At 48.0% G+C, this 143231-nt stretch overlaps 2 protein-coding genes and 1 long non-coding RNA gene across 4 annotated transcripts in view; 2 read left to right on the top strand and 1 right to left on the bottom strand.

The window, feature by feature from the left end:
* Window positions 1-20712, bottom strand: part of GNA13 (G protein subunit alpha 13) — a 42128-nt gene extending 21416 nt beyond the window's left edge. Inside the window, exons 1-2 of the mRNA XM_032429408.1 lie at window positions 20430-20712; window positions 17321-17547 (exon numbers count right to left, since the gene is read on the bottom strand). Of these exons, the coding sequence (XP_032285299.1) occupies window positions 17321-17547; window positions 20430-20712 (510 nt within the window). The remainder of the gene's footprint in view (window positions 1-17320; window positions 17548-20429) is intronic.
* A 26406-nt stretch (window positions 20713-47118) lies between these two features.
* LOC116647814 lies at window positions 47119-47762 on the top strand. The gene is made up of 3 exons (XR_004302398.1): window positions 47119-47294; window positions 47462-47520; window positions 47614-47762. It is a non-coding gene; the product is annotated as an uncharacterized LOC116647814 (long non-coding RNA).
* Window positions 47763-73194: 25432 nt separating this feature from the next.
* On the top strand, window positions 73195-138387 carry RGS9 (regulator of G protein signaling 9). Of its 2 annotated transcripts, none has more exons than XM_032429709.1 (19): window positions 73195-73398; window positions 83572-83668; window positions 85949-85999; window positions 87658-87764; window positions 87967-88018; window positions 88282-88340; window positions 89773-89849; window positions 95730-95811; window positions 102124-102186; window positions 110141-110170; window positions 110896-110957; window positions 112866-112979; window positions 116049-116164; window positions 119861-119948; window positions 121803-121941; window positions 124302-124387; window positions 126607-126724; window positions 135648-136126; window positions 137632-138387. In XM_032429709.1, the coding sequence occupies exons 1-19, from the start codon at window positions 73342-73344 to the stop codon at window positions 137780-137782; spliced, it is 2028 nt and encodes a 675-aa protein (XP_032285600.1). In that variant the 5' UTR covers window positions 73195-73341; the 3' UTR covers window positions 137783-138387. The 2 variants fall into 2 exon arrangements, with proteins under 2 accessions (XP_032285600.1, XP_032285599.1); XM_032429708.1 differs by having other exon boundaries at window positions 102124-102195.
* The last annotated feature ends 4844 nt before the right edge of the window (window positions 138388-143231 follow it).

The raw sequence follows: 143231 nt of genomic DNA, 5'->3' as shown, positions 1-143231 counted from the left end.
ATTCAGCTGATCTGGCCGGCTAGGCAGGGGTCCCCTTCCTCCCTCACCACTCCATGTGTGTCCCTCCTGAAGCTGCAAGCTCCAGGAGGACGACCTTCCCCAATAGAGGAGGACTATTCTTTGTGTACGAGTAGCTGCACTCCCCTGCTAGAACCTCCAAAAACAGGCTCTCAAGAAACTAGATTAGAAACTTACTTTGCTTTATCTTATTGTAAAAGTAGGTTTCAAGTATCACTTTTGTTCAACTATGTCTTACAAGTAGAACATTAGACCTTCCTTTGACAGATCTAAATTGTGACATAAACAGTGGACTTAAGCGTACAAGTAGAGCTTTCCCTTTCTCTTTTTACATCTGATTTGGCACTCAGATGTACCTTACTACCATTCTAGCTGCCTTCCTTCCCACATCCCTAGAGCCTATTTTCATAGGTCCGCCAGAGTCTGCTGCAGCCTTCGAAGCTAACTCCCTGAGATTTTTATGGTCAAAAATTGATGAACCTGGTAATCCAAGTTTTACACTGTTAAATGCTATAAAAGCACAAATGAGAAAAATGAGTAGAACCACTACTTATATTTTAGTATAGGATCCTAAAGAACTTGGAACCTCAATTAAACCTACAAAACTAATTTGCTCCTACAACAGACATTTAAACTTTGCATGATAAGATAAAGCAAATCAAGGTGCTTAATAAGGAAGAAGCACTCTCTTATCTTTTTACCTGTTAAACAGGTACATTGTGGGATGAAAAGGTCAAATAAAATTCAATCATACGGCGCGCCTCGGTGGCTCAGACGGTTAAGTGTCTGCCTTCGGCTCCGGTCATGTTCCCAGGGTCCTAGGATCGAGCCCCACATCGGGCTCCTGGCTCAGCAGGGAGCGTGCTTCTCCCTCTCCCTTTGCCTCTCCCCCTGCTCATGCTCTCTCTCTCTCTGTATCTCTGTATCTCAAATGAATAACTAAAATCTTTAGAAAAAATAAAACAAAATTCAATCACATGCAAAAAAAATTTAATCACATGTGAAGTATAAGTAATGTATCAGATTTTAGTTTACTACTAAATAAACGGCCATTGTTTAATCCTGTAAAATGTCTAGAATTTAACTACAGGCTAATTAAGTGTGCCTATAAGTGGCAGAAAACACCCTGAAAAAAGAAGTCAATTAGAAAAAAATAAGTGAATTAAGAAGTATCCCATTTTTACGTGTGGAGGCCCTTTTAGTTAGTTATGAGACCAGCATTACCTAAAACAGTTTTATTTTTTTAAAAGATTTATTTATCTGAGAGAGAGAGACAGTGCGAGAGAGGGGGAACGCAGAGGAGAGGGACAAGCAAGACTGAGCGGGGAGCCCGACACAGGGTCGATCTCAGGACCCCAAAGATCATGACCTGAGCCAAAATCAACAGAGGCTCAACCGACTAAGCCACCCCTAGTTTTCTGTTTAAAAATAAACATGATAGCACAAGAAACAGTAGAGAAAATCTATACTACCAAGGTAATTAAGCAGTGAGAAATTTTCTTCTGAAATCTAAGTATACATGTGATTCTGAAAATGAGAACTCAAAGTTAATATCCAGTTTCTCTTTATACAGAGAACCAACCACTACTCAAATGCTATAAACAGCAAAACATTTCCTGAAGAAGTACTAGTAAACTACAAAATAGATGTCTGTGTTCTAAAATGGCTAAGTCCAATGGTTTAAAGCTTTTTACACACTTTCCATGCATGTTAAGTCTTTCATTTGCAAGTTTGGAATACTTCAAAGAGGAAAAAGGATCAAGAGAGAAGAGAAAAAACTAGAAATCTGTTTACTCCTCAAACTGATTACACCTGTGAGTTGTCCTGCCTCGATTGCCACAGTAAAGTTTTGGTGTGCCTGTAATGTGCAATTAATTTTCATCAGTCTTATAATCCCCCAAACTAAGCCAGATCAAAGTTTCCTGAATATTCATTAGGTAGGCTTCTTTAAGCATATGTTTGGAAAAGTCTATTCGAAAGGAAACATCCCCTTGCCTTTAAAAGTGACCTTTATGTTTTTTTATTTTATTTTAAATTTTTTTTAAAAGATTTTATTTATTTGACAGAGAGACACAGCGAGAGAGGGAACACAAGCAGGGGGAGTGGGAGAGGGAGAAGCAGGCTTTCCATGGAGCAGGGAGCCCAATGTGGGGCTCGATCCCAGGACCCTGGGACCATGACCTGAGCCGAAGGCAGACACTTAACAACTGAGCCACCCAGGTGCCCCTATTTTTTAATTTTTTAAAAAAGATTTTATTTGAGAGAGAGTACATGTGCATGTGCATGGGGTGGGGTAGGGGGGGCTTCATCCCAGAACCCTGACATCAAGACCTGAACCAAAGGCAGACACTTAACCAACTGAGCCACCCAGGCAACCCGACATATATGTGTTTTTTAAATCAATAATTTATATTTGTATATACTAGTAATTTAAACCCTGCAAATATCATGGTGAAGCCATATCTAAATAAGGAGACTTTAGGGCAATATTCTATGAATAGACTTTGAGCAATATAAGCCTTTCCACCTAGCATTTACTTATGTAAGTTTACAGTAAGAATCAAATGCCAAATATAAATAAGGTACAAAACGGAAAAATTTGGGGTTAAAGCTCGTTAATGAATCAAGACTCTTCATTTCAGTCTAAGGATGTGGCTAATAACAAAGGCAGAAGATAATATTTTTTTTATTATTTAAAGACTCAATTTCCCATCCTATTTGTCCTTTCTCTATTCTCTTCACATATTCACATGAAAATATGAAAGTTACCATGATACTACTCTGCTCATGCTATTTATCTGAAATCTAAGATTCTAACATTATACTTAATTTCTTAAAGGCAGTAAACATAAAACCTGGCCTAATTATATTTTAAGAGTTTGTTCATAGCTTTGAAGATGACAATAAAGTAAGAAGAGCTTAAAACCATCGTATTTCAAATATCTGAAATATACTATCTCTCTAAAGGGTTCCATGTCTTTCCCTCCATTAATTTTTTTCTTCAAACTAAAATATGATAAAGAGGCTAGCTAGCTTTACACGCAGTGTAGGCACACGCACAAAACCCTTCCCCTGGTTCTCAGAGTTGGCCATGGGCGGGCTCACCTCTTCTCTCCCTTAGTGTCCTTCCAACATTCTCCTTTCGCCTGTTCTTCACAAAGGAACTATTATTCCTGTCTTTGAAATGACCTACTCTTTTTTAAAAAAAATGGCTTTCCCTATTCATTTTTCTCTGGAAAAAAGCATTATAAAGTATTGATGTGATACACAGCACGTTTGGAATGAGGGTCATAATGACATCTTTATTATGAAAGCATACCTAAAGCACTATCACTCGTGCATGTTTGGTTCATGAGGAACAAGACAGTATTTACTTACATTAGAAATATATAAGCTATTGTTCTTTGTCAAAGGAAAACAGGTCAATATTCAGTGGACTCCAACTGAATGCATTTTCAAATTCTGGCTAGCGTTTTCCATGTATACCACTTAAAACTTCCAAATGAGCCAAAAATTAGTCAGTTACATTAAAAACCACCCCAGTACTCGAAAACATTTTTTCAAAGTAAATACTTTTCCAGACTAATCTAAGATAGTTTATAATAGCCTTAATAGAATTTCTCCAAAAAAGTTTTGTCTAATTTAGGCAATTAATTTCCATGTTGCCTGCATATAAGCTGTAAAAACAAACTAGTACACAAGATTAAAAATAAATTTTTGGACCAAACTAAGCTATCACTTTATTTTGTAAACTGCCCCTTCCTTGCCATTGCTCACAAATTAGAAAGTTCCTTTTTACAACCAGTTTTTCAATGAGACTTATCACCAAAATAAATTTAAGGCTAATGATCATAGTTTTCTAAGAGTATTCCTGTAGTCTAACCAAATTCCAATTCACACGTAACACATGTATAATGCAGTTTAGTAATTCTCCTACTACAGAAATCACAAAAAAGAACCTTACTTTTATTAGAACATTTCATCCTGAAGAAAGACAAAACTTTAGCCTTACATTTACTAAGTATTTATAGATACGTATGTATCTTCTACTTATGTGCACGTACCTAACACATACAAGCTGTTCAATTTTGTTATCTTAAGGATCAATTATTCTCTAAACCCTACATAAGAACTACAGCCCCTTCTTTAAAATAATACAGGTTTCAGAGTGGAGGTGAGCATTCCTTTTTAAAATCATCCCCCAAAAATTAAACACAGATTTTATTTTATTTTTATTTTTTTAAAGATTTTATTTATGTATTTGAGAGAGAGAGAGCACGAGCACAAGCAGGGGGAGGGGCAGAAGGAGAGGGAGAAGCAGGCTCCCTGCTGAGCAGGGAGCTGGACCAGGGGCTTGATCCCAGGAAGCTGGGATCAGGACCTGAGCCGAAGGCAGACGCTTAACCGACTGAGCCACCCAGGCGCCCCTAAATACAGATTTTAAATGTGAAGAAGCAGTTTAATATGGCAGAGATGGAGGGCTAGATCCGACATTGTATATAATGCTGTTCAACTGGGTAGCAACATGGTAAAATTTAGCCCATATTCCATGTTACCATTTAGCACCACCACCTTCTGTTCATAAAGAAATATATACAGGAATAAATTTTACATTTAAGTTAAAAATTCACATCCATTTCTAGAAGAATGCCTTACCAGTTCTCTGAGAAAATCACCTCCTCCAGGAAATGTTAACATTGCAACATTAAATGAACAGGATATAAAACTGTACAGAAAGTACAGAAAAGTTCATCTCCACCTCCAATACTATATTCAAATTCTGCATGGAGCACTGGGTGTTATGCACAAACAATGAATCATAGAACACTACATCAAAAACTAATGATGTAATGTATGGTGATTAACATAACAATAAAAATTAAAAAAAAAAACAAAAAAAAATATCAGAAGGAAATATACCAAAATGTCAACAAAGATGTCTTGAAATAGTGGTTAGGGCTAGCTGGATGATTTTCTACAATGGACATATATGTTTTAAAATTTAAACTTTAAAAAAAGCTAGTCTGGATTCTGGAGCCTGTAAATAATTTCCTCAAAAAACAAAAACAAAATGACTTTCCTATTTTTTAGTTTCCACCTAATGATTATACTAAAGAGCTTAGAGTTTTGAGCTCTGAAAACATTCTTCGAAGTTAAAATACTTTTTTGAAAAGGATCAATCATATACAATCCCGATAACATATAAAGAAACATCAAGTTTTGCCAGAACTAGAATCTTCAGAACTTTTTTTTTTTATCAAAAAGAGATGACCTCAATTGTTAAAAAAAAAAAAAAAAAAGGAAAAAAGAATAGTCTTCCAACACAGGACATACTTCCCAAATACAGTTTCAATTCCCCTGCTATCTAAATAGAGGGGCCTGTAAGAGTCCTTGTGAATGCACACCAGATGGAAAGTTCTGTTCTATGATGATGTGCTACAATGCATCTTGAAATCCCCACAACTCAAAAATTATGCAATAATTGCAACATTAATTAACAATCAACATTAATAAAGAAATTCTATGCCTAAAATCACACAGCTGATGAGAGGAAAATCCCGATCACTTTATTCCATTTTAGTGTTCAATCCATCATCCCAAATTCTCTTGTCAACAGAGAAGCTCCACACAGCCTACAAGAGCATTAACTACCTTTCCTTTCCCCAGATCCAATCAGTCATGTCAGACAGCAAAGCAATGCAACCTGTGAATGTTTCTAAATACTGATGAATGTGAGAAATAGTTCAAAATTTATACTGGCATATCAGTTCCTGTTTCCAAATCACTGTTCAGTTAATTATATCATTAAGGGATGCAGGAAAGCATGGTAGTGAGTATCAGACATGGGCAATGGAGTCATACAGCCCTGACTTTGAATAGTGGCTCTAATCAAAACTAGCTGTGACCTTAACCTCTATGGACCTATGTTTTATGTACAAAATAAAGTGGACTGGACCCACTAAGGTCTTTTCTAGGTTAGTAAACACTTAGTGATTCTGCCTATGCTTGGCAAGAAAGCAGCAAATGCAGTACCCTACAGCATTTCCCATCTCACTGACAACCACCGTGGGCTGACTCTGGCTCCCACCAGCTTGAGAGCCCCCATTAAGGCAGGCAGACATGCAGTTCCTGAGTCCCCAGGGCCTACTCAGTCCAGAACACAGGTGTGGGCAGGTATTCAACACATGTCTGCTGAAGGAACAAAGGAATGGACGTGTTTAACTGATCAAGTTATTGCCCTCAATAAACAGAAAATGGTCATAAGTAAAACAATCAAGTACAAAATGAAAAACTCTTCCGTGTTTGCCTGGCCTAACGTTAACAGCATCACTACCTGGTATGAACTCTGCTTCTGAGACAGTGAGATTCAAAGAAATTGGTTAATATAAACACAATGTCCTCTTGAACTCTGAAAAGGCTTGAGAAAAACCCAACCTACCAAGCCAGGTGGTTGAAAGTACTGCAAAAGGGAAATGAGAACAGTCAGATTAATCTCAACTGAATCTTCTCTACTTCCTCACCTCTCTTCCCTCTTCGAGCCCTGCCAGCCAGGCTTCTCCCTTATCAGATCACCTGCCGCAGTCAGCAACAACCTTCCTGTTGCCAAAATCAAGGAACACGTCAGTCTTCGCCTTACTACACCTCAGTGGTGTGCGGCACCACTGTCCACTTGTTTCTTCTCCAAAACGCTTCTCTGGCCCCCATGGTACTACACGTTCCTGAAATTCTCTTACCCTTTGGCCATGTCTGCCAGCATCCCCTTCTCTGAATGTTCTCAAGCACTCTGAAGGTCCCTAAAGACTCCATCCTGAGCCCTATTCGGTCTGAAGGTTCCTAAAGACTCCACCCTGAGTCCTATTCTCTTTTACACCCTCCCCCTGAGTAAATGTACACATTCTATAGACTTTAAATATCACCTGAATACAAGTTACTCCTGAATTTCTACCTACAGCCCAAAGCTCCATTCTGGATTCCAGACTCATGTATCAAACCGTCTACTTGATTCCATCTATATGTCTCACAGAGATCTCTACCTAGTATGTCCAAACTAAAGTCTTCATCTTCCCCCTCAAATCTCTCTCACACAATCTTTTCATTTCAGCAAAAAGCACCACCATCCACCTAGTCATTAAAATCAGAAGCCGAGTCTCTCTTAACGTCTGCTTCCCCCTCACTCCTCTTATCTCCAATCTGTCAGATCCCCATGATTCTCCCTACAAAGTGCATCCTGAAGCCACCAGTCTCGTCTCCATCTTCACAGCGACCACCTGACAAGCTATTCCTTCTGCAAGAGTCTCATCACCCTGGAACCGCTTAGCATCCAGGGGTTCTCGACAACTATTTGCTGACTGACCACCGCTCTTCTCATTTGCCCCAATTTCCACACTCCAGCAAGCTTTTCCCCACCTACATCCTGCACACATGGTGCTCCTTCTGCTGAACCTTACTTCTCTTCACCTGGCGGACCCTTTCTCACCCACAGGGTCGTAACTTACAGGTCACCTCCTCAGACCATCCTCTTGTTCCCTCACGGCTTCCTTTTCTTGTCCTTCAGAACATTTACCACGTGTAATTAGTTATCTGTTCGCCCATTAATGTACGTTCCTCCAACTAGCAAGATCAATGAGAACAGAGATTGTTCTCATTTGATTCACTAGCAAATATCCAGCCTGCTCATGAGTAGGTGTTCAATAACATGTTACTGAATGGCTGCTGAGAGCTGCCAGTTAACTGTTATCAGACTTGTTAAAGAACATATCTCCTGAAATCTGCTACTCAAGGCCTTCTTGCCCACATTGTCTTTTATGTTTGCTCTTTACTTTTCCTATTTGAGAAAAGAATTCAGATTATCATAATGAAAATGGATACTCAGAGTAATGCTCTAAACCTTAATACTTGCATTTAGTACAAAACATAATTACATATAAAAATATAAGATGAAGGGCGCCTGGCTGGCTCATCAGAAGAGCACATGACTCTTGACCTTGGGGACGTGAGTTCGAGCCCCACACTGGCTGTAGAGATCACTTAAAAAAAAAAAAAGAACACATATATTCCCTTCAAAAGAATGCATTTCTGTAGAATGAAAGTTTAAAACAAAACAAAACAAAGAGCCTTCTTTTTCAAAACAAAGGTATCTTACATTATGGCCCAATGTGCAAAATGCTATTTAAGAGGTAAAAATCTTGGTTTCTTACTAAGTTGTAACACCAACCTTAAAACTGGTTGCAACATTTGATCATAAGATAATTTTAAAAAGTCAAGGAAAAAACTAAGCAAGTACGTATAATTCTCCTTGCCCAATTAAAGAACTGAAATGTGTGACATCTATATGGTATAAAGTCCCTACAATTTTTGAAGCTGTAGTTAACAAACAAGAATACTTTTACTGCAAACGTAGCAGGTAACAGTTAAAAAGAGCAAATCATTAGTATGGCAATATTTTAACTCAATAGGCTAAATCACGTTACTCTCTTTTAAGTATTTAAACTAGGATGAATAGTATTTGCAGCTTTGTGAATATACAGCATTCACTTATTTAGGCTTTTAAAAATCAATAAATAGGAATTTAGGGACCATCTTACATGGGAACAGCAATTTATCTAAAGCATGATCTTCTCATTTGTGAGGCCTCCTGTAACTCAAAGTGGGCCTGGCAATAACTTGTGACTCTCTAGCAACTAGGAAAACCTAGCAGCTTACATTTTTCTTTTACTTAGTATCAATAAGCGGATATAACCGCACTGCACATCATGAGGCCTAAATGAAAATCACACAATGACGTACGATGACAAACCCTCCTATTAGGCAGTTCGTCTTGTTTAACGGAAAATAATTCTTAAAAAGATTATCCAGGGAGTAAGAGTAATCAGGATACTGAAAAGGAAAGTGAAAGTCTCTCACACCAATAATTCATTAGTCCAGCTCTTTTAACCTTTCTAGAAGGGTGAGAAGAGAAAATGTCCTACTAACGGGCTAAATGCGGCTGCTCCAGCTCAAGAAACCCAAAGACACAATTATATTTTAGCCATAGAAGAGTTTTGTTTGTTGGCTAACATGGTTTTTAAATGCCAAAATCAGTAAAATGTTTTTTTTCTTTAGGGGAGCAAATTTGAAATGTGTTTATTTTGCTCCATGAGAAAACGGAGGCATTTCTCTGTTAGACTAGTGCTTTTACTTGGTTTTTATGCAAAATGATCAGAAGTTATAAAATCTCACAAAAAGTAACATGAAATCTTAAAAAAAAAATCATTCTGCATTTTGTAAGGAATTTTTTTTACCTTGGAAAAGCAGCCCCAATACCCTCTTCGACCTGCGTACCTGCAAAGCCTCGAGAGGGAGCGAGCGTGCGTGTGGGGGTGGAGGGTCACCACAGAGGTGGAGCAGGAGGCACGTGCCGTGGGGGGGGGCAGAGCACCTGCACCTCTGCCAGAGGCTATCCTACCATACAGCCCGCAGGAAGACAAGGATTTGGTTAATTCAGCCTACACATCAGCTTAAAGACCAAGCGAAGCGGTATGAGAAGGCAACAAGAACCGATACCGCAACGCAGAGGAGCTCAATTCTCTCCTGGACGTTCTACCTTCAGTAGAGACAACATATGGTGTAATGAGAATATGAGTCATATTCTGCATTTTTTAGAATTCAGGATTTTTATATCGGTAATCACGTTCAGAGAGTGAATCAAATCAATGCTTACAGGGCTTTATTCTGTTAAAAAGTTACTTACGGTTGATGCGCATATGGCTTATTAGGGATATTAACGGCTAATGTTAATAATACGGTTAATATGGGTCAGGCACTGTGCCACAGGCTTATTTTATATGGATCACCTCATGCAATTTCTACAACAACTAATAATAATAGATCTTCAGATAGTTCCCCTTTTACAATTTCAGAACAGAAAGGCTGAGGGACTGGCTCAAGCTCACACAGTGAAGGGCAGAGCAAGGACAAGTTCTGGCTAGTTATCTAGTCCCACGTTATCCCACGGCACAGCAGATAACCACATCGAAGCTGAACGTCATCACATTAAAACCATTTGTAAAAATGTTTTACAACATGTAAAATAAATCAATGACTTTGAATATGGTTATTTTCTAGTTTGCTTGGAAGATACAACATTTCATGTAGCAAAACCAAGTCTTATGACTTAGACCTAAAGCCAAAATAAATCAATGAAGAGTGATTCTACTACTAGTTTTCTGCATCTCTTGTATAATAGTTGGGGGTGAAACAGTTCACCCACTGCACTGATCTAAAAATCTTTTTTATTCATTTTGCCAAGAGAAGAGAGAGATTAAATTGGAAAGATTAAGACAAACAACTACTATCACTGCAACAGATTGGTAACTTTAGCCAAGGCCACTAAAGTCCTTGATCCCTATCAGTCCATTCTAATAATGCTCTGCTAATGTGGATGTAACAAATTCTCTTGAAAAAAAGCAACTTGTAAAAAAAATATGTTCACAATAATGACAAAAGTGAACTCTATCATACAGCTGGAAAATAACAAAGTACTTTCAAACAAGGAAATAAAAATAATTGTCATCTTCCAGAAATATGCACTTTAAAAAAAATAGGCACTTTCTAACTGGAACAAAAACTTACGACAAACTGCAATCTGGAATGCTCACAAGCAATATAAAAACTGTGACAGCTACATGAGAAACATTGCAAAGAGCTCATAAAATAACAGAATACAAAGGTTCTGATAGCCGGTTCTTCACACCAAGTGCAAAGCTGGGCAACTATATGCCAGACGGGCCAATTTCCAAATGACACATGCCTAGAAAAATATATAGCTGCCTGTCAGATAATAGGCAGCTGTCATTAAACTTTTATTTTTCAGGGCACACATTACAAACCATGTTCACTGATGGGACATCAGGTGAGGATCACTAGTATAGTTTTCAAGGAGGTGAAGATTCAAACCACCTTTATCATGATGAATGGTGGTTAGGATGAACTGTGCCACTAAGTAAGTAAATCTACCATCAAATGTCATTTAAGATTTATATCATAACTATAATCTAAATTAATAAAGAAGGAACGGCACAAGGACATTATGAAAGTTCAGAACAGAAGAACTGTGTAACCACCAGAACAATGCCATGTATTCTTAATAAAACCTTACACATATTTAAAATAATGTGCTAGAACTTTCCAGGGGAGTGTTAATTATTTGTGTGCATGGGTGTTGGCCAGAAGAGGCTGGGCATGAAAGGAAAAGAACACTCCACGGCTGTAATGCTCGAGTGCTCCACAATGGTTCACTGACCAGCGCTGTGGACCAGGAGTCAGCAGACCAGGGTTCCAGCGTCTAGTCTATCCTTCGCTAGCTGTGATCTGAAGCATCAAGACACCTCTCTGCCTCTGAATTTTTTCATCTGTGAAATGGAGACAATAGCATGTATTTCATTCCTCTCACAGTGTTTTTAAAGAATCATATGGTAATATATGTGGATAGGGCTCTGAAAAGTACAAAGTGATTTTTATAAAACATAAGGTATTTAAAAGTGATGTAATTATGAGCCCCTGAATCAGTTTTCTGGAGAAAGAAACAGGCACCTGTTCTGGGCTAATATGACTCGGTGTCCCAGTTTGGTGGGGCTGCTGCCATCTGTGAACGATGAACAGGGAACATTCAATCCAGGGAGGCCTTCGGCAATTACGGTTTTCTTAAACTAGAGGCCACAAGCATTTCTCCCGGGCTAGGTCCACTCTAGTAAGGAATTCTGAAACTAAAAATCTAGTTTTCATAACAAAACCATTTCCTTGCTTCATCCCTTAGTTGTTTAATGAACATTTTCAGAGCAGCATAAATTACTGTACCACTAGCTTTATTTAGCAGTAAAAATAAAGCAGCACAGTAGTTTACAACACCCCTGCAGCACCTAGAGCCCAGACATCCCATAGCTAGTTAAGCTTTCACCAAAAAAATAAAATAAAAAAGATATAAACACAAACACACAGACATAATACATCAAGAAATACATACCCATGTAAATGCACACACACACACAATCTCACAAAGTTGTATTAAAACCATAAGCACATGCCAAAGCATCCTCTCTGTTTTTAATGTACAGTGCTATAGCTCTGGGTTTCTAAGATTTGGATAAAACGGAACCACTTTCATCTGATCAAATTCACCAAAAGGCAATTCTATCTGTAGAGACCTAAATTTTAAAATCTCTGCAGTTATATATAATCTTTTTGTTATATATGCTCAAATGTTTTACCATAACCCTAGAATCAAGAGACAATAGGTTTTTTGCAACTTGAAGTCAAAGTCCTATTCTGATTTTATTCAAAGAGAAAACAGACCAATTCCTTCTCCAACAGAAACATCATATTTTGCCACTGAAAGTAGTAACTGATTCACTTTTTAAAGCCAATCCAAATTAGAATTAAAGAATAAACCAATGTCTCTAATTCTATAGCATTTCAAATCTATTTTTTTTTTTTAAGATTTTATTTATTTATTTGGCAGAGAGAGACACAGCGAGAGAGGGAACACAAGCAGGGGGAGTGGGAGAGGGAGAAGCAGGCTTCCCGCGGAGCAGGGAGCCTGACGCGGGGCTCGATCCCAGGACCCTGGGATCATGACCTGAGCCGAAGGCAGACGCTTAACGCCTGAGCCACCCAGGCGCCCCATTTCAAATCTATTTTGCAGGACAAATAAAGAAATAAATATTTCAGTCCACACTGAAGTTCCTATTTTACTTAGTGCTCAGCTCTTTATAGGTCAATGAATGAGGCTAAATAGCTACTCTGTTGCCCAGACTGAGAGCAGCTCTGTCTTAATGGATAAACTACCTCATCAGCTCTGAGAAGTGTAGCGATCATCCAGCACAAACTGTACTACTTGAATAAGAAAAATTAAATCTAACTGAAGGTACCACGATAACAATGAAAATAACTTTGGTTTCAGGCATTGCAAAGAAAGACTGGTCATTACAGGAAGTTGTATTAACGCTGACAAGTTAAAGTGTTTATAGAAACTAGGAAGCTCTGGAGTGTCCCTCCCAGTCACAAACTTTCCTATCCTATTTAACCAGTCCTGTTAACGTTGCTTCTATTTCTGAAAAAGTAACTGTATATTAAACATCCCAAAAAATTAACTGACAGTGATTCCTGGCCATTTTGTTAGTTCTGCTCTGTATCTGCAGTTGTATCACTTTCCAGCCAAGCCCTGACTCCCATCTCTAGTCATCGAAGTCACCAAATTCCCCAACCACAGTCACACAAGGTTTTCCAGAGCGGGTGTCTCCTTTGTGGAGTGGCAGGCCACAGTGAACGTACACACAGCTAAAGCTCAGCATCACAAATATTTAATCCAGTACTAAAAGAGACCGCTTCTGAGTATGTATTATCCTGTGAGCTCGTTTACAAGAATTAGGAAGGTACCTTAAAAGCTAGAAGAGCAGTGTAAATCTTAGATTTTTCTTTTTCCACAGTAAACTATTTAGCTTACCCATAATGAAACTAACCAGAAAAGGAAATGTTTGCCTTTGGGAACTTGGAAAAGAAAACATTCATGTTTGTACGCGAAGTTATTACTAACAAATGAATGGCTGACTAAAAACCTACACTGTGATACCACCACCCTATCCCTTTTGCCCCGAGGACTGATTATAAGGCAGTTGTTCATCTTAAGCAAAAAAAGCCATAAAAAGGCTTAAAAACTGTTCCCACTTGTTGTTTTTTGCATTTCAATCTGCATTAATAAAGTTAATAATCAATCATTAGTTGAAACAAAAAACGACGAACTTTATTTATCTGCTAACTCTTCCCTTTTCCCCGATGGTTTTACTTTTTCTATCCAAGATTCAAGAATGTACACTGTTAAACATAAAAAGAATTATGACTGTAATACAAGGACTTCCCATCTCCTAGAAAATTAACAAACTAGCATACAGAAATGATTCCTATTTCCCAGAAGACACTTAATGTGGAATGTTTCTTTTTTTCTAGAAGAACCTTATAATTCAGAGTGTCTAAAAAATGAGGAAATAAAATAAGTGTCAGGCTTATGCTAGTGAGCGAGAAAAAGACAAGGCATACCAACGGAGCTTCTACTTTAGTGGGAGAACCAAACACAAGTGCAAACAAGTGGAGTACAGGTGACCAAAGGAGGGCTAGAAGCAAGCCCAGCAAGGAGCACAGGCAGGGAGCCACATTCCAGCCGGGAGAGCTGGAGAAAGCTCCGACCCTAAGGCACTGTCCCTCAGGGAAGCTGAGGAGCAAATTCATCCAAATCATCGATGACTATCTGTTACAAATACACAGCACTGGGTCCCATCCCAGATTCCTGAATCAGATCCTCTTGTGATGAGAGTCTGGAACTCCGCTTGTTTTGTATTAAACAAGCATTCCAGCGAATCTGATGCAAGGGATCCATGGACCACATTTAGTCACATTGAAATGTGATTACCATTCTTCTAAGGTAAGGATAGGACCTACTGAATAGAGTAATGAAAAACCCTGACAGAAAGACCCTCTAAAGACAGCCACAGAAGCAGAGAATCAGGGTATGTGGAAACTGAGAGGCTATCGGGTGTGTGAAGTAGTCTAATGAATACATTATTGGAATTGTAGGTAAGTGAGATAGTCTTGACTCAAATAAAGAGGTTGAACTCTGTTCTGGAAGTAATGGAGAATAAGCATAGCTTTTTGAACAAACCCATGTGGTGTTTGAACAAGATTACCTGGGAGTCCAAGCAAGAGCTACTAAGACATTAATGGAAAGGGGGGAAGGAGGCAGTGGATGCGAGAGATTTGTCAAGGGTGGGAAAGACAGGATTTGGGAATTTGCTGTGTGTAGAGAAGAAAAGGAATTGAAGAGGACCATGAGGAAAATTTTAAATGAGCCAGGTGCCTTCTCAGTGTCTAACACTGGCCAAGCCCACACAGCATCCAAAAGCACAGAGTCATTAATTCATTGTAACACCTGAACTCCTTCTGTATGTGACAGGCACTATTAACAATGCCAAGGATACACACAGGAAAAAAATTCCTGTCCTCCAGGAGTTTAAAATTACATCTCTCCCTGTTCCTCTTTTCTTCTGCCCCTACTTTTTATGAGGAAAAGTATTTCTGGAACTTGTCTCTCCTTGCGCTCAAAACCTTCTTTGCTCCTAAAGCATCAGCTGGGTCAAGTCAAGAACATGCCGGTCCTCACTCTGGTTTTGGCTATTTGTTCTTAATGGCAAATACTCAGGAATGCTTTCTTCACTACGATGACATGACAGTCTTTTTTTTTTTTTTTTTTTTTTAAAGATTTTATTTATTTATTCATGAGAGACAGAGAGAGAGAAATACAGAGGCAGAGGGAGAAGCAGGCTCCCCATGGAGCAGGGAGCCTGATGCGGGACTCGATCCCAGGACCCTGGGATCATGACCTGAGCCGAAGGCAGACGCTTAACCGACTGAGCCACCCAGGCGTCCCTACATGACAGTCTTGATACAAAACTGTTAGGATGTAAATGTCCAAATTCAAGTGTCAGTGAGGCCCAACTTCAATTAAATGGACTTACAGGACTTTCCTACAGAAACCTTTAGAGTACAGCTGTTTATTTATTCATCCAATCAATACGAACCGTATGCTTTTGCAGATGGATGTTTCTCCCCTGACCTGGAAGGATGAATAACGTCCTGAGAAACCTTAGAGTGGAAAGTGTGGTTTGTCAAGAAAATGAATTAAGAAGAAAGGAGAGGGCGCCTGGGTGGCTCAGTCGTTAAGCGTCTGCCTTCGGCTCAGGTCATGATCCCAGGGTCCTGGGATCGAGTCCCACATCAGGCTCCCTGCTCAGCGGGAAGCCTGCTTCTCCCTCTCCCACTCCCCCTGCTTGTGTTCCCTCTCTCGCTGTCTCTCTCTCTCTGTTGAAAAATAAATAAAATCTTTAAAAAAAAAAAAAAAAGAAGAAGAAAGGAGAATAAGCAGCACTTAAAAACAAGAGGGAGGGTGACGAGAGACAAGAAGCGGTGTGTGGAGGAACTATCAGCTGTAAAATAAGAAATACTGACCAAAGGACAAAAATCAACCAGAAGTCTGAGAATTGGACAGAGGTCACTTGTCAAGTTAAATTCCTAATTATCAATATATAATGCTGCCAGCAACTCAATTTTAATAACATGAGATAGTCTTTGCCTTTCATTAATGGACAAATTACTTGACAAGATACACCAAAGAGAACTATACAAGACAGTAAGCAATCAAGTGCTACATTTGTATGGTGCCCGTCAGAGCCATAACTCAAAGTAAAGATTCAAAATCGGTTTTATAAAAAGCTGTCATGAACACGTTTCTAGAACTTTTAATAGCCAAGACTGTTTCTGAGTACAAACTGTAACAGCAAAGACTGCTGGCTGTGTACCATTTTGTAGCCACACCCATAAATGTGGATCACTTTAATGCCAGTGACATCATCAAACAACTTTCTAAGCAGTTTTACTTTCAACTGTCACTTTTTTTGGGATCATATTACAGTAAAACACTTCAAAACTGAACTACCTCCAAATTGCATACAGTGTAGATTGTTATCATTCCTGGGATCTTTCCGGTCTTCAGCAAAAAGAAACCCAAAATACAATCAAAGCATTCATGCAAAACACTTGATTTAAAAAAACCGATTTCAATCATTATTTGTGTATCTTTAACCTAGATCAGATCCTTTTTTCCCCACCTTCTCTACAGTGCTGTGTAATGGCTACAAATTATGGTAGTCTAAGATTACTTTGTTTTTAAAGAAGAAACGTTTTATAAAATGTGCTTAGAAACCTTAGAAAAACACACACACAGAATGCAAGAATGACTTAAATGTTATCAAGGACTTTAATCTCTTTATAAATTAATCTGTATCATAAAATGAGTACCTCAAAAGACTATATAAATGACACATCTGAACAACTAGGTCCAGTTACTGAGCTCTCAGCCTGAGAGTAAAGGATCAATTTTTTAGAAGGATGAATATCGTTGCTGCAACTGAGGGGAAATTATTTTCAAAAGTAGAATAAAATTAGGAGAAAGTACCTAAGAAAATCACTATCATCTTACTTACAAAAAGGAAAAATGACCAATTAAACCTAACTGTTTCACCAAATCTAAGGGGTTTACCTTATTTTTATCTTGCTTCAGTAAGAAGCTCATCTATATAGCAATCCAAATTTCTGAGGCTAAAATTCTGGATAGATACATTTTAATGTGGAAGTCAGTGAAAAAAGGCATGTTAGAATCAGCTACTGGAAAATGTCCTTAAAATAAAATGACAACAATGTAAAAGAACAAATCTCTTACCAGTTGAAATTCTCGACGCCGGTCATAGGCATTCTGTACACCACTGTCTGCCCATAATGCTCTTATAACAGGGAGATATTGCAAAAAAACTCGAGTTTCCACCATTCCTTGGGACGCCATGGGGGACCGGGTGTCAAACGCCATCATCTTGTCTCCGTTGACTTGGTTTGAGTTATCTCCCCACGGAATATGAAGCTTCTCTCGAGCATCTACCAGCACCCTCATACCTTTGTTTAAAAAGAAAGAGAAAGGTGTGCTAGGAGTCATTAGATATTCTCATTGATTCTATTCCCGAATTATTTTCTGAAGCTTCTGAACTACCCCAGGCCCACCTCCTCCAAAACTGGAGACCAACATAGAAACAAACACCCATAACTTCTCAGAGCTTAAAAAAACTGACACTTGTTCACAGTCATAAAATTAGAGCCTTGAAAAGCAAATATTATTAACACAATTGCTCTTTCTGAGGGATTTTAATGTGTTCTAATTTACAAAATAACTTTCTATAAACTTTTAATAGAAGGTAGTCACAAGAGAACCAAAACCAGTGAAGGAAAAAAAAATCACGCTGCACAGGCCAATGTCCAGGCTCTGGACAAACAGCTATAGCTAAGATTTTCTGAGCCCCTCAAAAAGACATTTATGAAATGCCAAGAGTCAAACATTATCACTCTGAGTTCGTTTGTTCCCTGAGCACCCAGCTTTACCCCAACACCGAGTGGTCTTTTTTTTTTTTAAGATTTTATTTATGGGGTGCCTGGGTGGCTCAGTCGTTGAGCGTCTGCCTTCGGCTCAGGTCATGATCCCAGGATCCTGGGATTGAGCCCCGCGTCGGGCTCCCTGCTCAGTGGGGAGCCTGCTTCTCCCTCTCCCACTGCCCCTGCTTGTGTTCCCTCTCTCAGTGTCTCTCTCTGTCAAATAAATAAAATCTTTAAAAAAATAAATAAAGATTTTATTTATTTGAGAGAGATCGCACAAGGGAGTAGAGGGGCAAGGGCGGGGGGAGAATCCCAAGCAGACTCCAAGCTGAATGTGGAGCTTGACTCAGGGCTGGATCTCACAACCCTGAGATCATGACCTGAGCCGAGAAAATCACGAGTCAGAGACTTAACCAACTAAACCACCCAGGCGCCCCAACACCAAGTCTTCTAAGAACACATTCAAAACTCAAAAACTCCCAAACCAAGCTTCAAATCAGTGTAAGTCACAGGAAAGCCTTCGATTTCCCTAACAGGGAGGAAGAGCAACTGCAAAAAGTGTACAGAAACAGAGAATTCAACTCACAGAGATTAATTCAAACCCAGGATCTCTAATCACTAAACTGTTACCTTTGGTCCATCTTAATTAACAGTCACATGACTATTCAGGCAATCGTCTGGATGTTTTGCTGTCAATCTTCTGATCATGCCAACTCAAAAAGACAGATGTCTAGTGACTTATTTCATCTCATAACCAGTGTTCAAATAAGTCTCACTTTGGACACAGTGCACAATAAGGACCAGGTGTTTACCTGGCTCACAATCAGTTAACATGCTGACTCTATTCATTGACATAATTCCTTAAGTTCAGCCGCATCACGATACAAAGGTACCTTCAATTAAGGACTGGCGAGGCGGAGCCCTAAGCCTTGAAAGAGACCTTAATTAGTTTTGTGCTAAACGGTAAGATGGGATAAATACACTGTTTTATACAGCTTAACTGTAGCAGTGCCAGGGCTCAGAGCTGGCTGGCTGTGATCTGTGAGCTCCTGGCCTAATGCTCTTCTCCCCTCATTACCCCAGGAGCCCCACCCCTGGTGGGGGGGGGGGGTACTTTTCCTCAACTCAATCCTGGGAGCAAAAAAAAGTGATGAGAAGGAGTTGCTTAAGAACTTCCTGAACAAAAAATCCCCGTTAAAGAAACCCTGCTTGCAAATCTGCTGAAATCTGTAGCAAACCCCTGGACAACTGCTACCCAGATGGTGGTTTCCTGATGCACCTGAAGTACCAGGCACTGTATCTCAAATTTGCCAAAATGCCTTTTATAAATTAGAAAATGTCTGATACTAAGAAAAATGAACGTAACTGTCACTGAAATAAGACCCATCTTCTCCAATTCTCTGAAAGCCCAGAAATAAAACTTTTTTTGTATTTTTTACTTACAAACAGTTTAATTTTTAAAAAACACCGTGAAGTAGAAGCAGAGCCTACGATCCAAGCCAACAGTGATTCACTCACTCAACCTGTACAGGTTCCGCATCACTTTTTAGGCCAAAGATCCTTCATACCAACACACGATTTCATTTAAATAGTAGAGCAAGTGGTGGTACCCCCCCCCACCCCAGTTATTAAGCCAAACGGAGAGAGGAACGTGTTGCATAGTGATTATAGGCAAAACATCCTGCCCAACCGTGACAATGGGGCGAAAAACCACTGATGCTAATTTTTTCAGACCAACTGTATGGGTCTACTCTTTCCTGATGCCAGCACAGAACACAGGACTCCCTGAAGTTGCATATCCTTGCCCAAAAGGGCCCAGGAACTGTCACCCTTCGCCCTTGACAAGTCTCAGGCAAAAATTTCCTTACTGAGACGGTTCCATAACTCCCTTGCTTAGGAGGCGGCCAAAGAAGCAAGGAGTTGGGAGCAGCCCCGACCCCATGTGACTCGGGTCACCCACCCGGGGCGGCGAGGTTGGGCAGGCAGCGCCGGGGCGGCGGATGGGGGTGTGGGTGCGGGATTAGCTCTCGGGTCTTCTGGCCTCGTCTGGAGGAAGGCAGGCGCGGTCACCTAGCACCCCGAGAAGCCCGGCTCGCCTCACTTCCCTCTCGGAGGGGACGAGGCCAGTGGCGACGGGGGGTATGAGGGGCCAGCCCTGACCCCCACTCAAACGGCAAGGGGGAAAGTGGGGCGCCCCCGGGCATCCTTTCCCCTACGGGGAGAGGGCACCCCGCGCAAGCAGGACCGCCGCCCGGGGCGCGCCCCCTTCCCGCCCTCCCGCCCGCCGGGCCGGGTCCTCTTGCCAGGGACAGGAGCGAACGAGGGCGGTGCCCGGCCCCGCGCCGGCCGCCTCCGCCCCCCCCCCGCCCCGGCTCGGGCCCGCGGTCTCCGCTGCGACCCCCGCCCGGCACCTTTAATCACGTTGCTGTAGATGGTGGGGCGGAACTCCTCGCGCGCGCGCTGGTCGAAGTCCTGCCCGTGGATGATCCGCATCTGCTTCAGGAAGGTGGACTTGCCGCTCTCGCCCGCGCCCAGCAGCAGGATCTTCACGAGCCGCTTCACGTAGGTCTTCTCCCGGGACAGGCATTTGTCGATCTCCTTGGACTTGCGCTGCTGCTCGGCCTCGCCGCTCGTCAGCACGCAGCCGGGGAAACACACGGACAGCACGGACCGCGACGGCAGGAAGTCCGCCATCTTGCCGCCGCCGCCGCCGCCTCGGCGGGCCCCTCCGGCTCCCTCCACCTCCTCCTCGGGCGGCGGGCGGCTCCTGCAACGAGGCTCGAGGGCGGGGAGCGCTGCGGCGGCCCGAGCGCGCCCGCGGAGGGAGGGAACCAGAGAGGTGACTCGCAGGGCGGGCCGGGCAGGGCGGGCCGGGCGAGCCAGGGAGGGAGGGAAGGAGGGCGGGCCCAGGAGGGGCGGTGGCCCCCGGGCGTGCGCGCGCCCGCCGCCTCCCGGGAACGCGCACGCACGCCGGGGCCTCTTTCCAGCCTCCCGGGTTTCCACGAGTCACGCTCTAGTCCGGGCACCGGCGGCCGCCGCCCGGCGCGCGCGCGCGGGGCTTAGGGGGGGCGCCCCAGCTGGGAATGGTCACGTGGTCTCCGGGCGGTCCGGGCGCGCGCCGGCGGAGCCCGACTTTCTGTTTCCCTTTAATTAGCTGCTCCCACTGACGGGCGGAAGACTACTTCCCGGAACCCTGGAGGCCCGAGACCAGGTCCAAGGCACTGCCCTTTGGGCTTTCCTACCGCTCTCAACGCTCTTACTCCTGGGTGACGTGCCCGCCGCCTGCTGTCACCGTTCGCGCGCCTAATTTCGAGGCCCTTGGCCCAAGCGTTATTCAGACCGCGGGCGCGAGTCTGGAAGGTTTTAGTGCATTTTCTTAGGTGGTTTCTTTGACATCCTGCTCTCCCAAGCCCGGAGTGATACCCAGACATCATCAGTCCTCCGCCCCCAACTCTTTTTGGCATTCCCAGACCCTGCAAAAGACTCTCCTTTCAGGGGAGGAAACTGGAGTTGATGTTAATCTGAGACGTGCGAGGAGGGGTTGTTAATGTCTCATTAATGTGGATTCCCACCCGAGTTGTCGCATTGAAGTCAGTGGATGGATGGTGGCTGTGGAGGGTGAGGTCATGGTGAAAATCCCCCTAAACCGGACACTGTGAAGCTGACTCTTCCCTACAAGGAAGCAGATAAGCAAACAGACCGAGGACCGGAGCAGGCAAATTTTCGGTTTCCTGCCAGATTACAGAGGATATGAACAGCCAAGGGACTTTTTTCTGTCCTAAGAGCAGATTCAGGCTGGGATACCTGAAAGGGCTGGTAGGGGACAAGCGACAAGTGACAGCTGCGTTGGTAACCTACGTAGCAAGGACCCCAGAAGCCAACTTCTTTATTCTCAGTCTTTAGTTGTAAGTGGAAACAGCCGGTTTGGTTTGTCTCTCTTCTGGGCAGTGCAACGGTAGTGCTGCTTGATTTGGGGCTCTGTGGCTCGAAGCTACCTATGTGTTGGGGAGTTGAGGTAAGAGGTCAGCACTCTGAGTTGGCCCATGACAGGTTTAAATTAAAAAAATCAGTGCCAGTCTACTGTCAGGTTGGCTTAATGGCTGAGAAGCCTCATTAGGCTGCAATAAACAATGGCTATGGTAGGATTATCTCCTGTTGTCCTGGCCAAACCCAGAGGGTGGACAATCTACAATACACAAAGTAGGGTAGGTAAAACTCTAGTATCTATGGATTGATAGGGTCAGAATCACGGGGTGGTGCCTTCACACAAAATGGATGGTAGAAGCCTGACCCTGGATGGAAAATCTCTCTAGAGTCTCAGCTGTGTTCAGGAGGCCCTGTTCTCCAACCTGTGCTCTCAACAGGGGAGTGGGTTTGGCCCCCACCCATGCGCCATTTCTACATGGACTCCAGATGCTGATCTGAACTCTTCTGCACAATCAGGAGGGAAGCCTTTAAGTTAGGTAGTGAACTTTTTTTTTTTTTCTTTTTCCAAAAGTGCAGCATAATGGAGAACCAAGGGTGCCTAGGAGGCAGGAAGGTATTCCTGCCCAGCCGGTTCATGTTGTGACACGCAGAGCAGCAGAGAAAGCTCTTTAGAGCCCTGCCTGTAACCCTGTGTTGGAACAAGGTTGGCTCAGATCAAGCCTAGCTGCTCTAGTCGGTGTTTCTGAAAAATAGACACCTTTGGGCCCAGCCTGAGGTTTGGCTAGAGCAGTCCAGCTGCTTCTGTTAATCAAGCCACCTTGAAGTTATAAGCATCAAAGTGAGTTAGAGGTTTGGGGGTTCCTCAGAAAGTTAAACATAGAACTGCCGTATGAGCCAGCAATTCTACTCCTAGGTATATATCAAAAATAATTGAAAACAGGTATTCAGACCAAAAATTGTATACCCCATGTTCATGGCAGCACCATTCAGAGTAGCGAAAAGATGAAAACACCCCATATATCCATCAATGGATGAATGGATAAACAAAATGTAGTATATCCACACAATGGAATTATTCATCCATAAAAAGAAATGAAATACTGATGGACAGATGCTATAATATGGACGAACCCTGAAGACATTATGCTAAGTGGAAGAAGCCAGTCACAAAAGGCCACATATTGTAAGATTCCATTTATAGGAAATGTCCAGAACAGACAAACCCATAGTAACAGCTCCTGTGCTTATGGGCACAGGGTTTCCTTGTGGGGTGATGAAAATGTTTAGGAACTAGACATTGTGATGGTTGCAGAACATTGTGAATGTACTAAATGCCCTGAATTGTACACTTTAACGTGGTCAAATGATGAATTTGATGTTATGTGAATTTTACCACAATAAAAAAAAAATGAGGTGGGGAAAATAGTATTTTCTATAAAAGAAAAGACATCATTTAACAGTGAAGCACCCACAGTGTCCAATAACCAATGAATGAACATGTGATTATGTTTATTTTATTTTATTTTTTAGATTTTATTTATTTATTTGACAGAGAGACAGAGAGCACAAATAGGCAGAGAGGCAGGCAGAGGGAGAGGGAGAAGCAGGCTTCCTGCTGAGCAGGAAGCCCAATGCGGGACTCGATCCCAGGACCCTGGGATCATGACCTGAGCCGAAGGCAGCCGCTTAGACTGAGCCACCCAGGCACCCCGATTGTGTTTATTTTAAAATGACAACATAAGTTATCTGCACCAAAAGCAAATCTACTCTAGCAGCTGCTTCAGATTATAGTGTAATGAAATTAATGATATTTTAATTTCCAGGTAGATTGTTTCATAAGTGAAAAAGAAAATCCAAACTTTTTAAGGGAGTACAGAGTCTACTGGTTAGAACTGAATCTGCTGGAGGCTCTATTTCCAGTAGAGCCAGATGTTAATTTTTTGGAAACATCTGTCTTGTTGCTCGCCAGTTGATCCATATGCAAATGAGGGATTCAAATGCCCTGAGGAGCTGTGATAAAATGATCGAATGGTTGATTAGGTGCTATGCTCTATTCTTTCTGGAAACCCAACGTCTGGTGGCAACAGTCTTGCAAGATAAATAGTGAAGGTGTAACTAAAAATGTACAACACATTTCCCAGTGGCTTTTCTTCTCTGACGTGGTCACTTTGGGAAGGATACAAGCCCTTTCCAGCAATACTGGCAATTCTTGAAACTAACCACTTGCCACTCTTCTGTTGAAACTGAAAGATAGGCTTCCTATCTTATAGTCACAGCTTTTTTACAATAAAAAAAAAAAAGGTATTATTTAGCTCATTTACCAAACTTCATGCCAAATAACTTTAGGCTATTTACAAAATGCTATTATCCAAAAAGGACAAGAATTTGTCACCCTCAGACATATTCAAAAGAATACGCCAGAGGCTCTAGAACAATTCCAAAAGAGGAGTTAAAAAAAATTTTTTTTTGAATGATGGAAAATACAATTTAAGTAAGTGATTCCCCTGTCCAGGTGACTATTCACCACTCAGGATAGGACACCACCCATTTAAGTATGTTTATTTAAAAAGCAGTCACATTACCCGATGGTTAAACCTTGTGCTAATTTTCTAAGGATGACAGCACATCCAACATTCTTGCCATAAGACTCCATTTTGCCTCCTCAGTAATATAAAATAGGTGGATTCTAATCCTTTCTTACACATAAAACAGGCATGGATTTTCCATATCTTCCCTTCCCATCCTAGAAAAGGAAGGGGATTCCCTAGCCCTCCCATGACACAAATCCCTTACATGTGCAATGTTTTAAACGCCCCAAAGCACTTTGACCCACTTTATCTCATTCTCTGCTCACAATAGCCTGACTAAGAACACCCAGTATCACCCTCACTCCCCTTCTGTCTCACACTGGGAGGCTGACGGGAAGAAAAGTTAAGTGACACACTCTAAGCCTCATTCAGCCTGGCCGGTTGCAGAGCCAGAACCAGGAGCCCCCCTCTTTTGACTCTGAATCCAGTGCTCCTTCTGATGGGCCACAATTGCCCTAGTACCCCGAATGTCCAGCTGGATAAAGTTCAGACTTAAGAAACAAGTAGCTAACTAACTGCTTAACCGTGAGGCACCACAGAGTCCAATATTCTGGTTGGTTGGTTGTTCGGTCGGTCGGTCGGTCGATTTCTCCAGCCCCTTCGCAGCTGATTGTCATCTTGAAGTTCACCAGCTCTTAGGCTGATTTTGCTAAGATGTTCCATACTTTGAGCTCAGCCTCTGGTTTGTCAAATGTTCCAGGTGGCCTATGTAGAAATTCGAAAAGAGGAGCCAAGCTTATGGCAATATTTACATGATCCGTAAACCCCAGACGTTCCCTTAGCGTGAGTTAGATATGTAGAGGCATCTTTTTTGTGTGATGAAATTTGCCTCTCATGTGGAAAGTTTTGTATGAAACGAGGCATGTGGAATTGCATTGTTGGTGGGGTTTTTTTGTTGTTGTTGTTATTAATGGAAAATGATGACTTTAATTACTGGTTGTATTTTTCTCAGCCTCCGAGAAAGATCCATGAGCTGCTGTTAGCCAGCTTTGACCTCACTGGGCTTATCTGAAGTCAGAAGTCTGTGCTGTCTTCAAGACACATGCCAGCACCCATATCAACCCTTACACCTTGCTGACTGCCTCGGACTCATTTATGGGCAGTCTATTTATATGACACTAACAGAAAGCTTTGCCTGTAAATCTGAGATTCTTTCTGAGAAACTCAAAACATCCTGCTCAGTCCCTCTCCTTTAGTTCCCCGTAGAGCTTTTAAAGATGAGCAATACTTTTTAGTTTTATTGCCTATAAATGGACTGCCCCTTGCCAGAAACAGGTATCTTGAATGCTAATTCTGTTTCTCCAGAGAGACTGAAGGCTGCGAAGCCTTTTAATTTCTTCCTGCATCTTAACATCCTCTGCTCCCAACCGGGTGGAAGCAGTTTTCTTTCACTCAGGACACTGGAGTGCAGGGAGCCTGGCTCCTGAAGCAAATAATGTCACCTGGCACCTCTGTCTCCAAACTCCTGTGTCAGCTGCTAAGGAAAAGCAGGGCTAGCTCATGGCAGGATTCAGGGAAAGGCAGCTGCTGAGTCAGAATCACAGAATCGAAGGTCTAGAAGCTGAAGCACTGTCACCGAGGTCCCTGTCTCTTGCTTTCATAATTAGCTTTCTCCTGGCTGTGGGAGGGTGATGCCAGGCCTGCCCTGCCTGAGGGGGAGGTGGAGAAATAAAAGCAAGCAGAAGCTGCTCCCCTTGCCAAGCAATTTTGTGTCAAGCAATTTTGCACTTAGAGCAAGCATATCAGACTGTTTGCTGGTCATTTTGCTAGTTTCCCAGAGAGGGAATGTAGTGTGGGTGCAGGAACTTGGTGAGAACTCAACATAGTTGAGCCTTGCCCTTCATGTCTGTAAAATGGCGGCATTTATACATAAAGATCTGTCCCGAGGATTTAAATTATAGAACAAATGCCCTCAGTCTCGGTCCATACATGAGAGTTTCAGTTTTAGACTGTTGGAGGAAGGAGCATCGAAACTTCTTTAAGAATGCTTTGAAGGGGGGCGCCTGGGTGGCTCAGTTGGTTAAGCGGCTGCCTTCGGCTCAGGTCATGATCCTGGAGTCCCTGGATCAAGTCCCACATCGGGCTCCCTGCTCGGCAGGGAGTCTGCTTCTCCCTCTGACCCTCCCCCCTCTCATGTGCTCTCTCTCATTCTCTCTCTCTCAAATAAATAAATAAAATCTTTAAAAAAAAAAAAGAATGCTTTGAAGGTTTAGGAATATTTTCCTGGTCAGAAGGGTCTCCTGATCTTTCCTGAGCTCTTCCTTCTGAGTTTAAAGGTATCTCTTCTACTCAGGTTCATCCGTAGCATCTGATGTGTCCCCCCAGCAGGATCTCTTTCTGGTCAAAAGAATCCAATACAACAATGAGAAAATACGTATATGAGGGGTTGTTCCCCACATTTGGTCCCTGAAGAGGGGCAGGATTTATTAGTTCTCATCAGTACTGGGAGTGTAAGGAATCAGGTCAGAGAGCAGAGGTTCAAGTGGAAATGTTGACATAGTGCATTAAGAACATGGGCTTTTTTTCCCAATCTGTAAAATGGATATAATCATCTTAGAGGTTTTGGGAGGAGTTATATAAAATGAGAGAGCAGGCTTTTGGTCAATGTCACCATATTTCCTTCTGCCAAAGTGTTTAGATGTCCAATTGATGAACTGCTGTCTATGTCATGAAAGTTATGGATAATGAGGGATGCCTCGTGGACATGCATGTGCGTACCTCTGCCCACAAGCCCATGCACTGATCACACCTCCACCAACAGACACCCCTGGACAGCCCGTGGGCCTAAGGATGGGCACACCCGTGGTGCCGTCGCCCCTTAGGACAGACCCACATTCAGGGAAACAGACTTGGCCTGCTAGGATAAGGTAGTTTGGGATCCTGGGTACCTAGCTTTTGTTCTTGGAGAAGCACAGTCTCTGGGCAGGTCCCTTGGTCTTACCCTACACGTAGGGACAGCACCAGGACAGAGCCAGAACAGGACCCTCTAAAGCACAGGCAGAGGGGGGACATATAATGAGATCTGGGGGGATATAATGAGATCATATCTAAATTGCCCCCATCTTACAGCGACGGGACCTAAATTAAACCTCAGAAATGGTCAATTTCATGGGCTCTTGAAGTGGATCCCAGTGGGGATAACGGCTGAAACACTGCATTTAAGTCATTCCTGAGCCAGTCCTTGGCTGGGGACTTTTATGTCCCTCTGGTAGAAGCCTGCTAAATTTCAGGGTCATTACTGCCCTTCCCAAGGCCACTCTGGGCAAGAAATCAACGAGTGCTTTACAGACTAGGAGATACATAATGAATGTGTTTGGGACCATTCCTCAGTTGTTCCTTCACCCTGGATTTCTGCTAAGGTCCTCAGGGAAAGCAAAGGAAGTTACCGCCTAGAAGTTAAACCCAGCTCCAAGAGGAGAGGGAGCTGTGCAGGACTGCCCCAGGCGGAGGGCAGAGGGTGATGCCCTTAAGGCAAAGCTCATCCTCTGTAATTTAGGAACTCTATATTTTGGAGGGCAGAAAGGGCTAGGTGCTCAGATTTAGAAAGATTAACACCTATTGCCTTGGGCAGTTTTCTCTCTAAGAATCACACAGAGTCTCTGCTAATTTGTTACAACAATTAAGGAATTGGGATTGGGGGCTATTTAACTTCTCCTGGAACAAACATATTTGACCCAACGGACTCACAGGGGGAAGGCGCAATGAGTTCTGATGGAAAATCTGAAGGAACTATAGACCTCCATTTCTGTCTTGGGTCTCCAAAAGATTTGCTCCTCCATGTCCCTATTCTTAGTTATTTAACCTTCTCCATAAATTAGGGAGCAAATAGTAATAGTGGGCACTTTATTGACAGCCAGCTAGGAAATGTTTCTGAAAAGCCTTCTGTCCAACCCCCCGTATAACCCTGTCATGGAATAATAGCATTTTCTTAGGGAGATGTGTTTTTTTTGACAAATTACTCTCTTGGTAAATTTCATGCCCTTCCTAACAGTACCAGCCATGTTTCTAGTTTGGCCAGCAGTGGTGAAAAACACCGGAAGTTCTCCCCATTTGGGTTTCCAGACTGACTATCTTCCCCTATCTCCCATCCTTCTTTCCCCAGCTCCTTTTCTTCGGGCTTCCCCTCCTTTTGTGCCCTCCCTCCATCTGCCCTATCCTTTCTTCCTTACTCCTCCCACCCCTTCCTTCCCCTCTTTCCCTCCCCAGTTTTGTTCAAAGGAAGTATCTGGCCCCTTTGGTCCTACAGCATCTTTGCTTCATCCCATCACAGCACAGGTGACACTAAGCTGTAATTGTCCCTCCCTCACCTACTGCTCAAGAATGCGAGCCCTTTGAGGCAAGGGACACAGCTAACTTATTTTGTATCTTCAACATCTAGTGTGTCATATCCTAATGGCTTGCTAAATGTATGTAATTTAAATGAGTATGCAACCATCTGCCTACTTCCAGGTTGCTTTCCTGCATTTCCGAGGGTGGCCCGCTGGATTTGCAGCCCTGTAGGACTGGAGGGATCTATACAGGGAATAGGGAGGATATCTTCTGGCTCAGACCGACTTGTCAGAACCAAGGACCTGGACCTTGCTACCCACTGCGCTAACTTGGAATGGCTAGATAATATCACAATATGGGTGACTGAGTGACTTGAGCTAGCTGGAGGGCGTGTGTGGGGTGGGATGATTGGGACACGTCATCACATGTTGGATGTCAGTCAAGTAGCCTGCTCATAGTGGGGGCAAGCAGGACAGTGGAGTTTGTCTGTGTGTCATGAGAAACTTGAACTTGAACAACAGCATATACTTAGTGGGTGCCCATTCTCACCAGGCATGAGCTGGGGTCACCAAGAACATCAGTGAGAATTGGGCAGGGGTGGGTCCAAATCCCAGCTCTGCTAGCTCTTGTATCTATCATCAGGATCCTGGCATGAACCACCTAAACTCTCTGAGCTTCATTTTCCTTATCTGAAAAATGGAGCCAATTATGCCCACACCTCCCTGGGTTGCTGGGAGGATTAAGTGTCATAACATATGTAAAGCACGTAGCTAAGTACCTGGCCCCAAAGTGCTGTCAGATAATAGTAGCATTTGCTGTGAGGCATTGGGGGTTAAAAGCTGTTAAAAGGATTTTTTTATATAAAGATTTTTTTTTAAAATGCAAAGTTGCATAGGCTAAGTTTTTTTTAACACTTTTTAAAAAGATCTTTTTCTTTCTTTCTTTCTTTCTTTCTTTCTTTCTTTCTTTCTTTCTTTCTTTCTTTCTTTCTTTCTTTCTTTCTTTCTTTCCAGCAACCAGGGGGAGGGGCAGAGGGAGAGAGAGAATCTCAAGCAGACTCCCTGCTGAGCACAGAGCCCAAAGTCCTGGGGTGGGGGTGGGGGGTGGGGGCAGGGAGGTGGGGTGGGGCTCAATCTCATGACCCTGACTGAGATCATGACCTGAGCCAAAATCAAGAGTTAAACACTTAACCAACTGAGCCACCCAGGCGGCCCACATATGCTAAGTTTTAAATGAACTATACTGATCATTGCTTCAGGGATCTAGAGTCTAGAGCATGGCTGCCTAAGAGAAATAAAATGCAATCCACACATGTAATTTTAAATTTTCTAGTAGCCACTTTAGAAAAGTAAAAAAAAAAAAAAAATGTAATTGATTTTAACAATCTAGTTTATTAAGCCCAATATACCCCAAATATTTCAACATATAATTGATACGATTATTAAAGAGATATCTTATATTCTTCTTTTTTGGTACAAAGTCTTAAAAACCCAGTGTGCACTTTACATTCGTGGCAATTTCAATTCAGAGGCTGAACTGTCATCAGAGAGACCTGGTCTGTGTTTAGATGTCATAAAATTTAGAGTTGAAAAAGTAGGTTCACAAAAGCAGATTCCAAACACACTTAAATATTTTCCACCAACTGAGTCGAGTATCAGTCTTTAAATTAATTAAAATTAAATAAAATTAAAAAATGAAGTTCCTTAGTGTCACTCGCCACATTTCAAGTGCTCAATAGCTACACAGAGCTAGTGGCTATTTCCTGGGGAGTAGACAGAAGCCTTGAATGGCTGGTTACAAGGAAAGGAGGAAGGAATAGCATTCCAGGCAGGTGGAACAGCCTCAAGGTGGGCATGCACCTGGTGTGTGCCCCGGACAACAGGGGAGCCCGTTTGATCAGAACCAACCAGTTGAGGTTGAAGAGGCATGGTGGAATCAGGTTGGGAAGGGTTTGGATCCTGAGTTATGATGTTATGATTTTATTCTGCTGCTAAACGGGAACCACTGGAGTATTTAAGATTTTATTTATTTATTTGTTTGTTTATTTATTTATTTAGCAAACACACGAGGGGCAGGAGGGGTGGAGGGAGAGAGAGAATCTCAAGCAGACTCCCCACTGAGCGTGGAGCCCAAAGTGGGGCTCGATCTCACGACCCTGAGATCATGACCTAAGCTGAAATCAAAACTCAGATGCTCAGCCTACTGAGCCACCCAGGCACCCGGTACTGGAGTATTTTTAAGCAGGGGGTGGGTGACCTGTGTACTGTTTTAGGAAGATCCATCTGGTGCCCATGAGGGGATGGAGAAGAGAGAGACAGCAACCCGGGAAAGCAGCTTGGAGGTGGCTGTGGTAATTCAGGTGCACAGAGACAGCAGCTGGCTAGTGTGAAAGTGAAGAGAACCATCCAGAGACATTTCAAAGCCTGGCTTGTGGACTTAGAGAGCGATGAGGCTCTTCAGGGCAAGGGTGAGGAAAGGGGCAAGATGGCGGGAGGCTTGGGGGCTACACGCTTGGGGGACCGGGTTAACATGGAAAGGCTTAAGGGACCAGGGTGCTGGTGCCGCTTATCAGAAAGCAGTGTCCCTAAGACAAATAAATGGCTGAATCCAGGCCCAGGAGACTGTGTTTTTTATGGATTTTTTTTTTTTTTTTTTAAAGCAAATGTATAATTTATACCACCACCTCCACCCTCTGAATCACACGGTGACCCTGGACTTTGCCCAGAGTTTCTGAGATTGTGGAAGACACTCCTTAGTTCTCGGGAACTCCTTGGGGTGCGGGGTCTAGGCCAGAGCAGAGTTTAGGACTTCTCAGAAGTCAGAGGAAAGGTCTGACTTCCACTCCCTGGCTCGTTTTTCGTACCCCTGACGCCCTCTCTGGGAAAAAAAGCATTACTTCTGCCATGAATTCGGGTTTTGTTAGATGCAAGGGGGAAGGCTCCGCTGGAAAGGAAGCTGCTCCCGGGGACCCCCTAATCCTCCGAGTGGCCTGTTACTGTCATCTCCTATCTCCGCGCGGGCCAATGGTCCAGATCAAAAGCAAGCCTGCTGGGCCTGCTGGCACGGAGTCGGATCTGGCGGCTCTAGGAAACACACACAACGCTGCATGGTCTGGACATGTGGGGAGTGCCCGCTTGGACCAGGCTCCGCGCTGCATGTAGGGGAACACAAAGACAATGAGTTTATGATGAGCTCACAGTGGGCACAGACAACTGGTCAACCAGCCATTACTGTGCTAAGGGATGAGCCCGGGGACAACTGCCTAAGGCCGTGAGAGTTAGAGCATCTCCACCAGTCAGGGAGCTCCATGTGGGGCCTCTCTGGAAGAACAGTTTTGTTTTTAAGATTATTTATTTATTTATTTGAGAGAGGCAGTGAGAGTGCATGGACGGGGGGAGGGGCAGAGGGAGAGGGAGAAGCAGACTCCCCACTGAGCGTGGAGCCCAATGCGGCGCTCGATCCCAGGACCCTGATATTATGACCTGAGCTGAAATCAGACACTTGACAGACTAAGCCTTCCTGGCATCCAGGAAGCACAGTTTTGAAAGACAAAGAGGGGATTGGGAAGGGGGGCCCTATAACATCCAGATGAAGCCCAGGAGGCGTGGAAGAATAATGGACTAATAATGAGATCATGGTGGTGGTCATTGTCTACCAGCTCTTGCTAGAGGCTAGGCACTGTCCAAGAGCACCTTATCTATTAGCCTGCTCCCCATTTCTCAGATGGGGAAACTGAAGTTTGCCAAGGTCAGGCTCAAGGGCTGGTGCTGATTCGAATCCAGAAATGCCCAGCTCGTGCCTCGCCTCTCAGCCCACAGTACACTCCAGGCCCGGCAAATCCCTCAGCCTCGCCCTGGGAGCCCTTGGGGTCCCCACACTGATCTAGGAACATTAGGTTTTATTCTTGTCTTGATAAGTGGACCAAAGTCGTGTCTTAGGACGATCATGAAGGCCTCCCTATTGCTGACGGGAATAACTGGAAGGGTTGAACAGGTGGTTCCATTTAGGACATGCAGGGGATACTTAAGTGACGGTCGGGGCCCTGCCCAGCACTGCAGTGACCAGTGTGGAGGCAAGAGTGTGGAAGGTAGCTCCAGCCCCCAACGTGTCCAGCAGCTCCGAGCCTCCTGGCAGGGTGGGTCCCTGCAGGAACTTCCTCGAGGTGCTGGCGGGGCAGCAGATGCGGGTTTTTCTAGGTCAGGCGGGTCTATCTTCTGAAGGCCCGAGGATGCAGTTTGTATAAACTGCAGACATCGCGGGCGTGCTGTGTAAACACTGACTATCTCCCCCTCCAGCGCTTCCTTTGGGGAGACTCCTCCTCCAAGTGGAATACTCGATTCCGACTTTCTTATCAACTTGAAGCTTCCTACCCTGATAGAAGGAAGCTATTAAAGTCCGTTTCCTGGTATTGCCTTGACCTCGCCAGGGTACGCTTGCATTGAGATGAACGTCCCTTAGAGGAGAGTATTTTTCACCTTCAAAAACCCGTCACCCAGCCTCAACTCCCCCACATCAAACAAGCCTGCAGGCATTTTGAAAATATGTTTAGCCAAAGCCTTATGCCCTTAACGTTGACTTCCTACCGCAGCTAGTTTCAGCCTATTTGCTTGGCTTGGGGGTCCAGCTGCCTCTTTGTTTCACGCCCAATGTCAGTCTCTCCCTTACTGTCCCTCCAACGGGTCCTGCTCACCCCTTTTAAACTGTTCTCCATACTTCCTGCCTCCCTCTCTCCCTTCTGGTTATAAGAGTCCTACGGTCCTCTCTTCCCAAGTGCTAACAGAAGTAAGGAATATGAGAAAAAAGAAATGGTCAAGATCTAGCTAAAAAAAATCCAAACATTCCCGAGCACTCCATTTTTCTCCCTCTCATCTGAACTCCTATGGAAATCATGTCTCTGCCACACGATTGGGGACTTGTGTCGCCAGCCGCCTCCAGGATGGCCCTCAGTGAGTCTCTACGGATATTCACACCCTTGGGTAACCCCTCCTCACCCAAATGAACAGGGCAGGCCTGTGTAACCAATGGGTTATGGTGGCACGGAGTTTCACAATACAGCGACCATGTCTCTGCCTCGCTCCCTTGGAGCACTCACCGGAGGGGAAGCCAGCCACCATATCGTGAGGACACTCAGGCAGCGCCCTGCAGGGGTCCATGTAACTGAAGCCTCCTGTCAAGAGCCGGCGCCAACCTGCCGGGATGGGAGCGAGCCACCTTGGTAGCAGACCCAGGCAACAGCTCGTCTGCCAATTCTTGACAGGCTCCGAGCTAGAACCATGCAGCGATACACTGCTGCCCAGTTCCCGGCGCCTGCAAACTCTGAGAGATCCGTGTGTATTGTTGCACGAGGCTGTGAAATCTGGGGGTGATTTTTCATGCAGCAATAGATAACTAACCCAGAACTTCGAAATGAAAATTGTACTAATAATGGCAGTTAGCATTACTGAGTGCTTGAGAAGTACCAGGCGCTGCTTAGCCCTTTATATACGATATCTCATTTAACAGGAGAGCCAATAGTAATAATCACATCAATTAACACTGATCAAGTACCAGAAACCGCACTCAGGGCTTCACACAAATTCCGTTCAGTGCTCAGCAGTGGCCCTGTGAAGTAGGTAGGACGATGAGTATCATTCCCATTTTCCACTTCAAGAGAGTGAGACAGGACAAAGTTGAGTAACGGGTCCAGGGCACACAGAGCTGAGCCTGGAAGCCAGCCTGGCTCTAAAGCCCGTGCCTCCCATCGTTCTCTCCGATGCTGTTTACGCTCTTCTCTGTGGCTCTCGGCTCCCCCATACGAGCAGAATCTTTCCCTGGTGACTGTGTCTTTTGCCTTTGATTCTCCACCACAATGTGCACATAATAAGTGCCCGACAAATGCTTGCTCATGTACCGCATCCCTTAGCTCAGCACTCATCCCTTCAGCCGGGTTGATTGTGGCACTTATCACACGTAAATACGGTCACGCTTTTCCAGAGCAAAGTTACCACTGCACGAGACAACGTCGCGGCAGGAAGAAATGCGTTTTTGTAGGCAGACTCCTGCAGGAGTTGGACCTGTGGTCATCCACGTTCCTTGTTCCTCCCAGGCTTCTCTCCTGCCCATTCCAGGGTACTTACCTCCCACCAGGGGCCTGGGGGACGTTAAAAGTACTTTCATCAGCGAGACGAAGCTTTGCCATCGATTTCATTTGAAAGCACAATCACTCAGGTTCCACGTAAACATCAGCCCACGTCAGCTTCTGACTTTTGGTCTGGGGGTCCAGGCTGGGAGAACCTGGGAGAAAAGAGGGTGTGACATCTGTCCAACTGAGTCCTTGTTCAAGACCCTCACCATGAGGAGTGCAAGAAGGAGCCTGATCAAATGGGTGTCCCACAAACCCCCTCTGAGTGGTTCCTTTGTGTTACTTTGCTCCAACATTGACCTGCCGACTCAATGATTGCTTTAAAAATTCAATTTACGGGGGGCACCCAAGGGGCTAAGTCAGTTAAGTGTCCGACTCTTGATTTCGGCTCAGGTCTTGATCTCAGGGTTGTGAGATCGAGGCCTGCCTCGGGCTCCGCGCTCAGTGGGGGGAGTCTGCTTGGGATTCTCTCCCTCTCCCTCTGCCTCTCCTCCCCCCCCCCAGAAAATAAATAAATCTCTAAAAAATGCGTTTACCACACATTTGTTGAGGTCCTGCTAGGAGCAGAACCCCAACCCATAAAGATTAATATGACAGGTTCCCTGCTTTTGAGGTGCTAACATCCAGCGAGGAAGACTAATAAAAAGCGGAATGTATCATCAGACCACTTTAAAGGCCTGGACACGGGAGGAGGAGGACAGTGGCTGGGCTCCTGTTTTCAAATAGGAACATCGTGGTCATGGTCACTCAAATGTCATCCCTGTGGCCTGCTCGGCCTCTTGCCTCTGGAAGCAGGATGCCCGGCTCGATGAGAAGAATTGCTTTTACATCCTGTTCCAAGGGCTTCCTGTCTTTGCTGAAAAGACAGAAGAAGGGAAAGAAAGCCCAGGCTCTTGTCCCGGACTGCTACTCTCCACGGAGCTGTGAGTCACCCTTGGGAAACAGTCTGCCGAACGGAACGCCCCAGCGCATCACTCCATTTTGCATGGTTATCTTGACTGCGGCAGGAGGCTGAATGTGTCCCACGGGCTGCCCCGTGTGGATGTGTGTAAAAGCTGCGCCAGGCTTATGGACGCCCCTCGCAACCCTGAACTCTCCACATACTCCTGCTCCCTGCTCCCTCGGCTGGCCAGAATTTACTGACTCTATGCATAGCCTTGGAAGCCTGTGTGTGTTAGGTCTGGGCTAGGAGCTGGCGATTTGAATGTACTTAGGCTATGTCCTGGGGGGACCTCAGGTTTATAAATCACCCCATGGTGCAGAGCTCTGGGGTCACTAGAGCCAGCTGAGAGCACAATTTTAACTCCATAGGGAGGCACTCAGCATTCTAGCAGGCTCTCAGGGAGCCTCCACGTTCAGCTGTATGTCCATCCCCGGCTTCACAGCAAGGAGATGCTGAAGCCCTTCTTAGGGTCAGCACCCCCACCTGCAAGGGTTTCCCAGGGGCAGCCCTAACAAAGTACCCAAATTAGGTGACTTGAAGCAACGGAAACGCATTGTCTCAGATGAGGAGGCTGCAAGTTCTAAATCAAGGTGTGGGCAGGGCTACACCCTCTCCCATGGCTCTAGGGGAGAATCCCCCGCTGCTGCTTCTGCCTCTGGTGTTTGCCCACACTTCTTGGCACCCATTGGCTTGTGGATGCATCACTCCACCTCCATGACTCTCTTCTCCCTGTGCGTCTTCCCATTGCCTTCCCTCTGTCCAAATTTCCCCCTTGGATAAGGACGCCAATCACAGTGGATTAACCTGACCTCATTTTAACTGGATTTCCCCTGTAGAGACCCTATTTCCAAATAAGGTCACATTCTAAAGTACCAGGTGTCAGGACTTAGATATATCTTTTTGGGGGGGACACAATTCAATCCATACCAGACCAGACCACTCTTGGCAAGGCCCTTAGCCCTTGGCCCTTAGCCAAGACAGAGAGTACTAGAATGGAGCAAGGTCACGGAGGAGATAGTAAGAAAAAGACTCAAGAGCACACATGGCTGGGCAAGGTGGCCTTGAACAGGAGAAATGACACCCTCTTGAAGATGCGTTTGTGGTGGTGGGAGGGGGTGGGGAGGGCTCAAGGCTGCCAGGTGGTGGGGGAGGGGAGGGGTCAGGGCTGCCAGGTGGTGGGGGAGGGAAGGGGTCAGGGCTGCAAGCTGCGTAGCCAAACTCATGCCCTGTGGCCTGTGGAGAATGAGAGGGATGGGGGTTTGGTCAGGCCTGAGAAGAGGGCTGGTGTGTGGGAGACCTGCAGAAGAAGTGCCAAGTTCAAGGAGGGGCTGACCCAAATCTGATGGTAGCCTGGGATTGTACACACCAGGTTTCGCAGCTGGGGTTTTCCTCAGTTTCTCTTCATCAGCGGCAGGTGGAATTGCCCCGCCTGGGTGCTATGTGGGTGCACCTGCTGGGCGGGAGGGCTCAAAGAGGCTGTGGAGAAGTTGGTTCATTCCACCGAGCTGGAGTCCAGGCCCGGTAGGGTGGGACGTGTGGCCCGGGAGGGCCTGGAGTGAGGTGTGCTTGAGAGAGCATGAGGGAAAGAGCGGGAAGGTCTGGAAGCAGCTCGCACGGCCAGGAGCTGAAACCCATGTTTCAAAGGAGGCGTATTTCTGGGTGACGACAAGGTCCAGGGTGTGGCTTTGAGCGTGGGTGGCTGAAGTGAAGGGGCAGCCGAGGTCCTTGGGAATTTATGAGACTGGGACATCGGATGGGTCACCTGGGGAGGGGGGGAGGACTCTGAAGTCACACAACATGAAGACAGAGGCTGAATACAGGGGAGAAACCTGGAGGCTGGTATCCGGTGGAATGAGCCCCAGAGGAGGAGGGCTTTTAGCATTGCGGGGGGGGGGGGGGGGGGGGGGGGGGGGGGGCAGGAAGCCGGTGGTGGGGGGGGAGGGGGGGGGTAGGGGAGAAGCTAGGGAGGTGGTGCTCTCGGGGCTGCGGAGTTCCCCAGGCAGGCAGAGTTCTGCAGGGAGAGGCACTGAGGCGGGACGGAGGGGAGTTTGTTTAGGAAGGGGGCTTCTGGAGCGTGGCAGAGATGGGGAGGGAGGTGGGTCGTGGACAATGCGCAATGCAGGGGCAGGGTGAGGGCTGTGAGGAAGTTGTTGGAGGCCCTGGCTATGCCCCTGGGGATGCTTGCCGTCCAGAGGGGATGTGGCGCTCCCGCTCCCTCCGGCACCGGGGGCCAAAGAAGAGGAAGGAAATGCGACTCTGATGGGGGTGCAGGGAGACGTTCCCAAAGGGGGGCTTTGGGGCTGCAGCGACTGCAAAGGATGTGGAGGAGGAGATTCAGGCAGAGGGAGAGACCAGAGCCCAAAGCAGGTTCAACACGTGCCCAGGAAAAAAAGCAAGTCACCTGAACTGACTATAGAACAGGGTCTTAGGGAGTGTTGATGTGGGTCAGCCTTGGCATGCCAGGAGGACGGCTGTGGTCCTTCTGTGGGAGGCAACTGGGAGTGACAGAAGAGTCTGGAAGAAGGGATGCTAACGTGCTAACAATCCTTGAGGAAGATAAATTCTCAGGGTTTGAATCAAAACAAGCCCTTGGAAGGGAGACAGAGGAGGCAAAAGGACAGCTTCTGTTTCCAAGGCAGAAGTGCTGGCTAGTGTTACTGGGGCAAGAGAAAGTGAGCAGGGAGGGCGGGGAAGGGAGGCAGAGAAGCTGAGTTTCCACCCACGTGGGAGCAGAGACAAATAAGAGGGGAATGGGATTGGGAACGAGCCTACAGAAAGGGAAACCTGTGGATGTCAAAATCCTCACAGGTGCTCCCGCTTTCATTTCCTTTGCTTATCCAAGATCAGTCATCTTCCTGCGCCCTTCCAGAAGGAGGCTTCCCTGGGAAAGCCAGAGGCAGAAAGCAGCTGGTCGGAACTCTGGAAAGCCCCTCGCTTTGGAACGTCACAGTAGGACAGACACCCTGGCTCGAGCTCCCCCGTCGGTTCCTCAGGAAAGAGGCTGTCTTCTTCTAGAAGCAGAAGGAAGGGCTGAAGATGCGGAAGACTGAGTCTGTGCCTGTCACAGGAACACTGGGGACACCGAAACCCGGGAGGCAGGGAGACGTCGGTAGCCAGTGTCCCCTGGGGTCATCAGGCTGGTGTCCATCTGGGCTGAAGCAGCTGGGTGCAGAGTGTGGAGTGTTCACTCTGGAACCAGCCTGCTTGGGGGTGGGGGTGGGGGGGAATCTCAGCTCTGCTACTCACTGTTCAAGGCTTCCTGACCTGAGCTAGTTATTCAAAGCCTTTTTGACTCAGTTTCCTCATCTGTAAAATGGGGATCATACTCGTAGCTTTCTCATAGGGCCACAATGGAGGAAGAAAACTTCGGGCAGGGAGAACAAATTTTCCCCACCATTGGGCTACTCCACATCTCTCGTGTCTTCACTCCACAGACGGTGATACCAAGCTTACAGGGGGGATTTGCAATGCAGTATAAGAGTTATGTATTGGGGCGCCTGGGTGGCTCAGTCGGTGAAGCATCTGCCTTGGGCTCAGGTCATGATCCCAGGGTCCTGGGATCGAGTCCCACATCGGGCTCCCTGTTCGGCGGGGAGTCTGCTTCTCCCTCTCCCTCCGCCCCTCCCCCGCTCTCTCTCTTTCTCTCTCTCTCTCTCAAATAAATAAAAATCTTAAAAAAAAAAAAGAATTATGTATTAACTTCGGGACTTTGGGGCTGGACTCTCAGGTTCGAATCCCACCTCTGCTACTTCCTAGTTCTGTGCCTGTCCCACCAGCTCTGGATGTTCACCCGAGCAATGGAGACTGGGTCACAGGACCTCACTCTGGAGGTTGTCAGGAAGATGAAGTGAGGGGTCTTGAAAACACTGATGATAGTGCCTGACTCATAACAGGTTGATGTTATGGGCATCTGTTCTTGCGGTCACTAGTATTCAAAAGGCCTTGAGCGGGTTTTGAAGGAGAAGCTGTAGTTTCAGCACTCCAGGGACAGAAAGACCCTCTTGTCGCCTTAGGTAAAGTGATTGCAATGACATTTCTGTGCATCCAAGGACGGGCGACAAAGTCAAGGGACAGCAGGGCCTCTCCAGGGCTGGAGCTGAACAGACAGAAATTGAGGTTCCTTGGGCCACTTGGTCCCTCATTTCTGTTCTCTGCATGTCTTTCTGAATCTCCTTCTTCTCTCATGGGTTGATTGAAAGCCTGCTCTAGGCCAGGCGTGGTGCCAAGTGTTGGCTCTAGCTTGTGAATAGAAGAAGCAAGCTCTTGCCCTCAGGGGGCTGACAGTCCTGTTAGGAAGACAGACAGCATGGAGAGAAGCACATAATTATCAACCATGCTGTAGTGTGTGTCAGAATTTTCTTCCCTCTAAAGGCTGAATAATATGCTGCTGTATGCGTAGACCCCATTTTATTTACCTGTTCATCCATCGATGGACACGTGGGTTGCTTCCACCTTTGGACTATTGTGACCGAAGCTGCTATGAATGTGGGTGTACAAATCCAACCTTTTCCTTTAACAAGTTTAAAAAAAAAATTATATTTAAGGAAAGTCGACCAAGAGGAGACATAATGGAAGGACCTAAACCAGTCTTGGGGGGAGGAGTCAGGGAAGATTTTCACTGGAGGAAGTCACATATTGGCTGGAACCCAAAGGATGAGAAGCTAACCAGGTAAAAGGTAAGTGAGGAAGAATTTTGGCCACACATGACAGTCCTGTGGCAGAAAGAGGCTTGGGTTTTCCAGAAGTGGAAAAGGGGCCAGTGTGGCAGGGGCATAAAGATGAGGAGCGGGACATGGGATGGGTCTCGGGGTCATGTAGCACTCATGACAAATAGGCTTCTTCCTAAGAGCTACAGTGAACAATAATTGATGCCCTCAGAGCAGAAGGGTGAAATGTCTAACATTAAAAATAATCACTCTGGTCACCACGAGTGGAAAAAATTGGAAGCTAGAAGTAGGTGTGGGAGCAGGAATGAATGTGACCCAATTAGGCACCATGGTAGTTGCCCAAGCAAGAGAAGCTGGTAGCTTGGATTTAGCTGGTGGCAGGGGAGATGATAGAAGTAGGTTTTGAAAGGAACACTAAGGAGACAGTCAACATAACTTGATTGATCAGATCTCAGGAGTAAGGGACAAAGAGGTATCTGTTCGACTCCCAGGCTTAGGGGATGAGCAAGTGGGTGGGTGTTGGTCTTATTTGCTGAGATAGGGAGCAGTCAAGGAGGCACAGGTTTAAGATGCATGGGGATTATTCACTTACTTTTGGACATCACAAAGTTGAGACTCCCAAATGACATGTGGGGTCAAGGTGAAGCTGTGTGGACACCATAGGGCCTGGGGTTCTCAGAAGAGAGGTCTTGTGTGATGTTAGATATGTCTGGACGGGCAGACTGGACCATGTTGAAGATAACAATAGTAGCCATCGATACGTAATAGCTATTACTGTGATCTTCATTTATAGCTGGTGACAATGAAACACGGAGAGGCTATGAAATCTACCTCGGCTCAAACAACTCATATATGATGATGCCGGGAGTGTAAGCCCAGGCACTCAGGCATTAGCATCTGCCTGTTTGTTCTGTGATCCCGGCTGCTAGAAGAGTGGCTGTGCCTGGCCCAAACTTTTCCTTTTATAGATGAAAAAAATCAAGAATAAGTCACTTGCCCCGGGCCACTCCAGCTAGCTATAACAGCCTTGGGACCAGAATCCACGTCTCCTGCCTCCCAGTTATGTCCCTTTTCATTTCAAGACATTCAAACCCCTTTTCCCAGATTAGGTATTATTAAATTGTTAAAAAATTGCTTTTCTCTCTTTCTAAACTTTTGGTAGTGAGCATGTCTATTGACAGTGGAAAAAAAGAAACTTGTTAAAGCAAGGATGTCAATATTGTTTAGCAGAACCCTGCTAAACCTGGCTCTGGTTTAAGGGAGGCACATTTGTGGTGTTTTATGGGGAAGAGGTTCAGAAGACGGCACAGTATTGTCGTATTTGCCTTTGACGATTTCGAGCAAGTGTTTACGGGAAATTTTCTCCCTGGACCCATTGTGGGAACTCCACTCCTTAAGATGGAAAGAATGGAAGGGAGACTTTCCTAATTATAGGATGGCATACTGGGGATGATCAGGAGGTCTTATTTAGGTCAGGTTATTCTGAAATCCCTGAAGTCCTAGCACCCATCCCCATCCCTCCTTCTCTCCCTCCCTCCCCCTCCCTCCTTGCCTCCTTTCCTCACCCACCTCATCCAGAGATGATGGAAGTGCAGGGAGGAGAGAGGAGATCCAGGCTTGCAGAATGAGACATCCTTCTACTTTCAAGCTAAGCCGATCGATTCAGATGGACAGAAGTACTCTGATCAATTGTCTTGTAAGGAGAGCAAGATGTTTATCAAAGTCAAATACATTTCCCCGCACTGTTCTCCCTTTAGCAGGTATCATGGACTAAAATAAAACAATGTGGGTTTGATTTCGATAGACTTACTTATCTTGAAGAGTGTTCAGATTGCTCATTTTTTCCTTTCTCCCCCCCTTGTGCTGTTCATCAAGCCACCTCCCACTCATCATTTCATAGATTATTTATTTATATCTCAAGTCACTTCAAAAAAGTTGTGGCTTACCAAAAGAAAAAAGTCCAGACAATAAAACCAATAGTATATGAACTCAAATAGGAAAACAGAGTGGAGAAAAATTTAAATGTTAATTCCTGTTGCTCCAAGGGAGGGTAATGCCAGATTGGGAGTGTTCTGCTGGTCAGGATGTGAAAGGAAACATGATACACATCCCTCTCTTGATCAGGGAAAAGGAAACACTGTGGGATTTTTTTGTTTTTTGTTTTTTTGTTTTTTAGAGAAGACTAAACTTTTGTTGGTACTACACTTTGAAATTTCTCCTAGGATACATAGTAGGGGAACAGGATGGACAATATCTGGACAACAGTTTTTGGATCAAATCATAATTTTTTCAAAAAGAAATTCACGTGGCTAGTTCTTATGATGACTTTTGATAGGAGTTAGAAATCCTGATAGTGGAGTTTAGCCCAGAGATGCTGATTCAGCGTGGGCATTTGATCAACTCTTGAAAGCGCCCGGGGTTAAGCTCAGGCTGGTAAGAACTTTTGGATGCAAATTGATTTTCTAATGTAGTAGCCATTCTTTTGCATCTTTGTTTGAAAACGTAAACACTATGTCATCAATGTTGTCATCCAATCATTCTGATTTTTAATAGGATGTATTTTGGGTGAATCCTATGACATGCAACTAGACATTTAACTTCTATGCCTACACTGATAATTAAGGGTGACACAATCATTCAGACATGAATCCACTTAAGTTAGCTCTCATTTGATTGATTGCTTGATTGATTTATACCCCATCTCTTTTCACAATTAAGTCAATGCAGCATACAGAAGATGCATAATATACAATGCTGAATTATAAATTAAAAATTGGGACAAGGAAAACAAATTAAATATGGAGTCAAGACCAGGGTGGGTATAGGGTGATATGATGGCAGAAGGAAGATATGATGGCAATAAAGTCCTTCTATTGTTACAACTTGGCTGCTATTTGCTTAGAGCTACCCGGAAGAGAGGAAGCAAAGTTCACTTTTTTCCCCTCTGGTCCACAAATGTCTGGCTGAAACACAACTATACCGTGTTTCCATCACTCTCCTAATCTGTAGCCATCACCTCCACCAAAAACTAAGGATGATATCATTTGCTCTTTGTGACCCAACGATAGCCACCCAAGGCTTCAACTTCTAAGCTCTTTTTTTTTTTTTTTAAGATTTTATTTATTTATTTGAGAGAGAGAGAGTGAGAGAGAGCATGAGAAGGGAAAGGGTCAGAGGGAGAAGCAGACTCCCCACTGAGCGGGTAGCCCGATGTGGGACTCGATCCCGGGACTCCAGAATCATGACCTGAGCTGAAGGCAGTCGCTTGACCAACTGAGCCACCCAGGTGCCCTCAACTTCTAAGTTCTAAGAGCTCTGGGGGTTTCTCTGCATTGCTCTGTGCTGTTTCTGTTCTCAGATCTACCCCAGGCTCCCATTGCCTGCTTCAAGCTTGTCTCCTTCATAACTTCAGCTCCCCTATAGCTTTACCTCTTCATGGGCCTGATTCCTCCTGGGGGCTTCTCTTCAGATCTGACCATGTCTACTCGTCTACTAGCTGGCTCAAGTGGCCATTTCCAAGAGTGTTAATCTTGTTCCCCAGGTCATCATTTTATATGTGGCCATGTTACAGTTTGCTGGCCAGCCTATGGACTGGTGGTCTGGATCAGGTACTGTCTCTGATCAGTTAACCATGGGTCAAGTAACACGGTCCAGCCAGGGTGGGGGTGGGGGTGGGGATGTGGAGGGAGCCGGGGGGGAAACAGTTTTCCCTGCAATGAGGTGCAAGTATGGCAAGCGATCAAAGACTTCATCTATTCATCTGGGAGAGGGATTGAGCATAAGGCTGGGAACACTGGTTGCCCTCCTGGCTCTGTTACATCAGTTTACAAAATAGACACTTTTGTCTTTATGAAAAATCTTTTCGGCTGAGTGGCTCAATCATTCTCTTTGGAAGTATGTTAAAGGCCCTGCAGTGAACATTCTTTTTATTTATTTATTTTTAAAGATCTATTTATTTATTTTTTTGGGGGGGGTGAGCATGAAGCCTGACACAGGGCTTGATCTCAAGACCCTGAGATCATGACCCTGAGATCACGACCTGAGCTGAAACCAAGAGTCTGAGGCCTAACCGGGGCATCTCCCACCCAGGCGCCCCAACAATCCTTTAAAAATATCCTAGGCAGATGGATTTCTGAGTGTGTTTCACTATAATCCCTTCCTTGCTTTTTCAAAAAATGTCATATTGATTTATAGTCTGTGGAACAAGTCTCTCTAGACCCTTGCCACTCAGATGGAGGGCATCAACTGGCAGCCCATTGGAAATGCAGAATCTCAACCTCACACCTAAATAAGAATCTGCATTTAAATAAGATCCTCAGGGGACTAGTGTGGGCATTAACGCCTGAGAAGCACCTTGTAGAGCAAACTTTGGGAAGCACTGAAGACTCTGACCAGGAATTGAGGCTTCAAGAGGTGATGTGTCTTGCCTGAAATCCCCCCATGGGTCAGGAATAGATCTGTGATCAGAATCCAGGTCCTGAGCCTTGGTCATATTCTCTCTCTGATGCCCCATGACATCTCCCACAGCTAGGAAATGAGGTGGCTTGATTAGATTATTGTTAGAAGAGTAAATCAACATGCGATTAGGGTGATCATGTAATTTATCATCCAAACCTGGTCACTTTGAGACCACAGGAGGAACTATTTCAGGAGAAGAGATGCCAAGTGACATAGGTGGTCATTCTACAGACCTAAAGGTTTTTCTAGTTTACAGTTCATATCTGCTAACTAACCTAAACAACATAAATATCCATAAACTAGATGATCTTAAAGTTCTAACTTTTAAATAAAACCCAGTTCTCAAGTAAACACACACACACACACACACACACACACACACACACACAATCTCACTATAATGGATAAATCATGACCTAACATAATCAAGAAAAAAGGGAGCCCAAATCAACAAAATAGAGTGGAGAAACATTTAAAAGGATTCTGTAATTATTTCACTAAAACCCATTCCAATAAAGTTGAAAACCTGGGTGATATGAGTGCTTTCCCTGCTGTCTGTCATACACCAATGCAGTGGCCTCGCTGGGGCTGGGAGCTATAGACCTCATGGCTTTTTGTCAAGTCATTTCCCTGTGAGTCAACCAGACTTCAGAATTTGGTTTCTGAAACCGTTTTCCAGCACTTTAAGTCAGAGCTAAGATATCTGGGTAGCTTGGGAGGAACTTGGTTCTCCCACCAGGATGGGAACCAGATTATCTGCAGAGTTGGTCTCTGAGCACACCTTTTCTGGCAAATGCCCACCTGTCGTCTTGTGACAGCAGCTTCATGGGCCACGCCCCAGCTGGCCGGCTCTAAAAATGAAACACAGGCTTGTGTTTGACCTTGAGAATCCCGAGTCTCAGATCTTGGAGGTCTCATTCTGTCAGAGATTGGTTAGTTCTAGCCCCTCCCTTTACAGATGAAGAAATTGAGAACAGGGGAAGGAAGTAACTGCCAAGTTGAGCCTAATTTCATTTCAAGTTTTGTGTTTACTACTACATTCTCTTTAATGATATTAATATTAATAATAGTAACAAGTGATAGCTATTCATTTGTTTACTCCTTCATCTCCCCTTAATACCCGTATGAGGCAGACAGTCATTACATCATCCCCATTTTACAGAAACTGAAGCACAGAGGGGTTAAATACCTTGCCCAAAGACACACAGCTAGTTAGTAAATACCAGAGTTGAGACTTGACCCCAAGTAATCTGATTCCAGGGTCTACATACACCCTTACCTCCATTTTCTACTACAAGAGTTCTCATATTATTCTGAGAATACATCTATCTCTGATTATGTATATAAGGGAGCCACCAGGCATGGTAATTTTAAAGAAAGTGTCCCAAGAGATGAGAGAAACTATGGTTTACCTGATATTCTCCACGTGTCAGTCACTATTCTAAGTGCTTTTACATGCATTAGCTCAGTAATCTTAAAACCAAATCGTCCCCCCCCCAAAAAAACACAAAGAGGAGGATGCTCTAACCTCACTGATCAGATGGAGAAAATGAAGTCCAGAAAGTTTCCATAACTTGCTTGAGATGCTAAACCTAGGGGAAATCCAGGCTTCACAGCCAGCCCACCTGGCAGGTGAGCATCACACTTCACTGCCAGTTAACTGGGCTCTTCATTCTGACCTCAAAGCTCTTGACAGACAGGTGTCATTTCTCACTACTCAGTCGCTTTTCTCCAATTAGATAAGGAACTGACGCTCAGAAAGTTGAAGCAACTTGCTGAGGGCCACACAGTGACTCGGTGGCAGCCTAGCCAGGGATCCAAACCCCACGGTATGCTGTCTTCACTTCCCCAGGTTTTAGGGATGCGGTCCAAGGCTCGCTCTCTGCGACAGATGCTCCCACTCGCAGGGCGCCAGGCACAAGCCGGTCTCACCTGAGGCTCCGCGGCGTCCCACCGGGACCAGACACCGCCTCCTGGCGGCAGATGGGCGCAAGCGCAGCTCATGCTAATGAGCCCGCGGCGCGGCGCGCTGATTGGCTGGCGCGGATTCCAGCGGCTTTCCCGGGGCGGGGGCCGAGGCCGAGGGAAGGGGCGCCGCCGGCAGCAGCCGCCCCCGCCCCGCGCTCCGGGCCGCCCTCCTCCTGCCGGGACGCCGAGGAGTGTGCGGGGCGCGCGGGTGCCTTCGCCGGGGGTTCCCCTCCTGCGGTTCGCTCGGGTTCTGGTTCGGCGTTCATCGCGGGTCCAGGATGACGATCCGACACCAAGGCCAACAGTACAGGCCGAGGATGGCATTTCTGCAGAAGGTGAGCGCGGTCCGGTGCCCTGGGCCCTGGGAGGTGCGCGGGGTCCCAACTCTGGGAAGTGTCCGCGGAGATGCTGGGGAGGCGCGGGGCGCGTGGCTGGGAGGGGAGGGCATCCCTGTGGTCTTCAGTGACTGATGTGTATTGTAATAACAACATTATCTGTTCAGGTTTCCAAGCTGCCCGGGGGTCCTGAACAATCAGCAGTGCTTGGGCGGAATGTTGGAAGGTGAAGAGCTTCCTATGCGCTCAGGTGGGGCTGTTCTGAGGGTGTTCTGCACCCTTTCTCCCAGCGGTTCCCACTAACTCCCGTGATCCACAGGGTAACCTGCACGTGAATGCCCCCTGTGTGGCCCTCCTGCCTTCCCCGGGCTCACTTCCCCAGCTACCTACTGCTGCTTCCCAGGATCAGTCCTCTCACCAACACTCAGAGGTCCCATAATTATCCCCATTTGACAGGTAAGGAAACAGGTTGTTAAGGACCAAGACTGGAAGAACTGGTGTGGTACAGTGAAGCTGGTCTCATTACAACAGTAAAAACATAAAGCGTGCAGCCTGCAGTGGGTCGGAGTATCTAATTCTGTGTGAGGAGTAGGGGAGGGCACCCCCAGTCCAGAGAGCCTTGCGGCTGAGACTGAAGGGACTTCTGCCGGAGAAGAGCAGAAAGAAGACCCAGGTGGTGGGGGTGGCGTGTGCCAGAGCAGAGGGGTGTGCATGTCTGGTGTTGGAGGCAGGTTGTTGCTATTGCTGAGCTTATTATACCGGGGGAGTGTGAGGCTGGACAGGCAACAAGGACGGATCATACAGATCTATGCCTTTCGGAGGTGGCCTGATTTCCCCCAGAGGAAGCCACAGAGGAATTTGGAGCAGGTGAGTGATGTGGTCAGATTCAAGTTCAAAATCAAGGTCGAAAGGCCAGTCTGATATGAGCCAGAGGAAAGATGGGATGTCTTCTTTTCCCTGAGCTAAGAGAATTCACCCAAGTCCTTCTGTGCTCACTACAACTCTAGCTGCCTAGGAAGTGACATGCTTATCAAGGATTGGGAGAAAGGTTACTGGTCAGAAGGTCGCTTCTTTCTCCTCCAGCTGCCATACCTCCATCTTAGGCTCCATCTTACTCTTGGGTAGCCAGGCCCACCAGCCCCGCCGCTGCCGCCGCCTCTGATTTCTGTTGCAGGGCCTGATGACTGGCACCCCCCCAGGGAGGGCTCCTGGGCTTGCTTAAGATGTGGCAGAAAGAGGGGCACCTGGGTGGCTCAGTTGGTTAAGCTACTGACTCTTGATTTCGGCTCAGGTCATGATCTCAGGGTCATGAGATTGAGCCCCACATCAGGCTCTGTGCTGTCCACACAGTGGACAGAAGAGCATGGCTAGGCAGCCCGGTATGGCCCCCAGCACCCACAGGGCTCTGTTCTGATTCCAGCCTATCTCCTGTGTCCCGGCAGCTCTGGCCAGCTAGGGGTGAGGGGGACAAAACGTTCCTCCAGGCCTCTAAAATGTTTTTCTCTTCAACTTAGGGAGACAGCTGGGCCTGGGCAAGGACTACAAGGAGTAGGGATCTTAAGGAAGCTTGGATGGATTTAGAATTGCTCGTGTCATCTATATATCCCTCCATGTAGCACACATGGAGCATCTGCTGTGTTTCAGACATCGTTAGATGCTGGGATAGCAACGACATTCGAGACATGGTCCCTGCTGCAAGCGGCTTCTAGTCTAGTAGGGGGAGACAGCCTCACACACCAATCCAGTGGCTCATCACAGGTGCCACGAGACACCTGGAGGGTAGAGGAAGTGCCAACGTGTGCACATTCACTGTATCCTGGGTGCAGTATCATGAAAGGATTCTGGAAGATTCTGTGGCGGTTTAGCTGGCTCTTGAAGGGCGCGAGGGTGTTCTTGAGGCAGATGGGGTGTCGGAAGAGGGCGAGACACGAGAGCGGGAGGACGTGCATTTAGTTGTGGATTTACTGCGTGTCAGTCATTGACCAGAGTCGGATGGTGATGGCCAACAGGCAGTTCTATTTCCAGAAGGAGGTTCTGGAATACTTGAGAAAGGTTCTCGGTGGTTGTTGAGAATGAAACAGAAATGAGGACTTTTTGAGGCTGGACACAAGCTAGCGCGGCGTGTGGGACTTGGGCATATAGACTGTGATTCACAGCAGTGGAGTTGGGGCATGAGTCCCTACTGGTGAAGAGGGTGCTGTGGTTTGGGATCCTATTACATCTTTGCACAGCAAAGGATATGATTGGTATGGTCCCCAGGAATCCCTCTCTGGTTTATGGGAACACTCTGCTCCCTGACATCTTATGGAGAGTGACAGCCACTTAATGGGAGGAGAAACCGAGAGCGTGGGTGGACGGGCTATGAACGCTATTGCTTTTGAAATGCTTGTAGTGACCGTCTGGATTCTCTGAAGTGCTCGATGTCATACCTCGGTCAGCGGGACTCTGAGAAGGGAAACGCTAGGCTCGTTGTGGGGTCAGAGAGGCCAAGAATGACCTCTTTCTTGCAGCATTTGTTTGTGGCCTCAGGAATTAGTCGTGGAGAAGTCAGGATTCTAGAGAGCCAGGAGGCTGTGGTCTGGACAACACTGTGTGTGTGTGTGTGTGTGTGTGTCTAATGAAAGAAGGTACCTCAGGAGGGATGCACACAGAACACAAAGATGAGCAGGGGCCCAGAGAAATGCCCCAGCAACACCCTTTCTGGAGAGCTTTAAAATCAAGGTGTGCTTTCTCTTGTTGGTGGGCAGTGTTCACTGAAGACGAGGAGATGGCCAAGATCACCTCTCTGAGACTTTAGGAGTCAGTCCTATGTTTTGTGCGTTAGATTTATTATGACTCTTTTTTTAGGGAACCACTTAAATGAATTTACATTGGAAAAGGTCAGAGGAAAATGATTCTGGACCCTAATGGAAAGACTCTTGTCTTAGTCTGTTCAGGCTGCTGTAACAAAATGCCACAGCCTGGGTAGCTTATAAACAACAGAAATTTATTTCTCCCAGTTCTGGAGGCTGGAAGTCTGAGATGCCAGTGTGGTCGGGTCTGGCGAGAGCCCCCTTCCCACTCCCGTACTTTGTGTGGCGTCCTTACATGGTGGATGGGGCAAGGGAGCTTTCTGGGGTCTCTTTTATAATCTGGGCACTAATCTCATTGACAAAGACTTTATGGAAGTAAAACTAGTGAATCACCAAAGTGGTAATTAGTAAAAGTTGATTGTGCCTACGCCAAAGAGATAGTTTGCACACCGGGAGCTCTCAGACCAAAGCATGGAATGAGGCTCAGGGACATATTGTTCTAAAACAGCTTAGAACGCGTGAAGGCAGTGATTTTTTCTTTACAGTGATTGGTTATAATATTAGAATTTTCTTAAATGATAAGGAAGTCGACAGTGCTTACCTCACATCAACCTGGGGAAACAGTTCACATGTTGCTTGTAATTTCCAGAGGCACAAGCAAGAAATGACCCAGGTCAAGTTAGCCTTGCAAAATAAGCTAAATCAACCTTTGTTTGTATGACTAAACTGTTGTTGGTTTTTTTTTTTTCCTGCTTTAGGAATTTTCAAGGCTGGTCTTCATTTGTTTTGGATTTTGACGGTTGGGGGGACACAAATATTCTGAGCATAGCAACTCCTGAAAGATATACATGGCGTGCACACACACACACACACACACACACACACACACACACACACGCTCCGCTCCCCAGCAAGACCTCCCTTTGTACAAAGTGTGACCTTCCTGCTGGCAAGAAATCGGCCTCTTTTTTCCCTGGGGTGTTTAAAAATAGTTCTTATTGATCCGCTTTGAAGGTTAGTTTCAAATTCTTCATAGGCTGGTTATTTTTTTTTTTTTAAACTCAAAGGGAAAGAAAGGAACCTGCTGATATTTTTATCAGAGAAGTTTAAATTTCTAATTGACCCAGTGGGTAAAACCCCTCCATCTGCTGCTTAGGAACCTACCCCCCCCCCCCCCCCCCCCGCCCTCCCTCTTCCCGGACTCTCTACCAAGAAGATGGCCGTTTCATCCAGGGAAATACAGTATTTTCGGGAAAAGTTATTTATAACCTGAGAAGTTATGAGTGAAAGGAGGAAGTATTCAGCCGTGTCATTAGAAACCAACTCTAGCTTGACGGTGTGTGTGTGTGTGTGTTGGGGAAGAATGCACCTCTGGCTGCCCCCACGAGGAGGGACCCCCACAACCTGTGGCTCCCCAGCCCCCCATGTCCAGGACAAGCGGCCTCCTTCCAGCCCCTCCCACTCCCTTGTTCTGTGGGCGCCTGGTGGACCCAGCGGCCAAGATGCTGCCACCGTCCCTGCAGATGAAGTGTGCAGTGAGTTTTGCACAAGGAGCCGGGGGTGTCCCCTGGGCCCCCAACCCTTCCCACAGGCTGGCTGTGTGCCTGGCACTGCGTCTGGAACGGTTTCAACTGACAGGGCACCTGAGTCCGGCCCGTTTGTCAGGATGGTGGTTCAGCTGCAAATACTGGTTTAGCAACAGAAGGAAATAGGCATCCCCCCACCTCCCCACCCCCACCGCCCCTCGCATTGATTTAGGACATTGTTCCACACTCCTTCCATCTTTGGGAAGGTAGGGCCTTCCAGCCTCAGGAGCAGGCTGGCTGAGTAGGGGGTGGCAGGTAGAATTTCTCCAATTCAGGGCTCCCCTGCCCGATTCTTCTCCAACACAGCCAGGTCGGGGTACCTGCCTTTCTCTCTCCCCAGCCGCATCACGGGCTCCCTTCAAAGTCCACTTCCTCCGGGAAGCATTCCCTGAACATCCTGATCGTCCCTGCTCCCGCTGAGGTCCTGCGCAGTTTGGATCTGTGCGGCCCACGTGGGGCACACTTTATCCTGTGCTTGGCCTTGATCTCTGGCTGCATCCTGCTACCCCAGCTCCTGGAAGACAAAGATTATGTTGTTTCTTTTTAGCAATCATAGAAGTGGATCCATAAGAAGGATTCAGTTACATTTCTCTCTCTGGATTAGGTTGTCTAGCTACGTTTTTCTTACGTAGCTTTACTGGCTGGTCCCTGAAGGGCAGATTGTGACGATGATTCTATCGCCCGCACCCCCACCCCAGCTGTCGCCGCTCCTCTGTTGCCTCTGAGAGGATCTGTTTCATAGTCAATGTTTTCATTTGCTATTCACAACTATTCTTTTAAATAGATGGGACGGGAATTATATTTTTTTCCATCAGTGGATAAAAATACCGAGATTCAGAGCTGTTAAATGGCGGTCCCAGGGTCACAGAGCTGACCCTGAACGCTTCTCTGTTGCAGGGAAGACCCGTGGTCCCGTTGGGACCGCAGGTACATTCACGCACGATAGGGCCTTGTGAGCTCAGGGCTCGTACAATGTTGCGTAGAGTTAGGATGAATTGCAGGAAAATAGCTGCTGCGGGGGTGCCTGGATGGCTCAGTCGTTAAGCATCTGCCTTCGGCTCAGGTCATGATCCCGGGGTCCTGGGGTCGAGCCCCGCATTGGGCTCCCTGCTCCGTGGGGAGTCTGCTCCTCCCTCTGCCTGTCGCTTCCCCCTGCTTGTGCTTGCCCTCTCTCAAATAAATAAATAAAAATCTTTTTTAAAAAAATAGCTACTGCAGGATTGAAACAGTTAAATCAATAGGGAGCCCTGGCTGACAGGGGTCCTCCAGGTGGAGATGTGGCAGGCCCGACCCAGCGGCTATGGGGAGGGTGAGGAGGACTGCTTTCAGGGGCGAGGCAAGCCCTTGGTCTTATTGTAGTTATCTGCACCAACCCTGATACTTCCCGCCTCCCTCCCTCCCTCCCTCTGCTTTGGCTGCGTGCCTCCTGGGATGCCCCCTCCCCCCTCCCTCACTGGAGCTCCAGGCTGAGGCTGGATGACCAGGCATCTTGTGGATGCTTCTGGGTGTCTGTTCCAGCAGCGCAGCACACACCGAAGTCTTGCTCTTCCCAAACAGGCGTTTGGGTTTCCTATTTTGGACCCTGATGCCTCCATCTGCTTGGCAGGGAGGCTGGAAACCCTGGAATCCTGTTCTCTTTCCCTCACCAAGTTGTCCCTGGCGTCTGAGGACAAGGGTCCACACCTGCAAGTGCTTCCAGCCTCCACTCCATCTTGTCCTCACTGCTCCTGCCAGGACGGCCACTGGGACCAGCTCACTGGGCCCCCACCTTGACACGCCCCCGTTCTCGTTACCGTCTATAAAACAAGGCAAACCATGATGCTCCTTCCTGAGAGCTCCCAGGGGCCTGGTGCTGCGGGCTGCATCAAGTCCCCCCCAGGGTCCCATGTTCAAGTCCTCACCACCAGGACCTCGGAATGGGACTGTATTCAGACGTTATCTTAGTCTGCTCGGGCTGCCAAAATAAAATCCCACAGACTGGGGGAGTTTCAACAGCAGAAATGTCCTGTCTCCCCGTTCTAGAGGCTGGAGATCAAGGTGCTGGCAAGGTGGGTTTCATCCTGACAGCCATCTCCTTAGCTTGTAGGCAGAGGCCACCTGGCTGGGTCCGCACGACCCCTCTGTGCATGCCCCGGGGGGTGGGGGTGGGGGCTCTCGGGTCTCTTCTTGTAACTAATCCGATCTGAGCAAGGCCCCATCCTTCTGATCTCATTTAACCTTAATTACTTCCTTCAGGAAAGGCCCCATCTCTAAATACAGTCATACTGGGGATTAGAGCTTCAACATCTGAGTGGGGAGCGGGGAGGTCACAAACATTGAGTTCCTAACAGAGACAGAACCTTCAAAGAGGTGATTAAGTTAAAATGAGGCCATTAGGGTGGGGCCTCATCCAATGTGACTGGTGTCCCTGTAAGAAGAGGAGATTAAGACAGAACCAGGGACACTAGGCAGAGGGATGGCCACCTGCCAGCCAAGGAGAGAGGCCTGGAAGAAACCCACTCTGTGGGCACCCTGATCTCAGACTTCCCAGCCTCCAGAACCCGGACAAAATGAATTTCTGTTAAGTCACCCTGTCGATGGTATTTTGCTCCAGCAGCCAGAGCAGACCGATAACGTATGAAATGACATTTGCGGTCTTCTGGGTCCTGGATCCCTCTGCTTCTTCCCCACGCACACCATGCCCTTGTATGCTCTCAGGCCTTTGCACACGTTTGCTCCCTGGTCTGGAACGCCCCTTTTCTCGGTGGCGAGGCAATACATTCTCACTGAGTCGCCCCCGTGCTCTCCTATTAGAACCAGGGGCCGAAAGCAGACACGATGTGTGTGGCTCCCAGGCTGAAAGCAGTGAAAGATACATGTGTACACCCCACATTGTTGTGTCTTCCCCTGCATCGAGGTCAGGAAAGCAGGTGCTAGAAGGCAGGACCAGGGATGGTAGCAGCCTGGATCTCGGAGTCAGGACACTGAGGGAATGCCCTGGACATGGGCCCCCTGGAATTCACATTTTGCATAAGAGAAATCGATCTTTGTTGTGTTAAACTTTCAATCCCACAGCGCAGTCTTGACTAATACAGCCTCATTTTCTGCCCAAATCTTCATCTCCTAAGTCCCCGTTTAAATACTACCTTTTTTTTTTTTTTTAGATTTTATTTATTTGAGAGAGAGAGCAAGCACGAGTGGGGGAGAGGTGGGAGGAGGGGCAGAGGGAGATGCAGACTCCCTGCTGAGCTAAGCAGGGAGCCCGACGGGGTGATTAGATCCCAGGACCCCCGGATCATGACCTGAGCGGAAGGCGGACGCTTGACCCGCTGAGCCACCCAGGTACCCTGCTACCTCTTTCTTTAAAAGCTTTCCAGAATCAACCCACGCCCAGTCAGAACTAATCACTTTCCTTTGTACTTTGACATCACGTGTACCTTATGTCTATCTGACAGTGCTTAGTATCCTGGCTGGTTTATGTACCTGTAGGGTTAGGGACACGGAATGATTAAGAAGATGAATTCTGGAACTGGACTGACTGGGTTCACATCTCACATCTCAGCCCTGCCATTTATCAGCAGTGCGACCTTTGGTGAGGACCTCTGTTCCTATCTGTCCGTCTGGTACCTACCAGAGTACCTTCTACAATGATTAATCATTCAGTAGTACCTGCTTGTCAGCCTCCTTCTGTTTTGTCTTGCAGATTGAAGAATTAGTAAAAGACACACAGAGCTAGAGATGGGGACCAAAGTGTAAAGCCAGAGGGTCCCGTGATTATAGAATCAAGGGCCCTTGTAACATAACAGGTGGTATAATCTATGGTGCAGGCCAGGGCCAGCATAGACTACAGTTCCCTACAAATTAATTCAAACTGGAGGGGCAGAACTCAGGGAGAGGGAGGAAGGAAAGATGAATTCAGTGTCACTTTTGAAATCACTTTCCCTGAAGTCATCATTTTATGTGTCCATCAACAGACAGGCATACCTTGGAGATATTGTGGGGTTGATTCCTGACCACTGTAATAAAGCAAACATTGCAATAAAGTGAATCAAATGAATTTTTTGGTTTCCCAGTGTATGTAAAAGTTATGTTTACACTATACTGTGGTCTGGTGAATGTGCAAGAGCATTATGTCTGAATACACAATGTACGTATCTTTTTTTTTTTTTTTTTTAAAGATTTTATTTATTTATTTATTTGACAGAGAGAGACACAGCGAGAGAGGGAACACAAGCAGGGGGAGTGGGAGAGGGAGAAGCAGGCTTCCCGCGGAGCAGGGAGCCCGATGCGGGGCTCGATCCCAGGACCCTGGGACCATGACCTGAGCCGAAGGCAGACGCTTAACGACTGAGCCACCCAGGCGCCCCCACAATGTACGTATCTTAATTAAAAATACTTTATTTAAAAAGACTTTATTGCTAAAACATGCTAACTCTCATCTGAGTTTTCAGTGAGTGGTAATCACTGATCACAGATCACTGTAACAAATATAATAATAATGCAAAAGTTTGAGGGGCGCCTGGGTGGCTCAGTCGGTTAAGCGTCTGCCTGTGGCTCGGGTCATGATCTCAGGGTCCTGGCATCCAGCCCCTCATCAGGCTCCCTGTTCAGCGGGCTCCCTGCTCAGCGGGCTCTCTCCTCAGCGGGGAGTCTGCTTCTCCCTCTCCCGCTCCTTCTGTGCACTCTCTCTCTCAAATAAATAAATAAATAAAATCTTAAAAAAAAGAAAAAGTTTGAAACATTGCGAGAATTACGGAATGTGAGCCAGAGACATGAAGTGAGCAGGGATGCCACCAACCTTCAATTTGTGAAAAACACAGTATCTGTGAAGTGGATAAAGTGCAGCACAACAAAACAAGGTATGTTGGAAGTTTTATGAATTTTTTTTCTACTGTGATGAATTACCTTGATTGATTTTTAGAATACTGAATCATCCTTGCATTCCTGGAATAAACCCTAGTTGGATGCTTGATTTTTTAAAAGATCTTATTTATTTACTTTTAAAGATTTAATTTATTGATTTGAGAGAGAGAGCGTGCACGCACGGTGGGGGGGCAGGGGAAGGGGCAGAGGGAGAAGCAGGCTCCCCACTGAGCAGGAAACCTGACATGGGGCTCTATCCCAGGACCCTGAGATCATGACCTGAGTTGAAGTCAGACGCTCAACCAACGGAGCCACCCAGGTGCCCCTGGATGCTTGGTTTTATTTGCTAATATTTCATTAAAGATTTTGCATCTAATTCATGAATGGGGGCTTTTTGTTTTTTGTTTTCTTTCCTGACACCGATCAGTTTCCAGTTTTCTGACACCAGCTGGGTGTCTAACAGTTCAATTCAGTTCTGAAACTACCTGCAGTTAGTGTCAGACTCCCCAGGTTTCCGATCTCAGCCCTACAAGACTGTCCCCGCTTTAGATGCCAGTCCAAGTCCCAGGTCACCAGTACTTCCGATGACTGGCTATCAATCCACAGCACCCCCGAGCACATGGTTGGATAACTCACTAGACCAACTCACAGAACTCACAGATCATTTTACTTACTATTACCGGTTGATTATAATGGATACAGTTTAGGAACAACCAAATGTCAAAGATGCACGGGGCAAAGTACAGGAGGGTGGGTGGGGTGTTTGGAACTTCCAAGCTCTCTCAGGGTGAGCCACCTTCCCAGAACCTAGATGTGTTCACCAACCCTGACGCTTTCTGAGCCCATCACTTAGAGGTTTTTATGGAAGTTTCATTATGTAGGCATGATTGATTAAATCACTGGACATTAGTGATCGACTCTAGCCCCTCTCCCCACCGTAGAAGTCAGGGGATGGGGCTGAAACTTCAACCTTCTGGTCAAGACTTGGTCTTTCTGGGGACCAGCCCTAAGGGCCTCCAGCCACCAGCCATCTCTTTAGCATCCAAAAGACACTCTTAACACTGCTGAGACTCCAAGGGGTTAGGAGCTGTGTGCCAGATTTGGGACAAAGCCAAATCTTCACTCATTTCCAAGGACAGTAAGCCGTAGGGCAAGCTCTGAGGGAGTCAGATGGGAGAGACCAATATTTTCAGTCCAGGCTGGCAGAGACCCTCTTAGCATCTCTTCTCCCACTGTTGGGACTATGCACCTTGCCCTAGCTTGGTGGTCCCAGTCCTCTGCGTCCCCCTTCCCCGACTCTCCACATGCTCAAACCTCCTGCATCTTACCCACTAACCTGAATCTCCCCAAGAGCTTCTAAAACAATCACAGCTCCCTCTGCACTTGGTGGGTGCTGTTCCCACAGGAGTCTGGCATTCCTCTTGCAGAATAATCAGGAACTACTGTGGTGTGAGCAGCTCTGGTACCTGCTTTTCCATGTGAATGTCTGGACTCAGCCTTTCACGACACAGCTCTTGGAGCTGCTCAAAATATCCTGGGTTGTTGGCATCACCTGGTATGAGAATTTTCTAAAGCACTGACATAAGATCTCTTGCCTGGTGTTATTTTCCTGGCTGCATTTCTGCCCCCAATAGTCTTCTCTTTCCACCCTCCTCTTGCTCAGGTGGAGCATGGGGACCCTAGGTTCTTCGGTCCTTTAATTATTCATTTATCACAGATGGGTGCTGTTGAGCTCAAACCCCAAGAGCTAGCTCTTCAAATTCCTGGAAATTCCTCTTTTGGGCCACTCTTCAAGTATACTAAATTATGACCAATGTAGATAAATAACAGCTGTTGTTGGGAGCATATATAAAATACACACAAAGCCAGTCACTACTCGAATTTATAATTAGAAATGGAGAAAATACCTAACAGCTATCTAGATAATTATAGCTATAATCTCTCAACAAGGGACAAATTTTGACTATGTAGCCAATGGAATTGAAGGGTCCTATTTGATTAGAAAATTGTGTGCAGTTAGTCTTAACATCAAGTACAGTGTCATAGAGGAAAGATTATCAAATACATGAATACAGATTTTGGTTCTTGGATGGGTTAAATGGGTGTTGGAGGAAGTCATCAAGAGGACATTGATCACCAGTTGACCCTCAGACTGGACCTGGGCAATCGGAGGTTCCTCACCCCCTCCCATCCCTGGAGTGCACATTCGGCCTGCTGTTCCCATGGTGAGAGCCATTTTCAAGGACGTAGGCTTGAGAGAGCAATGTGTGTTGAGATCATCTGGACAGTACACATGACTGATCCCCATTAAGACTTCTATATAAACTTTTAAGATTCTGGTGGGTGAAGGTTCTAGAGGGGAGAGGGTGGGAGGATGGGTTAACCTGGTGATGGGTATTAAAGAGGGCACATTCTGCATGGAGCACTGGGTGTTATACACAAACAATTAATCATGGAACACTACATCAAAAACTAATGATGTAATGTATGGTGATTAACATAACAATAAAAAATTTAAAAAAAGATTCTGGTGGGTGGATGAGATTTACTCGTCTTACGGCCACCCATGGCAAGCCTTGCTTATTAGACCTACTACCTACTAATCTGGGGTTTGCCTTTTCCTTTGGTCTCTCCTTGCCTTCTGTGTACAGGGAACAGTTTCAGATTTCACCCAGGAAGCTCCCAAGGTTTTGAACCAACAACAGGGCCAATAGGAACTTAAATTTCAGAAAGAGATCAAATATATAGAATGAAATCAATCATCAATAGAAAGGACAAAGAGACTATAAAGATCCCACATCCAAACTTGGTGACCTGGGTGCAACTTCAGGGAGGCACAGCTGGACAGAGGCTGTAAACAGAAAAGCTTAAACCAAGTTAATTGCATTAAACTCTAGCTTGAGAAAGAATACGGGGAGAGCATTTCTGAAAGGGATATTAAACCGGGAATTTTTATCTTGTCTCTAGCACCACAGGAGAGAGTGCCTTTTACTCATGAAAATAAATACCTAGCCAATCTGACAGGTGTATCTGTAGAATGAAGATACCAGACGCCATTAACCTTGGGTATCGTTCTCCTTGTTGATTTCATGCTATTTGTCTTCAATACAATACACCATAGTAAAACAATCTGGTCTCCCATGTAGATCTTCCTTCAAGAAGGAACACACTGTTGGCAAATAAAATTATCCAGATGACTGAAAATTATATTTTTCACTAGAAAGGAATTAACTCACACTCTAGGTCTATACATCAGTCCCTTTTGAGTTTGGTTAGCATTAGTGTGTCTTCTGGAGCCTTCTGCTTACCTCTGTGCAAAGTAATGAAACTAGGTTTCTGGCCCTACACAATGGAACAAGGGCACTCTAACCTATTCTCACCCTCATCTTTAGGCAGGTTTTGCTAGAAACCGCAAATTCAGTAACATACTAGGAAGTTACTTCAAAGCTCTCCCTGACAGAGGTTTGTGCCAAACATGTGAAACTACCTCATTAAGAGCTTCTGTTGTTACTTTAGTAACTAAGCAATCCTGAGCAAAGTTCAAGACAATCCTTGTATTACATTTTATTCTGTTAGGGCAAGTTTCCAGTGAATGTCACTTAATGTCATACGTACAAACTCACATGGTTTTTAGCTACATTCTATTTAAAGTAGGTCCTTTTTTTAAAAAAAAAAATTATTTTATTTATTTATTTGACAGAGAGAGACACAGCGAGAGAGGGAACACAAGCAGGGGGAGTGGGAGAGGGAGAAGCAGGCTTCCCGCTGAGCAGGGAGCCCGATGCGGGGCTCGATCCCAGGACCCTGGGATCATGACCTGAGCCGAAGGCAGACGCCTAACGACTGAGCCACGAAAAAAATAAATAAATAAAATAAAGTAGGTCCTTCTAGGAGTCCATGAACAGATTTCCTCCGTTTGTCATTAAGAAGTCTTAACTGTAGAATTTCTGCTGGGAACAATTCATGTTTCCTCCCCCCACCCCCAAATAATTTTTCCATTGGTTTATAATTATATATTGATAGTATATGCTCAATAATATTGAGATATTATCTACTGTAAGAGAAAGGCAAGGAGAGTTTACTTCCTATTCCAAATGTTACATGGTCTGTAGTACTTTGTAATTATGGACCATTTTCTCAAACGCAACTATCCTTACTGAAATCCAGTCAGATGATTTTCAAAAAAGTACTTTCTGAAATGTCTTTTGAGAAGTGAGAGTGCCTTCTGAGTAGGTCTGCGCCCAGGTGAATGATTTCTTTGTATTTCCCAAAATTTGTTCTGGGAAAAACCGCAGTGGAGAGATATTAATAGGGTGTTACTCAAAAGTTTCTGTGGTCAAAATGCTTGAGAAACACCAGGCTAAACAAAGTTAGACAAGTTCCATTACTGCAGGGCTTCTCAGAACAATTTAGTGTTCGGGATGCCTGGGTGGCTCAGTGGGTTAAGCCTCTGCCTTAGCTCAGATCATGATCCCAGGGTCCTGGGATCAAGTCCCGCATCGGGCTCTTGCTCGGTGGGGAGCCTGCTTCTCCCCTGCCTGCCACTCCTCGCTTGTTCTCTCTGACAAATAAAATAAAATAAAATAAAAGAACAATTTAGTGTTCTACTATTAACTGTGCTAAGAGACCATAGTTCAAATCCAAAACTTATTTGTCCATTGTGCTTAACACATTATGTGAAGTATTCCACAATCTAGTAAAACAGTTTCACCAAAGAACCCATACCACTAATCACACACAGGAGATGGCAGACATCATCCTCACTTTATTTTTTAGAATTATTACTTTTTATCCTCACTTAAAATCGAGTTCAAATGTTTAGGCAGTCGGCCTGTTCCAAGAAGAGAAAGAACCAGGCATGTATCCCGCAAGTAATCTGCAATGGCGAGCGTCCCATTTCCCCTTGGCAAGGGGCAGTAACACGTGGTAAGAGGTCTTTCTTTATTCCAAGCCTTCACCCTCCTCTCCCATAGGGAGGGTATTCCGACCTCCTTCCAAATTGCCCTCTGCCTACTCCCCCTTCACCCCGTTCTTCCTGGGCCACGGTTCCTCATGGTTCGACCCGAACCACGATCCTGTCTCCCGTATCTGGCCACAATGAAATACTAAGGCACTTACTTTTGTTTTAGTTACTCAACCGTTTTAAATGCACAAGGAGGTCGTTCTCTCTGGTACATGGGAACGAACCCTAAACTATGTATTTTTCAATTAGGGTGTCGCCATTCTTTTCTACAAGCCAGACGGCCTCGAGAAGTCATCAAAAGGAAACAAGCCCACAGCTCTGGGTATTCGCGGGGCCGATCCCGAGGCATCACTTCGGGGAGAGAGGCCCCGACGCCACGGCTTCAGGGTGGCCCCTCCGGGAAGCCTTCCTCCCCGCCCTCCAGCCCCGCAGCGCCCCGCGGCGCCCCGCAGCCCCGGGCCTGCCTTCCGGGGCCTGCGCCCACCTCGCTGGCGACCCAGCGCCCGGAGCACAAGACACAACGCCCAGCCCACGCCCTCCCACCCGTCCCACCGCGGCCGGTGGGGCAGAGCCGGAAGTGGCCGTCAGCGGAAGTCCGTCTTCCGAGAGTCGCGTTTCCTCTCTAGGAGCTTGGAGGTATCCTCACCTCTATGATCTGGCCCCCGGCGGCGGTACGGCGGGAAGGAAACGGGGGCGCCGGGCCCGCGGGGTAGAGCACCCGTCTGTGTCTTTGGCACACCCTACTGCCCTTTTTTACGTGTGCATCTGGCAGCACTAGTGGCAGAGTGTTGGGAATTGCCATAAATGGAGATACGGACTCACAGTGGGGCACCCCGGAGGTCTCAACAGTTTTCTAGCTGTTTTTTTTTTTTTTTTTAAGACTGCACTTAATTAATTAATTAATTTACAACCCAGAGATCAAGAGTGGCATGTTTTTATTAGCGGATGCGCACATCCCTTTTTTATTGGCATGAAGTCTAACTTTAAAACAGTAACACAGGTGAAGGGACCCTAAATAATTTTTTTAAAAAGGTTTTACATAGGAAGTACCTTTTGGACTTGAACCCCAGGGAGGGGCTGGACCTGCTGCTCCTCTCTTCTCGGAGACCCAGCCCTTTTGTCCCCTAACACTGCAGGGATGACTGGGCACACCTGTCCTTCCCCTCACCCCTAGGGCCCCACCGGCTCGTCTGTTGATTCAGAGGTTCGTGTTAACCCTCTTATTTGGATTTTCTGCTCTAAAAGGAGAAAGGGAAGACTATGCAAATATAAATGCAGAATCTAGTAAAATTAGAATTGTCTGGGGCGCCTGGGTGGCTCAGTTGGTTAAGCGACTGCCTTTGGCTCAGGTCATGATCCTGGAGTCCCTGGATCGAGTCCCGCATCGCTTCTCCCTCTGACCCTCCCCCCCTCTCATGTGCTCTCTCTCTCATTCTGTCTCAAATAAATAAATAAAATCTAAAAAAAAAAAAAAAGAATTGTCTGGGTTTATTTTTTAAAAAGATTTTATTTATTTATTTGAGAGAGAGAGAGTGCCGGGTCAGGGGGAGAGAAAGAAGCAGGGAGCCCAAGGCGGGGCTTGATCCCAGGACCCCAGATCAGGACTCCAGGGGAAGGCAGACGCCTGACTGAGTCACCCAGGTGCCCCAGAATTGTCTAGGTTTAAATCTAATAGCATCTAACACAACTAAGGGCATGGTGAAATAAATTCATTCTGGGCAAACAGGATGTAAAGAGGCAATCCTGTTGAAAAACTACTTGGCATTCTATATCAAGGGGGTTGGGGGGATGGGTTAGCCTGGTGATGGGTATTAAAGAGGGCACGTTCTGCATGGAGCACTGGGTGTTACACGCAAACAATGAATCATGGAACACTACATCAAAAACTAATGATGTAGTGTATGGTGATTAACATAACATAATGAAAGAAAAAAAGCTATAATAAAATAAAATTAAATTTAAAAAATTTAAAAAAAGAGAGAAAACCAGTGAGTTATATATATTTAAAAAAAAGAGCCATTTAATGTGTTTTAGGTTCTGATCAGTGCGATACCATCTGCGGAAAATTCATCCCAAGCCGATAATCCAAGAGAAAGGAAGAGCTGCACTCCTGAAGTCATTCTGCAGTGGACAACTGCTGATGTTGCTTGCCCAACAACCAGTCTTCTTTTTTTTCTGATTTTGACACTATGATTTTTCTGTGGGAAAACACCTAAGCCTCAGTCTACTTCTGGGGTGGGCTCATGACCCAGGTCTGGCCAATCAGGATATCCCAGCATGGCCCCAGGTAAGGCTCGAAGTCAGAACCGGGCTGCCAGGTTCCCAGTTCTGGTTCTGTGGCTTAGTAGGTTCATGGACTTCAGCTTGTTATTTATCTTCTCTGAGTCTCATTTTATCATTTGTTGAATGGGAATATTGATGATAGACGTCCGCTTCATAGGGTTGTGGTGGGGACTAATGAGTGAAGCAGGTGTACTAATGACTGTTATCATTGTTTGCTTCCAAGCAAGCTCTTACCACCCTTCCTTTTTTAGTTTTCCTTTGCCTTCCGCATACAGCAATATCATCTACTGCATGATCCCAGAATTATATTTTATATCTTTCTTTCCCACTGGAAATACCCTGAAGGCAGGACTGTATCTTATTCAGCTTTATACCATAGGTACTTAACCGGTAGCCACCCCAGAAATGGTGCTCAATAAAGGCTTAGTTGGACAAAACTGAATACTCTCCAACACAGAGCGGAGAAATCAGGAACAGTTAATGAAAATGTAATAAATGCTAGATGATGAAAGGGAAGTAGAGAAAACCACATGAAGTCAGAAAAATTTCCTTACAAAAAACGGTCTGATTCCTGGGGATTACAGATTCCATTTTTTCTTGGTCAGGGACTTGTTCTCATATAATGGGCAGATGAGTTCCAGCAATAATAGACTGCTACCTAAGGCGGACTTTGTGAATTATTGTTTCCTTTTCCTGATTTAGAACGCATCTCTTCCCTTGCAGATTGTCAGGAGAAATGACCATTGCCTTTGGAGAGATCAGATCCATCCTCAGGATATAAGATACCACCCTGTAAACCCTATACTCATATGCAAAATTCACACAGATAATGCAAAGTGTACAGGGAGCTTAAGGGGGGAAGGCTGCATTAGGGGCACGGAGGGGGTAGATCAGGCCAGCCAGGAAACCTTTCTCATGGGTGAATGCCTAATCTCTGACGGTGATACTGGGTGAGTAATAGCAGCATCCATTTCTCTGCCATATGGCCTTGGAGTCATACCCATCCGAGACTCAAAAATTCTTAGAGTTGGAAGAGATGGACAGGTTTATATAGTTTACCACTAAATGTACTGTAGATCTCATCTTCAACATCTTAGACCATGAACACTCCAACGGCACCCAGTTTCCTGGCCCAAGAGATAACCTAGTTAGTTTATGGGACAGTTCTGGTTGCTAGAAAGTTTTCCCACTGAGTCCTAATGTCGAAAACTGACCTCTGTGCTCTGGAGCTGAAATGTAATAGGAAGACAGAGTTTGGGGATAAAGAGGAACGATGGTTTTATGACTTTGCCAGGCAAAGGAGAATGCAGCAGGCTAATGCCTTCAAAACTGTAGACCCACCCAGGTTAAAAGATTGAGGGGTTTTATGGGAAAATACAGGATCTGGGTGGTTTCGATAAGAATCTGGTCCATGGTACTAGCTGGGTTGGTCACATCTCCAGGGGGTCTCATCACTAGCTGGGGCACCAGCCATTGGAGTCTCGTTACTAAGTATACATTGAGGTCAGCAGGATGTCAATATCGACACCGAGTTCCTGGAATAAAGGATTCCACAGAAAAACAAGTGAACGGAGGAGGCTTTGAGAATGAGGAAGAGAAAAAATTGTTCAGTGTAAAGTCAAGCCTGGCTGAAGCATTAGTGTGCCCATCTTAATTTCCATCCATTTTTATGTTTCTATCATTGTTTCCCTAATTGCTCTTTATGTAACTATGCCCCAATTCAGGTTTTGCTAATCCTTAGCAGTCTTTGGTGCTACACCATGAATCTAACAGAGAAGGACTTCCAACTCCCATCCAGTATCTCTGTGGTCACCGATGTCACATTAGTAGGGAGTATTTACACCACAGCAATGGGCAATGCCACAAATCAGATCGACCTCCTGCCAAAACCCAAACCAAAACCCAAATCCAGAAACCATGACTTACAAGCCACCGGCGGCCCTTATCCCTGGTGAAACTCATTGATTAGGAGGGGATATAGGCTATGCATTAAGTATCTGTAACCCAAAGTTGTGAGTGGAAAATGCGAGGCACAGACTCCACGCCGAAGGAGTGGGGAGGAGGAAAGCATCCCCTCAGAGAGTGCAACTTGATCTAGGTTCTGATGGAGGCCAGCAGAGAGCATCTCATTTGTCAAATACAGGCACGAGGGGATTATCCAAAGAACCACTGGCAAGAGAAAAGACATATGGTGAAACAGATCCACCACGTGCTAGAGAAAAAGCACATTTCAGGACTGGCTAGGAAAGGACCCTCGTGTTGATGAGCAGGGAAACCGTGGCTGAAAAATCACATTGGGCCTGACCCTGAAAGAATGAACTTTGCTAGGGAGGTGAATGGGAGCCGCTACAACTTTTTGAGAAAGGGGACATCCTAACAATAGCAATCGCTTGGGAAATTAAATCTCTGGGTTTGCACTTTTAAAAATTGAGGTGTAATTCACAGACCATAAACGTCCCCCTTCTAGAGTGTATAGCTCAGTGGGTTTAGTATATTCACGAGGTCGTTCAACCATCACCCATTGTCTAATTTCAGAATATTTTCATCACCCAAGAAGAAACCCCATACTCACTAGCAGCCACGCCCTGGGATTCCTTCCTGTCCTAAAGGTTTGTACTTTTTTTTTTTAAATGAAGATTTTATTTATTCATTTGACACAGAGAGAGAGCATGAACAGAGGGAGAGGTAGAGGGAGAGGGAGAAGCAGACTCTCCACTGAGTCAGGAGCCCAATGAGGGACTCGATCCCAGGACCCTGGGATCATGACCTGAGCCGAAGGCAGATGCTTAACCATCTGAGCCACCCAGGTGCCCCAGGAGGGTTCGTACTTTTTACAAAATACCGAATCTAGTGTCTGTAACGTGGCCTGAGGTTTGGACCCAGAAGGACTGGCTACCAAAGATAAACAGAGAACGGGAAAGCAGAATTGGCTTTTCTAAGGTTCAGGTGATGTATCCAGACATCTCTCTTTCTCTAACTAGAGAAAAGGAGAAGAAAGAAAGAAGAGAGAGAAAGCATTATTAGATCCACACATGGGAGCAAAGAGAAATGAGCAGGGGTGAAGTAGGTCTTCAAATGCAACATCTGAAAAAAGTGAGTTACAGATGTTAAAAGATATTCTTGCAGGGGCTAATGTTTTTATTTTCTTTGATTTTCCTTTATGGGTCATCTTCCTATACCCTTTCAGACGTTGCCTTTCCTAGGGAAACCAAGGGAAAAGCAGAAGGGGCAGGGACTTTGAAAAATCCCTTGTTTTGGAAAGCCTTAAGCAAGACATTTGCTCTCTGCTGCTCTCTGGTCTCTTCACGAAAGGCAGTGATGTGGCTGGCAGCAGGAGGAGGGGCTGGGGACCTGGGCTGTGGTGCCTGAGCCACCCACACAGGCAGGGGGAGAGTCTGGGTGTCAGTAGAGGACCCCAGGCTGTGTGCATTTGGTTTCAGAATCCTCGAAGGACGGGCACAGCGTGTCTCACAATAGAAGGGGACTTCAGTGAGACTAAGACTACTGGGGTGCACCAAGTGATACATTTTCCTGGGGTCTCTTCTCCTAAAGTGGGTCTTTCTTGCCTCTCACCCCCACCCCTCTTGATCACTTGCAGGAATGGTTGGGGTATGTAGATGGTAGCACTCAGCACTTTTTTAAATGTACTTTTTTAAAAATTTAAGTTCAATTTAGTGCATATATAGTGTATTATTCATTTCAGGGGTAGAATTTAGTGATTCATCAGTTGCATAGAACACCCAGTACCAGTGCTCATTCCATCATGTGCCCTCCTTAATGCTCACGACCCAGTTACCCCATCCTCCCACCCGCTTCCCCTCCGGCAACCCTCAGCTTGTTTCCTAGAGTTAAGAGTCTCTTATGGTTGGCCTCCCTCTCTGTTTTTATCTTATTTTATTTTTCTTTTCCTTCCCCTATGTTCATCTATTTTGTTTCTTAAATTCCACATATGAGTGAAATCATACGGGCACTCAGCACCTTTGAATGTCTGTTACATGGAATCCCATTTTTGGGGTGGCTGGTTCAAGTTCAGAGGGGCGTTGCTTTGCAGGGAGCACTAAATCCCACTCCGTCTACCTTGGGGCTGATGGAGATTTATTCTACCTAGAATACTAAAATCATATGATTTTAAAATAGGAGAGGACTTCTGAATTCATCAAATTTGATACTTTCTTATTACTAATAAGAAACTAATGACTCGGAGAGATTAGGTGACTTGGTTAGAGATTAGGTGACTTGATCCAACTAATTCATAGTGACAGAAAAGGGACAGGTGGTTGCCTAGGGACAGTAGGGGGAGGGATCACAAAGGACACTTCTGGGGGTTATGGATATGTTCCCTATCTTGATCATGGGTGTGTTTGCATGGATGTATACATATATTAAAACTTATAAAATTGTATACTTTAAATATAGTGCTTTTTGGTGTATGTCAATTACACCTCAATAAAGCTGTCTCAAAAAATCACACATCCTGTGAGAACTAGAGCAGGGCCCAGAACACACATCTTGTGCCTTGAGACCTTCACACCTCCCCTTAGCCCCAACACTGTCTTAAAACCAAAGCCTACTTCAAGTTGTGAAAAATGCCTTTTCTCTTAATGTCATTTTTAAAAACTCCACAGTTCCAAATTTTCTATAATGTAAAATAATAACACCCTTCACCAGAAAGTAGCAGACGTCATTTGAGAAAGTTCCAGTGTGACCTGGTCCGTAGATAGACAGCAGGGTACCCCACAGAGTTGGGGGGGGGACAGAGCAATGTGTGGTTCTGTTCTGTTTACCTGTTTATCTCTGGTGATCCTCGTGAAAAGTATGATCTCTGGATGCATCCAGACAATGTAATTTAGGATAAAAAAGGATAAAGGATGGGGCTTTTATAGGACTGTACTTTGTGATGTACTGTACTTTTGATGGCCCCTAGTGGGCCAAGATAATTTCTGAGAAATCCCTGGATGAGGAAGAGGAATGGAATCTCCTAGAAAGGTTCCAAGTCCTCTTTTTCTTCCACTCTCCCAGATTGAACAGCCAGGATCACCAGGTGTGGCCAGCTTGCTGAGGTCTAACATAGCTTCTTTGTGGAGAAGGTGAAAGTACGGTGAGAAGGGGGTGTGTGCTTCACCTGCACTTCACTTTATTACTGAACCAGAGCTGACCAGTGGGTGCACCAAGAGATTCTGTCCCTCTGGCCTGGTATGCTCACTGTGGGAAAATAAGGCCCTCTAGTTTTCCTACAGAATACATTTTCATGAGTGATTGCCTCTCTAGCAGGTGCTAGGAAGAAACATTCATGCATGGAAGGGTTTTTTTTCTCTAAATGAGAATAGGATTGCACATGTAATACACACTCGTAACAAATTCAAACAAGACAAAATTATATGAAATGCAAACAAGGGGTAGAAAAGGGCAGTGGCCCTGGAAGTCAGATGAGTTCGACGTGATTTCTGAGTCAGGGAGACATCTGTGTAGGTAGGGAGGTGCTGTTAATGAGTTGTTCAAAGTGCTTGGGGACACAGGATCAACTCTGAGAACGCTCCTCTGGGCTTCTGCATTATCAAAGACACTTAACACATCATGCTGCTTCTTTATGGTTTACCTACCCTGTGTCCCTCCCACCTCTTGAATCCTTTGCCTTCGTCTGCATGGCTCTGTGCTCCAGGGACTGACCCTAACAGGTGCATTCCCCAGGCTCCACTACCCCCTGGCTTCTGGTCAGAACTGAGCAATGGGAGGCACCAGGAGGAGAGCAGGTCAGAGTATTTATTCCCCTGGCATCCTATCTAGCCATGGCTGTGTCCCTCCAAGATGACAGCCCTGCAAGGCAGCCCCCTCCACCAATGCTCTAGCCCCCCAGCCCTTTGTTTCTGGATAACAGCAGTGGTTTCCATGGTTGTCGATCCCTGGGTGCCTAGACCTCTTTTAGGGGTTCCCTTAACCCTGCCCCACCTCTAAGAAGACCCTTTGTGAAGTCTCTGCCTGGAAGTGGTCTGATACATCCATCATGTGGGAATGAACTGTTGAAGATTCTGTCTCCCCTCCCAGTCTGGGAGCTGGGAGCCTGGCTTTCTAAAGTCTTATCTCCTCAGCACTGAGCGCAGTGCACTGAACTAAACTGTTGAGCTGGCCAGGGACATTTTACTGGGAGATGACCTTAGACCTCGGTTTTAAAGGACCCTGCGGTATGGAGGACCACGTCATTGTGCCTGGACAAGGCTTATCCTACAGGGGACAAGGTTCAGGCCCATGTCGATTACACTGAATAGTATCCAGGGCAACAAGACCTGTCTAGGGTCTGAATGACACCCTCTTGTTAATGAGGAGGAGGTCACAATAGTGACGATGATGATGGAATGCTCACTTACCTGAGTCCTGGGAGGATTTCAGTTTTGTATCACGTCCCTCTACCATGCTGCAAGATAATATTTGCTTTTGGGAGTCAATCCTTTTGTTGAGGTATGGTTTACAGACTGGGTCATGCTCCAATTTTAAGAGTACAGTTGGATGAGTTTTGACAAACTTATTTACTTGTGTTACCACCATTCCCATTGAGATATAGAACATTTCTATCACTTCAGAAAGTTCCTTTACACCTCTTTCCATTTAATCCCTGACCCAAAGCCAACCATTGTCTGATTCCTGCCCGCCTCCCTCTATCCAATCTCCTGAGACCTTGTGTCCAATGCATTCCTCGCCACCCCCTCAAATGATGCTAATCCTTGCCTCTGTGCATATTCTTTTGCTGTTGTCTGATGTACCTGCAGCAATCCCTTTTTCCTTTAGGACTCCTCTTCCAGGAAGTCTCCCTGATTTTCTCTTCCACTTGGGCTGGATAAGGTGCCCTTCTACAAAGTTCTGTGTTGCATTGACTGGATCTCCATGATATATAGATTCGAATTATAACATATTTTTGTTCAAGTATTCTTCTCCCCCATGAACCTGTGAGCTCCTCGAGACAGGGACTGGGTCATATTCTGCTCTAGCTCAATGCCTGGCATGCAATAGTTTGTTGTTTAAATGAATAGGCGAATTAAATCAATTCTATTTTTCAGGACACTGTCACTAAAGTCTTGACACCACATTATGTTTTAAGCCCCTTTGGTTGCAAGAAACCAAGGACTCAAGTTACTTGAGAGGATTTGTGGAGATGCACGTGCCCTTGGAAAGGCAGGGAGCCAGGTTAGCTCTAGGGACTTCTCGGTCGGCCTCACGGCCCCTCCTCTGCTCTCAGCCTATTTAGTTTCTTTGCTTCTTTTTTTCCAATGGGCTTCCTCTGCTCAATTTTCATTTCTGTTGCCTTGTAACTTCACCTTGCACTTGGCCTCAGCTTCCTCTGGCCCTGACTTTACCTCTGTCGGGCTCAAGTTGACTTTTGCAAAGGTAATAATCTAGCAAGTTCATCTAAGCTTTTCAGATCCATATCATGGAGTGGCTGCTGGCTCACATCTTCAGCATCCCTGGTCCAGTGAGCTAAGGGAGGGTGGGTCCCACAAAGCAAGGTTGCTCGGTAGGGCAGGGCCTGATAGAAGGGAAGGAGAAGACATTGGCAGGCATTATGGGGTCTCTCCTATCTGATTATTAAGCAAGATCTCATGTATTTTTCCTGTTTTTGCTCCTGAACAATTTAAGTTATCTCATCCTTGATTTTATGTAGGAAAGCCACTTTTCCCCTTTACGCTTAGGGTTTATAGAATCAAGGAATGTTGAAGCTGGAAGGAAACTCCCATAGTTCATCTGCTCCAGCACATCTCAGTGTGTGTTCTATATAAGTCCAGGCCCAAAGACACTCTATTAAATAAAAGTTATATTTGGATATGGGTATTCCAGCACTTTTCTTGGGTTGTAGTTCACACTAGGAACATAGTTCCCAGTGGCCTGGTTTGCTTAGTAGGATCTCTGGTCTTCTGCATGGATGGACACCTATTGGGTCCTGGATTCTCTAAAGCAAAAGGGAGTGGTGGACCACTCCTAGAGGGGACCAGCCATGAAGCCCTTGAAATTGTTTGCAGGGGTTTGGGGTGGGAGGGATGGGGTGACTGGGTGATGGACACTGGGGAGGGTATGTGTTCTGGTAAGCGCTGTGAATTGTGCAAGACTGTTGAATCTCAGATCTGTACCTCTGAAACAAATAATGCAATATATGTTAAGAAAGAAAAAAAGAAGAAGAAGAATGTAGCAGGAGGGGAAGAATGAAGGGGGGGAAATCGGAGGGGGAGAAGAACCATGAGAGACAATGGACTCTGAAAAACAAACTGAGGGTTCTAGAGGGGAGGGGGTTGGGAGGATGGGTTAGCCTGGTGATGGGTATTGAGGAGGGCACGTTCTGCATGGAGCACTGGGTGTTATGCACAAACAATGAATCATGGAACACTATATCTAAAACTAATGATGTAATGTGTGGGGATTAACATAACAATAAAAAAAAAGAAATTGTTTGCAAACTTGAGTCAGTGTTGTGTGAATGTGTGCGTTGTGTGTATATGTGCATGCATGTGCCCATGAATATGTTTCCTGAGAGAGTGTCTATAGCTTTCATTTTACAGGTATGACCAAAAATATGGATAAGAACCATGGGCTTTAAAGGGACATTGATTGGTGTGCCTTTCTGAGCCAAACCCCTCATTGTTCTCCTTCCAACTCAAACATTTTATCTGCCACAATCGATCGCCATCCAGCTAATATGAAAAAATAAGATGCTTCACAGACAAAGAGTCTCGCTGATTACTTAGGAAGGTCATTTTTCATTTTCTAGATATGAAACACTAAGGACCAGAGAAGGAAAATATAACTTGCTTAGATCAGGCAGCTGGCCCAGTAGTGACTGCATCTTTCCTGTCTCTCTCTCTCCCTCCCTCCCCCCCTCCCTTCCTTCCTTCCTTCTTTCCCCTCCTTCATTAACCAACACCTCACCAATCAACTTATGATTTGTTTCCCTAGACACTGCTAAACATTTGCTGAGGACCGAGCACTGTGTTACACATTTCCCCATTAAATGATATAGCAACCCGTCTGTTGGATATGACCATTCCATTTTTCATTTTTACCTTTCAGGTAAGGAAATTGAGGCTTAGAATTTAAGAAACTTGCCTAAGGTTGCCCAGCTAGCCAGTGGCAAAGCTGGGATGGGAAAGACCATTTTTCCCACCGCGGTCATTAGTGAGGCTGCTTTGTCTCACTTCTGCACATAACAGACTTCTGCCCCAGGTGAAAAGGCCACTATCTGCGACAGATGCTCCCACTCGCAGGGCGCCAGGCACAAGCCGGTCTCACCTGAGGCTCCGCGGCGTCCCACCGGGGCCAGACACCGCCCCCTGGCGGCAGATGGGCGCAAGCGCAGCTCATGCTAATGAGCCCGCGGCGCGGCGCGCTGATTGGCTGGCGCGGATTCCAGCGGCTTTCCCGGGGCGGGGGCCGAGGCCGAGGGAAGGGGCGCCGCCGGCAGCAGCCACCCCCGCCCCGCGCTCCGGGCCGCCCTCCTCCTGCCGGGACGCCGGGGCGTGTGCGGGGCGCGCGGGTGCCTTCGCCGGGGGTTCCCCTCCTGCGGTTCGCTCGGGTTCTGGTTCGGCGTTCATCGCGGGTCCAGGATGACGATCCGACACCAAGGCCAACAGTACAGGCCGAGGATGGCATTTCTGCAGAAGGTGAGCGCGGTCCGGTGCCCTGGGCCCTGGGAGGTGCGCGGGGTCCCAACTCTGGGAAGTGTCCGCGGAGATGCTGGGGAGGCGCGGGGCGCGTGGCCGGGAGGGGAGGGCATCCCTGTGGTCCGTTAGTGCTGCTTGGTGTTATTAAATGACTTATTTGCTGTGTGTGTGTGTGTGTGTGTGTTAAAGACTACGATAATTAGGTTTCCACGTAACCTGTTTGTAGCTGAGAATCTGAAGCCAAGGGCGATGGTCCGCTGGAAACTGGAAAACAACCTGTTACTCTGGAGAGGAAGGTGCCCGAAATCATTTAAGCCGAGGCTGTGTCAGATTTCAGGCAGAATCCTGATATTATCATAAGGTTCCCAGATGTTGAATTAACATTTTTTTTTTTTGCTATTTTTCGAATCCCACATTGCAGTATTTTTAAGTTGGAGTGTGTGTGGTGTGTACACATAGACCACAAAAACGGTGTGATTTGTAGAATAAAGGGACACCCTGCTCCCAGAGCCTCTAGATTCCTCATTCAAGTGTGTGTACTTGTGTATCTCAGATCTGTCTGTGTTGGCAGCAGGAGTCAGAGCCTTTCCCTTCCATTGCAAAGGCTTTCTCAGACCATGTGGCCAGGCACCCGGTATCCATCCCGTGGACACTTGGGATGTGGCATGCACCTTGTGGGGTGATGTGTTGGGTTCCAACTGGCTCCTTTTTGTTCTGGACTTTTGAGATAATCAGTGTCAGAGGAGATGGACAAAGGATTAGGTCCCAGGTCACTTGCCCAGCCTTCATCCCTTCTACAGCCGTATTTCACAGTGCAGTGTCAACCTTTTTAGGCTTATCTTGTTGAGTAGAATTAGCTGAATGCTTTGTGACAATTAAGAGCCCTGCTTTGAGCCCTTGGAGCTCAGCAGATTGGTGTAGTAGGTGACCAACTGTCCTGATTTGACCAGGACTTTCAGTGCTAAATTAACCTGGACAGTCCCAGGCATGATGGAGACAGTCGGTCAACACGTAGACCACCTACTTCAAGAAGCTGGTGCATATTCCAGGTAGTAGAGGTGTGAGGCTCATCCATAAAAAGAATCCATAGAGCCTGTATCGCAGACACCAATTCCTAAAAGCAGAAGAAACCACCGAAGTCTGATATCTGAAAGCCATAAATCATCTTCCAGGATTCTCCTGGGCAGCTCTGGCTTGGGGGCTCAGAGAGCAATGGTCTGGAGACATTCTGTTTTCTGAATCTCGACACTCTATTCCATCATGACTGTTATCTGGTAAATTTTCCTCTCTTCACCTGGCCTTCTGGCTGGTGTCTTGGTTTCCAGACTCCCTCCGCAACCCCCAGCCTGCTTACCTCCACAGTATGCTTCATAAACGCATTGATTTTCATTCTTAAGCTAACGCTGATCTCCTCAGCCTAAAACCCTCCACTGGCTTCCCATGTTCCCGGGATCAAGTACAACCTGCTCAGCCCAGGCACTTGGGATCCTGCTTTGACCCATCTCTCTTTCCCTCCCACCGACCTGCCCTCCAGGGAAACAAAACAAAGCAGCCTCAGTCCTGTGCCCTCTCATACCTCAGGCTCCTCTCCTGGGAAAGCCCTTTCTGCCCTTCTCACCTGCCAACTTCCCACTCCTCCGCTGTGAAGGCCGGTTCTCCCCAGCCCCTGGAGCTGAGCCACTTCCTTCGCTGCCCCACAGACTGCCCACACCCCCAGGACTTCTCTTTCCCTTTGCCTTGTGGGGAGGGACCTGCCTGTCTGTGTGTTCTGAGGTCCCCAGTCAGGTCCCACCCAGAGCTCCTTAGAGCCGGTCTCAAGAGCCCTGCCAGGGGGTCCTTCACGATGAGCCAGCTGAACTAGATGTCCAGCCTTCTGGAGAAGGACCCAGACCAAAGGAATGTGGACATGGGTGCAGTGTCATTCGCTACTCAAGGAATATTCAATTAAATGTTCAGTGACTATTTATAATGTGTGCTCTGTCCCCGTAGTAGGGGCTTACTTGCATTATCCCAACCGGTCCACAAGTCAGTCATTATCATCACCATTTACAGAGAAGGAAACTGAAGGTCAGAGAGGTGACTTGCCCCAGTCATACAGCCACTAAGGGGTGGAACCAGGAAAAATACAGGACTGACTGTCATCTGTTGCCAAAATGCGATACTATGCTATGAGCTTGGGGCAGAGAGGAGGCTGTGGGAAGGCCTGACTTAAGTGCATGGGGGATGTGGAGCCAAGAGCCGAAGGATAAGTGGGGGTTCTAGGCAGAGAGAAAGAGAAGGATGTTCCAGGCAGAGGGAATGGCATGTGCTCAGTGTGTGTGTGACACACGGTGGACTGCTCCCTGTGGCTGCCACACGTGTGGGCTCCTGAACCAGTGCTGGCCGGTCCCCTCTGTGATGTCCAGATCACCATCCCTGCCAGTACCAGTCACTGCTGCCCTTGGGAAACACCGGGGCATTGACTTTTGTGGTACCACGTGGAGAAGCCTTCTGTTAGATGCTGTGCTTCCTGGTGTGGCTTCTGGCATCTGCTTTTGCTTGGGAAGGGAGCGCAGGAACAGAAATATTAGGAGGTGTGGGCGGAGCAGGATATCTTTTGCTTGTATCCTTCTTTCATTCAACACGCATACATAACTGTGCACTTATGTGCTAGGCGCCATGCCAGGGGCTGGGGACCCTGTGGAGATTAAGGCACGGCCCCTTCCCCCCAGAGCTTAGAGTCTAACAGAGAAAGACAGAATTATAAGTAAGGAGAGAAGTGTTCTCAAGATCGTGGCAGACCTCGTAAGAGGAGATACACACACACAAAGATACGCATCTACAGGTCACACAAAGTGGGGGATGGTCAGTTCTGCCTGGGGTGAGGGGGTCAAGTCACAAGGGGGGTTGTAACGGAGTTGAGGTACAAGAAATTAGTTTTCTTTGCCAGGAGGATGGGAAGATGAGCAGATGCAAAGAGGCAGATACAAAACAGATGTGTCAAGCAGCACGCTGGTGTGGGAGAGCCATCAGGGGCTGGGTTAGCAGGAGGTCGTTGGGTGCTAAGGCTGCTAGTTAAGAAGGGCCCAGACCTGGGGGCTTTGGACGTCGTGCTGAGGAGTTGGATGCTTTCTGCGTTCAGTGAGAAGCCGTCTGAGGTTTTAAAATGAGTCGGTTTACGTGCTGGAAGGATGATTCTGGTTTGAGGGTCCAAGTGCTTCTCCACACTGGCTGCACTTATAATAGATCGATATCAAGTCCCCCGTCCTTAGAGTTTCTGATTTATTTACCAGGTAGTTAAGTCATTAAGTGCCGCTGAACCCAGGCATTGGTGGTTTTTTTTTTTTTTTTTAAAGATTTTATTTATTTATTTGACAGAGAGAGAGAGACAACGAGAGAGGGAACACAGCAGGGGGAGTGTGAGAGGGAGAAGCAGGCTTCCCGCCGAGCAGGGAGCCCGATGTGGGGCTCGATCCCAGGACTCCGGGATCATGACCCGAGCCGAAGGCAGATGCTTAACAACTGAGCCACCCAGGCGCCCTCAGGCATTGGTGTTTTTAAAAAAGTTTCTGGGGGATTTGACTGTATGGCTGAACGGAAAGATCCTGGGGACGTTTGGCAAGATCTGGAGATATTTGGGGTTGTCACATCTGGGGACGAAGGTGCTGCTGGCATCCAGAGCGTAAAGAAAGGCAGGGGTCCTGCTAGCCATCCCTCAATGCACAGGAGAGCTGGCCCCACAGTGAGGAATGGTCTGGGCCCTAATGTCAGTAGTGTTGTGGTTGGGGACGCTGGGCTGGAGGACGACACACTGGGGGCTGGAGACGTGCCAGTCGAAAGGCAGATGCCAGGAAGGCAGAGCCTGATGGTCCAGAGGGGAGGTTTGAGCGGCCCATGAGGCAGGATTTAGTGGGGCAGGTAAGATGCACCTCAGAAACAAAAGCAGAGTCAACAGAAGTTGGCTGCTATTATCTGGGGCCATCTAGAATGCATCCTGGGCCTTTGACCAAGGTGGGAAGAGCAGCAGGACTTGGGGAAAGACCCCTGAGTCCCGATGAGGGTATCGGCTCACGAGGGTGTGCGAGACGGCGGGGTGAGGTGGCGGGGCGTCAGCTGGCCTCTGGGTAGCCCTGCTGGTTAGCAGGAGCACCTTCCTGTCTGTTCGCAAAACGACCCGGTGGTTCTGGGTCACTCTGCCCCTCTTTGTGTAGAGAAGGACTGATTATTATCATCCCCCTGGGAGCCTTCTCCGGCTTGCAGGAAAATTCCAGGCCCGGAGATCTTGCACAGCGAGTGACAGCTCCTTAATGTGAGGAGCGGTGTGGGCGCGGAGGGTGGGATGTCGGGGCATCAAAGCCATCGTGGCTTCTCCTCTGGGATGTCGGGGTTCCCTCGCACGCCTGCAGTCACAGCACAGCACGTTGGCTTCTGAGAGAGGGAATGTGGGGCCAGCACCCCCCCCGCCCCTGTCCCCCAACACAGGGTCCCAGGTGGCCCAGCACCGCCTGGCCGTGCGCCATGTATTTGTGCCTGGGAAGGAGATTTGGCTGAGTCTGGTTGGGAGTGGGCCTTGACATTTGATGGTGGGGAACCGGCCTCTGCCTCATCTTCCGGGGACGCCCACGGGACACCAGGGGGAGGTGTGAGAGTTGGCAGCCTTTTGGAGTAGAAAGGCCAGGGCTTCTCGCTGGCTCTTTGGAGAACTTGGAAACGGTTGGGATTCTCTTGGAGTGGATGAGAGAATGCAGAGTCTACTCTTTTTTTTTCGGGCCGCCATGACAAAGTACCATGGGCTCTGTGGCTTAAATGACAGATACTGATTTCCTCACAGCTCTGGAGGCTAGAAATCCGAGAGCAGGTGTCGGCAGGGCTGGTTTCCTCAGAGGCCTCGCTCCTTGGCTTGCCGATGGCCGCCTTCTCCCCGTGTGCTCACATGGCCTTCTCTCTGTACGTACCCGTGTCCTAATCTCTCTTCTTATGAGGACGCAGTCATATTGCATCAGGGCCCTCCTAATGACCTCATTTTACCTTAATGGCCACTTTAAGACCCTCTCCCCAAATACACTCACATTCTGAGGTACTGGGGATTAAGGCTTCAACATACAAATTTTGCGGGGGACACAGTTCAGCCCATAACAGAGTCTTTCATTGTCTCCTTGGGTGACTGGGGAGACTCCTCAGAGGAATTTATCTGAGGAAAGTTCTAAGGAAAATTGATTGGAACTGCACCGGGCTGAACGCCCTCAAAGTGTTCTCGAGGTTCACGTGATGCTCCCTCCTCCCACCGGCCCTTCTTTTCTGTGAACGGTGACACACCTGCTGGAGAGAAATGTGACTCCCCTCATTGTGTTTTTAAAATAACTCTCATTATTCCTCCCCTGAAGATTATTTTCAAACTCTTTATAACTGGATTTTTTTTTTTTTCCTTAACGTGAAGAGAAGGAATCCAATCCACCGGCTTTCTCTCGGAGGAATTCAGATTTCTCACTCATAAGGCAATTTCTCTTTCTTCTCCAATATCTGGGCCCCCTGTTTCTATGAAACACGGCTGTTTCATCCAAAAATTTTTTGAACAAATATGGGATTTCATCTGGCAGCTAATGTGGGAAAGGGGAGGCCGAAGCCCGCACCTCAGAAAATCAGGCACTTCTTGGAGTAGCCTGTAAATTTGCGGAAGGAGTGACTCCCGCCATCTGTTGCTTCTTGGTCCCCCGTGTTGAGGAGAAGTGCTGGGCTCGCCCCTTTGCTCCTTCACTGCTGGAAGCTCTAGGCTGACCCAGTGGCCAAGACGCTACCAAGCCCTGACCCTGCAGAAGGCCAAGGATGGCAGCTCTGAATGGAGCCGAAATGGATAGTTTCTGTTCCCAAACAATCTGTGAGCCTAGAAAGTGTCTGGGCAGGTGCAGCCTGCCCTCAGGCTTGCTCCCCTGCGTGACCCTTCACCTCCAGTGCAGCTGGGTCAGTCTCTGTCGATCCCTCTTTTTAAAATTGTATTTTATTATGCTAAGAACACTTACTGTATCTACCCCCTTACATGTGGCAGAACAGATCACTAGAGCTTCTTCACCTTGCTTAGCTGAAACCTGATGCTTGTTGGTTGGCGACGCCCCCCGTTTCCCTTCCCCCAGCCCCTGGCACCACCATCCTACTCTTTGATTCTGTGAATTTAGGTATGCCACATAAGTGGGATCATGCAGTCCTTCTGTGACTGGCTTATTGCCCTTAGCAAAATGTTCTCCATAGCAGAATGTTCTCCGGGTTCATCCTTATTGTTGCAGAGTTTCCTTCTTTTTAAAGGCTGACCAATGTTCCATTGTATGTCTCTGTCACATTTTCCTTATTCATTTGTTGACAGACATTTAGGCTGTTTGCACGTCTTGGCTGCCATGAACACGACAGGGCTAATATCTCTTTGAGATCCCGATTTCAAGTCTCTTCAATATACACCCAGGAGTGGGATTGCTGGTCATTCTGTTTTTAATTTTTGGAGGAACCTTCGTACTGTTTTCCATAGCAGCTGCACCATCTTGCATTCCCGCCAGCGATGCACAAGGGTTCCAAGTCCGATCTCTTCACATTCCTGCGTAGAGAAGCCCAGGGCCTCCTCAGACCATCTGTACTCCCTCTATACTCCCTTGGAGTACACAGCCCCATCCTCACCATCTAGGAAGATCCTGTTCACTCTCCATGCACATTTTCTGGAGATCTTCTCAGCCATCCTTCTCGTCTCTTGGTTCCTATTGCAGTTAGCACCTTCCCCTTTATTTGGTGCCTAATTCAGCCTGCACTTGCTATCCACTAAATAGCCTGTGCATAGCACCATACTAAGTGCTCTTCATGCTGAATCTCAGATAATCTTCGTGACATCCGTCTGATGATATAGGTACTATTGTAATCTCTATTTTACAGAGAAATGAGTCTTAGTGAAATTTAGCAATTTACTTAGCTTCTACATTGAGCAGGGATTTGAACTGGGCTTTTTCTGCACCCAGATCTCTAGCACGTATCTTAGTTAACTTTTTATTTTCATACAAATGTCTTCCCAGTCCTCTGTGGACTAGGAGAATGTCTTTTACCTTGTTGTATCACCCCCCTCACAGTGCAGCACACTTAATCATGCTCAATAAATACCTGTATTTGAACAGCGAGGAGAGCAGGGTTTTTATTCGCAGGCATCTAAACAGCCTGCATGCAAAGTTTCAAAGATGCATTAATTATACAAAAGCTACTAATATTAATGGTTCCAACCATAACCACTAACATGAATCTCTCCTGATAAAGTATATATCTTTTTTTAAAAAAGATTTTATTTATTTATTTGAGAGAGAGAGAGAGGGATGGGAGGGAAAGGCAGAGGGAGAGGGAGAGGGAGAAGCAGACTCCCCGCTGAGCAGGGAGCCCAACACCGGACTCCATCCCTGGACCTCAGGATCACAACCTGAGTTGAAGGCAGACACTTAACCGACTGAGCCACCCAGGCGCCCTCATAAAGTATATATCTTTATGAGTATATAACATATCTGTCCTTGTAAAACATTTTTACACAATTAATGAGATTCTAAGAGATTGCGAAAGCGTGTTAATTACCTGGGCATAGACTATCGCTGTCCCCATTTTACGGTAGAGAAAGGACATTCAGAGAGGTTCAGTGAAATCCCACAGTTAGTAGAGAACGGAAGCCCCATGGAGCTGTGAGAACCATGGGTTTCTTTTCTTTGTACCACAGCCACCATGCAATGTCTAAAGGACTGGTAATTGTAAAGGGCTGTACGGAGCGCGGGAGTGTTATTTTATTTAAAAGCAGGAGAATAATGATGAGATAACCCAGTTAGTTAAATTGGGGGGAAGCAGGTGAATCAGTGACCTGTTTTGGTTTGGGTAGCAGCTGGAACGTGGCCAGGTTGGGTTTGAGATGCAGCCCTCCAGGAGGATACATCCAGCTATTTGCAGGAGAGGGTTTCCGGACGGAGAAGGACGGGGAAGGTTTTCATTCCTACTTGCCCATTCGTATTCTGTGCTTCTGCTCCTGCTATCCCCGGAGCCATTTCCCCCACTTTCTGGTGCCTGATTCCTATTCATCTTTTTAAGATTCGCTCCAGGAGTCCCCACTCCTGACCCTCTCCTGGCGCTGTTGTGTTCTTACCATACCCTGAACTCACCTTCATCACTGTACCTCCCACGTTGTCCCATAATATCCTTGCACCAGTGAGCTCCTTGGGCTCAGGGACCACATCGCCTTATCTTTGGTTTTCCAGAGTGACTGCCTGGTTGTTGAATGACTGATTGACCACAGTAAGCACACGGCAGGCTGGGAGATGTGTGGTTTCTTCAGGAGTGAGGGGTTTTCTGGGGGAACAGGCAGCTTGAAACCTCGGATACGTGAGGCTTTGTCAGTGCTCATGACAAACATTGACAGGAGACACACGTGGGTTGTCTTTTTTTAACTGTGCCAACCCATCCAGTTTGTTTTAAAATATCCTTCGGTTGATTTTACTTCCATTTAAATTTTTCAAGTGGAAAACTATTTTTTATTAATAAAATTAAAAAAACATAAAGAGCACCAGGGCCATCCTTGTGGATGGATGTCTTCCTGCATAAAGTTCGCTCTCCCTTGGACAGCTCACTGGTTCACTTTGCTTCACCTCTCTCTCCAATGCTCGTGACTAATTCGTATCTCTGACCCTTATCTCTTTCACGCTTGGGGCATTTGTTGCCTGTCACCCCCCAGACACCGTGGCGAGCTCAGTCAGCATTCCAAAGCAGGAGCTTTGGCTCTCCGAAGGCGCACCTTCTTTTTGGCACTTCCTACATTTTCTATTTTGGGAACCGGCAACTCTGAGCATAGGAGTTACAAACTTTGCCACCCTCACTGAACAAGTCAGTCACTTGCAAGTACAGTTCACTCGAGTTAACTAGGGCTCTAAGAGCGGTGCCTTCCTGTCGCCCCTGGCATTGCCTTCATTTACATATTAACTCGTGCACCAGCTGCGTATTGAGTCCCAGCTACGTGTCCGGCACTATGCCAGCATGCACGATAACAGCATCGGGCCGTAACGGACAGAAGACCTGCCCTTGAAGAGCTTACGTTCTAGGAACAAAGGAGACACACAGTAAACACTGTGATCAATAGGCAGATAATTTCCCATGTTAGAGGGTGAGTGCTCTCGAAAAAGCGAGTAGGGGATCAGGAATGCCAGGAGTTCAAGGTTGTAGTGTTAAGTAGGATGGTCAGGGTGGACCTCCTGGGCATGTTAGCTGAAGAAGGTGGTGAGTGAGTTAGTTACATAGGGAAGAGCAGTCCAGGCACAGGGAAAAGCCAGAGCAAAGGCCCTGGGGCAGAAGGCTGGGTATGTGCTTGGCATGGGCAGGGAGCAGCAAGATGGCCAGTGTGGCTGGATCGGAGGGAGCCAGCTGGGCGGTGGTGGGGGGAGAGTCAAGGGAGGAAGGGGTCCCAACCACATAGACCAGTAGGGGAACCCTGCCATTGCCTTGAGTGGAATGGCTGATGCAGGGTTTCGAGCAGAGGAGTGACACCTTCTAAAATAATTGAACGACTCTCTCTGGCTGCCCACCTGAGAAGATACCATGGGGCAGAAGTGGCAAGCGGGGAGCCCTGCCATTTCTTTCTGGGACCATTGCAGTAGCTTCAAATGGATCTCCCCCCTTTTCTCCTCCTTGGCAAACTTCCTCATACTTCAGCGTTCTTCTCTGTCGTGGGCCACATTTCCCGAGCTTGGGCAGAACCATGTCACTGCCCAGCAGTCGCTGCGGGAGCCCAGTGCACACTCCGGGAGTGGCCTTCGAGGCCTGTTGTGATCCGGCCCCTGGCTGTCGTTCCTGCATCATCTGCCCCCGTTGTCTGTCCCTCTCTCGCCCTGGGCACTGGTGTCTGTAGCTTCTCACTTTCTGTCCAGCAAAATCCTCGTTTTCTGAGCCTCCCCTTCTCCTCTGAGCCTGTGCAGAATCTCCAAGTCCGGGCACACTTCTCCGAGCTCCTGCACCCAGCAAGGGTGTGTGTGTCTGTGAATCACACATTGAATCTAGTTGTGTTGGAATTACTCAGTGTCCAGCCGGGTCGCAAACTCCTCATGGACTCCCCTTCCCATCGTTTGCTCCCTCCGTGCTGCAGAAAGGGGCCTTGCTTGGCTTTTGAAACAGTTCTGGTCAGCTAGTGCTTTTGGTTCTGTTTTGCAGATCGAAGTCCTAGTGAAGGACATGCAGAACCCGGAGACGGGGGTCAGAATGCAGAGCCAGAAGGTTCTGGTCACCAGTGTCCCTCACGCCATGACAGGTAATGTATCTTGTGACTTAGTCTTGGCCTGGGACCATCCACACGCGGGGTTGGCGATCTGTAGCTCGAGGTCCAAGTTCGGCCCGCGGCCTGTCAGCAAGCACAGATGCTTGATGTGTGGTGATAACTAGCAACTTCCCACACTGTGTCACTTAATACCCACGATCAAGTTCGGGGTCGATGGGACCATCTGCTTTTTGCAGATGGGGCCATGGACAAGCGGAGAGGTTCAGCCACTGGTCCCCCGGTTACTAAACTTGCACATGGCTGAGCTTGGATCTGACCCCAGCAATGTGACTCCAGTGTCTGTCCCCTTATCCGCTGTCAGTATGCATAAACTACTTTCTTTCCTTGCACACAGGGCACACTTGGTTGCCGGGTTTGGGCGAGGCTGCCCACCTGTCATGTTTTTTCCTGTTCCTCCTGTGAGTGAATTTCAGCTGCCGTTGGAACAGGACTCAGGGGGAAGCCTTGGGTCTTGCATCAGCTCTGATACAAGCAAATTGGGTAATCAGCACCCAACTCCTTGGGTGGCAGGTGACCCAGGACTTCTGGGGATGAAGGTGGCTGACCTGGGAGCTTGCCGCGCTATTACACAGACCACGTGGTGCAGATGCTGGTCGCCCTGTAATCTTATTTGGTCTATTTTAGGAAGCAGTCAAATGGATGAGAAAACCCTCGGCTCCTTGGTGGAGAGCGCTAATCAGTCTGCTGTCTGCCTGGGTCTCTCTCTCTCGGTCTGCATACCTCTGAGTAGCATTCAAGGAGACCCCAGGTGGAAAGTCTAAAACAGCCGGTCCTAGCTAGGAGTTTATGTAGGATTTGAGATGAAGAATTTTGCTTTAGGACAGCCAACCAGGGGTGAATGAAACTAAGAGCAACAGACGAGAACCCACTGAGAGCAATAATGGTGGGCATGTGGGCATAGACAGAGGTAATTTCTGGACACTTGTGCCCCCAGGCATGGAGAGGAAGATAAGAATTGTAGGTTGTCCATCCTTAGCCATGCCATGGGCAGGTAATTAAGCCCAGACAGTGTGTGAGTGGGTCATAAGGGCCTTCCCTGGAGGGGCCCGGAAGAAATGCCCCTTCACTACCACTGAGGAGGGAAGTATTTGGAAAAGTTTAGCCACAAGGACACAGGCAGTGGGGTCTCAGACCTGGCTCCTCCTTCTTGGTATGTTCTGTGGGCCAGTTCCCACGCAGTCAGGGCCAAGCTTGGCCTTTGTAAAGCAGGCTGAAGTTGCTGGAACATGTGGTCATTGGTGTTTGCAAGATGGCATCTGAATTGGAGTGGTTGGTTCCAGGGCATCTTATCTTTCCTCGGAGTTGCTATTGCCCTCCTCCTCCAAGGAGCCTGTTCTGCTTATGGGGCTGCAGGGCCCAGGGTGAGGCGGAAGCGCACAGCTTCCTTGCGGTCCAATGACAGTTCTGGATTGTTGGTGGAACTTGGCTTGCTTTGGTCCTTAGATAAAACTGAATCCTTGGGGGACGGGTGGGAGGGGGGTGCTCGTTCTCTTCTGATCTCTCCTGATCTCCTCCCTGTCAGCCTCTTCTGCTTTTTTTCACACCAGTCTTCACTCTGCATTTTCCCCAACCAGCCCCTAAGACTTGCAGAGCCCAGGGCAAGACTACAGGTGGAGTCCACATCCCCTTGTCCAAAGTTACAAATCAGCCCTCAGAGTGTTACCAAAATACGTCCCATCCTCCTGATTTGACCAAAGTACCTTTACAATGACCTGAGAGGCCAGGTCTGAATTTAGAATTTTCTGACTCCTCGGAGTTCCGCCTGGGAACTTGGGAGTCTGGGAGAACCATCCCCTCACCCTTAGCTCATCCCCACGTTTCCTCCCATCTCTTGCTCTGATTTACCTTCACGTGACCAGGGTCCATCTGGAGCCCCACAGACAGCATGCCTTGGGTCTGGTTTTATTCCAGTGTTAAGACTTAGGCTGTTTACTTCCTATCTGATGACTGACAGTCCATGCGCAAATTGTTGTAAGGTAAGAAAATAAGTACTATCGAGGGTGTGTGGGGGAAGTTCAACGAGAAGTCTGGCTGGAGTCAGATCCTGGATGACCCTGAATCATGGGCTGCAGGGTTTGAAGTGAACATAGTAGGGGGCAGTGGAGGGGAGTCCCTGAAAGTTTGGAGCAGAAGAGGGACGAGATCCCAGCTGAGCCCAGCGGAGACCAGTCAGGCAACAGCGTGGAGGAGGGTGTAGAGGTCAGGGGATGTGCTTAGAAGCTCTGACAATGGCCAAATACTTCTGGTTTGCAGGAAGTGACGTTCTACAGTGGATCGCCCAGCGGCTTTGGATCTCTAATCTGGGTGAGAGCTCATCCGGCACCCCGGCAACAAGGACAGCTGTGTGTGCAGCGCCCCCAAAGAAGCTCTGGAGGGTAGAGACTAAGCAGAGGCTTAACCTTTGTCTCTGAGAAATTGACATCAGAGAGACAAGGCATTCACGTGTAAAACAACCCGAATCAAAAATGAAGGCATGATAATCAGGGGGAAAAAAATAATTGTTTCATACAAAATATTGAGAGCACGTGAATAATGGGTAATTGGGGAAGAATCAGCCAAGACAGAATTCTTGGAGGGGGTGATGCACACATACAGCTGGTTTCGAAAGAAGGGATGCTTGTGAATTGTGGAGGGGAGCCCTGAGGGTCTGTCTTCCCGGGGGGATCTAGCAGGAGCTGTGGTGTAGAAATGGAATGAATGAGACAGGGAGTGGGAACAAGTGGAAATTGGGAGAAATGACTTCAGCTGGGTGTGGAGGGTAGAGGAGGGGTAGGGATAGGAGTATAGTTGGCATGTTTGCAAATTGCAAGCTTTTTTAAAAAAAGATTTATTTATTTATTTGAGAGAGAGAGAGAGAGAGTGAGTGAGCAGGCGGAGGGCCAGAGGGAGAGGGAGAACTCCAAGCAGACTCGGCACTGAGCCTGACTCGGGGCTCGATTCCAGGACCCCGAGATCACAACCTGAGCTGAAATTAAGAGTCGGATGCTTAACCAACTGAGCCACCCAGGCGCCCCTGCAAATTCCAAGTTTTATCTGGGAGACAAGTAATAGGAAGCCATGGGGGATTTTTGAGCATGGCAGTATGCATGATAATCATATGTAAGCTGGGATGTTTGCAGCAATTTGAGGGATGGATTGGAACAGAAAGAATCTGAGGAACAGACCTCCCACTGGAAAAAAAGGCTGTTGCTACAACAAGGCATAAAACATGAGGCTTGATGATGGAGGGAGTGAGACATGAAGAAGGAGGTATAGGGAGAAGGTCTTCTCAGGCTTTGGAGGCTGAGATAGGGGATGGGATGTGGGTTGGGGCCTTGGGCCTGAGGACTGGAGGGATGGAATTCTCTCTCAGTGATGGATGGAAAGACACCTGCTTCATTGGTGCCTCTGAGAAAGAGCCAGGAAAGTTTTCCTTTAACTGATGCAAATCCAGAAACAAGACTGTGTTTCCAAGCTCAGTGAAGGTGGGTGGGAATTAAAGTGAGGTGGGGGGGGAATGGAATCTGGACCTGGGATGCAAGCAGAATTGAGCTTGGGAAAGAAGTTGACAATAAACTTGGCCTCCTCTTTGCTTTCCTCTTTGAGTGAGGAACTTTCTGTAGGTCAGAGACATTCCCTGCTCCTGGGGACTTCTCCAGACCCAAAGGGCCCAAAGAAGCTTCTCCAAACACCTGTAGTGGACCACCTGTGGTACCCATTAACATTTGGGTTCACTGGCTCCCTCTGGACTTAGGAGTTGTCATTCTCGGGGGTCAGGCTGTGGGAATCTTCCTCTTACCATGCTCCGCAGCTGATATTTGCCCATAGCCAAGTTCAGGAACCACTGTCCTCACTCCTTGATGAAGTGCTGTTAGGATGGGGGCACCTCTCCTGGAGTTTGGGGTGCTGTGTGGGGGTCGGGCAATGAGCTTCTGCCTTCTGTGTCTGCTCTTGACTTCCATGTCTTAACTGTTTCTTCTCAGAGGCACAGAACTTGGGCAACTTTATTGTCAAGTATGGCTACATTTACCCCCTGCAAGATCCCAGGAATCTCGTTCTCAAGCCTGACAATAGCCTCTACCGATTTCAGGTAGGTCTTGGCCTTGACCTTGGTGTTAATATGGGATTAATCTTATCTGAGAAGGTAATTGTGTGGTTTCATATCCTCACAGATCAGAACTTTAGAAATGGTGGGAGGGCTAAAGTAGTTTCATCTCAAGCCACAGGGCTGGGGGCCCAGGGGGACAGTCACAGCCCAGTGTTTAAGTATGGTTTCCTGGTTTCTTTTGTAGACGCCATATTTCTGGCCCACCCAGCAGTGGCCGGCTGAAGATACAGACTATGGTAAAACTCCAGCCCCCTATGCTTTTGCTAGCGCTTAGCATGCTGCTTATTTACTTGCCACATTTTGGTGACATTTGTCTTGCTGTCATCATGACCTTTATGTCAGTTCACATCTGTACTGGGAGTGTTCTCAGGGAAGGGAGCAGGGGTCTGCTGAGACTTCTTCCCGCCAAGCCAAGCACAGCAGCCTCATGCACATAAAGCCTGCAGATGCAGTTTTAAAATATGATGATGATGGAAAATGTCATTGTTTTCTTTTCCAGCCATCTATTTAGCCAAGCGAAATATGAAGAAGAAAGGGGTTTTAGAAGAATATGAAAAGGTACAGAGATGCTTTCAAGTACAAGTTGTTATAGTTGGAATAAAGTCTTGAGCTGTTTTTTTTCTCTTCCCCCTTTGCTACATCATATGTACCGTCATCATCCATCCATCCATCATCTATCCATCTATCCATCCATTCACCATCCATCCGCCATCTATCCACCATCAATCCATCCTTCATCCATCATCCATCCATCCATCCACCCATTATCTATCCATCCATCCATCCATCCATCCACTATCTATCCAGCCATCCATCCACCATCCATCCATCCACCCACCCATCCACCCTTCATCCACCATCCATCCATCCATCCACTATCTGTCCAACCATCCATCCACTATCCATCCATCCACCAACCCATCCACCCTTCATCCACCATCCATCCATCCACCCACTGTCCGTCCATCCACCTACCATCCATCCATCCACTATCTATCCAAATGTCCATCCATCCACCCACCCATCCACCCTTCATTCATCATCCATCCATCCACCCACTGTCTATCCATCCATCATCTACCATCCATCCACCATCCATCCACCCACTGTCTATCCATCATCCACCATCCATCCACCATCAATCCATCCACACATCCACCATTCATCCATCCACTATCCATCCATCCATCATCATCCACCATCCATCCATCTACCCATCCACCATCCATTCATTCATCCACAATCCATCCCTCCATCTATCCATCCATCCATCCACCATTCATCCATCTATCTGTTTAGAAGCAGCTCCTGAAATAAATTCCTCCCCATGTCAAGCTTCAGTTTCTCCTGCTGTAATTTAAGCTCTTGCCTCAGTGACTACTGGACACACAATAGCTACTAGTTCCTTTTGCTGTCCTAGAACAATGAAACAATTAATATGCATGATAATGGATATTATGTGATGAACAGATTTGAACTTGAGTTTGTGATGGGAAAACAATAGTGTAGCTTTTGTTTTAGGCCAGATGAGTCAGATTTCTCAAAGAACACACCCAAGCCCTCAAAAGGCTAGATTTCTGGGCAGACAGCATTAATCTTGCTGTGTTTTTATTATTTACAGACATATTTTTGGAAGAGCCAGCATCATGCCAATGTTAGGACTTGTCTTTGTGCATTTGTGATGCTCTGTCGTTGAATACTGAGTTTCTGTGTTTTCTCCCACTCTATTCTCCTCTTCCTAATCAGATTTGGGATACATTTATTTAAAAAAAAAATCCAAGCCAGGGTGTGGCTTTTGTTGTAAAGGCTTTTTGAGAATTTGGTGCTACCCTTTGAATGCATGTCTTTGCAAAGCTGGGATGGGAGATCATTTGGCTGGGGCTAGGTTGCTGCAGGGCCAGAGGCATGCCCTCAGTGACTTAGAGCTCTCTGCCCTCTGCACACAGCGTATGTCATGGGGCTTAGTGTTCTTTTCATTTTCCATTTCTAGGAAAATTACAATTTCTTGAATAAAAAAATTAACTACAAATGGGACTTTGTCATTATGCAGGCCAAAGAGCAATACAGGTAAGCAAAAGATGATGTTTGTCCACTGGTTGTCCTTCTTTCCTCCCTTCCTTCTTTGTTTCCTTTTATTCAAATAAACCTTTATTGGGCGTTATGTGTCAAACACTGGGCTAGGCCTGGGGAGTATAAAGGCACAGTCTGGGGTCAGGTGGATGAGCAAACAGGCCATGATGCTACACCGAAGTGAGTGCCTCACACAGGGGTTTCCAGAAGCAGCTGGAGAAACAACATTGAACCTGGAGGCTGCATAGGAGTTTCCAGGTGAACGATGGTGGTGGTGGATGGAGAGGAAGGGTGAGGTATAAGGAAGGATCTCCTAAGCAGACAGAACCAGAGTCTGGAGTCCAGGGAACACCTACGTGATGCAGTTCTGTGTGGCTGGAGCAGAGAGCATAGACCCTGGGACGGACAGAAGTGAGACCCAAGATGTTAGCAGGAGTAGATCATGAGACTGTTTTGTGCGAAGGGCCATGGGGAGCCATAAAAAGATCTTAAGCAGATTTGAGCGGTAGAACCACTCACTGCAGTTCTCATTTGCCTGCTGTCCACTTCAGAACGAGAGCCGGAAGTCCCTGGAAGGCTCTGCCTTGTCTCTGAGAGCCAGATGTAAACGTTAGAGAGAGTGGATCAGTCAGGACAAGGTCAGGTTGTCGTAACAAACAGCCTCCAGGTCCCGAAAGCATGAAACCACAGGTTCATTTCTTGCTTGTGTTACATGTCCACTGTGGGTTAGTGGGGGCCCTGATGTGCTTTGTGCCCACTCCAGAAGCCATGCTGAAGGAGCAGCACCATCCAGGCTTTGCCTGTTGCTGGAGCAGAGGGAGACAGAGCCTGTACGGGTCACAAGTGATGGATGTCGCTTCTGTTCACAAATCATTAGCCAAAGCAGCTCCTCATATGGTTGTGCCCAACTTTAAAGGCATTTGGATAGGGATGTACAATCCTACCGTGGGCCTGCGACATAGGGGAGTCAGGAATATCTGGAGACTGATACCATATATTACCAAAATGGGTAAGTCTGGCTGGCCCAGGCTCACTCACTCTGGCAGGTCCAGTTTCTGGAAGGTCTACCTTTGCTGGTGCATAGTTGGGCTGGACAGTGGACTCTCATCAAGAGCCTTAGGATTGGAGTAGTGGGGATTAGTTAGGGCTCTCTAGAGAAACAGAAACAGTAGGATATATATGTATGTATGTATATTGAGAGATTTATGATAAGGCATTGGCTCACACAATTACAGAGAAGTTACAAGACCTGCAGTTGGTAGGCTGGGGACCCAGGAGAGCTGGTGGTTTAGGTTCGTCTGAAGGCTGGCGGTTTGGGGACCCAGGAGCTGATGTTTTAGTTGAGAAGGCAGGAAGACTGATGTCCCAGCTCAAGGCCATCAGGCAGGAGGAATTCCTTGTCATTTAGGGGAGTATCATCCCTTTTGTTCCATTCAGGTCTTCAACTTAAAATACCCCCCTCTGAAAACACCATCAGGGGCACACCCAGAATAATATATGACCAAATATCTGGCCATCCTGCAACCCAGTCAAGTTGACACATAAAATAAGCCATCAAGGAGGTGAGCGCTGTTATGCAGAAGTGCTGGGTCCGGAAACAGAAAAATTCTAATGGCAGATGGCTTTATTGCCTTGAAGGGGGAATATCTGCTCTGAGGCTTGAGATTCAGGTAGAGGAGCATTACTCAGAGACCTGGTCTGGGCCTTTCACCATTGACATGTTTCTGCTTAGGTATGTTTGAGACAGAGCAGTTGGGGGGAATGCTCTAACTTCCCATCACTTGTATTTGTTCATAAGGCTTCATGGGGTGAGTCCTGTGTACTGTCTCCTTTCGTGTTGGTGAGAGGGTAGTGCTCACCGCAGTAATTCTTGTCACCTCTACATCCACAAATGGGGAAAGTGAGGCTTAGAGAGTTTAAACAGTCCGTGGCAAGGTCACTCTGTGAGGTAATGGTCGAGCCTGGGCTAGTATTACTTAGTTCCAGTCAGTGCACCAGTTTTGATTTTCTACTGGGTTCCACACTGGGCCAGAACCCTTTCATCCTCCTCCAGCTCTCTGCTCTGAGCAGGATAGCCCAGTGATCCTGAGGACTGCAGACCCTGACAAATGCCTTTCAGGACACGCTAGCTGCCTGTGCCGCTCAGGGCTATTCTCAGTGGCTCCCACAGGCCCCACCACTCGGGCCTTCGCCTCAGCCTAGATAAAGCTCCGTGCTGCCCATGTCATAGGACATCTTCTCCTCCATAACTTCTAGATGCCTTGGGATGAGAAATTCATAAAAGGCTGTCTCCTTCTGAGATCCTGGCTTTTCCCCACTAATTCCATTGCTTGACTCAAAGCCTGCCTCCAATTTCAGATATCGTGTCTGCGGTGGCTAATTTTGTGTGTCAACTTGTCCAGACCATGGTGCCTAGATAGCTGGGCCACCACCAGTCTAAGATGACACGGTGAAGTTATTTTTTTTTTTTTTTTTCATTTTTGATTTTTAAGTAATCTCTATACCCAGTGTGGGGTTCAAACTCACAACCCTGGGATCAAGAGTCTCATGCGTCACCGACTGAGCCAGCCAGGTGCCCCTGTGAAGGTATTTTTTAGATGAGGTTAACATTTACATCAGTAGACTTTGAGTAAAGCAGATTGCCTCCATAGTGTGGGTGGGCCTTACTAATCAGTTGAAAGCCTTACGAAAAAAGACAGGATTTCTGAGGAAGAAGGAGTTCTGTTTCCAGATTGCCTTTGGACTCAAATTGCAACATCAGCCCTTCCCTGGGTCTCCAGCCTGCTGGTGTGTCCTGCAGAATTTAGACTTGCCAGACTACTCAATGTGTGTTATTCCTTAAAATAAATAAATTATGCCTCTATCTATCTATCTATCTATCTATCTACCTATCTATCTAGTCTACTGTTTCTGTTTCTCTGCAGAACCCTGATTAATACAAACACAGGGTCTTACCACAAAATTAGGTTGGCCGTATAGGTTGGCTCATGAGGTAGCCATTTTGTTATACTGAGCCTCTCCACACAGACCTCTTTTCTGAACCCCAGACTCAGTATCCAGCTACTTAACATCTCAGGATGATGTCGCACCTCAAATTTAACTTGTTCATATTGGACTGTTTCTCTCCCTCATACACCAAACCTCTTCCTCTAGTGTTACCCACATCAGTGCAGGGAACCCCATTTACCTCCCGCCCCCAAACCCCCATGCCCAGTGTCTAGTAATCCGGTCCTGTTGCCACCCCTGGCAAAATTCCTTCTGCCCCACCTGCCCCCTTCTGTCGGCCCCCACCTCCCTGCCCTGGTTGAACCAACCTCACTGTCACCCAGGCTGTGGCCATATCCTCCCAACTGGTCTCTCTGCTCCCATTTGCCCCCATTTTTGAAACCCAGATAGGGTCCTGTCACCCTTCAGAGAGAGATCTCTCAGTTCGAATGTCACATGCTCAAAGAGGCTTTGCTGATTAGTTGTTAGTGAACAGAGATCATCCTAAGACTTAGTAGCTCAAAATAGCAACAGTCGCTCTATTATTTTTCAAGGTTTCTATTGGTCTGGAATTTGGGAAGGGTTTGGCTGGGCAGTCCTGGATCTGAGTCTCTCAAGTGGTTGCAGTCCAAGGGCTGGAGCTGGGGGCCTGTAGCCCTGGCTGGGCATTTCTCGTCCTTGTCACGGGGCCTCTGGGCCTCTCCGGGTGCCTTGTGCTTCCTCACAGCATGGTGGTACTGGGGCAGTCACATTGCTTACAGGTGGTTGGAAGCCTCGAGGGCAAATATTCCAGTGAGGAGGTAGCTGTCTCACCTTTTATGGCCCAGCCTCAAAAATCACAGAGGGCCATTTCTGACATACTGTGTTGGTTGAACAAGTCCCAAGAAACCCACCTGGTTTCCAGGAGTGGAGGACATAGACCCCCCTCTCAATGGAAGGAGTGTCAAAGAATTGTAGACATATTTATTTATTTTTTTTTTTCAAGATTTTATTTATTTATTTGACAGAGAGAGACACAGTGAGAGAGGGAACACAAGCAGGGTGAGTGGGAGAGGGAGAAGCAGGCTTCCTGCAGAGCAGGGAGCCTGATGTGGGGCTCGATCCCAGGACCCCGGGATCATGACCTGAGCCGAAGGCAGACGCTTAACGACTGAGCCACCCAGGCACCCCGAATTGTAGACATATTTATTTATTTATTTTAAAGATTTTATTTATTTATTTGACAGAGAGAGACACAGCAAGAGAGGGAACACAAGCAGGGGGAGTGGGAGAGGGAGAAGCAGGCTTCCCGCTGAGCAGGGAGCCCAGGACCCTGGGATCATGACCTGAGCTGAAGGCAGACGCTTAACTCCTGAGCCACCCAGGCGCCCCCCGAATTGTAGACATATTTAAAAAGCACCACAGTGGCCCTCCCTGATTCTGCACTAGAGCACCTGAACTTTTCCTGAGAGCTCATCCTGCAATTTGTGATTTTCTATCTATTTCCTCTTTGTTCAGTGTTTAGACCAAAAGCTGCTCAAGGGCATAGCATATGTGTTTGTGTTCGCTCAGGCCTCCAGGACCAAACACCACACACCGAGTGCCTTAAACAACAGACATTTATTTTCTCGCAGTTTTGGAAGCTGGGAAGTCCAAGCTCAAGGTTATGGCAGGGCTGACTTTCTGGTGAGGACTCTCCTTCTGGCTTTCAGATGGCTGCCAGTGTCTTCTGCTGCATCTGTCACAGAAGAGCTGCAGAGCAAAGCCAGAAAGGACCATTATTGTCAATTAGCGACCAACTGTATTTACCGGGCTCTCCAGCATGATGGAGACTCCACAGTGCCCTGGGCCGTCTGTGGCCCATCCTCCTGAGGCCATAGGGTCGTTAACCTGGTGGAAAATGCAGTTAGGCTGGCAAACAGAAGTTGAAATGACAGTGTTTATATTTAATTTCCAGGGGAGGCTGGCAAAACAGCCCGCCGGAATGGCACTCTCCACCCATCTGGCTCTCTAGATGTGATGATGTTATTCACAATATGCTAGCGGGCCCATAAATCTGCCGTCTCTGTCTTGTGGAGGGCATGTGCGTCATCCCGTGTTGCCTGGGCATACAAGCGTCAGCGTGTGAGCGCAGGTCGCCGTGGAAATGGTGCTGAATGGGACCCATGGCACGATCATTAACGTGGCCTGGCTTCCCTGGGAGGAGAGCGCCGCATCGTTTCCTCTCCATCGTGGGGAAAGGGGAGACAGAGAAAAGAGGGAAAATAAATAACCTTTTATGATCATCAGTGGGTTCTAGAAAAACCCTAACTTGGCACAAGGTCTCCGAAGTGACGGAGCGGCCTGGATGGGGGGAGACACATGGACCACCCCCCAACCCCCCGAGGCCCCGCATTTTCCCCGGCACTGAGCGTGGGCACGACCTGCTGCCCACTTGTCCAGATGTTGACGATGTTGTTTATCAACGCAGTGAAACATGAAGCCAGGGGGTGAAATGTCAGTCCAGAATGTCCTCCACCCACTGCAGTGGTGCAAGTGGTGGAGGTCCGATGCTGGGGCCAGTCACGCTGGGGTGGTGGCACGGGCTCTGCTCTCAGGCAGAGCGGGACCCTAGGGCCCGATGTGGGTTTGAGTCCCACTCTGCTCCTTGCTGACAGTGTGACCCTCCAAGGGGCATATTCAGTCTCTCTCTGCTGTAGTCCCTGGAGCTGCTAAGTCAGAGGGAATAGGTCACTGGGGGGATTAAATGAGTCAGTACTTGTGTGATGTTAGTGTTTGCTGTGATTATTATTACTGCAAACACAGATTATTTGGAGAGGTGAGGAGAGTGGTCTGGGTCATCAGGAATGGGGTACATCACTGAGCAAAAGATGTGAAGTCTTACTGGCCTTTATGTGGCTTTTGGCTTTTCAGGACTGGAAAGGAAAGGACTAAAGCAGACAGGTATGCACTGGATTGCCAGGAGAAGGCGTATTGGCTGGTCCACCGATGCCCCGTGAGTATTAGCCTTCCTGGGTTCACCCATCTTATTCCTTCCCCACTCCCACCCTGTACTCACCATCCCTTTTGCCGGCTCATTTCCTGCTGGGGCTGCAACTGAATCAGCAGGAGTGGGTTGCTCAGTGTTGGGTTAGCCTCCGAGTGCCTCTTGGTAGAAGAGGAAAGGGGCTGCCTGGATGGACCGAGCTTGTGGCTCATCTGATGGTGTTGGGTCTAAGCGAAGTGACTTACGGGAGGAACCCAAATGAGTTTGCCTTTTATGAGGGCTGAATTTTTTTTTTTTTTGCCATGACAACTTGGAAAACGATTACAGGAAGAAAAAACTAAACGCAGGATTCCCATAAAATGCAGTTAGAAACTGAAAGTCTGCACAGCCCAAGCCAGGCCTTGGGTCTCTTGCCCCGCCCCTCTTCCTTTTCCAGCTCCATCCCCAGCAGCTGAGGTGGGAGGAGGTGAGAAGGAGTGAGTGTGTGCTCTGCCTCAAGGCTTAGGGCACATTGTGTCTCTGGCTCAGGGACTTTTTGGGGCCCAGAGGGACAAGCTGTGCATAAGTGATATGACTTGTTATGGCTCATTATCAGGAATAGCCACCCACTGGGGTTACCTCTGCTGCCTCAGTTTCCTCCTGGGGCAGACCCGGGTGCTGCCTATGGGTCACTGAAGGTGGGAGATGTCAAAGGGGTTCTGAAAAGTGAAGAGGTCAAAGCGAATATTGTTCATCTTCCTCCTTTAGTTTCCCTGCTGCTCAGCTGCCCAAGTTCTCAGAACCAAAAAGTGAACTGGGTCAGTCACGGCGCCAAAGCTTCTGGATTTTGGAACTTTGAGCCCATCAGATTTTGGCTGTTTTGCTTATTTTCTTTCTAAATTCAAAACAATACTCGTATGGTGTTCCATCTGTGGGGGTGTTGGTTTCCATGCCTCGTTGCTGAGGTTAAGGTCCTGGGGTTGATCCCCAAGAAGCTCGTTTGGTTTTGCTTTGTTCCAGGATTCCTCCTCCCAACAACTCAGTTAGCTGATGCCTGACACAGGTCGCTGGGTGAAGGAGTGCATGGCTGGGATGACAGGGTCCTAGAGAAGCAGCCAAGCACACGCCCCCCCCCCCCCCGCCCCGTTGTAGCTCAGGAGTGAGATCTTTGTATGAGAAGCGCACTGGCATGGTTCAGCCTTGCCTTCTATCATCTGTTCCTGAAGGGGGAGCCTGGGTGGGGATAAGGCACGTGGTGGGTAAGCCCCTCACTGGGCAAGATGCCCTGGTTCCTGTGGCGCTTGTGATGGAGGGGATCCTGCTCCTTGCAGGGAACGGCTTCCACGTTACCTGCAGAGACTCCGTGGTGGGGAAATACCCACCTGGCAAAGTGGCATAGACTGGCTGTGCCCAAGACCCCCCCCTGCACCGGTCTCTCTCCTCCCCTCCGTCCTTGCCACCAGCAGGCCCGTAGGGAACCAAGTGCAAAGCAGATGATTGGAGTTCTCCCGACTTCTCTGGGGGCAAGCTCTCAGCCCCTACGCCAGGCAAATCAACGGCTGAGTGACTCCTCACAGTGTGATGCAGAAGTCCCTACATTTGACAACGCGACTGCTTCCGCCATCACCTGCCCCGCCTCCACCCCCTCCCCCACTGCTGCCACTTCCTCTCCCTCCACCTCCACCATCATCATCGCAGCTGACCTGAACTGAGCACATAACTGTGTGCTGGGCACTGTGCTAGGCTTCACTCTGCGTTCGTTCTCTTGTTTCATCTCTGCAGCCCCGTGGGGAAGGTGCTGTTATTAGTCCCATTCTGCAGATGGGGAAGCTGAGGCTCGGGGGTGTTGCCAGAGTTGCACAGCTAGCGAGGGTCAGACTGCAGAGCACTCTTTCCCGGTCCCTGCGCTCTTCTGCCTCCCACCACAAATGGCACGTGATGTCTTAGTGCATTGAAGGCCTTTCTGTCACCTCCTCAGTCATTAGAGCAACGCGTGAATCCCTCTGCTCTAACAAACATGATGCTAGGGTTCAAAGGTAGCCAGTCTCTTGGATAGCGCTGGGGAGCCAAGTTCTCAATGAGGTTCTGATGTCCCTGGAACTGTCATAAAACCCCATGGACACAAAACCGTTTTCACATCCAGTCTCTGCAAGTCCTGTTCCCCTGAGTCCAAACTGGACCAGCAGTCCACGCTGAGGCTGGGGTGCATCTGGGTCCTGCTCTCCCGGACTCTCTTAAAACACCGGCAGCCTCTCAGTGGAGTGTTCTGTTTGAAGAGCATCCTGTTTGAAGTCTGTCTCAGCCTAGAAATTGAGCAGTCTCCCTGACAAACCTGTGAAGCCCAGGAGCTTAGGGGCTGTCAGACTGTCTCCAGGAGACCCAAACAAACAGTTCGGTGGGAAAAAAGCCAGCCAGGCAAACAAAGCTTTTGGCTCCGTGGAGCATTGAGCAGCCGGTATGTGGACTGTCTAACCGACTGTCATAGTGTGGGACGTGGCTTGCCGTCACGCAGCAGGTCCCCTGTTCCCTTGTCTCTTCACTGCTCTGTGAAACCTTCACGGACCCTGACTCCGTGCCGGCTGAGTTTGGTGCTGGGCATAAAATAACAGCTAAAAATCATCGAGCCCCGGCTACGTGCCCGTGGTAAGCTCTTGGTGTGGACGATCCCAAGTACCTGATGACGATGCTGGCTGAGTAGGGAGTCTCCCCATCCCCAACATTCAGATGGGGCGATCAAGGCTCAGAGAGGGCCCGTAGGCGGCACAGCGCTGGGGTGTGAATCCATGTCTGTCTCATGCACTGCTGCTGTAGGCGGGGCACCCACATGCGGCCCCTCTCCCAGCTCCAGGGGCACAAAATCCAGATCGCTGTAACAGGCGAGCAGCATCTCCCGGAGATAAGGTGAGGGGTGATTGGTTAAGGGAGTCGGGAGGAGTGTGGTGCCGGATGCTATCTCAGGGATATGATCATGGGCAGAGGCCAAGCCCTGAGGTGGATGGTGGTGGCTGAGGGACGTGACCCAACCCCCACCCTGAGCCCAGATGCTGCCGGGGACTCAGCATCCGGGCGCTAGGGACAGGGTCGACAAGGGGAGAATAGTGAAGGAAAGTGATGTTCCTCTCCTGTTTTTTTACCCAAATGAAATAGAGTGCAGATCTGGGGAGGATGCAAACCACAGTTCATTGTGTAAATCAATGGTTCCCTTAGAGAAGTCATTCGGGGGCCTTCTGTGCCTCTTGGTGTGCTGTCTGCTACTTCTGGGGCTCCTGAGGAGAGGGTCTGCTGACGTAGGGACCACGGGTGTATGGAGGATGTGGTCCAGGGACGGCGGCACGGTGTGCTCTGAATCACAGGGTGGCTTGTCTGAATATCATCCAGCTGGCCTTCGTGTCAGCACCAACACTGACCCTCGCCAGGGCAGAAGGTGTCTGCCTTCCGTTTCCGGTCGAGGTCGGGCTAAATGTCCAACAACAGAGAAACCGCAAAATAAATTTAAATAAATAAATAGATACATTTAAATCTTTAAATACGAGATGATATCCACATGAAGGAACATCAGGAAGCTATTAAAATTGTATTTTCCAGGGCCCTTTATTGACCTAGGGAAGATGGTCCGATATATAATGTGATGTCATAAAAACAGGTGGAAAACCCACGTACTCTGAGTCGAATGAAGAAAGAAACCAACATCTATTTGGTGGGTGTCCGCCCTGTGCCAGGTGCTGGCTAGGCAGGGGGGATGTTTGAATGATGAGCCAGGGCAGACGGTGGCCTGCGCCCCCAAAGAGCTGACAGTCTGGCAGAGAGACGGACACGGAAGCGATTGCACACCTGAGTGTACAGGGAGGCAGGACAGTTGGAAAGAGGCAGGGGTCCTGCGTCAGCTCCAGGTCTGGGACTGATGTTCCAGCCAAGACCCGCCTCCCACTGCAGCCCCACCTCTGTCTCTTTCCCCTGCTTGATTCTGTTTATGCAGCTATTTGGGATTTTATTATTTGTTTTCTGTCCCACGCACCGGAAGCGTCTGAGCTGATACGTTAGGGAAAAGAGTGATAATGAAGGAGAACAGAACAGGAGAAGGGACAGGAGGGACGTGGTGGAGGGCCCCCAAGCAGTGTCCATCAGCTCCCGGCCTGGTGCTGCTCCGGAACGCTGATTCTGGGAGTCTTCCAAGCCAGGAGAGGTAGAAAGGCAGCCCCCTGGGCGGCTTTGAGGTCAGGGTGCTGGGATGGGACCACGGCTCAGTTGGGAGCAACTGAGACCTTGGGGATGCGTGGAGGAGGCAGGAGACAGGGCAGCCGGGAGGGCCTGGGTGGCCGCCTGCAGAGTGGAGGAAAGCCAGGAGGGGCTGGTACTCTACGGACTGGCAGGGTCGTGAAGCCCACTGGGTGGCTATAGCTCTCAGAGTCAAGGCCGCCTGGTCTGGGCAGCTGGGGGCGGCCCTGTGCTGATTGCTGTTAATGCAGGTGCACCTGTGAGCACAGGGGCAGCCAAAGTGATATCAGAGCGTGGGTCAAGTTCAAAGGAAAGATTTGGAGAGCTAATTCAAGACTTGAGCACACAACTGCACCGAAGCTGCTGAGATTGTAGGGGCCAGGAGCGTGGGCTCTGTGTGTGTGTGTGTGTGTGTGTGTGTGTAAGTCTGTCTTCAGTTACCCTGGGGGGATTTCTTTGTACCAGATGGAGAGGACAGTTCCTAGAACTCACTTGAGGGAAAGGCACAGATTCTGATGACCCCCACCCCCTGCCCCTGCCCCCATGCTAGGTTCCATCCCGTTGAAGTCTGGCTTGGACTTCCATATTGTCCCTCATAGCAGTTGTCACAACTCTAATTTATCATTTGTGTGATAAATTGCCGAGTGCCTTGCCCACAAGACCAGAGGTGCCTTGAGATGCCAGCTGGGGATGCCTGGAAGTGCCACATTCCCCCCAGGCTCTCAGGCTGAGCACAATGTTAGCCTTAGGAAGTGCGTGATAAGTATTTGTTGGTGGAGGTCCTTGGGTGTGACAACTGGGGCGAGGACAGCCACTCCCTTCCTCTGTCTTTCTCCCCACTTATTTTTTCTCTTCCTTGCCTCCGCTGTGTGCCCAGTATTTGCCCCCATGGTAGCCTGCTGAGCTAAGTTGGCAGATGGACCAAGTAAAACAGAGGATGCCCAGCTAAGTTTGAATTTCAGATAAACAGCAAACGATTCATGTCACACTATTTTTATGCTGATTGTATATTTATATTAAAAGCATATGGAATATATTTTTATGTAAGTCATGTATCAAAATTATTTGTCATTTGTCTGAACCTCAAGCTTAACTGGGCACCCTGTATTTTACTTGGCAACCATACCTCTGAGCTGAACATGTGGCTGATCCTAATGAGGTTGAATCTGATGGGGAGAGAGCTCAGTGGCCTCCCGCCTCAGTGTAGTGCGCCTGGGTGATCACATGTGTCGGGAACTTGATGGTGGCCTGCACCAAACTAACAGAGAAGGAAGTGAAAGGCCCAACTTGCTGGCCAAGGAATTGGGAGAGACCAAGCAAGATTGGCTGGAGAGTTCGTTGCCTGATGGAGAAGGGGACTGGTAAAGACTGAGGGCCCCACTTTGGGCCAGGCCTTTACATATGCCATCTTAAAATGACTACAGGCCCTTGCTCAGTAATTGCTACCCTCTGCTGAGTGTTTTGCACATCAACTTGTTAAATCCTCAACAAGAACTTGACAGGTAGGAGGGATCCTCTCCATTTCTCAGGAGGGATAGCAAGTGTAGAGAGAAGTAGTTTCCAAAATCTTCCTCACTGCTAGGAAGTGGCAGATCCAGGGTTGGAACCCAAAGGTGCTAACTGAAGCCTGGACTCTCCAAAGCACTGCAGTGTAGGTGGGGGGGAGGGGGGAGGAGCACTGCCAGAGGAGTGAGAGCCCTATGTACTAATCCCAGTGAACTCTTGAGTTTGATTTTATCCATCCACCCTTCCATCCATCCATCCATCCATCCATCCATCCATCCATCCATCCATTCCTTCCATCTATCCATCCATCCACCCATCCATCCATCTATCTGTCTATCCATCCATCCATCTATCTACCCATCCATTCACCCACCACTATACACACCTATCCACCCACCCATCCATCCTACTGGGTTCTGGGGATGCCGTGGTGGTGGAACAGCCCCATGAAGCTTCCCAGCTCACCCAGAGGGTCTTACAATAGCTGTGGTTCCCCATGGTCTAAGCCACAAGCCCTTCTCAGCTCAGTCTCATAATTGGCAGTTTGGCCAAGATCCAAAGTTAATCAGAAACTGGAGATTCTTCCAGTGGTGGTTCTTACATTGTTTTTATTCCATTCAGCCGGGAATGAACAACGTGCTGGACTATGGCCTGGACCGAGTGACCAATCCGAATGAAGTCCAGGTAAACCAGGTAGGTCTTGGCTGCATACTTTGGGCGGGGCCTAGGTCAGGTTCTTAGGCTGGGGAGTTGTCCACACGACTATTGTCTGTTTGTGTCTGTTGGGGCAATGATGTCTCCCCTTTGGGACTGCCAAAAAGATATCTTGTGATTCCAGTGTCAGGGGCAGGGACATGACAAGGGTCTTGTGTGATGATAGACGAGGGAATGTAGAGTGCAGGTCAGAGCAAATGGGATCTATGTGGATGGGCTTTAGACTTTTCCGAGGTAGTTCCCCCTTTGAAAATCTGGTGAAAGTTATGAACCCATTCCGTCCAGATGCCCAGACAGACATTTTGCACACAATTTCAGCCAGTTCCCTGATCTCCTGGAGACTATAGGCCCCAGGCTCAAAACCCTTGAATCAACTTCGGGTTTAAACCTTAATCCACATGACCCAGAATGTCCCACTTTCTTTTGCATCTCAGTAGGGTGGGGCCTTTGCAAAGATTCTCTTACGCTTTTAGTTTTAGAAGGACCCTTTTCCCAAATAGGCCACCATTTAAGATGGGTGGCCATTTTCCTAAAACCATTTTTTATTTAAGGAAATGCAGTGCATAAGCTGCTGAAACAGTAGGCATCCAGGGTAGGGTTTCTCAACCATGGCACTATTATTTGGGGCCAGATAATTCCTTGGGGGGATTTCTGGCATGTTGTGGGACATTTGCCAGCACCTCTGGACTCTACCCACTGGATCCCAGTAACTCCATGCTTTTCCCTGCCAGCCTCCCAGTCCTGACAATCACAAATGTCCCCAGACATTGTCTAGTGTGCCCTGGGAAACAAGATTGGCCCGACCGAGAATCATGGAGCCTAAAACACACTTGACCTAGTCTTAGATGGTTCCAGTGCTTTCTGTCTAATGTCCATGGAGAGCAAGGGGTCAAGGACATTTTAGCCTCATGTGTCATCTCTAAGCCTTGGCAGTACCTAAAGGTGTGAGTGGCAGGTGAGAAGAATATGCTGGAAAGGAGGCAGAAGGAAGTCCACTGGGACCTGGAACTCAAGATAGCTGTGGGGACCCCCACCAGTGCAGAGACAGAGGCGTGGGTTTAGGGATGGAGTCCATGTGGAGAGGGGACATTGAGTCCCCAGAGGGTGTCCCCTGGGGCATTGCTAGGTCCCCTGCCCACAACTCAAAGTGATCCTGCCTTTAATACACGCATGGCACTGTCAGCCTTCACGGCCTTTTCCACGTTCCCCTCGTCAGATGACAGATAATTGCTGAGGCTTGTAGGCTTGGTTGCTATGGAAACAGAATCATCAAGGAAAATACTGAACCGGGGTGGAAGATTTGCTTTTTTTTTTTTTAAATGGGTAACTGGCAGTTCTGGAAACCTCTGTGGTGTGGAGGAGGGGAGGGTGCAGGTGGAAAGCACATCACTCTACTCTGACCCTAGCCAGCTGGGATTTGGCTTACCTGTGTGAGCGTGTGCGTGCGTGTGTGTGTGTGCGTGCGTGAGTGTGTGTGTGTGTGGGGTGCAGGGGGCCTTACACTCCAGCTCTGGGAGGACAGCTGAGGAGCTGAGGTGCTCCATCCTCCATGCTATTTGGGGGTAACTTCCAAGGAGCCTCGCCAGACCCCTTCTCACTGAGAGAGCATCTTCAGGCTCATGGGCGGTCAGGCTGGAAGAAGAGCATACCTTCTGGCACTTACTACGCATTTCTTGCCAGATGCTCAGAGTCAGAACACCAGACCGTGCGTGAGGCTGGGGGCTGTCCCTCCCATGGCCATGTTTGATGCAGGGGTGCTTTCACTTTGTTTATCCTTCATCTCTCTCTGTCTCTCTCTCTCCCACCAGCTCTCTTTCTCCTGTCTGCACTCTGGCTACTCTGGAGTATTCTGAAGAATAAAGAACCGTAATTCTCATGCGAGCACGGCCTCTCCCTCTCTGCCAGCCCCAGTGTGTGTCAGGCCCAGCCACTGGGGGGACGGAGGCTGGTGCCATGTTTGATGTGTTGGCAGCGTTTCCCGCCGACTGACCAAGTGGCCCCCGATTTTCCCAGTTTATCTGCCCTGAGGGGAGAGGGTCGAGAGGACGTGAAGTGTCCCCGTGAGGCCTTGGGCATGCAGAGGTTCTAGACTTTTGTCTCGTTCCGGAGAAGATCTCTCATTGCTGGTTTGAAGAGAGAGGCCATTTCTGAGAATTAGTAAATTCTTGAAAAGATGCCTGTTTTCCTTAAATGGAGGCAAATAACCCAAAAGAACACCAGCAAGCGTAAGAAAGAGGCTGTTCGGTTGGCGGTGTCCTAGGGCTCCGGGTGACCCACCTCCTCAGGCTGGTGGCCACCAGTTGGTGTGGCCGCCCAGCCTGGGAGGACCTGCCCGTGGTCCCAAGGCCGCACCCAGAGAGCATGTCCTCTCTCAGTTCCCCTACCTTGGGGCACACGCAGCCCCCCATCTTCCTTTTATTTCACTGAGGAGATAAAATGGTGGCGGGGCACTAGCCATGGGTGGTGGTATGCCTAGGGCTGGCCTTTCCTCTCCTGACCCCGACAGGGTGACCGTAGTCATTTTGTGATGAGGGCCAGTGTGGTGTGTTGAAGAAAGCTTTGATCTCACCATGAGTCCCAGCTCAGCCACTCCCTGGACATGGGATCTTGGACAAGCTCTTGAGTTATTCGTAGCCTTAAGTTTCCTTACCCATAAAATGGGAATAACAGTAGCTCCTTCCTCCGAGGATTAAATGAGGTCATTTATGTGAAGTGTCTGGAATGGCAACCAACATGCAGAGGCACTCCAGGGACAGTAGCTGTCATTATCCTAATGGTCGCCATGCTGTGAGAGAGGTCATTTCTGGGATGGTGCAGGAGAGGGTCCTGGACTTTTCTAAAAGACAGAGAGGGAATGTGATTGGAGAGGGGAGGGACGGCTTAGGAAAGAGAATGGACTTTCAGATTGGGCCCAGGTCAAATTCCTGGTTCTGTCATTTATTGGCTCTGTGACTTCCCAGGTCTGTGACTCTTGCTCTTTTCTGATCCCCATTATTACCCCCCCACCGGCCCCTGCCCCCAACCATACCCTTCCAGTCTGCACCCAGGATCAGTGTCATGGGGGGGTGACCTGCGTACTGGGCCATAGCTCCACACTTAGTAGGGCCCTGTGCTTGGGCTAGTGTTCGCCTGGCACCACCTTAAAATTCTTAATGCTTTCTTTGGATGAGGGGTCCTGCATGTGTATTTTGCACCTGGCCCTGCAAATAGCGCCATCTGTCCTGCCTCCAACTGATCAGGAAGCTCGCAGCAGGACAGACTACTTCAGGGGATTGCGACCTCAAATTCTTGTCTCTTTGGGCAGGTCGCTTCTTCCCATCTCTTGTCTGCTTTGCATTAACTCCGTCAGTCCCCAGACTTCCTGGATTCTGACTTTTGACCTTCTCTCTGCTCTCAATGCCTATATTCCCCGATTCCTCATGGTTGTCCCCATCTTGTGTTTCACTCTGTGGCTTGCCCGACCCCTCACCTCTGTTTCAGTGCATATTCCTGCCTGGCTGCCTGGTCCCAGGTCCTTGCTTGTCCCTCCTCCTTGCTTCCCACACCCCTGTCTGCAGTGGCCCCAGGCCCTCCCAGGGCATGGCCTGACTGACCCCTCCTGCCCTGTGACAATTGTCTGCAGCCCGCATCCGGGTTGGGAGGCCAACAAGCCAGCCACAGAGCTGTGTAAACAGGCTCTAGAAGCGTCCCTATTTGGGTAACTCCTATAAGGGAAAAAGAATAAGTTAGAATTCCAAGAATGTGTAGTATTTGAAGATTCTTTAGGCAGAGTATCTTACAGTAGCACAGTGTGTCACTCGGATGAGGAATAAAGAAGCGACTTCCCTCCAGCAGGGCCAACTGTTGGGAAGGCAACGGGTTTGTGCATGAATTACAGGGAGAAAAAAATGTTTATTTCTTATGTTGTCATGAAGTGGTTGTCTTGAATTGGTTAGAAATGTGTGTGCGTGCGCGTGTGCGTGTGTGTGTTTTCTAATGACTTCACTTTAATGTCTTTTTTATGGCCTTTGGCTGAGTAATAACAACATGGACAGGCTTATGAGATTTAGCAAATAAAAATACTGGATGCTCAGTTGAATTTGATTATCAGATAAACCACGAGTAACTTCTTTAGTATCAGTATGTCCCAAATATTGCAGGGGCATCTTGTGTTTTATCTTGTAATTAGGGTCTACACCACACTGTGCCTCCTCTCAGCAATAGTGTATGAACCCTACTCAGTAGCCCTAGTATGTTGAGCCTCTGCTTTCTGCCAGTCACCTCTCTGTCTTATCTCATTTAATGCCTTCCCCCTTTTGTAATCCCCCTTTACAAAGGAGGAAAGAGGCTTTGAAATGCTAAATAACTCATCCAAAGTCATAGAGCCAATAAGTGGCAGAACCAAGAATTTGACCTGGGCCCAATCTGAAAGTCTGTTCTCTTTCCTAAGCCGCCCCTCCCCTCCCCAATCACGTTCCCTTTCTGTCTTTTAGAAAAGTCCAGGACCCTTTCCTGCACCATCCCTATGTCCACACACCCTTAACAGGACAGAGATGCCCTGTATGTCCATCTAGAGGAAGCTGATCCCATGGAAAGCTATTTTTAAAGCTAGAAACCGGGCGCCTGGGTGGCTCAGATGTTAAGCGTCTGCCTTCGGCTCGGGTCATGATCCCGGGGTCCTGGGATCAAGCCCCACATCAGGCTCCCTGCTCCGCGGGAAGCTTGCTTCTCCCTCTCCCACTCCCACTGCTTGTGTTCTCGCTGTGTCTCTCTCTGTCAAATAAATAAAATCTTAAAAAAAAAAATAAAGCTAGAAACCAGTAAAATCCATGTGGGAAATCCAAGGTAGAGATGGGGAAGCCTCCGATTCAACCAAATCCACTGCTGTCCAACTCCCAGAGGGTGGCTGGTAATCCCGGAAATCCGAGAACAGTCAGCAAACCGCACGACCGAGGCAGAAGCCCTAGTGGGGTAATACAATCAAATAAAATGAATTAAAATATGAAATATTTTAACACACCGAAGACTGAGATAATGGCCCCAGAAATATATTAGGCTAAAAGCCAGGCCATGCCAGGTGGAGGAGAGATGAGTGTGTGTGATTGTGGTTGACTTGCAGGGATGGCTCCCCACGGAGCCCAGAGAAGGACAGGCAGACTGAGAATCTGGCTCATTTAGTCTCTGTTGGTCCGCTCAGGAGTCCCATGCTCGCAGGAGGTTTGATCTTGGCTCCTGGGCACTTGGCAGGAGGGTGTTCAGGCACTCTGGCTGCTGAGCACAGGCCTAGTATGATTGCAATCTTTACCACTGTTAGTGTTTTTTCTTCCTTAGCTTTACTGAGAGGTCACTGACATATAATGTATATAAATTTAAGGTGTACAGTGTGAGCATTAGAGCTATGCATATATTGCAAAATGATTACCACAATAAGGTTAGTTAACACCTCCACCCCTTTGCATAATTAGGATTTTTTTTTGAGTGTGTGGTGATGACATTTAAGATCTACTCTCTTTAACAACTTTCAAGTATATAAAACAGTATTGTTAGTTAAAGTCACCTTGCTGTGCGTCAGATCGCCAGATCTCATTTCTCTTACAGCTGGGAGTTTGTTTTTCTGTCATTAGTGTTGATTAAAGAGTGTTTCCTGTCTTTCTGTTGCATCTTGTGATTGGGGCTTTATCTCTCTTTTTGTTTTAATTTAATTTAATTAGTTTTTTTTTTTTTAAGATTTTTATTTATTTATTTGACAGAGAGGGACACAGCAAGAGAGGGAACACAAGCAGAGGGAGTGGGAGAAGGAGAAGCAGGCTTCCCTTGGAACAGGGAGCCCGATGTGGGGCTCGATCCCAGGACCCTGGGATCATGACCTGAGCCGAAGGCAGACGCTTAATGACTGAGCCACCCAGACGCCCCATTGTTTTAATTTTAAATTAAATGGCCGGACAGAATCAGTCCACGGTGTAGCACCTGTGGCTTTAAGGCAAAGAAGGAACTGGTGAAGAGTGTAGGCTTTTTTTCTGAGCCTCATGGATCACTCCTCAGCTTTGCAAATGGAAAATCTAGGCTTGAATCCTGGCTCAACCAGTTGCTGAGCAGGAGGTTTTGAGAGAGTTGCTGTAATATCTCAGTGGCTAGGTATCCCCAGCTGAAAATCAGAATAAGAAAACTTCCCTCCCTTAAACTTTGTAAGGGATCAGAGAGGTGTAAATTGCTTTGCACTAATTGCTAAGTGGTTACTATTATAGGCAAAGGTCCAGAGTCTGCTTTGAACAGAAGGTGTAGACCAGTAGATATGATTTTTAATCCACTTGAGCACACTCTAACAAGAGAGTCTGATTGTATTAGATTTGAATGCAAAGCCACTCTGGTCCCAGGGTCCTTTTCTTCCTGAAATGTTAGTCTTCGAAAACAGTGCCTTATGTTAAGAGACAATAGAAACAGATAATCAGTGTCGTTGCCAAAATATGGATCATTTGGGGACTATCTTCAACTGTTTAGGTGGAAAAATATTCGATTAAGCTTAGAATACATCTCCATTTTTCTAGGCCTCCAAGCACATGGCAGTTATCATTTATCTGAGGTTTTTTGAGCATCTACTGTGCACCAGAAATTAGGCTAGAGGCAGGCATGGTTGCCCTGCTCCTAATGGTGCCTGGTGGGTGATACATATATGAAATAGAATGGCACAAACAAATATTTAATTACAGTTGTGGTAAGTGCTATGAAGGAAGAAGTTAGGGTGTGTGTGAGTCCAAAACAGAGAGACCTACATTTAATTTTCGAGATAACTCTCCCTACTCTCCCACCCTGGAAAAAGGGTTTCCTATGAAAAGCAGTTACATAAAAGCAATCCACTGAAGCAAAATGAAACCCCGCATGGGTTAGAAAGGAGAGTTACGTATGTGACATTCCAGATCAGACCCTCCTCCATTCCTTGTCAATGGGCTCATGGCCCAGTACTTATTTTACTAACTGGCTAAGGGAAATAGTGTCCTCCTTGGGCTTCTGATTCTCTTCTCAGTGAAGATCTGGTTGTATTCAGCTGCTTGGATACCGGCAGCCAGGAACGAAGATGATCAATTTAAAGTATGAGAGTCAGTACCAAGCGGCCCCTGGACACAACCAAAGCTAGAAAAACCAAGACTGGAATCACCAACTATGCCCAATTTCTGAGAGTTGCATGGAGCCGAAAAGTGATGCTAAGGAAGCATGTCAGATTATAAAGGATTTTAGTAGGAGGCAGGTCTGAATGGTTTCCAGGAGCTTCTAAGAGCCTATACACGGAGTCTTTTTTGAGAGCCAGCCTTTCTCTGCTCAATCGCAAAAAATCCAGAGAGAGGATGCAGCTCACCCCAGGCATGAACCTGCTTCAGCTGCTTCAACAAGAGGATAGGACCCACCTGATATGATCTACATTGGTACAGCTCCACTCTAGGACTTAGCTCTCGGTGGACGCTGGTCTCAAGTTTTTTAATTGTGTGCTTTATGTTTGGCAATGTGGATCCCCCCCACCGCCAGTTTGTATTGGTCAAGTTGTTATGAATACCTGAGGAATGGATCTCACCATTCAGAGCTCTCTCCTGGGAGGAAAGAAACAAACTTTCCAGCTGCGTACTTGTTTCCCAACTTTGTGTCTCATCCCATTTAGGATGGTTCTGTAGGCACTATTGTAGATTGGGACCAATCCCAAGCATAGTCTTGAATCATCTTGGCTTTTGGGAGAACAGTGTACAGTTATAGTAGTAAATCATATGCATTCCCTCATCAGAGCCTTAGTTGAATTAATTCTCCAGTGGCGGTGGTCGTGGGGAAAGCCTGTCTTTTAAGTAAGAAAAGGTGAAACCGTTTTTTTCATGGGCAAGGATATTTATTTCTCAAATGGGTATTTGAATGATAATGACTTAATGGCATCTGTTTAATGGTTTTTGCTTCTTTGTTTTTACAGAAACAAACAATCACTGCTGTCAGAAAAGAGGTAATTAGTTTCCCAGTCCCAGGGAAGTTTGATTTTCAATCCTCTAACAAATTATATGTACTTTGGCTTTATGCTCTGCCCTCAGTAATGAAATGAAAAACGATGTGTAATGTTCAAACAATTATTTCTAAATTAATGGACCACACAGAATGACAAAGCATCTTTTGTAAGATCGAAATGGATTGGTGCTGAGGCTCAGGATATGAAACAACATCAGAAAGCCCAGATCTGAAGGATGTGGGATGGATGCCACAGTGTCTGCCTCCCCACCCCGGCCCCTGCTCCTACAATGACAGGGCCGTTCAGAATCTCTCTGAATAGACACACTACCTATTTTGGCAAATCTTGTGTCCAGGGCCCAAGACAGAGCCCTGGAAGGCATTGGCTCTTGAGGGTAGCCCTGCTCTGTGAGTCAGGGGCACCTGAGGGGAAAGCCCAGCATCTGTCCCCATGTCTCGGTTTAATGCTCCTTAGAACTTTTTGTATTTCCAATTGGTGCCTTTTCCCAGACTGATACATGATGGGTTATGGAGGCCTCTAATTTGGAGTTTGGGATCACCTGTCTACTGTGGCCCTGTGTCCTGTTAGTACCGTGGTGGGTGGCTTGAGGGGGTGGGATGGCAGGGAAGTGGCTTCTGGTTCTGGAGGCCGCGTGTAAGGGCCGGTGTTAGTGGCACTCAAGGGTGGGGAAGTTGGGCATCCTTTAACCACTGTGTCTCTTCCAGATCATGTATTACCAACAGGCCTTAATGAGGTCCACTGTGAAGTCTTCAGTGTCCCTCGGAGGGTATGTCTCTAATTTGTTGGTCTTGCTGAAGTTTGAACAAGAGGTAGACAAGAGGAGAACCTTCTGCTTTAAGGCAAACTTGAGCAGTCTTGGGCTGACATAAGATCCTAAGGAGCTCTGAAGGATGAAACCAGTCTTTTAAGGATTAAATTCCTAGGTCCTCAGTCTGCGTGTGTCCAGGTCTCATCTTGGGTTAGGCAAAATCAGGGATGGGTGAGGTTTTATACAAGCCTCACCTTTCTTGGAATCCACTAATGTGTGGGTGGACAAGGTGGGAAGAATAGAAAGTTCATAGACTGGACCCTGTGGGGGATCCACAGTAGCCCGTGTTCCTATCAGTACCCACTCAAATTTATTAGAGATATGTGAGTTATGTTTACTGGTTCAGTGTATCATTAAATGTCCACTGTTAATCTTCGATTTAAAATCCAGTTACAATTAATTGGAAATTTACATTTGACGTACTGAACACTCAGGGTACCTTGATCCAGTCCCCCATACGACATTACTGGGGAGACACAAAAGGATTTAGTGCCCCCCAAATGTAAGCAGTTACCCTTCTAAAATGGGACTTCATTTTAGGACCACCTTGCTAACTAAGATTTTCCTGCACACATGGCTTATTTCTAGAGAGGCACAACGTGACTACTCATTTATTTTGACTGTGTGAGACTTGAGTAATGGTACTGATCAAGATGGAAGATGTTGTATTTTGCCCAGTGCCTTTCTTCCAATAGGGTTAGGAGTTAGGCTCCCATAAAAATCTTCAAATATCTTTTTACATCTTCCCAAATCCCTAGTTTGCAAAACCACCCACCTGAGAAAATGTGCCCTGACCTCCCCGACATTTTTCAACCACTTCTGTCTGCAGCTGCTGAGCTCCATTGGTCACAGAAGGGCATGTACCCATATACTCAGTGGACACTCATCTTTAGGTTATAATGATCATCATTGTTTTATGATAAAGTGAAACCCATCTACAGTGATGTTCCAGAAACCCAGTTTAATGAAACCAAACAGAAAGCACATTGAAGGAGACTCCAAGGCTATTGGATACTTCTTACACCCACTTTCCAATTTTTATTTGTTTTAGTGGTTCATTACCAGAATTTGACATCATCTGTGGTTGGACCTGAGGCCAGTTTTCTTTTTTCTTCCCTTCAGCTGCTCCACTGTAAAGGTCTTGCTGAGAAATATAAGAGGGTCTTGGGAGAAATGAAGCCAAGGGGCTTGAGTTTGTCACAGAACTATAAACTTAATGCTCTGGTATATCTCTAGGGCATGGGTTCTGTTCTATCGAAATCTCCTAGCTATGGGCAGATGTTAGAGTAGGTGTCTCATATGTATGCCGTACTAGGAAATGTGTTGCCTAGGAAGGTCTAACTCACAGAGAAGGAATTAGCTCTTGCTCACATTTGTGAATGTGGGGTTCACACCTCAGTGAGACCCCAGGCTTTGAATGATGAATCTAAGTTCCCAAATGTAGGGGTTCTCCTGACAAAGGGTGGAACGTGATGTGAGGATCTCAGAGAGACCATGGCAACTGCATGCTTCCAAGATGGCGCCAAGACACTGGTTTGAGCACATGCAAACCGAGTCGGCTTTGAATTTGGAAAACTCCTGATATAATATAAAGAGGCCTTATTTTAATGGAATAGGTGCGGTAGAGAAATTGCAAAGGAATTGGATGGGAAGATGATGTTTCATCTCACGAGTAGAACAGGGACAGATCCTGTCAAATACCTACCAATCCCGAGGGCTATTAGAGTGTTTTTCTAAGAAGGCAGTAATAAGTATGTAACTAAATCAATAAAGAGAAAGGAGGACAGGCTGGTCAATCAACCTGAGTATTGATTTCGTCTCTTGGGTGTTGAGCTTCTAGGAAATCATTTTCCATTTGCTTTTTAGGATCGTCAAATACAGTGAGCAGTTTTTATCCAATGACGCCATCATGTCAGGCTGCCTCCCTAGCAATCCTTGGATAACAGATGACACCCAGTTCTGGGACTTAAATGCCAAATTGTATGTATTTGAAAAAATAGCTTTTTGTGTTATAATTCATGTGCCATACAATTCATCCAATTAAAGTGTGCAATTCAGTGGTTTCTACTATATTCCTAGAGTCGTGCAACCATTACCACAGTTAATTTGAAAACATCTTCATCACCTAAGTAAGAACCCCTCCACCCCCCAAAACCCCTCCAGCCCTAGGCAACCCCAAAACTACTTTCTCTGTGCCTTTGCCGACTTGGACATTTCGTATAAATGGAATCGTATAATATGTGATCTTTTGTGATTAGCTTTTTTCCACTGAGCATAATGCTTTCAGGGTTCATCTGGGTGGTGCAGTGGATTAGTACTCCATCCTTATTTATGGCTGAGTGATATTCACTGTAAGGAGATAGACTTTTTAAAAATCCATTCATCAGTTGATGGACATTCGGGTTGTTTCCGTCTTTTAGCTGTTATGAATAATGCTGCTGTGAACATTCGTGTCCAGGTTTCTGTGTGGACGTATGTGTTCACTTCTCTTGGTTGTGTACCTAGGAGTGGAAATGCTGGGTCAGACGGTAACTCTGTATTCACAATATATTGCTTCTGAAAAGAAAATGATCTTTTTTAATGGCTTTGCATTTTTGACATCTAATGAGAGGAAAAATAAGGTCCTGGAGGGCAGGGCCCTCCACCTGCCTTGGCAATTATACCACTCACTCCTTTGCTCTGTTTGTGAATTATAAACAGTTATGGCTCCTGACAAAGGCGGAAATGCAGAAAGAGAGCGTAAGCCAATGAAGGAAGAAGAGAAGGTGTAATAGTCAACCAGAGGGAAAGATGGAGGAGGAGGGGAGGAAGGAAGGGGCTGGTAGGAGTGGATAAGGCAGGTGGGGTGATGGGAAAGATCGAGAGCATCAGGTGCATACCACAGTTCAGGTCGCCACCAAAGTCATTACCACGTAAGGCGTGAGGACATGCAGGTAGGACAGATTCAGCTCAGTGGAGAGACATAGCTTTCCCATAGCTTGGGGAACCCTTGCACCCATTCCTCCTGGCCTGCTATGGGCAGCTGATGGGTTAAAGAGGGCTCTCATCTGGAGTTTGGGGTCACCTGTCTACTAGTGTCACTTGCAGAGCTGAAGACTCTAGAACCACCCTCTGGAGAAGCTTCCCTCCCACTCTGGGGGCTCCAGTTATTGTGGTGGTTTTCTGGAGCCTACGCCTGCCTCCCAGGGTGTCAGGGCAGAGAAGTGACCTGAATCTCCTTGTGTGCAAGGATGTGCAGAATTCCGCTGTCCGTGAGGAGACGGTGGAGCCACCTGGCCAGGAGAAGGGTTGTCCCGGGAGGGCTTGGGACAGAGCTGTGGAGAGCCGCCGGATTTTAAATGAAATGGAGAATATGGTATTGAAGCGTGAGGCAGAGATTTACTGGGGAAAAGAACACGGGAGGTACCAGATGTCCCGCTGAAAACAGGAAGCCTTGTTCGGAATGGGTGAGATCTTAAAGCTGTATTAAAATCACCTGGGAGGCTTCAAAACGGAAAACAAACAAAAACCAATGTCCAGGGGCGCCTGGGGGGCTCGGTTGGTTAAGCGACTGCCTTCGGCTCAGGTCATGATGCTGGAGTCCCGGGATGGAGTCTCTCATCGGGCTCCCTGCTCAGCGGGGAGTCTGCTTGTCCCTCTGACCCTCCCCCCTCTCATGCTCTCTCTGTCTTTTTCTCTCTCTCAATAAAGAAATAAAAATCTTAAAAAAAAAATCCCAATGTCCAGCCTTCACCCCCAAAGCCTCTTAATTGGCCCAGGCTACCTTCTTATCCTCACCAGTGGTTTTTAGAAGCTGCCATTGACTTTAATGAACAGCTGGGATTCCTAACACCAGTTTGGAGCTTTGGTTCCCAGTGTGGTCCCTGGACCAGTAGCTGCAGCATCCCTGGGGAGCTTGTTAGAAATGCAAATTCTTGGCCCCACCGACCCCTGTGAATCCAGAACTTAAGGGATAGCGCCCCGCAGTGTGTGTTTGTCTGAGTCTTCCAGGTGATTCGGACGCATGCTGAAGTTTGCACACCACTGTTTTTGTTCGTTTGTTTTTTGGATCTGCTTCTTGTGTGAGCCTTGGTCTTCTCAGCAAAAACACGGGGTTGACAATGGTCAGCTCACAGCGTTCTCTTAAGGACCCAGTGACGTGCGTGTAAAGCACAGTGCCTCCCAGGCAGTGACATTCTGTAAATGGTGGCTCTTAATGTTAGTATAGGGTTGTTACTGTTTTCACGCTCTTGTCAGAGAAAGCATGAACTTGCTTGGCTGATTTAGAGCCCATGAACCGTAGCCGGCCACGGTTCTAGCTGCTACATTACTGAGAGGTGTGGTGTCGTGGACTTGGAAACCTTTGTTTCCGAGGGGCTGTGTTGGGTTCTGGAGAATTTTATAAGGAATAGGAGAAATGCCAACTCCTTTCCTCATTTTCTGGAATGTTAGACCTCAGCCAGCTGTGCTCCAGTGTCCTACCCGGGAGCATCGAGACCTTTTCTAACAGGGAAGTGGTTTGGGACTTGCGTCTTGGATCGGGCTCTGAGGGAGGGTGCCTCGGTGACAGTAGGGTCTGCCTGGGGCTCGGGGCCTGCGGGCAGGTACAGGAAGAATCATCGACTCCTCCTAGATGCACCCGTGCTCCCGTAGTGAAGGGGCGTGGGGCGGGGTGGCAGTGACCCCAGCACCCATCACTGGTGCTGCTCTGGAATTTTCTTCTGGTCTGGTGGGGTAGCCTGACCGACCCTCTGCTGGCCAGTCTCCACAGGCCTTGGAGGGGGGGCATCTGTGTTCCTTTGCCCTGAAGAAGAAGGGAGCCGGCCGGAGTGTGAGGCTGTTCGCTGTGAGCATCCTTCTTACCTCTGGGGTACCAGCTTTCCAGATGAGTCCCAGGGGACTTATCTGAGGCTGCATGTTCCTAGCAAGTGATTATGTGGATTGTCTGTCTGTGCAGGGATTGAGGGGGGAGGACTGGGTTGAGCCCTGGGCCATGGGACTTGTGAGCTTAGTGGGGGCCTGTGCCTTGAATTGAGTGTCTGGTGCATTTACAAATCATCATCCTTGCAGGGTAGAAATCCCAACCAAGATGCGGGTGGAACGATGGGCCTTCAACTTCAGTGAATTGATCCGAGACCCCAAGGGCCGACAGAGCTTCCAGTACTTTCTCAAGAAAGAATTCAGTGGTGGGTCTTTTGATTTTTTAATACAGTTTTTTGCTTTTAGAAACACTCCTGTCCTGTCTGGTATAGGGTTTCGAGGATTTCTCGGTAGATGTTTTCCCAGCTCTGCTGCTGTGTGCTCTTCTTGGACATGTCCTTTCCATCTGTTCCAAGAGGCCCCACAGTCGGGGTGGGGCGGGGGTGGGGCTGGGGGCTTGGATCCACAGACGAAATCCATGCAGCTAATGCAGCATGACTCGCTTCTGCAAGGGCTCCGTCCCCTCCAGCTGTTCTCACTTCCTCACGCTGATTCTGGGGTCACCGGTCCAAGAGTCCCGCGTCCCCTGCTGCTAAGTGCAAACTTTCCCTTTTTGTCTAGCAGCCCGGTTTCCTTCAGCTCAGCGCTTCTCTGCCCAGGTTGTGCATTCAGTTCACCTGGGGGTATTTTAAAAACATCTGCCAAGATCCCATCTCCAGATGCTCCTTTTTAAAATTGGTTTGGGGCGCAATCTCCGCAGGTGCGAGAACACCCCAGGTGATTCTCATATGTGGCTGTGATTGAGAACCACTGTCTCAGCTCCCGCTCTGCTGCCTACACACAGGGCCTTAGGAGCGTGCCGGTCTTAGTGGGATGGGGGGGCCCCATTTTATACTCCATCTCCGGGTGTCTCAGCATGGTAGGGAGGCACTTGTAACTTGAAAATTAAAGGCACGATTAAGACCAATTTCATCAGGCTGAGCATTCAGGTGGCTTCTCTTTTGCTTTGCAGATGTGCTTTTATATGGGATTTGTTCATTTGCTTACTGAATCCCCAGCCCTGCAGAGCATCATCATATTTGAACCTCCATTCTCAGCCGCTTCCTCCCAAGACCCATTTGTCTATGGGGTTTCGCCTGAAACTAATCCCAGGGGACACGCCATTAGCCTGTTTGACTGCCTGATGCAGCACATTACATTATAATATGGATTCCTGACAATCCTTCTCTCTAATCAAGCCTAACTGCCATGATATGATAAAACCCAGAATAGATGATGGGAAAGGCAAGTGCTTTTAGCGAGGGCCCGGAAGCAACTCTAGAAGAAGAGGCTAGGGTGCCATCTAGTGGCGAAATGACACACTGCACCTGGGCTTACCCCACCCAGGGCTTGGTTAACAGTGAGAATCCCTTGAAAAGATTTCCCTGTGTTATTAAAATAGTATTTCTGGTGATCTCTTTAAGAGATTCCCGAATTGTGAGTTTTCTCATTTAAATAACATTAAAAAAATTGAGATCTACTTCGCATACCATAAATACACGTACCATGTAATTCACATGCTGTAACCCTTTTAAAGTGTACAGTTCCATGGTTTTTAGTGTATTCGCAAAGCTGCACAACCATCATCACTATATAATTGTAGACCATTTCTTACCACCTCATAAAGAAACCCCTTACCCATTAAAAGCCATTCCCTCTTCCTCTCTCTTCCTCTTCCTCTCCCCCTCCCCCCCGCTTTCCCCCTCCCCCGCCAGTCCTAGGTGACCACTAATTTATTGTCTTTCTTAATGGATATACCCATTCTGGACATTTCATATAAATGGAATCATGCGATGTGTGGCTTTTTGTCTTCTTTCACACAACATAGTGTTTCCAGGATTCATCCCTATCAGAGTATTTAAGGTAATATCCCATCGTATGGATAGACCGTGTTTCGTTTATCCATTCATACTTTGGTGGCCCTTTGGGTTGTTTAGACTTTTCGGCTCTGGTGATTAATGCTGCTTTGCACATTCACGCACACATTTTTGTGTGCTCGTTTATTTTTTTTTAAAGATTTTATTTATTTATTTGACAAAGAGCGACATAGCGAGGGAGGGTACACAAGCAGGGGGAGTGGGAGAGGGAGAAGCAGGGTTCCTGCTGAGCAGGGAGCCTGATGCGGGGCTCGATCCCAGGACCCTGGGATCATGACCTGAGCTGAAGGCAGACGCTTAATGACTGAGCCACCCAGGCACCCCTAATATTTTATGGTAATAAAATATTCATCACATAAAATTTATCATTTTAACCATTTTTAAATGTATGGTTCGGTGGTGGTCAGTATGTTCACCTTGCTGTGTTCCCTCACCACCATCCATCTCCAGAGCTTTTTATCTTCCCCGAATGAAACTCTGTCCCCATGAAGCACCAACTCCCCATTCTCTCCACCCCCCAGCTCCCAGCGACCCCCATTCACCCCTCTGTCTCTATGAATTTCTCTATGTTAGGTACCTTATAGAAGTGGAATCATATAACATATCTTTTTTGTCCCTTTGGACTGGCTTATTTCACTTAGCATAATGCCTTCAAGGTTCATCCATATTGTAGCCTGTGTTAGAATTTTATTCCTTTTTAAGGCTGAATCATATTCCATTGTATGTATATGCCACGTTTTGGTTATCTGTTCATCTGCTGATGGACATTTTTGCTCCCACCTTTGGCTATTGTGAATAATTGCTCATTTAATTTTAACCTTAAGCAACGGCTTGTCTTTTGCATGGGTAAGGCGGTCTACATCGCACTTGACATGAGACTGATTGGCTGTCACTTAAAAACATCGCTGGTCTGTCTACTCCTGCCCATGATCTCAGTCCTAAGAACACCCTGAAGTTCATGTTGAAGAGGAAGGACCTCTCTAGAGCAATGGGACAGACGTCCACTAGTTGAGAATTGTGCTGCTTTTTCCATTCCGACGCACCCGGGAGCTTTCCAGCAAATGCTGTGAAAAGAGAGGAGGAGGAGCTCTTGTCTGTGTCCCCACCCACAGCATGCCGTGATTTACACGCATGCACACATGTATGCACGTACAACACACACGTGCGCACACTCACAGGCAGCCCTCGCTGTCCCGCTGGTGTGATCATCTTTATTTTCTCAGGCAAAAGTGACCACCTGGGATGATTGTACCCAAGTGCTCACACCCCCTGGGGGTGCCGTGGAGAACTGAGTTGAAAGGAAGGGAGGGCTCGAGAGGAGACTGGCTTTCCTCCTGGGCCCAGAGGAGCTGAGTCTCTGTGGCTCTGGTGACCCTCTGTGAAGTCCCCCAGCGCCGGGCCTTCCCCGAGAGTCAGTCGGTCAGTGTTGCTCCTGGAGCAGCCTCTCTGTAAGGACCCCTGGCTGGAATATGCCCCGCGGGGGGCTGTCGAGCAGGGGTCTGTGCACACAAGGGAGGCAGAAGTCGTGTGCACTCACCGAACATGAGCAAAGTCAACAGGGGCCTTTGTGAAGAAGGCCTATTGGGTAGCAAGCAGGACTTGTTCACAAGCCTATCCTATGCTAACTTGTTCGAGCAGGCTTTGCTCCAGCCAAACTCCAGGACAGGGGAGGCTGGGACAGTCCGAGGGGGTTGCTATGAGCTCCGACCTGCGCATCGCCCGGGAAGGGCCCGCAAGCACAGTAGACGCATACGGCTGCAGACGTGGTGGGCTCCAGTCTGGTTCATTTCAGAGACCACGCGTGGGGCAATCCCGGGGTTAACAATGTTCTCCCAGGCTCTGGAAGTAAGACGTGGCTCCTTCTCTTGACGGGTGTTCTGTCCAGCCTCACAGGGTGCCCTGGCTTGTTCTGCAGAGGGGAGATGCTCCCTGGGCTGCGGGGACTGAATCGGCCTCAGCTGACCCATCTCTCTTCTTTCCTCTTTTCTTCTCCTGCCATGTTTCCTGCCTGGCTTTCATCTGCGTGGACCCCTCCTTCCCGTGCAGGGGAGAATCTGGGATTCTGGGAAGCCTGTGAAGATCTGAAGTACGGAGATCAGTCCAAGGTCAAGGAGAAAGCAGAGGAGATTTACAAGTGAGGACTAGCCAGATGGTTGGGAGAGCCTCCCCGTGGGCCACCCCATTGCACTGGAGTTTGAGATGGAATGGGAGGGACCACATTCCTGGTGTCGGCCTCAGTCGCTACACCTGCCGTGCTATCGATAGATACCTCCCTGCTAAGGCTTGCAGCTTCCTCCCCCAGAAAGTCTGGGGAAGCACGTGATGTCATTGCCCTGCTCCGACGGGAATATGCTCAGGAGTTCAAGCAAGCTGCCCTGAGTTACAGTGCGGTGCTTTGTTTTTGACTAAGCCCCCTTCAATGTCCTGAGAGGGGTGTGCGTGTGTGCATGTTTGAGAGTGAGGAGAGGGACAACAGGCGGGGTAGGAACACCTCCCATCCCCAGCCATCTTAGGGAAGCGAAGACCATAAGGGGAGGGAGCTTCCCCAAGTCTCTGGGACCATGCACCCAGCTTGAGGTACAAATGTAGGCCCATTTCTTATTTTGCATGTAATGGTTCTAGACCCCACTAACTCAGTGTAGCAGTGAGTCTGTTCCACTCCAGGCCTGCTTCTCCCCGAAATTGCCCTCTATGTTACCCACGAACCCGAGGTTCCAGTTCAAAGGGCCAGACCTGCCTCTTCTGGCCGGGTGGGGAGGAAGGGGAGGGGTGAGGAGACCCCCAGTGCTGCTGAGCTACAGAGCTGTTGAGATGTGGGCCTGAGCACTCACCCCTTTGCACCTCTGGGGTCCTTCTGACCGACTCAGAATGGGCCACTGCAACTTGCGGGAAGGCGCCAAAAACCCCGAAGGGAAGAGCTGAGGGCTCACTCCTCATACTTGGAGGTTCTTGCACTTTCTCAGGAATGTGCCCACCTCCTCCCGCAGGGAGTGGCTGCATGCACAGAGGGAAGGCGGGGTGCAGGTGGGCTTGTCCTTCCAGGAAGGTCCTGTGACACCCATGCTCAGAACAGTCGTGCCCGACTGCCTCGCACACCACAACACACACACACACACACACGACTCCTAACTCCAAAGATCCCCTATAAAAAACCCTGCTGCCTCCAACTTTCTATCAGCTTCCTTTCTCCCCAGGCTCCCCCGATATGTCATCTTCATCTGAATTCCAAAATTTTAATGTACAGCTTCGCAGTGTGGCAAAATGTTCACGGATTTCTAATCCTGAAACAAGTCAGAACGGGAAACGCTGGGGAGCCGTGCGGCTGAGTTTGCGTTCTCACCGGGGCCATCTGCAAGGATGCCGCGGTCCTCCACCCCCGGGGTGCTGGGACTGTGTACTGCCTCCTGACTCAGCGTGTGGGATTCGTTTCTGACTACCTCTAGAGCGCCTGGCTGGCTCTGTTGGCAGCTCTTGATCTGGGGTCAGCGAGTTTGAGCCCCACGTTGGGTGTAAAGATTACTTGAAAAAAAAAAAAAAAAACCTAGACATTTCTAAATACATCTAGACTGGGCCAAGGGAAGCAGAAGGCGTGGAACACCTGTTTGGAGGTGTCTCGGCCTGGTTCCAGGTGGGCCCCAAATCCTCGTCAATGAGGCAGAAGGCATTAAGTTGGAAATTGGGTTCTTTATTCTAATGGCTGGTGTTGCCCCGCCAACATTCTGCTCCCTCTCCTACGGGTTAGGAACACCAGAGTTCGGTATTCACCTTCTGAAACCTGGCATGACTGTTGTCTTGCTTCTACGAAATGTCGCTTGACAACCTGTTCGGACTCTTCAGTGTCTCCTAAAAAAAGGCCTGCTTTCATTCCCGGGGACCCGCCTCATTCCGGGTGACCCGAGTCACGGCGATCCCTCCCTCCCAGGCGGCCGTGAACTTTCATTAGCCAGCTCGGTTGAGCTGCTGGCTGACACTTTGCTCCCCGCTCCAGGCTCTTCTTGGCCCCGGGGGCGAGACGGTGGATCAACATAGATGGCAAAACCATGGACATCACCGTCAAGGGCCTGCGGCATCCCCATCGTTACGTGCTGGATGCGGCGCAAACGCACATCTACATGCTCATGAAGAAGGTAGGTGGGCTCTGCGTGGACGCTGGTCTGGGGCCAGGAAGCCCTTCCCTTCTCAGGGACCTGGAAGAGTCTTTAGATATGGGAACACAGGGAGATGCCGTGTGGCTTCCGCTTTGCTGGTGTCGGGGTGCAGGATTGTCAGTGTGCTCTTCCCCACAACCACTGGTCTGGAACCTCCCTGGGCCTCCGGCCTCGGCGGCTGGGGTGGGGGCGGGGACCACTGACAGTTGCTCTGTGTGTCCTTAGGGGCTGTCACCTGGCGATAGTGGTCCAGGTACCCCTGTCATTGGTAATGAGACGCTGCTGGAATAGCTCTTATTTCCCGAGGGCTTGGGAGTGGTAGTCATGGTGCAAAGCATGGGACTTTGTATGAAGGACCACCCATGGGACAGGACTTGCTTCTCCAGAGTCTAGTTTGTCCAGAGTCTCCTCGGGGGTGGAGTCGGGGGTCAAACTGTGTCTTCCTGCCTCCGAAGGCTGACCTCTTAGTCTCTACCCTTGAACTGTGAATGGTGGCAGTTCCGGTGGCCCCGGCCCGAAGGAAATATCACAGGTTGGGGGTGGGGGTGGGGCGTTTAGTATGTGAAAGAGACAAATATGGTGTGATTATGGTAAAACCGAGCGGGGATTCAGGTAGCCTTTCTGGGTTATTAATAAAAAGTGAACATGGTGGGAAGTTTTAGGAAATTGTTAAAAAAAAAACCAAAACCTGAGACAAAAATCAGTCTCTTTCTTAAGAAACAGAATTTGGGGCTCAGCCTTGGCCTAAGAGAGGTTGCCTAGTTTGGTTCTTATTTGGTGTCATAATAAGACTTTGTTCAGGGGGTGCCTGGCTGGCTCAGTCGATTGGGCAACTGACTCTTGATTTTGGCTCATGTCAGGACCTCAGGGTCATGGGATCGGGCCCCCACATGGAGTTCTGCACTCAGTGGGGAATCTGTTTGAGATTCTCTCTTTCCCTCTTCCTCTGCCCCTCCCCCTGCTTGCACTCTCTTTTTCTCTCTCAAATAAATAAACAAATCTTAAAGAAAGAAATAAGACTTTCTTCAGTTGCTTTAACTTCGCATTACTACTTATTCCTCTTATGGTAAACTATCTCTAGAAACTTTCATTATGTGATGACGGTTTGTTTGAGTGGCAAATTTTTATTAGCGTCCCTTAATTATGTATTTTTTATTTAGTTTTGATATATACTGTGTTATAAAGAAATATTTTTACTTTGCTTCTAAGATATGTAATAGTTTAGAATTTTCACCCAGTCAGATTAGCCACTTTTCTCCACTTGCTTTCCATCAGTGGCGTTTCTCTGTTTGCCTTGCAAGACCTTCCTGTGAATTATGGTTCCCATAATAATGGTCTTCCTTCGGGTATTTTAACATACGTTTTGATTCTTAAAGATGTGGTTTTATACAACCGTCCACAGAGACACCCAGGGAAGCCAGATACTTGGCAGAATGAAATGGAGTCGTGGGTAACTTAAGAACGATGTATATGCTTAGCAGACTCTGTGTGGCTATAGGCTGTGTCCTATGGCAATAAACTCAATGTGACCCAGTGATCCATAATCCCCACTCCCAGACTCTGTCCTGGTTCTCATAACTTTTAGCCACCATTTAGTCTTTAGAATGGGACTGTTTCAATAAACTTAAAAAACTCTCAGTCTCTGGGTTGTTGCTGTGGACATTGTCCCGTATTTGTTAGAACGAGAGTTTTGAGTTGACTTGGAAGTGACAAGCATTCATGAAGTGACTTCTCTGAACCTGCCCAACGTCCCAGGAAAGACCCACACAAGAGAAACCTGACTCTTGGTCTTTTTTTTTTTTTTTTTTTTAAATTCTCTTGCTTTGATACCTAAATTCAGGGCAAAAAGGGGGATGTTTGTGGGCTTCGAAGTGGGTTCCATGCTCATGGCAGCTCATTTTTTTTTGGAAGGAGGTACTGGGGGGGGGCGGTGAGATACGGGTGTCCTGTCATCTCCTGCTTACCTCACGGAAGACCTCCAAGGTGGATTTTAGTGTGGGGGATTATGGACCACAGTGCAGCCAAAGTACCGCAGAATCCACAGGAGGCTTGTGAAGACTCCGATGGTCCCAACCTGGGAATTTCTGATTTCGGAGGCCTGGGTGAGCCTGAAGACGTGCACTTCTAACAATTTGCCAGTGAATTTGACGCTGCCGGTCCGGGGACCACGCTGGAGAACCGTTGCTTTAGACACACATCTGAATGCCTTTCACACAAGGATACGGATTCCCTGAACTTTGCCATCTCGGTGCCCAGGGAGGACTCGAACACTACAAGCATAGTAGTTTGACTTGACACTTCCCCTCTCTTAATTACCATTTCTCTCTTGTTCCCCCTAGGATTCTTATGCTCGCTACTTAAAATCTCCAATCTATAAGGAAATGCTGGCCAAAGCTATTGAACCTCAGGGAACCACCAAGAGAAGGCAAGTGGAGAGACCTATAATTTGCTGGTTGCCTGCCGCTTTGTTTACAGGGAAGGGAGGGTCTTTTTCAGCCAAATAGCCATGATGGAGATATGTGCTTGATGGAAATCCCGGGGACCGGGAAGGATTTCTTAGGGGTAGGATTGCCTTGTTGGCTTCATAATACCCTAGCAAGATTTCCTTAGTAATTACTGCGAGTAAAGTTTTGTGACCCTGACACGGGTTTGAAAAAGTGCTGATTATCCCACTGATCGTGACCCCAGCGCAAACAGAAGCATCTCACTGGTTTGTTAATTGCTGCACTTCCTCACCTTGGAACTGCTCTGTGGGAATTAAGTTAGCCACATCCTTGTATCCTTGGAAAGTCCTAAGACCTTAGAGAGCATAGCAGACTCCACTCCCAAGAAAAACAGCCGACTCATGGGGGAGATGAACACTGACATCCTAAGTGTCCTTGTTGACCCCAGGGACCACCTTTTAGCGAGTCCCCCATTAACTGGCTCGTGCTCACCTTCCTCATTGGAGATGTGGATCGTCCCAGCTGGCCGAACCCATGGGCAAAGGATGAAATGTTCTGAGGGGCAGTCGGAACTCTTTTCTGGGGAGGAAAAAGAAAACTCTGTAGGGACTGAGGATTCCAAAGAGGAACCAAATGACAGCTTGAACAAAGACATGGGACTTTGGTGGAGGTTTTCCCAGCGCTAGCATGTGGCCTGTCCCCCCATGGTTAGTAAATGTTCCCCTGTTTGCCAGCTCAGCTCACGCTGGGCCCTTTTCCAGCATCGCCAGTCAATTCAAAAGAGGGGTGATTGGACCGGAGCTTTTATCAAAGGAGCTTAAAAAAAAAAAAACCCAACTTGGTTTCATTCTTGAGGATAAAGGCACTGTTATAAAAAGGAGAGAAAGGAGGTCTCTGTGGTGCTATTTTTCTTCTAGGTTTACCAGGGAAGGAAGGGAGTTCAGCATCCCTGGGAGCTTGAAACCTTCTCCTTTAAGCCCCAAGAAAGGGGCGTAATCGCTCCAGAAGTTCTGCCAGAAAGTAGTAGGGAAGGAAGGAGAGTCTCGTATTTCTCTCTCCAGATATTTTCTCAGTTGGGGCAGACCTGAGAAATCAGCTGGGATCTTTTCTGGAGCACCCCGGGTGCCTGGCGAGAGGCCCCAGCTGCACCACTTGGCTTTGGTTGGGGAACTGTGGTCTGAGAATGTCCCTGTGAGTAAGAAGACACGTGCGAATGCTCTCCTACTGAGGGAAGCTCAGCCTGTAAATATGTGGGGATGGTGGTGGGTGTGAGTTTGTCCCAAGGCTCGAGGGTGGCAGGCAACATGTGAACCTTAATTTCTCTAGAACAAGTTAAATTGAGCTCCAAGCTCCCCCTTGGCAGGGCTGGTGGGAGACCCAAGTTCAGGCCTGATTTACTGGTAGGGGAGCCCTCTTCTTCTTCTTCTTCCCTAGGGTAGATCCAAGAATTCTCTGGGCTTTTGTAGTCCAGGGCTTTGGGGAGGTCCTAGGTTTTAAGTCCCCCATTGCTGCTGAAGTGCTTGTTTTCCAGGCATGTGGGTGGCTCAGCTGCTCCCCATTGCCTGCATCACTCAGACACCCGGAGCTTTGTCCTGGTGCCCAAGGCCGTGGTGGACAGAGTTGGGTCCCAAGAGCCCATGTTTGACTTCTTTCGAGGTTCTGACTCATCCGGTGCATGCACCCAGCACCACCAGCCCCCCAGCCCTCTCTAGGCCTCTTCCCCCTTTCTCTGCGGGCCCCGCCTCAACCTCTTGGACAGCCCAGCTCTCTCCCTCCTTCCTAGATCCTTGGCTTTTGAAAACAAATGCTCCAGCTCCCCCTGAGGCCAGAACCCTTGGGCTTCCAATATCAAACTCCCCTTGCCCCCTTCTTTCAGGAAGAGCCCATGGGAGGTTAAGCTGACACATTGATTTCTAAACATTCTAGAAGGTATGTTATCGCCACCACAGGCAGTCCTCCTTGGGCCTAGCCGGAAATGTGATGGCAGCTGGTACTCATCTGGTCCATCCTCCAAAGGAGGAGAAAGAGCTAAGGTTGAACATGCCCCTGAGGTCCCCCCCGCCCTTGGGGCTCACTGGGAAAATGAGGGAACAAGCCCAGATTCTGGTCCTGCAGCTCCGTGTCCCCCTAGGGGCTACCGTGTCCCTGCTGGGCGAGCTGGGCAGCTTTCCACCAACTGCGGCCCTGTCCTTCCTTCCAGCTCCAGCCTCCCGTTTATGCGGCGCCACCTGCGCTCCAGCCCGAGCCCCGTCATCCTGAGGCAGCTGGAAGAAGAAGCCAAGGCTCGAGAAGCTGCCAGCACAGTGGACATCACCCAGGTCATGAGCAAGCTGGACCGTAGGAGCCAACTCAAAAGAGAACTACCTCCTAAATAAATCTGCAGTTCCTGGGGGTGGGGGTGTGCATTTGGGAGAGGCGAGCAGAGAAAGGCAGGGTCGGTTGGAGTCTAGAGGATGCGATTTCCCGTTAGTGGGGCAACCAGGTTCATCCCATATTCCCCTGACCTCCTTCATGGTGGATTTCCCAATGCCTCGGCAACTAGAGCTCATTCTCCCGCTCCAGCTCACGAAGGGACAGGGTCGGCAGTGGTGGGGGGAGGTCACCTGACTCAGTGGCTGTGTGACCGCCTGTCTCACTGTGGGGGTTCTTGTAGCGGGAGCATAGAGAAAACAGGCTGCTTTGTGTGCCACCATTTGCTTTAGAGAATGAACGAGAAGGCCCCCCCTCCTCCCTCAAGTCATCGTTCTTTCAGGTACATCAGTTTCAAATAGTTTAATGAAGCTCCAAACACCACCTCTCCAATTGAGACTCTGCTTCTAAAGCAGTCTGGGATCCCTCCGAGGGACTAGCTGCAGGTTCCCCTAGAGATGCACGTCCCCTGGACTCCCCTGTTATACCTTCATGGAGAGGCCCTGCTAAGACGTTGCTGGTGAGCTTGTTCTTGGTCACGGTTATGGAAGGTCCTTCCCTTTTGTCTCCCCATCCCCCGATACCTGCTAGGGGAATATGTAGCTGGTAGGGATGAAGAACTCAGGCCGGAAGCCTCCAGGGCAGTCAAGGGGAAGTGACCTTCTGAGGAGCATCAGTTTGGATAAAGGAAAGGCACTGATGTCTTCATTCATGGGAAGAGAGAGGGTAGATATCGGACCTTTTCAAGATGAGTTACGGTCAAAGATAATACTCTTTCGGATATTTTCTAGATGTTGGTGCGTCCCTCCTGTGTAGTTGTAGCCTAGGTCAGCCCTGGGGTCAGTGTGGAGGGAGAGGACAGTTCCAACTCTGACCATGAGAGGACTACAAGAGAATTCTTGAAGTTAGCCTCACCTCATAACACCTGTGTAAGAACGCAAAGGAGCTAGAACAAGTCAGCGAGCAAGGGACCAACACTGCACAGCAAAAAGACACATATACTGAGTATCCACTATGCACCAGGCATTGGTGAATACAATGGACATGGTCTCCATCTCATGGAGCTTATAGACCAGGACTGACAAACAATAATGAAGCCGACCATATCAGTACCTTTGCTGACAACCACAAAGCTAGAGCGGCATACAATAATCAGTATTTATTGCTCATGGCTTTAGGGTTATCTGTTTGGCTCTGTTGATCTTGGAGGTCACTCCCCTGCCTGGGGGCTTGGTCTGTGGGAACCCGAGCTGGGATGAGTGGAATGATTCTTCTCTGCTTCTCATGTCTCCCGTCCTCCAACAGCTTGGCCTCGGCATGATCTATGGTGGTGGTGGAATTGCAAAGGAGTGAGTGGAAATGCGTAAGAGTCTTGAGGTGTAGGCTTCAAACCGGTGCATGGTCTTCTACCTCATGTTCTTGGGCAAATCAGGTTACAAAGCCAGCCTAGAATCAAGGGGTGAGGAAATAGACTCTGTCTCTTTAGTGAGAGAAATTTTAAAGTCTTGTTGCAAAAGATGTGGAGAGAGGAAGGGATAAAGAATCAGGGCCATGGTTGTAATCGACAACCCAAAGATGTGGTAAAACCTTTACCAGGTGTTAGAAAGAAATGGAGATGGTGCCATGATAGGGAAGAGGGGGGTTGCGTCCACTAGGGAGGCCTCTCTTAGTGACAGATAAGAGGATGAGAAAAAGTGGGCCATACAAAGCATGTGGGCAGGCAGGGAAAACTTTCCAGGCAGAGGGGGGACCGCAGGCGTAAAGGCCCACTGGGGGGAAGCGGCTTCGAGTGAACTGTAGGGCCAGGCAAATGGAGCCTCGTGGGTGCAGGAGAAATGGTTCAGCATGAGCTTAGAGAGGTGGGCAAGGCCAGGTCATCGGGGACTTTTTAGGTCATCATAAGGAGTTTGTGGCTCTTGGTTTTGTGTTAGCAAAATGATCCCATTACTCTCTCCATTTTCCCTAGTTGTAGACTAGCTTATACTCTGGAAGGGCAACCAGAGGTATGCTTTGGTCATCTTTCTTTTAAAGAATGTCGGAGTCCTCCAACTCAGGGAGGGCACCCCAAGCAGAAATTTTTGTTAATGGCCATTATATATTGAGTGACATGAGGTGGGGCCATGTCTCATCGCTTGGAGCCTAATGCCTGAGGCCTGCCGGGTTCTGCAGAACCATGTCTCATGTGAATGAATGGAAGAAGGAAGGAAGGGAGGGAGGAAGGAAGGGAAAGAGCCATGGGTTTGGAGACAGCCTCTCAGTCTCCGGTTCTACCACTAGCCGTGTGGTCTTGAACAAGTCACTTATTGTCTCCGCTTCCTGATTCGTGAAGTGAGGGGTTGGGACCAGATTCTTCCTTCTTGAAACAGACTTTGTGAGTTCCAGGAGGGTACCCAGCCGGGGGCCTCCATTTTACTTGAAGATTTGGAATGGGATGAAACAGGTAATTTTCAATTTTTGCATTAAAATAATCATGAATATATTATGAATTAGAATGCAACATGGACATGAATTTTTTAAGATAAAAATTGAGACATCAATGACATTTCATGCTCGACTGTGGCAGGTTTAGGCTTTGTCCTCAGACTCCTGGGGAGGATGTTTACCTGGCTCTCCTGTTTGTCCTACTTTCCTGGGGAAGCTGGAGAAGCATGAAATCAGAGATATATATCACTACCCCTTCTAGTTACCCCCCATGAGCTGAGATCACATGCCCGGCACAACGGTGGTGGGCATGGTGGGGTGTCAAAGGCATCGTGAATTCTTCACATTACAAACTATGTCGTGTTCATCTTTGACTCAACCATCCGCCATCCCACTCCCCACATGTGAGATGTATCTGCCTGACAGGTCTCCCATCCTTCAGCCGACTACCAAAGGCTCTGTATCAGGCACATGGTAGGGACACCACACATATCAATGGAAACCTTCTCAGTGTCAGAGACACAATGATCCCACCGTCTAATGAGAGGCACAGGCATGTAACTAAAGTTGGTTATCATGCTTATGGGATAAATGTATAAATAAGTATTGTGACACTGCCCATCTGAAGGAAGGCAGGAGATAAAGGGCTTCACTCCTGGATGGCAACAGTTCCGTCCCATGAGTGTTTCCTAAACACCTATTCTATGTAAGAACCAGTGAGGGGTCCTATGGCAGATACAAAAATGGACGAGAGGTTCTCTGCCCTTGAGGGGCTCATACAGATGGCTGCAGCTGAAGCAGAGTGGGATCGAGGCTGGGGTGGCGTACCACACCCCAGGAGAGCACAGAGATGGGAGAGGATCGTCTGTCTGGCCTGGAGGACTGAGGGGGACTCCACCAGCACGTTCTCATGTTTGGTCATAAAGGAGCCACAGGGCCCTACCAGTTTTGAGGCTTCCTAAGAGTGTCAGCTGCGGCTCTCCTGCTAACTTTGTTTCTGTTGGCAGACATAACAGCAGCCCCGGGAGGTCTGTTCAAATCTCAAATAGCCTCAAAAATAGTATTTGTTTGGACACTATTATTGATATATTTAAATGATTATGATATTCTATGTTATCTGTGTACTTAGGCACCATCTTAATTCCTTAATGCCATATTTTAAATAGCTTGAGTTTCTCTACCCATGGTGGTGTATATCTTATGCTAGAATATAAACTATGGGGTAAAGTACCAGGATTTCCTTTGTAGAATTGCATTTTCAAGCTTGATTTTTAGAGAGAGGACTGTTCTTCTTGTGAGGGTTGTGGTAATACAATGGGTAGGGACAATAGGTAGAATACATCGGATAATGCCTGGCACATAATAAGTGCTCAATAAATGCTACCTGCTGTTATCAGTGTCACAACCGTTATCACTGTCACCATCATCATCATCCTCACCATCCTCCTCCTCACATCACTGTCATCACCACCACCATCATCACCATCACCACTGCCATCATGACCACCACAGTTATCACCACCATAAGCATCATCACCACCACCACTACCCCCATCATCACCACCATCGTCACCACCATAACCATCATCACCACCATCACCATCATCACTACCATCACCATCACCACCACCACTACCCCCATCATCACCACCATAACCATCATCATCACCACCATCATCATCACCACCATCACTACCATCATCGTCACCACCATCATCACCACCATAACCATCATCATCATCACCACCATCACCACCACCACCATCATCATCACCACCATCACCACTATCACTACCATCATCATCACCATCACCATCATCAACACCACCACCACCATAACCATCATCATCATCACCACCATCACTACCATCATCATCACCATCACCATCATCAACACCATCACCACCATCATCACCACCATCACCACCATCATCACCACTATCACCATCATCACTATCACCATCATCACCAACACCATCACCACCATAACCATCATCATCATCACCACCATCACCATCACCACTATCACCATCATCATCATCACCACCATCACCACTATCACCATCATCATCATCACCACCGTCACCATCACCACTATCCCACCATCACCATCATCATCACCACTACCATCACCACCATCCTTAGTAGCATATGGTCTCAGAGTAAGCTTGGGCTTTCTTGCATCTGTCAGTGCGGTCCCTTACAGTGATTCATTATTCTTTGTTATTTAGGGCATTTCCTGAGGTGTGTTTACAGCTTTGTTTCCCTAAACCATTTTAATTCTCTCCTTTCTGAGTCTTGCAGTTTGGCTCTCCCCGCTCTCCAGCGGCCATTAGGAGATATTTGAAGGGAGGAGAGTGAGCATTGATGTCATGTCCTCTGTCTGTGAAGGGCTGACCAGCAACAGTGCGGTTACTGGTCCGTCCTTTGGTTCCAAGTTTCATGGCTACAGTAAGGGAAGGTCTTGTGCTGGGCTGTGCCAAACGAGATGGTAGGTAGGAAGAATGATGTGTTCACACCTGTGGATTTTTCTCCAGGGAGCCCACTTTGCTTATTGGCTTTTGGAGGCAGTGGGGAAAGGGAGAGCGAGGAGGGACCGGAGGGGGCGCCGCGAACACTGCATGCTGAACCTGAGTGTGGCTCACAGGACGTGGGAGCCCAGGTGGCCACGAGGTCTCCCTCAAATTCTCAGCCAGTTTCTAGGCAGAAAATGAATCGCATCTCTTTGCACCGCCTGCTTTGCCTTCCATCGAAAAGCCTGTGATCGTGTTCTCGTGTCAACGTACCCACTCCATTTCACGCTCCTCTCCCCTTCTGCTGGCTCCTTGCATAATAAAACAGCAGCACAAGACAAAACAAACCGAGCTCTCAGAGCTTCACTGTGTCTCTGCGTGTCACGTTTCTTTGCCACGTGCCTTGCATGCCGCTGCTTTGCTGCCTCCCACCCGTGGTGGGTGTGGCATGGGCTGGAGGGGCGGGGCTAGGTCTCTGGGGGAAGGGCCGGAGTCATGGTGGGATGGGTGCAAAAAGGCGTCCTGCTTCAAGCGGTGGGGGCCAATGGGGCTAATAACTACTTGCCCAGAAGAAAGGACCTTCTCGGGCCAGGTAAGTCAAGCAGGACAGTGGCTACGTCCTCACCTGTCCTGTCATTCATCCAGGAAAAGAAAGTGCTGAGGGAGGTGTGGGATGAGGAGGAGGGCACAGACTTGGGGTGGAGGGAGGTAAATGGAATGGCCCATCCTGTCATAAACTGTACGATCTTGGTCAAGTTGTCATCTCCATGAGCCTCAGTTTTCTTATCTGTAAAGTGGGGGTGATAACGCGTTCATCACAGATTCTGAGAAAGTGGGATTCAAGGTAATGAACCGGAGGTGGGGTGTCCTCAATTTATTGCCACTCTATCTCTCTTAACAAGCCTGTCTCCTAGTTTTGGTATTTCAGCCCACTCTGCAGGACCCCAGGTCCTATCTGAGTCCCACAGGCAATGGGATGGCCATATGGATCAGTAGACAGAGCAGGGGCTCTGGGGTTACACACTCCTGGGATCGAATTCTCATTAGGTGCTGTGTTAGTTATCTATTGCTGTGTAACAAAGTAGCACGGACCCAGCTGTTTATCAGCTCACAGTTGGCCAAGTGAGGCTGGGCTGGGTCCTCTGCTCATGGTCTCCCACTCAAGGTCATGCCTGGCTGTCATGTTCCTATCTGGGGGCTCTTGGGAAGAGTCTGTTCCAAGCTCATTGAGATGTTGGTGAGATTCAGTGTCTCATTGTAGGATTGAAGGCCCCTGTTTTTTTTTGCTGACTGTTAGCTGTCGGCTGTACTCAGCTCCTAGAAACTTCCCCAGTCCCTCTCCAGGTGTCCCCCTTCCACCTTCAAAGCCAATAACAGAGAATTTCTCCTTCATTGAATTCCTGTCGTGCTTCCAACCTCTCTGACGTCTGTCTCTGGCCTCTAGACTCAGATCTGAAGGGTTCATGTGATGAGGTCAGGCTCGCTCAGATGATCCTTTGTTAATGTCACCGATGCCATAGCACGTAGCCTGGCCACGGAATGGCTGTCATGTGACATTTACAGTTCACACCAACCCTGGCAGACAGGGGCAGAATGTAGGGGCCACGTAGCAGTCTACATACCACAGTCCCTGGTGGTTGTGGGAGCCTCGGGAGGGCGATGAACCCCTCTGGGCCTCAAATTTCTGTTCTCTAAAATGGGGGAGTTACAGATACATAGATTACCTAGCACATAGTAGATGCTTAATAAGTGATAGGGTCATACTCTTTTCACCTCACCGTTGTCTCCTGAACCCTTAATTAGAGCAAGCTTTCCCCTTTGTTGTTGTTCTTTTTTTAAAAAAAAAATTTATTTATTTTAGAGAGCGAGAGAGAGAGTATGTGAGCAGGGGGAGGGGCAGAAGCAGAGGGAGAAGCAGCCTCCCCGCCGAGCAGGGAGCCCCATGCGGGGCTCGATCCCAGGACCCTGAGATCACAACCTGAGGGGAAACCAGGAGTTAGACGCTCAAACCGAATGTGCCACCCAGGCGCCCCTCCACTTTATTGTTATTCTTGTCTGCAAACTGTGTCCTAAGTGGAGACCCTTGTTCCCATAGAAGGACAGTGTTAGAAGCACAGTGCAGGGCTCCTCAAACTCACTGGGCATGATAACAAAACTGTGACCTTGGGTGTCTGGTAGAAGATGCTTTCCCTCAGTTGTACCCCCTGAGAGTCTCCTTCAGTGGGTCTGGCTGGGGCCAGGATCTGCACTTGCAGCAGACACCCGGGGTGATTCTGAGGTGGGCTGATACGCAGGCCCCCCTTGGGACGTGCGACTCGCTGTTACACGTGCGAACTCTGCAGCCCATGAGCCTGGTTTCCAAGCCTGCCCCACCGTCCCCAATGGCCTGTCCTTGGGGCTCGCTTTCGAAGCATTAGTTTTCTCATCTGTAAAATGGGCATAATGAGAGTTGGTCACCTCACCGAGTGGCTCCAGGAAGGAAGTGCAATGATCCATGAAAAGTGCTCAGCCCAGAACCTCGTATTTGCTAATTATCACTGCATATGAACGATGCCAGTTACGATGAGTTTGTTTGCCCTGGGGCCCCAGGTCTGGGCCCTGGCTCTGGTTGGTTGGCCTGTGGGTTTCGGATCAGAGGAACAGAATCAGCGACTCCCAGCTGCTGTTTCAGGATGGAATGGAGCTGGAGCTTCAGGGAGCTGGTGGGGGAGAATGGAGATCGTTCCCCTGCCCCGCCCCGTGGCAAAGACTTCTGTGGCCTCCTGGCTTTTCTTTTCCTCCAAAAACTATCCGTGGCTATGCCTGCCCTTTCCTCTTCAGGTTGGGATCGGCTCACTCAGGTGACCTGGAAATCAGGCCACACCCCAAGGAAGCCAGCAGCCTCCAGTTCAGTGCCTGGAGCTGCCCTTTTGGGGCCCTGGGGCAGTGCTCCGGCCCCCGGGGCAAGCAGGCTTCTCTAAGCCGGGCGTCTGTGTGGCCGTGCCAGGTTCCAAGAGGGTTTTTTGTTCACTGAAGTCAGAGGCAGTTTCGGCCCAACTGTCCCAGAGGGTGCCCCTTCCCCGCCAGGACCAGCACACCCTCTAGCTGGGTTTCGGTGTGGTGTGAGGCCACAGCTGGCCTTCAGGAGGGGGCCCGACAAACTGGGCTGATGGGCCCTTGGAGGCCCATCTGTGGAGGAAAGAGAAGGGACAGCAGAGAGCTTCCCTGAAAATTCCAGTTTTAACTTTGTCAGCTCAGACAAAGCTCTTTTGGGCGTCTTTGCAGGAAAACTGCCTGGCCCAGCATTCCTGCCTCCCTGCTCCTTGACTCCGGGGTTGCGGGAGCCCAGGGAGGTTGAGAGTCTTTCCCTTTTCTGCTGACATGTCCAGGCTCCACATTCAGGCTTTCTTTGCGGCCACCCTGCTCTGCTGCAGGAGGCACGGGCCAGTGCCAGGGCTGGACCATTCCCAAGGGATGGCCAGTGGGACATGAGCCGGGCCTCAGGACCAGGCAGGTGGTCTCAAGCCTGGCAGAGTCAGTGGGGCACACGAGGGTCTTCTGGTATCACCTCCACTGCTCTGTTACACGTGTCTAGATGCCTCCAGTCCTCAGGCTGGGAACCAGGGATAGAGGAGGGATGACATGGCATGTGGTGGGTCCTAAGCATTGTTCGCTGGGGGACGGGAGTTGAGGGGCAATTGGAAATCCAGCCTGGCCACGCCCCAGCACTCCAGGCCCAGAGGAAGGTCAGTCTGGGATGCAACTGCCCAGCTCTGGGCACCGTGGCCAGGGCTCGGGGACCGGCAGGCCCCTTGGCAGGAGGCCTGTGTGTGGCTGTGCCATTTGGGCTAACTTAGCAGAGGGCCCCGTCCATCAGCCCACACCACTCACTCTGAGCTCTCTCTTTCCTTTCCTGCAGCCGGGCCAGCACACTGCTCCCAGCCCTCACCTGGCCGTGTACACCGGGACCTGCGTGCCCCCTTCTCCTTCCAGCCCCTTCTCCCCGTCCTGCCGCTCCCCCAGGAGGCCCTTCCCCTCACCGGGCCGCTTCATCCGGAGGCCCAGCAGCGCCATCTGCCCCTCGCCCATTAGGGTGGCCTTGGAGAGCTCTGAGCAGAAGGGGGAGGCCAGCGGATCCAGTGCCTGCCCAGGGCCCTCCGACACTGACAGGAGCGAGGTCTCGGCCGCCGAGCACCCCTGGCCCCGGCCCCAGCCCAAGGCCCCGCCCAAGGCCCGCATGGCTCTGTCCTTCAGCAGGTTTCTGAGACGGGGCTGTTTAGCTTCCCCCGTCTTTGCCAGGCTCTCGCCCAAGTGCCCCGCTGTGTCCCACGGGAAGGTGCAGCCCCTGGGGGATGTGGGCCAGCAGCTGCCACGACTGAAATCCAGGAGAGTAGCGAAGTAAGAAGCAGAAGGGATTGTGCTATGTGTGCGTGCGTGCGTGTGTGTACATATGTCCTGTGTGTGCATGTGTGCACATGTCTGTGGGTGTGCACGCGCGTTTCTGTGTGAGCATGCACGTTTGCACATTTGCCTGTGTGTGTATGTGTGTGTGCACATATATCGGTGGGCACGTGAGTGTGCATGTGTGTGCATGTATGTCTGTGGTGGGTACCGGGGCTGTGTGGCTTGAACATGGGGGCTGGGGGCTGGTGGGTTGGGTAATGAGGATTCTAGGCTAGCAGACACGAAAGCAGGCTACTTAGCCTCTGGATAGTTTCCAGAAACTCGGCGTTGTCCTCCCCTGCTTCCTGAGAAAGAAAAGGAACCTGTGTCTTTCTTTTCCATCTTGTTCCCCCCTCTGTGCCGCCCCCACCCTGCCTCATCCCCTGAACGTTAGTCTAACGAACCCATTGCACCTTTAAAGGGCAGGAAGTCAGTGGCGGCCGTGGGAACCATAGGGGGTGGGGGCTCCAGTCCCCTCCCTGTCTGAGGTGCCCTCGCCTCGCCACCCCCACCCCTGCATCCACCTGCAGACTCCCAGAGGGGCTCGCAGGGATCCCTGCTTCTACAGTCGTTCCTGTGAAAACCACAGTACCCAGTCTCTTCCGACAGGTGGCCCTCTCGACTCCATTTTGGGTGGTGCCACAAGCCTGATTTCTGAGAACCCCACGTGCCCTGAGGCACCTTACCGGATGCAGAACACTCTGAGGGGCGCTCGATAGCTCCCGGACCAGTGGGAGAAAGGAAAGTTGTAAACAATGCAAAACCAAGAATCAGCCCCCACCTTTATTTGGTTTTGGGGAGACAGTCAGGGGTATCCCTGCACCAGGCAAACTGCTCCTGTGTTTGGCCTTGCCTGGTGTGAGGAACGCTCCCTGCAGAGGTCTCAGGTTGCCATGGATACCTGAGTATCCCTGGCCTCTGCCTCGCAGTGTGCTTGGGGGACAGCAGGGGGCAGAGGTGATTACTTCTCTGCTGCCTCTGTCAGTTGGGGCAGGAGGAGGGTGGGTGAGGATCGAGGGTGAGCCTGTTTATCGATTCTTCCCAACTAACCGTGCTCAGGGAATGTTCTAGCTTTGCGGCCACTGCCATGCCACACACACGGGCTTGGGGCTTTTAAGAGGCTCTTTGCTCAGGGGCTACCTCTTCATCAGAAGACAGTCTAACTAGATTGAGGATTAAGTGCAGGCATGTCCTAAAGGGACATCCTGAACTCACCAAAACCATAAAAATTCAAGCCCCTCAAAAATGAAGATAAAGCATCTTTTGATTCAGCCTTAATTCAGCAGAAAGATATGAGTCCCTCACTACTGCCAGTTACAGAGATCCACTGAGCCATTTGCTGCACACAAAGCTTTTGGCAAATACACCTGCGAGTCACCCTTCTCTGGGGATGTCAGGGTAAGGTGAGGATTTGGTGTCCTTCCTGTCCCTATGCACTTGCTTTCCTTTTGTGCCTGAAGCTTTTTCCAGATCAAAATGGATGTGCCTATGCAGAGTGGGACCTGCCTGATGGACTCAGAGGACGCCGGGACAGGAGAATCGGGTGACCAGGCCATAGAAAAGGAGGTCATCTGCCCCTGGGAGAGCCTGGCCGAGGCGAAAGCTAGCTGAGCCAGGGGCCCTGGACCAAGAAGACGCTCCTGGCAGACTCCGCCAGAGGGGACCATGGGCATGCTTGCTCTCGAACCAAAGGCCATTACGATCACATTTGGGGGCCAGAGAGACAAGATGGGATGGATTATGGGGAGGTGTGCGCTGGCTGGGGTCCCGATGGCCAATTCCTACCCTTCCTCCTGACCTTCCCTCCCTTGGGCAGAAGAAAGGCATGTGGACCAGAAGACTTTACTTGCTGCCTTAAAACCGATAAAAGGTTAACTTGTAAGAGTCTTTTGGATTGGAATGTTAGGTGTGTCTGGTTTTATTAGTTAGGAGCTGTTACTTATGAGTTTATGTGTTAAACTCATTTCTTCTTTGGTTTTAGGGACAAAGGGACACTGAGTCACTTTCAAGAACTCCCTCCCTGTCTAAATTGGTTTGTGCATGTCACTTTTATCAACGGAGCTCCCCAGAGTGTGGCACCATTCAGGAAGGGGGTGCTGGGGAAAAGCATCTTTCTAGAATGCCAGGTGTGTTGTTCGGATCCACCAAGAAGTAGAAACAAGATGGGATTAGATGGGCAAGGGATTTTTTTGGGGAAATAGCTATGAAGGATAAAGAGTGGGAGCTAGAGAAGAAGAGGGTGAGGGCCTTTGGACCATGTGCAGGGCTGGCCTCTGGGGAAGGAGGAGCGGGTAGGGAGAGTCTCAGATGGCAGTGTAGTTCCAAGAAAGTTTTGGCCACGCCACTGGGGTGTCCCTGAGGCAAAGTCACATTGGAGGGGTCCTATGTCTGGCAGGAATGGTTCTGCCTTAAGATCTCCACATGCAAGGTCACTGGATGGTGACCCCTAGGGAGATGTTGGCCCTGGCACGGACACACTGGTGGCCCTCGGTCCACATGCTCCCTGCGGCAGGAGACCTGAGCATGCATGTTCCTGTCGGCTGCATGTAATCCAGTAGGCTCCCCTGGAGGTGGTGCCCCCACCCTCTTCTCCCAGTCGTTACTCAACAAGTATTTGTTGAGCACCTACTATGTGCCAGGCACTGTGCTAGGCCCTGGGGTTGCAACTGTGGGTAAGACTCCTGGCCTCCTGGAACTCATCTTGATCGGTGGTTCTCAACCAGGGACAGCTTTGCCCCCAGTGGACACTGAGCAGTGTCTCGAGACATTTTTGGGTGTCAAGACTGGTGCGGGGAATGCTACCGGCATCCAGTGGGTAGAGGGCAGGGATGCTGCTAAAATTCCACAAAGCACAGGATAGTCCCCTACCCAGCCACAACAAAAGATGATCTTGTCCAAAATATCAAGTGCCCCTGCTGAGAAATCCTAGAATAGAGGTTACAGGTTAGGCCCTGTGCTGCTGGCCATGTGCCCCTTGTCATTGGTTTCTGCTCAGAGCCCTGAAGTGTTAGCTGAAGGGGTCCTGCTGGGATTATGATTGGATTAAACAGTGAGTTGAGATTAAGGGCTACATGGTAAGAAAAACAAAACAAAACAAAACAAAAACATTTCTTAAAAGTTGCATGGAAAGTTCTCATAGGAAAAAGAAATTCAAATGGGTTGCCAAACCACTCATCATGCCCGTCCCCTTAATCCCCAGCTTCATCAGATTTCAATTAGTAGATCAGAGCCCCTCACTTGCTTTGAACATTGGACAACTTACCTTATTGAGCCCATAAATCCTGCGGCTACTGAGTCATCTGTCCTGATACTTCTGGAGATGAACGGTGGCTAGGTTCACGGCCAAAACCTGGACTTGCTGACCATGCAGGGAGACCCAGATGATTTCATACTGAAAGAGCATCTCATTTTACATTCTATGGAATCTACTCCTTGGGGCTCAAGAGTCACTCATTCAGGGGTGAGGAAACTTTTCTTCCAGAGAGTACACAGAATGGGCTGGATCTTTCTTGGAAGGCGAGTGGGTCAATTCATTTGATGTCTTTATTTGCAAAGCTGGTCTAAAATGAGATTACAGGCAAAGCAATCCAGACCTTTAGTCTACCAGCAGCCAGTGTGCCCAGACTTGCACCCTACAGCAATGGGGCTCCATTCTTAAGCCCCCAGTGTTCTAAAGAGAAACCAAGCCCACCTGGATCCTTCAGCATCAACTACTGGAGGCTACAGGATTTGCCGATTGGATTAGGTGAGGTCCAGACTCAAGTGCAGTAACAAAGAGACCCCAGAAGGAAGGAAGGGGTTTGAACATGAAGGAGTTTTTGACTCTGTCACATAATTGCCCAAAGGTGGGAGGCAGACTATGGTGAGCAGATTCCAGGGAAGAGAGGAAATCTAAGGGCTTCCACCCAACCCTTAGTCATTGGCATGCTTATTCACCTTGTCTGGATATTAGAATCTGCTGGAACCTTGAAAGATCTCGATGCTCAGGCCACACCCAATCCAATCAAGTCAGAGTCTCTGGAGGTGGAGACTTGGCATCAAGATTTTTAAAGAGACTTTCCCAGATGATTCCCATGTCCAGACAAGGTTGGGAACCACCAGCCTGGAGTAGTGATTGAAGCTGGTTCACGGCCCCCACATCCATGTTCACGCTCAGAGAGACAATAGGAAAAGAGAAAGTGGTGGGGTCTTGAGTTCACAATCTAGAAGTAGTAGCTGCCTTTTCCACTCGCATCCCATTGGTCTGTACTTGTTCACGTGGCCACACCTAGCCAAAAGGATGCTGGGAAATGTAGCCTCCTGTTAGGCCAGCTTGTCACTAGCTAAGCTTCTGGAGGTTCCAACAGTAGGAAGGAAGATGGGTAGGACGGATATTGGTGGAAATTAGTCTTTCCCCCATTATTACACAGTCTTGGTGGAGGAAGTGGAAAGTGTGTGGTGGAAAAGGGGAGAAAGTAGGAGGTGGGGCAAGAGAAGCTGGGAGTGGCTGATCCGTTTGTGTTTGGCCAAATCTTTGGTCAGTATCTACAAAGTGCAGCTCCTCTCTATTCCGTGGCTGGGCGGCTTTGCCTTCATTCAGAATGAATACCAAACCCCAGGTGAGGTGCTAAGAGTGCAGCTGATTCTCTCATGGAAGTCTGTTATTGCTCAGAGGCAAGCTGGGGAAGTCAGATCTACGGGTCACTGGCAGACGCAGGATTACCCCTACCCTGCCCCTTCCCAGTGTGGGACAGCTCCTCAATTCCTTCATCTTCGAGCTTGGGGCTGCTAACTCGACCGTCTTCATAGGGTTATTTGAAGACACACAAAATGCAATGATACATATAAAACTTTTTGCCTGTTCAGAACTTTACAGGGTGCAAGAAGGAAACAACTTTATCCACCACTCATTCCCACCCACCTCTCCCTGTAAACCTACACTGTGAGTTAGTTTGGTTTTCCAACCCTGGATGAAAGTTCTGGCAAGTCCCATAACTTTCCTGATCCTTTCCAGTTAATAAATCCTCCAAGCACTGTCAGTGACAAGAACCATCTCAATGTAGCTCCGTTCGCATGCAGTTCAGATGTTAGTGTAATGAGCAAAACTCAGAACTTCATCCAGAGGTAAAGTTCCTTCTCTCCTCCACTTGAACTGAGCCAGGTTGGGGAAGGGGGGCAGCTTCTTCTCTCTTTCCTGTCTTGCTCTGCTTTTCTTCTTCCCCACTTACCATGTAGCCCGTGGCTCCTGGAGGGGTGGGCTGGTGAGGCAGGAAGTTCTTAACTGACAGACACAAAAAAGCATCGGTTATGGTGCTTGCTGGGATTCACCTGCGGGCTCTTCCTTAGCTGGGGTTTTCTTGGATTCTTGGGGCCTTCTGGTCCCTTCCTTGGTCAGAAGGGACCACGAGTCTCCTCCAGCCGGCTGCATGAGGAATGCATCCCATGGTCCACATCTCGGCTGTGATCACATCCCCCGTTGCTGGGGCAAGAGTCAAATGACTGTGCACCAGCTCCCTTCTGTGTAGACCCTTCAGACCCTGGCATCCTTGCCCCAGTTAGACAGCCCTGCCCTTTTTCCTCTCCTCTCTGTTGCGTGGCTTTACCTGATCTCAGCTTTCTTCTGGTTCTTTCCCTCTCACTCTGACTGCACAAGTCAAGCCCTCTGAGTGACTCATAAAACTCCTTTCTTAGCTTAAGAGAGAGCCAAGCACCCTCTTCCCCAGGGAGTGGGTTTGCAAGAATGACTTTGGACCACCCCCTGTGCTAGTCCTGCCCACGCGTCCAGCACTTTATTGGGACCTGCTTGGCCAGTGGTTGGCACCTACCGTTTTCTTCTTGGCCTTTGGGGCCACAGCAGAAATGGAGACGGAACGAATCCTATTTTAACATTCTATTTTATTTGTCACATTTTCACGAGCAGAGCAATGTCTTTGGGAGTCCTAAGGTGGTTGTGCCTTTGCCCTCTGGGGAGGGGACGCTTGGTGGCTTATTTGAGGCTGTGAATGTGTTGAGCCTGAGAAGAGACAGTGCTGTCCCTTGCTTCTTTGTTAGGAAAGAAAAGAAGAAATATCTTTAAGGAGTCTGTACCAGCCAAGTACTGCAGGGTCCCCGGGTGCAGAGAAGGTGAGAAGGGGAGGGTGAGGGGATGTGGGATCTCCACTCACCTCGGCCTCAGAGGCCCGGCCTTCTGCTCTGGGCACCATCTCCTCACACTTCACCAGAAGAGGGAGTCCACAGCTCACAGATCCCCAAAGAGAGGTGGCTGGGATTTCCCCTTAGGAATCCAGAGCCCAGCATTGGAGAAGTCAGAGGGGTCTTGGAGAGAGGTACAGATTGGGGGCGGGGGGGGGGGCTGGGGGGGGCAGGAGGGGCTGGGCCTCCCCTATGAGCTTTGTTCTCTTGTCCCCAGCCCTAGAGCCCCTGGAACTGGTGGAGGTGGGGACCTTTCGAGAGAAGCTTCTTGCTTGCTGCTCTTGGCTGGGCCTCCCCCCCCACCTCCCACCCCACCGCAGGGTTCTCCAGGATGCTGTGCTCTGGTGGGGACGAGGGCTGATGCTCTGTTCCTACTGGCTTTGGGTGTGGGTTGACGTTCTGCAGAAAAGTCCCACAGAAAGAGACTCTCTCCCTTGCTCAGACTGGTGATAGAATTCCACGTTTTGAGGGACTTCTTTGTGCAAATCTCTGCCCCGTAGGACTGGGAACTGATGGGTCCTCATTCAGGGTCTGCTTCCTGGCCCCAGTGATCTGTCAGCCCCTCTGTTAAACAGGTGAGGATGGAAGCTTGGGACAGCCAGAGGGGCCAGAGCACGGTGATATTTAGGGCAAATACATGGTATCAGAAAACACACTTTTCAACTTCTCTGCTGATGGGAGGGACCTGTGTGTGGCCATATGACAAGGGCCCAAGGGAGGAGCAGGGTGATTTGCTTCTCACACAGTGGAACAAGGGTATTCAAAGGTCCCTGTGCGTAGGAAGGGTATGGTAGGGATAGCCGGCTTGGTGTATCAGCATCCATCATGTCCAAGAGGAGGAGGAGTCCTGCCATGTGTAGAGAAGTGTGTGTGTTCACCTAGGTGGGAC

This window comes from Phoca vitulina, unplaced genomic scaffold, assembly GCF_004348235.1.
Source record: "Phoca vitulina isolate PV1807 unplaced genomic scaffold, GSC_HSeal_1.0 scaffold41, whole genome shotgun sequence".
Lineage (NCBI taxonomy): Eukaryota > Metazoa > Chordata > Mammalia > Carnivora > Phocidae > Phoca > Phoca vitulina.
The sequence above is the reverse complement of the archived record's forward strand: the minus strand, read 5'-3'. Positions and strand labels throughout refer to the sequence as shown.

What these genes read in the sequence shown, in the direction of transcription:
- RGS9 (XM_032429708.1), top strand. Translation starts at nt 73,342, where the DNA reads ATGACGATCCGACACCAAGGCCAACAGTACAGGCCGAGGATGGCATTT. An exon ending in GCTTTGGATCTCTAATCTGG is followed by an intron (nt 86,000 to 87,657) that starts GTGAGAGCTCAT and finishes GTTTCTTCTCAG; the next exon opens with AGGCACAGAACTTGGGCAAC. An exon ending in GGCTGAAGATACAGACTATG is followed by an intron (nt 88,019 to 88,281) that starts GTAAAACTCCAG and finishes TTTCTTTTCCAG; the next exon opens with CCATCTATTTAGCCAAGCGA.